Below are 109,090 nucleotides of genomic sequence, written 5' to 3'. Positions count from 1 at the left end.
AGTTGCAGGTATGCAAGGGACAGTGTCCCTCAATGGGTCCTGTAAGTGATGGTAAGTGTGGCCACTCCTGCCTCTTAGTTCCTAGACCCATGTAGTCTTCCTTAGGGACATAGCCCCACATAAAGGTCTTGGATGTAGTGCAAATACTAGATCCTGAAGGATGGCACCCAGGTCTTACAGATTTCTGCCTCACGTCATTGAAGCGAGTGCTTCAGTTGTGCCTTCAGTGAGCCATCCCAGTGTTCTCTGAGGTTGGTAGCTTCTGGTTGGTGTAGCGCATACATGACCAGTAAAAGTATATATGACTTAATGTTATGAACCCGCTCCCTGACTCACTTCACTGTGAAGTGGGTGTGCTGGTTGGATGCTCTGCTGGATGCAATTCCCTGCCGGAGGAGTAGGTACTCTCTGAGCATCTGGATATCAGCGCTGGCTGAGGTTCTGTGGGAAGTAAAAGCAAACCTATTTTCAGAATAGATCTTGGTCCCTGTGAGGATGAACTGCTGGCCCTGCCAGGGCCTCTTGGAGTTGATCTGCCCCCATGTGGCTGCTTGGGCTCCTCAAGGAATAGTGCTTTACCTGGGCTGGGCATTGGCCTCTTGCTGGGAGAGTAGACATTCTGAGGCAGCAGTAGCTAGAGTAGTTTTGGTATGTGGGGGTCCGTGCTCTTGGGCCTCTGAGTGGCCTGCATCTCTGCTGGTGCCAGTGACAAAGTGACTGATTTAATCTACTTAGTTTTCAGTTCCTTTTGGTGGGGGATGCTCTCTGGTGTATACTCATGTGTCATACAAAAGTCTTCATACTTTGTGCCTACTCCCAAATGTCCAGCCACGTGCCCATTCCCCAGACCTTCTTGTCTCCAGTCTTCCAGACCTTTTTCTTTCAGTCCTCAGACTAGCCAGCTAGACCACTGGCCACTGCTCAGGAATGTATACGTAGTGTCCTATGTATTACTCTCCTTCCATAACCATTTGCAGCTCTGCTCCTTGGGAAGATTTCCCCTTGCTTTCCCTTGTTTCTCACTGTCTTTCAAGGCTGTCCCTGAATGTGACTGTCATGCAGCTGCTGTCCATTTCTGTATTCCACCCACCTACCAAGCTGACCCATCAGCAAACCAAGCGTCACTATTTCCATTACATTGCCATTACAGTGAACTACTGATGCCTGCACCTGACTTCCTGGTTTGGCAGAACCCAGTTCGTAATGGGAAGTTCTTGATGTATTGTCACTTAATCCTCATGGTCAAGCATTTCATCCAAACCAGGGCCCAGTCATATGCCTGGAGCTCTTTCTCAAAAGGTATATAAATCTCAGTTGTAGATGGCAGGGTTTTGCTCCAGAATCCCAGCATCCTGCTTTGTGATCCTTTCTAATTATTGGAACTGGATGAGATACATGGAAGCTCATTAATTTTTCTTTTCTTATTTTTTTAAGGTTATATTTATTTTTCAGAGAGAGCGCAAATGCACACACAAGCAGGGGGAGTGGCAGAGGGAGAAGCAGGCTCCCTGGTGAGCAAGGAGCCTGATGTGGGATTCAATCCCAGGACCCCAGGATCATGACCTGATCCAAAGGCGGATGCTTGACCAACTGGACCACTCAGGTGCCCCTAATTTTTCATATTAAAAAGATTTAGGGGTGCCTGGTGGCTCACTTTGTTGGGCAACCAACTCTTGATTTCAGTTCAGGGCATGATATCACTGTTGTGAGATGGAGACCCACATCAGGCTCTGCACTCAGCATGCAGTCTGCTTGGGACTCTCTCTCTCTTCTTCTGCCCCCTCTCAGGTTATGCTTGCACATATTCTCTGTCTTTCAGAATAAAGAAGTGAAATATTTAAAAAAAAATTTAAAAAATATATATGGTTCTTGTCTTTAGGGAGTTTGCAGTCTAATGAAGAGAGAAATATTAATTTTTTAAAAATCTGGGGCGCCTGGGTGGCTCAGTGGGTTAAGCTGCTGCCTTCGGCTCAGGTCATGATCTCAGGGTCCTGGGATCGAGTCCCACATCAGGCTCTCTGCTCAGCAGGAGTCTGCTTCTCTCTCTCTCTCTCTCTCTCTCTGCCTGCCTCTCTGTCTACTTGTGATCTCTCTCTCTATCAAATAAATAAATAAATAAATAAATCTTAAAAAAATAAAAATAAAAAAATAAAAAATCACTCATGGGGTGCATGGGTGGCTCAGTGGGTTGGGGCCTCTGCCTTCGGCTCAGGTCATGGTCCCAGGGTCCTGGGATGAGCCCCACGTCAGGCTCTCTGCTCAGCAGGGAGCCTGCTTCTTCCTCTCTCTCTGCCTGCCTCTCTGCCTACTTGTGATCTCTTGTCTGTCAAATAAATGAATGAAATCTTAAAAAAAAAAAAATTTAGTATTAAAAAAAAAATCACTCACATGTTAAGTTCCAACTGTCATCAGTTGTGTGAAGACCCAATGCTGTGAGAACCTAGGGGATTTGGCTTAGTCAGTGAGGTCAGAAGGACTTCCCTGAAGTTGAAGTTTGAAATTGACTGGGCAAATGAGGAGGAAAAGTGTTTATGTAGAGGGAGCAATGGTATGCCAAGTGTCTGTGCTGGGAAGGAGCAGAGAGCACACAAACCCAGAGGATGGAGCAGAGGGTGGTGGGGAGGAAGCCGAGCAAGAGCTGGAGCCCATCTGTGCAGGGGCATGGAGACATTTCCCTTTACTATTAGAGCCCTGAAAAGTCACACAAGGGTTTCTGGAAGGTGGGTGACATGTTCATATTTTCATTTTGAAGAAGGGATGTGAGCCTCCCAGCTAGTGGCCAAAGGGGAGATGAGAGCAGCTTGGACTAGGGATGGTGGAGTTAAAGGGAAGGGGTTCTAGAGTTGCTTCAGAGGCAAGACTGAGAGGACTTGGTGATGGATTGGGTATGGGCTGAGGAAGAAGCATTGTCAAGCCTATCTCCTAGGCCTTAGGGTTACATAGTCTATACTAAAGTTCAGTATGCAGACTTGTGCGTGTAGCCAAGTTAAAATGTGTGAAATGGTGTGTGTAACTGTGCTTACTGGCTCACTCACCTGTGGGACACAGTCTAGCTGTTTTGAACTTCCTTTACTCATACTAATTCTGAGGGAGATGGGGCTGGCAGAGCACATGAGAATCCTTGAAACTTGAGGTTCCTTCCTGCCTTTCCCTCACCCTGCTCTTTCCTCTAGGGTGAGGCAGGCTCTGAACATTTCTGCTTTGGCCCTCAGGCTGGAGTCACAGTGATCTCAACTTCCGAAAGAGGCTTATTTTAGGGTCTGACCTTTAACTCGAGCCACACCGGCTGGACAGTTGCAGCAACCTCGGAACTGCAGGATTAATCACTGGAAACTTGGTTTCAATTGCTTGATTGCTGACCCCAGAGCTGGGCCAAGAGCATCCCTGGACCAAACTGTGTGTTACTTTTCTTTCATCTTAGTTCACCTCTTGGTCCCTGATCTCCTGCTCCATCTTTAGTAAGTTCTGGCTTTGAGGGCTGATAATACCTTCCCTACCTCTGTGGGCAGTTGTGGGCCAGACAACTCTTGGAATCTTTATGTTTCACTTTCCAAAATGTTGTTGTTCTCATTGATGTTACAACTGAGAACCAAAAACATTGAACATACTAGGGACAGGCCTTCTATTAAAGAAACCTTTAGCCAAGATCTTGTAGGACTTTGTAAAAGTTTTCTGCTCTTAGGTTTGTGTATGTTTATTTCAGTTTTGGAGATTGGAGGAAACTCTGGTGAGAGCTGGAGTTGGGTGACCTCAGCCCACCATGGTAGCACACCTGGTTGTGCAGTTTGCTAAGCCTACCCCTGTAGCATGATGAGACAATATGACTTTATACAACTTTGTAGCAAAAAGCAGTCAGAATGTTGAATTAAAATGGGTGCTTGGTTTTATCTGCAACTTATTTCAATTTACTGAATTTACAGAGGTGTGATTCTCTTGGGTAGTTCTTTGTTTAGAATAAGGTTGCTAAATCCCAAATGCAGGCTTTAATCTGGGAAGCTGGAGCAGCTAGGTTTCAGTCTAAGAATACTGGGTCCACAAACTCAAATAGGGTGACTTCCTGTTCTCAGTTTCTTCATATGTAAAATGAGCACATTAGCTTCACATTACTGGTGTGTACTGAAGATTGAAGGACTCAGGAAAGAAATGGTTTTTAAAAACAAGTCAGTAGCTGTTGGTCAAGAAGACTAAGTAAAATGCATCCAAACTGAAAAAGAAGTAAAACTATCTGCAGATGATATGATCTTGTATTTAGAAAATCCTAAGGAGTCTATTAAAAACTATTAGAACTAATGAACTTAGTAAAGTTTCAGTATACAGAATCTGTATACAAAAATAATTGTGTTTCCATAAAGGAGCAATAAACTGATAATTAAATTAAGAAAGTTCCATTGACAATAATATCAAAAAGAATAAAATACTTAGGAATTTTTTTTAAAAGATTTTATTTATTTGAGAGACAGAGATCACAATTAGGCAGAGAGGCAGGCAGAGAGAGAGAGAAGGAAGCAGGCTCCCTGCTGAGCAGAGAGCCCGATGTGGGGCTCCATCCCAGGACCCTGAGACCATGACCTGAGCCGAAGGCAGAGGCTTTAACCCACTGAACCACCCAGGTGCCCCTAAATACTTGGGAATTTTTAATAAAAGGAGTGTAAAACCTATACTCTGAAAACTACCAAACGTCACCAAAGGAAATTAATGGAGACTTAAGTAAATAGAATGACATCTGTGTTCACGGATCAGAAGACTTAATATTAGTAATATGGTAGTATTCTCTAAATTGGCCTATATTTCACTGAAATTTCTATCAGTACTCCATTTGACTTTGCAGAAATTGATAAGCTAATTCTAAAATTGATATGGAAATTCAAGGGATCCAGAAGAGCCAAAACAAGCTTGAAAAAGAAGAATAAATTTGGAGAACTCACACTTCCCAGTTTCAAAACTTTACAAAGTAACCAAGACAGTGTGGTATTGACAGGACAGACATATATATCAGTGGAATAGAATTGAGTCCAGAAATTCATACTCACATTTACAGTCAACTGATTTTTGATAAGTGTGCCAAAATAATTCAATGGAGAAAGAATAGTCTTTTTCAACAAATGGTATTGGGACAGCTTGGTATCAACATGCAAAGGAATAACATTGGCCCCCTGGCATCACATACAAAAATGAACCCAAATTGGGTTTCAGGACAGGTGATGTATAGTTTCTTAGCTGGCCTGTTTCTTCTCTTCAAATTTTTTAAAATTTTATTTTAGAAAGAGGGAGAGAGTACAAGTGGGGGACAGAGGGAGAGGGAGAAGAAGAGAGAACCTCCAGCAGACTTCATGCTGAGTGCAGAACCCGACTTGAGGCTCGATCCCAGGACCCTGTGATCATGATCTGAGCCAAAATGAAGAGTTGGACACTTAACCAATAGCACCACCCAGGTGCCCCCCATCTCTGCAAAGTGTTTTTTCCTTTTCTTTTTTTAAAGATTTTATTTATTTGTTTCACAGAGAGAGATCAGGAGGAGCAGAGGGAGAGGAAGAAGCAGACTCTCTCTGCAGAGCAAGAAGCCCAGTGAGGAACTTGATCCCAGGACCCTGGGATCATGACCTGAGCCGAAGGCAGACACTTTACCGACTAAGCCACCCAAGCATTCCAAAGTTATTTATTTATTTATTTATTTATTTATTTATTGTTTTTATTAACATATAATGTATTATTTGCCCCAGGGGTACAGGTCCGTGAATCGTCAGGTTTACACACTTCACAACACTCACCGTTTCACATACCCTCCCCAATGTCCATAACCCAACCACCCTTTCCATATTCCACCTCCCCCCAGCAACCCTCAGTTTGTTTGGTGAGATTAAGAGTCTCCTATGGTTTGTCTCTCTCCCAATCCCATCTTGTTTCATTTCTTCCTTCCCTACCCACCAAACCCTACACTCTGCCTCTCAAATTCCTCATCTCAGGGAGATCATGTGATAATTGTCATTCTCTGATTGACTTATTTCGCTCAGCATAATACCCTCTAGTTCCATCCACGTCGTTGCAAATAGCAAGATATCATTTCTTTTGATGGCTGCATAATATTCTATTGTATATATATACACCATATTTTCTTCATCCATTCGTCTGTTGATGGAGATCTAGGTTCTTTCCATAGTTTGGCTATTGTGGACATTGCTGCTATAAACATTTGGGTGCACATGCCCCTTCGGATCACTACATTTGTATCTTTAGGATAAATACCCAGTAGTGCAATTGCGAGGTCATAGGGAAGCTCTATTTTCAACTTTTTGAGAAACCTCCATTTTGTTTTCCAGAGTGGCTGTACCAGCTTTGCATTCCCTTTCCCTGCATCCTCTCCAACATCTGTCGTTTCCTGCTTGTTAATTTTAGCCAATCTGACTGGTGTGAGGTGGTATCTCATTGTGGTTTTGATTTGTATTTCCCTGATGCCTAGTGATGTGGAGCACTTTTTCATGTGTCGGCCATCTGGATGTCTTCTTTGCAGAAATGTCTGTTCATGTCCTTTGCCCATTTCTTGATTGGATTATTTGTTCTTTGGGTGTTGAGTTTGGTAAGTTCTTTATAGATTTTGGATACTAGCCCTTTATCTGATGATGTCGTTTGTGAAAATCTCCCATTCTGTCAGTTGTCTTTTGGTATTGTTGACTGTATCCTTTGCTGTGCAAAAGCTTTTGATCTTGATGAAATCCCAATAGTTCATTTCTGCCCTTGCTTCCCTTGCCTTTGGCAATGTTTCTAGGAAGAAGTTGCTGCGGCTGAGGTCGAAGGGGTGGTTGGTTGCCTGTGTTCTCCTCAAGGATTTTGATGGATTCCTTTCTCACATTGAGGTCTTTCATCCATTTTGAGTCTATATTTGTGTGTGGTGTAAGGAAATGGTCCAGTTTCATTCTTCTGCATATGGCTGTCCAATTTTCCCAACACCATTTGTTGAAGAGACTCTTTTTTCCATTGGACATTCTTTCCTGCTTTGTTGAAGATTAGTTGACCATAGAGTTGAGGGTCTATTTCTGGGCTCTCTATTCTGTTCCATTGATCTATGTGTCTGTGTTTGTGCCAGTACCATACTGTGTTGATGATGACAGCTTTGTAATAGAGCTCGAAATCTGGAATTGTGATACCACCAACTTTGGCTTTCTTTCTTCTGGCCGTTTGGGATTCTTTTCTGGTTCTATATAAATTTTAGGATTATTTGTTTCATTTCTTTGAAAAAAATTGTTGGTATTTTGATAGGGATTGCATTAAATGTGTAGATTGCTTTAGGTAATATAGACATTTTCACAATATTTGTTCTTCTAGTCCATGAGCATGGAACATTTTTCCATTTTTTTGTGTCTTCTTCAATTTTTTTCATGAGTACTTTATAGTTTTCTGAGTACAGATTCTTTGCCTCTTTGGTTAAGTTTATTCCTAGGTATCTTAAGGTTTTAGGTGCAGTTGTAAATGGGATCCACTCCTTAATTTCTCTTTCTTCTGTCTTGTTATTGGTGCAACTGATTTCTGTGTATTGATTTTATATCCTGACACTTTACTGAATTCCTGTACAAATTCTAGCAATTTTGGAGTGGAGTCTTTAAGGTTTTCCACATAAAGCATTTGCAAAGAGTGAGAGTTTGACTTCTTCTTTGCTGATTTTGATGACTTTAATTTCTTTTTGTTGTCTGATTGCTGAGGCTAGGACTTCTAGTACTATGTTGAAAGTGGACATCCCTGCTGTGTTCCTGATCTTAGTAGAAAAGCTCTCAGTAGCTCTCAGTTTTTCTCCATTGAGAATGATATTCGCTGTGTGTTTTTCATAGATGGCTTTGATAATATTGAGGAATGTGTCCTCTATCCCTACACCGTGAAGAGTTTTGATCAGGAAAGGATATTGTACTTTGTCAAATGCTTTTTCAGCATCTATTGAGAGTATCATATGGTTCTTTTTTTTTTTTTTAAAGATTTTATTTATTTATTTGTTAGAGAGAGAGCGAGCGAGAGCGAGCACAGGCAGACAGAGTGGAAGGCAGAGTCAGAGGGAGAAGCAGGCTCCCCGTGGAGCAAGGAGCCCGATGTGGGACTCGATCCCAGGACGCTGGGATCATGACCTGAGCCGAAGGCAGCTGCTTAACCAACTGAGCCACCCAGGCGTCCCAAGTATCATATGGTTCTTGTTCTTTCTTTTATTAATGTATTGTATCACATTGATTGATTTGCAGATGTTGAACCAACCTTGCAGCCCAGGAATAAATCCCACTTGATCGTGGTGAATAATCTTTTTAATGTACTGTTGGATCCTATTGGCTAGTACTGGTGAAAATTTTCACATCTGTGTTCATCAACGATATTGATCTGTAATTCTCTTTTTTGATGGGGTCTTTGTCTGGTTTTGGGATCAAGGTAATGCTGGCCTTATAAAATGAGTCTGGCAGTTTTCCTTCCATTTCTATTTTTTGGAACAGTTTCAGGAGAATAGGTATTAATTCTTCTTTAGATGTTTGGTAGAATTCCCCTGAGAAGCCGTCTGGCCCTGGGCTCTTGTTTGTTGGGAGATGTGTAATGACTGCTTCAATCTCCTTACTGGTTATGGGTCTGTTCAGGTTTTCTATTTCTTTCTGGTTCAGTTTTGGTAGTTTATATGTCTCTAGGAATGCATCCAATTTCTTCCAGATTGTCAAATTTGCTGGTGTATAGTTGCTCATAATATGTTTTTATAACTGTTTGTATTTCTTTGGTGTTAGTTGTGATCTCTCCTCTGTCATTCATGATTTTATTTATTTGGGTCTTTTCTCTTTTCTTTTTGATAAGTCTGGCCAGGGGTTTATCAATCTTATTAATTCGTTCAAAGAACAAGCTCCTAGTTTCATTGATTTGTTCTACTGTTCTTTTGGTTTCTATTTCATTGATTTCTGCTCTGATCTTTATGATTTCTCTTCTTCTGCTGGGTTTAGGCTTTCTTTGCTATTCTTTCTCCAGCTCCCTTAAATGTAGGCTTAGGTTGTGTACTTGAGACCTTTCTTTTTTCTTGAGGAAGGCTTGTATTGGTATATACTTTCCTCTCAGGACTGCCATTGCTGTGTCCCACAGATTTTGAACAGTTGTGTTTGTTTGTTTTTTTAAGATTTTGTTTATTTATTTGACAGACAGAGATCACAAGTAGACAGAGAGGCAGGCAGAGAGAGGAAGGGAAGCAGGCTCCCTGCTGAGCAGAGAGCCTGATGTGGGGCTCGATCCCAGGACCCTGGGATCATGACCTGAGCCGAAGGCAGAGGCTTAACCCACTGAGCCACCCAGGCGCCCCAAACAGTTGTGTTTTCATTATCATTTGCTTCCATGAATTTTTTCAATTCTTCTTTAATTTCCTGGATGACCCATTCATTCTTTAGTAGGATGCTCTTTAGCCTCCATGTATTTGAGTTCTTTCCAACTTTCCTCTTGTGATTGAGTTCTAGCTTCAGAGTGTTGTGGTCTGAAAATATGCGGGGAATGATCCCAATCTTTTGGTACCAGTTGAGACCTGATTTTGACCCAGGATGTGATCTATTCTGGAGAATGTTCCATGTGCACTAGAGAATAAGGTATATTCTGTTGCTTTGGGATGGGATGTTCTGAATATATCTGTGATGTCCATCTGGCCCAATGTGTCATTTAAGATCTTTATTTCCTTGTTAATCTTTTTTTTTTTTTTAAGATTTTATTTATTTATCTGACAGAGGTCACAAGTAGGCAGAGAAGCAGGCAGAGAGAGAGGAGGAAGCAGGCTCCCCGCGGAGCAGAGAACCCGATGCGGGACTTGATCCCAGGACCCTGAGATCATGACCTGAGCCGAAGGCAGCGGCTTAACCCACTGAGCCACCCAGGCGCCCTCCTTGTTAATCTTTTGCTCCCCTGCCCCGCGGTCTATCTTTCTATCGCTTCGGATTCACTTCTCCACATGTTCTACCTTTCAGAAAGTGGTGGATTTTCTGTTCCTAGAATTGCCGCTCTTCTTCTCTTAAATCTGTTGAGTTTGTAGGTTAATAAGTACACAATTAATAAGTAGCAGAACTGGTGAGAGGACTTTCAAGGAAGGCTTCCAGGGGCTAGGTCAACACCTGAGTGATTCCTGGGCAGATGATACTGATCAGGAGGAAAGGGGAAGGCAGTTTGGTCCCCCATGGCTAGGTCTCAGTTTGTTTGCATTGACCACATGTTCTCCTTGGGGTTCTGTTGCTGACCAGCCCACACTGGGCTCAGCAGTTTTGTGGAACCCTAAACCTGCCTTGGCCTCTACATCCCACACTGCCTTAATGAGCATCTTCTTGGCCTGGTGTGGAGCAGGAACTTGTGGGTAGTAGCTTCAGTCAAGGCACTTGACATTTACACTTATTCATGGTCTGAACTCCTGACTTCCATCGTGTCTCTTTTATTGAAAATAATTTAATTACAAAGCAATAGTACATGGTCATTATTACACATGTAATGGGAAGACAAACAGAAAAACTGGCTCTGGTTGCTTATTCATTTTGGAGGAAATTATTCTTAAAAGGATTCTTGATCATCTTTTGTGTATGAAAAGTCAAGATTTTTCTGCTGGGAAAAACAGGTTCCTTGATACTCTGCATAAGAGAACAAAGGACTTGAAGGATTTGGTAGTTTGGTAGCAGGAAGAGGTCTGTTCATGTCTTCTGCCCATTTCTTTCTTTCTTTTTTTTTTTCCTTTTTAAAAGATTTTATTTTTTATTTATTCAACAGACAAAGATCACAAGTAGGCAGAGAGGCAGGCAGAGAGAGAGAGGAAGGGAAGCAGGCTCCCCGCCGAGCAGAGAGCCTGATGCGGGGCTCGATCCCAGGACTCTGGGATCATGACCCGAGCTGAAGGCAGAGGCTTTGATCCACTGAGCCACCCAGGCGCCCAGTCTTCTGCCCATTTCTTAATGATTATTTGGTTTTTGAGTATTGTGTTTGATGAATTCTTTATAGATTTTGGGTACTAGCCCTTTATCTAATATCATTTGCAAATTTCATATCCCATCCCAGGAGTTGCTTTTTAGTTTTGTTCATTGTTTCTTTTGCTGTGCAGAAACTTTTTTATCTGGATGAAGTCCCAATAGCTCATTTTTGCTTTTGTTTCTTTTTCCTCTGGTGATGTGTTCGGTAAGAAGTTGCTGCGTCCGAGGTCCAAGAGGTTGCTGCCTGTGTTCTCCTCTAGGATTTTGATGGTTTCCTGTCTCACATTTAGGTCTGTGATCTATTTGAGTTTATTTTTGTGTGTGGTGTAGGAAAGCGGTCTAGTTTCATTATTCTGCATGTTGCTGTCCAGTTTTCCCAACATCATTTGTTGAAGAGCCTGTCTCTTTTTCCACTGGAAATTCTTTCCTGCTTTGTTGAAGATTAGTTGACCTTAGAGTTGAGGGTTTATTTCTGAATTCTCTATTCTGTTCCATTCATTGATCTGTGCATCTATTTTTATGCCAGTACCATACTATCTTAATATAGGTTGAAGTCTGGGACTGTAATGCCTCCAGCTTTGCTATTCTTTTTCAGTGTTACGTTGGCTATTTGGGGTCTTTTCTGGTTCCACACAAATTTTAGGATTGTTTGTTCTAGTTTTGTGAAAAATGGTGGTATTATTTAATCACAATTGCATTGAATGTATAGATTGCTTTGAGTAGCATAGACATTTTACCAATATTTGTTCTTCCAATCCATGAGCATGAAGTGTTTTTCCATTTCTTCATGTCTTCTTCAATATCTTTCACAAGTATTTTATAGTTTTCAGCATACAGATCTTTTACCTCTTTGGTTAGGTTTATTCCTAGGTATTTTATGGTTTTTGGTATAATTGGGATTGATCCCTTGATTTCTCTTTTCACTGCCTCATTATTGATTTATAAAAAATCCACAGTTTCTTTTTTTCTTTTTTTAGTGACTACTTATTTATTTGAGAGAGAGAGCATTAAAAGGGGTACGGCCAGAGGGAGAAGCAGACGCCTCACTGAACAGGGAGCCCAACATGGGACTTGATCCTGGGACTCTAGGATCATGACCCAAGCCAAAGGCAGTTTCTTAACCATCTGAGCCACCCAGGGGCCCAATTCCACAGTTTCTGTATGTTGACTTTATATCCTGTGACTTTGCTGAATTCATGTATCAGTTCTAGCAATTTTTTGGTGGAATCTTTTGGGTTTTCTACATAGAATATCATGTCATCTGCAAAGAGTGAAAGTTTGAGTTCTTTGTAAGTGCTATTGATAGCTGCATGGTATAGTAAAATATGATGGATTGTCCTTCCCTCCCCAAATTTTCTTTTCTCTGGAGTTGTCTTGTATTGCAGTTTGGGGTGTCCAGAAAGTAAACTCTGAGATGGAGCTTCGTGTATTGGATATTTATTAGGGAGTGCCTTTAGGTTCAACACCTGTGTATAGAGAGGAAGAAGACAGGGATGGGGATTTGGGAGAGAGAAGCCAGGCTGCTATGTAGGCATGAGCACAGCCTTGACTGATGCCATGGGCGCTCTGGAGCTAGAGTGGTCCTTCAGAATGACCCCCTTGGAGTTTCTTTGTTTAGTTTCCTTGAGTTAATCACTATTTAACCCCGAACCCTTGGCTGGTTGTCAAAAATCTCTTAATGCATTAGTTTGTACCAGGCATTCAATGCAGTCCCATCATCTTAAAGAAGTCTCTTCTATCCCTGGGCCTGCTTCAGACTGGACTGGTGGCTGCCTGGGGCCCACTGTCATCCTGTGCTCTCCTCTTACCATCACCCTGGCTGTAGGATGTCCCACTGTGTAGAGGTTGTGGTTACTATACTTTCCTGTATTGAATATTCTGTTCTCCTGGTCCCATGCCTTCCTTTTTCTTTATTCCCTTATTAGTGGAACTTATTTTCCAGTAACATCCTTAGGAAGTAATGGGCTGAAAATTTTTTGAGACCTTACGTATATGGAAATGTTGTCATTCTGTTCTTACAGATTCCTAGTTTGGAAAAATACAGACTTCTAGCTTGGAAATACTTTTTCTTAATTTTATATTATTTTTTATTAACATATAGTGTATTATTTGTTTCAGGGGTACAGCTCTGTGATTCATCAATCTTACATAATTCTCAGTGCTCATACTTTTTCTTAATTTTAAATGCATTGCTTCATGACTTCTAGTTTCCAGTGTCACTGCTGAGAAGTCCAAAGCTACTCTGATGTCAGACCCTTTGTATGAGACCTGTGTTTCCTTTCTGGAAGCTTGGATCTTTTTTTGTTTCTGATGATGAAATTTGCCTGAATATGTGTATTTTCATCCATTGTAGGCACTTAATAGGCCCTTTCAATTAATTTGGAAATTCATGGGCTTCATTTCTGGGGAATTTTCCTAGATTATTCGTTGGGTGTTTTCCTCCTTCTCTTTCTGTTTTCTCTTCCTGGAATGTCTGTTGCTGAGATGCTGAATGTTCTGTCCCTCATCTTTTTTTTTTTTTTTTTTTTTTTTAAAGATTTATTTATTTATTTATTTGACAGACAGAGATCACAAGTAGGCAGAGAGGCAGGCAGAGAGAGGAGGAAGCAGGCTCCCCGCTGAGCAAACAGCCCAATGTGGGGCTCCATCCCAGGACCCTGGGATCATGACCTGTGCCGAAGGCAGAGGCTTTAACCCACTGAGCCACCCAGGTGCCCCTGTTCTGTCCCTCATCTTACCACTCACTCATTTTCCCATCTTTTTGCCTTTGTTTTTATGAAGATTTCCTCAGTTTTATCATGTAGCTCTTTTCTAGTAGGTTTTTAAAATGAAACACAACACACAAACAGTATGCAGCAATCACAAGCATGCATTTACATCAGCGAATTATCACCACTGAAATAAATGGGAGACACTTGCATGACTCCCACCCAGGCCAAGGAATGGAACTCATAACTACCGCTCTGCAGCCCTCACACACCCCTGCCCCCACACCTACAAACGATCGCTATCCTAACTTCTAACACTATAGATCAATTTTATTGTTTCCGGTGGTTTTCAAACTGTATATATATAGATAGATCTCTCTCTCTCTATATATATAGGTATATACATACACATACACATCTATATATGTATGTAGGAGGGGAATTGCTGGTACACACTGCATGTGTCAACCTCCTTTCCAGAGTGGCTCTGTCAGTGTTCACGCCCACCAGCTGGGTGCAAGCACCTTCCTTTCTCTGCATCCTACACTATACTTGTTATTGTCAGTCTTTTTATTTTTAGCCATTCTGGTAGGAGTGCAGTGGTATCTCACTGTGATTTTAATTTGCATTCCTATGATGACTGATGATATCTAGTACATTTTCATATGTGTATGGGCTACTTGGATATCCTTTCTGATGAAGTGCTCATTCAAGTTTCTTGCTCATTTTTTTTAAAGACTTTATTTATTTGATACACAGAGAGAGAGAGAGAGAGCACAAGCAGGGGGAGCGATAGGCAGGCAGGCAGGCAGAGCAAGAGGGAGAAGTAGGTTCCCCACCGAGCAAGGATGCAGGACTCAGTCTCAGGACCCTGGGATCATGACCTGAGCCCTAGGCAGCCGCTTAACCAACAGAGCCACCCAGGCTCCCTTGCTCATTTTTTAAAAAAATTGTTTTGTCTTTTTCTTACTGACTTTTAATTGTTCTTTATGTACTCTGGATATGACTATTAGTTGTTAATAGATATTGTAATATCTTCTTCCCTTTTGTGGTTTATCTTTACTCTGTTAAGGGTGAATTTTGAGAAATAGAAAAATAGTGAGTTTTGTGTATGTGGTCAGAGCACCTGAATTCTACTCTTATAGCAAATTTCCAGTATAAATACAATGTTATTAACTACAGTCATCATGCTGTACATTAGACATCTAGACTTATTCATCCTACTTAACTGTAACCTTCTACTCTTTAAACCCCGCCCCCCCCCCATTTCTCCTACCTCTCTGCCTCTGGTAACCCACCGTTTTACTCTCTGCTTCTCTGTGTTCAACATTTTAGACTCTGCATACAAATGAAATCGCAGTATTTTTAGTTCTGCGTCTGGCTTATTTCACTTAGCATGATGTCCTCCAGGTTCATGGGTGTTATCAAGAAAGGCAGGATCTCCTTATTTTTTAAGGCTGAATAATATTTTCATTTATATGCATATACAGAAGATGCAACAGAAGACAGAGAACAAGATGAAGAAATGGTTGTAGGAGTGGATGAAGAAGAATGAGAAAGAGAAAACAAACCTATAGCTGAAAGAGATGAATTGTAAATTATACCCTCACCACTTGGATCCTGTGTAGAGAGGGAAGGTGAAATTAAAGACAGTTCTTTTGGGAGAGACTTTTCCTTGTGCCAGTGACTATGGCCAAGAAGATAGAATGTGCTAGTTTATATAAACCAGTTAGGGCCTATTTCTGGAAATGGAATGGGGATCTGTTTTCCAAAGCATATGGGTTGTGTAGGGAGAGGTAGAGGGATACCTGAATGAATGAAAATCTTTGCTTTGTTAGGAGGAGATAATGGATAAGGGATGCTTGAGAGGCAACCAAAAATGCCTTACTACATTTTCAAGTGAGCACAATGAGCTTTGACCTTGACTATGGAACCCCTGCAGCAGAAACAAGTGTTGCCAGAAGTTGCCCCAGTTCAGTAGGAACTAAATAACTCTTTCTGTGATAGATTTGTTTATTTGGTCATCAGCACTGACTTCCAAGTCCCTGTGGTATCCCTTTGAGCCCTGCTAAAAAACAAAAACAAAAACAAAAACAAAAAAAACCCCAGCATCAACAGCTCTTCTAGACATCCCCTTGCAGCTAGGGTCCTGAATGTGACCTACATTCTGCTAGTGAGACATGATTGTGGGAGATTTGAAAAATAGGAGTGAGGCAGGGGCTGTTTTCCATTTGCTTTTGGCCTTGTTTTTGCTCATAAAGTTGGAGAAATAATTCCACAGGTATTGAGAAGCAGATACTATGATGGTAACTTGCTTATCTTGATTCTTGAGAAGTTAAGTAACTTCCCAAAGGTTACATAGATAAGAAGTGACAGAGGTCAAGCTCAGGTGTCTGAACTCACAACTATTTGGAGAGTTCTTAAGGCTTGCCCCCCCCCCGTTGTGCAGAAGCAGCGGCTTCCCTGGCAAATCAGGGCTGGTGTCGTCCGGGAATTCCTGAAGGCTCAGCCTAGAGCATACGCTTCTCACTCTTCCAAGCATTTTGTAATTTCTCACTTCTCTATATTATATACTTCTGGAGACATTTCAGTATCCTGCACTGAAACCTCATTTGCATAAAGAGGGAAACACCCTTCTGGGATCTAAACGGAGCTAGCTTATCTCCAGAAATTCCAGGTTTCCTAATTACAGTCATGCTATGGGTATGGATTAATAACCAGGTTTCTCCCAACAGGCAGGGGCAGGTACCTGTGCTTTGGCACAGCCATAGAACAGCTCAAATAGAGGAGGGACTTAGGAAATAGGCACCAGCCAGGCTTGGCTTCTGTGGTCCTGCCTCTACCAGGTGCGGGAAGAGGATCTCTCTCACTGTGTGCCCCTCTGTGCCAGAGCCTGTACTCGGCCCATCACAAACAGTCTGATCTGCAACTAACTTTAACCCTGCAAAGCAAGTATGCTTGCCCTCAGTTTAGAGATGGGAAAACTGAGACTCTGACCAAGATCCCACAGATAACACAGGACAGGATCAGAGTTAACATTCAGGGCTATCTCCACACTTGGCTTATACACATTTACATTTTAAAAAATCTTCTCCCTTCTTGAGGCACCTGGGTGGCTCAGTGGGTTAAGCCTCTGCCTTTGGCTCAGGTCATGATCTCAGGGTCCTGGGATCGAGCCCCGCGTCGGGCTCTCTGCTCAGCAGGGAGCCTGCTTCCTCCTCTCTCTGCCTGCCTCTCTGCCTGCTTATGATCTCTGTCTGTCAAATAAATAAATAAAATCTTAAAAAAAAAATCTTCTCCCTTCTTAATTATAAAAGTAATACCTTTTCAGGGCTCCTGGGTGGCTCAGTTGGTTCCAACTTTTGCTTTCAGCTCAGCTTATGATCTCAGGGTTGTGAGATCAAGCCCTACCTGGGGTGCCACACTCAGCAGGGGAGTCTGCTTGAGAGTCTCACTCCCTCTGTCTGGCCCTGCCCTCAACTCTTTCTCTTTCCAATAAATAACTAAATAAATAATCTTCAAAAAAATGTAAGTAATACATGTTCATTGTAGAAACTTTGTCATCATCCTTCTGGTGCCATGGTAGCGAGAAGGAAGCAAGGGCTACGTTTTCTACAAATGTATTTACATAACTGTAAAGTCCCTGCTTCTTCTGTCGCGTGTGTTGCCCAGTTTTTTTTTTTTTTTTTAAGATTTTATTTATTTATTTGAGAGAGAGCATGAGCAGAGGGCGAGGGAGAAGCAGACTCCCCGCAGATGCAGGACTCCATCCCAGGACCCTGAGATCATGACCTGAGCAGAAGGCAGACACTTAACTGACTAAGCCACCCAGGCGCCCCACTGCCCAGTTTTTGATGTAAGATATATGAACTCTGTTTTTTCCTTTTCTTTTTCTCTTTATTTTCCTTTTTTCTTGAACATTGACATGAACAATATTTCAGAAGTAAGAAGTAATTGACAAACTGGCTTGTGTTGACCAATAATTAATGAAAGGGCATTGTTAGTTATCTGCAAGAAAATTGCAGAATGGTTAAACAGATAATTGCAAGGAATCACAGGTCACACCTTAACTTGTTATCTTATTAATAGGCTCTATGAGCTAATTTAAAAGGATAATAGCATCTCTAATATGTAATCTTATATGATGATTTTAAAGACTGACTGACCTGTGTGTGTGTGTGTGTGTGTGTGTGTGTTGATTGTCCCATTCTCCTCCCACAGACTTTAGGCAATAGTTAGTAATGTTGCCACAAGAATTAAAAACTTGTTATCTGTTGCCTCTTTTGCCTAAATTGACCCAGGACAATAATTCACCATAACCAGGTGTTAACAATTCTGTGGCACTAAGAGAAATTCACTTATACTTTATGCTGAAGTTGAACTATGAACAAATACTGAAAATTTCCATGATTTTCAAAAATGGTTGGGATCTAGACTTCATTCAATTTTCAGTTACTTTGGTGGTCATGATAATAAAGACCACCTCTAGTTCTTCTTTTCCTTCTTCTTCTATGGCCATATAGTCAACAATTAAAATGTATAAAGAGATAATCACTGAAAACCTCCCTCCCAGCTTTGCGCAGTGGCAGTATCGTAGCCAATGAGGTTTATCCGAGGCGCGATTATTGCTAATTGAAAACCTCCCTCCCATCTTCTACCTCCATCTACCCAGTCACCACCTTAATTTCTTTTATATCTTTATGGATTCTTTGTGTGTATATAAACAAATAAGAATACAGATTGTTTTTCTTCCTTCTTTACACAGAAGGTAACAGAACATCCACTGTTCTGTGCTTTTTCTCATTTCAAAGTATATCTTGGAGGGGCACCTGGGTGGCTCAATCAGTTAAGCATCCAACTCTTGATTTCAGTTCAAGTCATGATCTCAGGGCTTTGAGAACAAGCCTTGTACTGGGCTCTATATTGAGTGTGGAGCCTGCTGAAGATTCTCTCTCTCCCTCTTCCTCTGCCCCCACCTAGCCCCTTCTGCCTGCTGCTTGCCCTCTTTTTCTCTCTCTCAAAAAATGGTATCTTGGAGATCTTTCCATGTAAAACATTCCTTTTTGTAGATGCATAATGTTCTATTTTATGGATGTCATAAAATTTCTATTTCTAGCCACTTACTGATGAACATTTGAGTTGCTTCTAATCTTTTGCTGCTACAAACAGACTGCTGAATGGCTTTGTCCAGATGTCATTTTCCAGACATGAAAGTCAATCCATATTAAAAACTTTATATATTTGGGACGCCTGGGTGGCTCAGTGGATTAAGCCTCTGCCTTCAACTCAGGTCATGATCTCAGGGTCCTGGGATCGAGCCCCACATCGAGCTCTCTGCTCAGCAGGGAGCCTGCTTTCTCCGCTCTCTCTGCTTGCCTAAAAGAAAAAAAAAAAAAGAAAAAAAAACTTTATATATTTAATTTAAATAGACATTTTAAGATTGCTTTTTGTAGAACCTATGTCCTTGTACATTCCTACCACTAATATTTGAATCCCTATTTCCCTAGTCTTGTGAGGAGAGTGTGTTATCAACCTTTGAATTTTTGTTTCATATGTTTAAGTTAAAGATTAATCTATGTTTCTTTTAATTCATATCCTTTGCCTATTTTCTTTTGGGTTACTGGTCACTACTTATTTATATCTAATGACTTTTTGTATATGAGGGAGATTATTCCTTTGTGATTTGATATGAAAACATTTCTCCAAGTTTATTAGTATTATTATGTTTGACTTATGTTTTTAAAACATCAGAGTATATTTTTGGATGGTTGAATTTAGCAATCCTTTATGGCTTCTGGATTTTGGGTGATAGATTTTTCCTCAGTACAAGATGAAAGGTATTTTCCCATTTTTCAAATTTTTAGAAAAGTTAAGTCTTTAATGCATTTGAAATTAACCCAGTGAGACATGAGGAATGGATTTAACTTCATTTTTGTCTAAGTGGCTACTCATTTGTCCTAGTACCATTTATTTAGTGATCCATATTTTCAGCTTTATTATATTGTGTCTGTGTATGATTTTGCAACTGTTTTTGGATATTATATCCTACTCCATTAGCTGTCTGTCTGTGTTTATACCAACACTACACTGTTCTGATCACTGAGGCTTCATACGATCTTTTAATATCTGGTAGTGCAGATCCACCTCCCCCATCATTGCTCTTCTTTTCCACACTTTTTGGTCATTATTCTTGCCCCTTTCTTTTTCTAGGTAAGCTTTAGAATCAATTTATCTAGTTAAAAAAAAAAAGCCTGTTGGGTCACTCACATTACAAATTGTAATTAAGTTATGGAGAACTGACATTTTTGTGATGTTGAGTAATCCTATCCAAGAGCATGTTATATTTCTACTTGTTCAAGTTTTCTTTTGGAGAGTGTTTAGTAATGTTTAAAATTTTTCTTCACATAGGACTTGAATATTTCTTGTTATGTTCATTCCAAGGTATTTAACTTTTTTTGTTGCTACTAGAAACAGGGTATTTTTTCTATCGCATCATTTATATTGAGAAAACTTGATTTCTGTATGTTGATTTTGTTCCCTATGTGTTTACTGTGCTTTTTAAAAAATTACTTATAGTAGTTTTGCAGTTGATTTTCTTAGATTTTCTAGGTATACAATTATATCACCTGCAACATGCCTCTCTTCCAAATTTCACCCTTTGATTTATTTTGTCTAGTTGATTTGACTAGTATGTCTTGTGGAGTGTTAAATAATAGTCAAGTGATCATCTTTGTCTTGTTTCAGAATCTAATAGAAATCTTTCTAGGACTCTGGGATCATGACCTGAACCAAAGGCAGATGCTTTAATCCACTAAGTCACCCAGGTGCCCCTAAATGGTGTAATATTAAACCATATTTGCATTCTGAAATGTATGCTACTTAGTTATGATGCTTAATTCTAATTGCTAACTTTTGTTTAGGACTTTTTATTGATGGTCATAAGTGATACTGATTTCTAGTTTGTTTTTTTTTATGTGGGTGTATAGTATTATCAAAATTTGATTCTTTTTTAAAAGGTTTTATTTTTAAATAATCTCTGTACCCAGTGTGGGACTCAAACTTACAACCCTGAGATCAAGAGTCCCATGATCCACTGACTGTATCAGGTAGGTTCCCTTCAAGTTTTGATATTAATAGTATACATGCTTCATAGAAAAAACTTGAACTTTTTCCCATGATTCTACAACAATTAAAAACCACTGAAAGCGGTGCCTGGGTGGCTCAGTGGGTTAAAGCCTCTGCATTCGGCTTGGGTCATGATCTCAGGGTCCTGGGATCGAGCCCTGCATCAGGTTCTCTGCTCAGCGGGGAGCCTGCTTCCCTTCCCCACCCCTCTCTGCCTGCTGCTCTGCCTACTTGTGATCTCTGTCTGTCAAATAAATAAATAAAATCTTAAAAACAACAACAACAAACCATTGGAATACTCCACTTTCTTCTTCTTCTTTTATAATGGGCAGCAAAACATGTTTTGTTGAGTGATAGTAAAGTGATAGTACGAGGCTCCTGAGGAGGGAGGGGGTTGCCTGAGGGGGTTGCCCTGGAATAATCTACTTTTTAAAAAAGTTTGTTAGAATTTTGCTTGTGAAATTATCTGGGCCTGCCTCATTTCTAAGAGGTAGAGTAACTCTGACAACCTTCTTTATTTTTCATTACAAACTGATCTCTATCATTTCTGTCTCTTCTAAGGCCAGTTTCATGTGCATGGCTCTTCTGCTATTTAGAAGTCTTGGATTTTTCTTCTTGAAGTTACCTTTATAATTACAGTTTTCTTTTTCTTTTTTAAAATATTTATTTATTTATTTGAGACAGACAGAGAGAGTGTGTGCAAGCAGGGGGAGGAGCAGAGGGAGAAGGACAAGCAGACTCTCCATTGAGCAGAGAGCTCTATGTGGGGCTCGATCAGGACACTGAGATCATGACCTGAGCCAAAGGCAGAAGCTTAACTGACTGAGCCACCCCCTGGACACCCCTAATTATAATTTTCTATGATGTCCTTCACCCTCCATTTCTTTAGATAGTATCTGTGACTTGCCTTTGTGAGAGTAATAAAACTAGCTCATATCCTGATACAAAGCTCAGACAAGCAGCTGAGATAGTGGCAGCAGCAAGAAGAAAGGAAGGTGTCTATATGGGGGGCAGTGTTGAGACCCACGGTGACCGACCCACCCCCAGAACCTGTTCCTGTGGTGTCAGCACAAATATTAACTCTGAAGCACCAGAACAGAAATTGCCCGCCCTCAGGCGGCAAACTTTGTCAGTAAATTATTACAAAATCAAAGCAAGTGTATACGTCCTCCAGTCAAGCATAGTAGGGAGTTATTAGAATTTTTTGAAGAGTTTAGAACCTCTGGTTTTTAAAACTGCTACAACACTGGGAAACAAGTATCCACAGGCTAAGAAATAGAAACCAAATACAAAAATTGTTCCATGAGGTGGAAAGGAATAATTCTTTCTTTCTTTCCTTTTCTTTCTTTCTTTCTTTGAGAGAGAGCATAAGCAGAGGGGTGAGGGAGAGGGAGAAGCAGACTCCCCACTGATCAGGGAGGCTGATGAGGGGCTCAATCCCAGGACCCAGGACCAAGATCCTGACCTGAGCTAAAGGCAGATGCTTAACCAACTGAGCCACCCAGGGACCCCAAGAATACTATTTTCATATGAAGCTTCAGATTAACCAATTATTAACAAGGAAGACAGTTTTAAAATTAATTTTTCCTTATTAAAGATATGATGAATACATAAATAGGTGTTTTGAATTACATACAAATCATGAAGCCTCTTTTGGTTTCTTATATGACCTCCACAAATTACAGGAAATGTCAAAGGAAACATTGACATACCATTGTATAAATTTACATTTAAATTAAAGTCAGACTTACCCCAAAGTGATTTGTATAAAGTTAAATTTTTAAAAAAAATTTTTTGGTAAGATTTTATTTATTTATTTGACAGAGATCACAAGTAGGCAGAGAGGCAGGCAGAGAGAGAGAGAAGCAGGCCCCTTGCTGAGCAGAGAGCCTGATGCGGGACTCGATCCCAGGACTCTAGGATCATGACCTGAGCTGAAGGCAGAGGATTTAACCCACTGAGCCACCCAGTGCACCAGAATTAAATCTTTTTAGAAAAATTGTTCCACAAAAATCATAAGCTCTAAAATTTATATTTTAAAATAATTGATCAAAACTGTATCCCAGTATGTTATAGCCTGTACATATTCTCGGTAGACCCAATAACAGTTGGATCAAGCAGAAGGATCCTTCTCAGAATTACAGATTATTGAAATTCATTTGTGACCTTTCATTTGCCGAGAATGATGATGTCCTCTTAATTACATTGACTGAAAATGAAGATCCTAAAAGTATAAATTTGATGACCTCATACACGATTTTCTAGAAAATGAGGCAGAAAAAAAATATTATGATCAAGATAGCACATTAATAAAGTATTTTTATTGGGGCGCCTGGGTGGCTCAGTGGGTTAAAGCCTCTGCCTTCAGCTCAGGTCATGATCCCAGGGTCCTGGGATCGAGCTCCGCATCATGCTCTCTGCTTAGCAGGGAGCCTGCTTCCTCCTCTCATTCTCTCTCTGCTTGCCTCTCTGCCTACTTGTGATATCTGTCTGTTAAATAAATAAATGAAATCTTTAAAAAAAAAGTATTTTTATTTATTGCACTGTATAAAATTAGGTCCCTAAAAAGTTCTTTTTTGCAGTTTGTAAGCTCTTGTTATTTATGTATTGATATTACCCCTACTATGTTTTACAAGTATAAAATATTTTTGAAAGGGAGCACCTCTGGGTTGTCAGTTTGAGTCCCACCTTGGGTGTAGAGATTACTTAAAAAGATGAAATCTTAAAAAAAATACATTTTCGAAAGAAAAAACTATTATTAGCACCTTTAATGGAACTTTCCCCTTGTTTTTTGAATAAGGGACCTTGCATTTTAATTTTGTGCTAAGCCCTGTAAATTATGGAACTGGTCCTGCTCATGAGGTTCCCTGCGGAGGAAAAGCAGACAGGGAAGCACCAAAGGTTTATTTTAAAAAGATTGTATTTTTTGAGAGCGAGCAAGCATGAGCACACTCATGCATATGAGCACATGCACACCATGAGCCGGGGGGGGGGGGGCAGAGATAGAGGGAGAGGGAGAAGCAGGCCCCTTGCTGAGCAGAGAGCCCAAAGTGGAGCTCAAGGGGACACTGACATCATGATCTGAGCAAAAGGCAGGCGCTTAACAAACTGAGCCACCCAGTCGTCCCACCGAAAGTTTTTAAACAGGAATCGTCATATTTATATTTTGGAAGAGGTCTTAAGGATGAAATTTTAGGTCTTTGAGGGCAGGATTTGCCTCTAAATTCAGCTTATATCTTCCATAATGCCTAATACTGCCTGGCACATGTGGGCTGTACAGAGCAGTGGTTAAGAAGGCATATCTGATGCCAGACATCTTGGCAATGTGTCCTGGTCGCCATTTTTAGCGTTACTTAAACTTCACTTCAGATTCTACATCTGTAAAATAAAGATAATGGTAATATCCACTTCATAGAGTGTCTATGAGAATTAAATGAGCTAATGCACATGAAATACTTACAACAGTGTCTGACATTTAGTATTCACTCAGATGTTAAGTATTATCATTTTAAAGTAAATATTTGTTGAAGGATTTTTAACCTTCCTAAAGCAGAAGAGAACATTGATACAGTTTTTAGAACCATTAAAAAATTAAATGGAGTCCTGGCATTTATACCAAGATAGTATCAGCTTTGTGAATAAAACAATTATTTATTTCTTAGGCTTCTGAGAGGATTCAGTTCTACCCAACTATCATTTTCCCATCTCACTGAGAGGATCACCTGCTACCCAGACAAAATTTCCTTATGGATGCTTATATGGAACTGACTAGGACTATTTTGGGGTTGTAAGTAAAAAACCCAGTCAAAAAACCTCAGTGAGCCACCACTTCACATCCCTGATGATGGCTATCATTTAAACAAGACAAAACAACGTAAATTTTGACAAGGATGTGGAGAAGTTGGAACTCCTGCACATTGATTGTAGGAATGAAAAATGGTGTAGTTGATATGGCAAACAGTATTAAAGTTATTCAAAACATTAAAAATGGGGGGCACCTGGGTGGCTCAGTCATTAAGCATCTGCCTTCAGCTCAGGTCATGGTCCCAGAGTCTTGGGATTGAGTCCTGCATTGGACTCCGTGCTCAGCAGGAAGGCTGCTTCTCTCTCTCCCACTATCCCTGCTTGTGTTCCCTCTATCACTGTGTCTCTCTGTCAAATAATAAATAAAATCTTTAAAAAAAATTAAAAATGGAATTACTGGATGGTCCAGCAATTCCACTTATGGATGTATACTCAGAAGAATTGAAAGCAGAGATATAACAGCGGTTTGTACACCCATATTCACAATCATATTATTCACAATAGCTAAAAGGTGGAGGCAACCCAAGTGTCCACTGATGGGTGAATAAACAAAATGTGGTCTACACACACAGTGGAATATTCTTCAGACTTTAAAAAGAGAAGAAATTCTGACACATGCTACGGTATAGACAAGCCTTGAAGACTTTACACTGGGCGAAACCAGGCAGCCACAATACTGCATGGTTCCATTCATATGAGGTGCTTGGAGTAGTCAGAATCCTAGAAACAGAAAGTGGGATTGTAGTTGCCAGGAGCAGGGGTGGGTGGGGTAGGGGAATGGGCACTTTCTGTTTAATGGTATAAAGTTTCAGTTTTGCAGAATGAAAAAAGATCTGGATGTAGATGGTGGTGATGTACCAATGCACATCACCAGTACAAAATGATGTAAATGTACTCAAGGTCGCTAAATTGTGCACTTAAAAATTGTTGAAGTGGTAAATTTTATGTTGTGTATATTTTGCCACAATTTAAAAACAAACAGTGGTGCCTGGGTGGTTTGGTTGGTTAAGCATCTGTCTTCCACTCAAGTTGTGATCTTGGGGTCTTGGGTTTGAGCCACATTGGGCTCCCTGCTCAGTGGGGAGAGTGTGTCTCCCTCTGCCCCCCACCTCCCTCACTGCTTGTGCTCTCTCATGCTTTCTCTCTTTTCTCTCTCTCAAAATGGATAAATAAAATCTTAACAAAAATAAAAACAAACCCAGTACAAACAATAAGAAAGTGTACTGGCACATATAACCAGAGATCCTAAGGAAGGGAGTGCCTCAGCACTGCTTTCAGTGTTTCTCTTAGTTTACACTCCTCAGGTTGGTACCAAGATGGCTGCCACAGTTTCTCACTACAGCCACCTCACAGGAAGAAAAAAGAACACTTGCACACCAGCCTTTCAAGCAAAGGGACTGAGATTCACTCTGATTCAAACATATGATTATCCCTGAACCCATGACTATTCTAAAGGGAATAAAATGAAAGATATGTATTTTTTAAGATTTTATTTATTTATTGAGAGAGAGTGAGTAGGAGGGAGAGGGAGAGAGAATCTGAGGCAAACTCCACGCCGAGCACAGAGCTGGACATGGGACTCAATCCCAAGACCACAAGATCATGACCTGAGCTAAAACCAAGAGTTGGACACTCAACCGACTAAGCCACCCAGGTGCCCTAGAATGAAGGATACTATCTTAAACCAACTCCAGAGCCTGAAGCTGAGGTTGGGGCAGCTTCCCTCCTAGGAACATGGTGTGCCTTAGGAAAGGATGAATATATGTTAGGAAGAGAAAAGGAGCAGATGAGGATGAGTAAGCAACTAGAAAAATTTACTGCCTCATATCCAGCTCAGACATATTGAAAAAGTTTTTCAGGAGATGTGAAAACTATCCATGAAGGAGAAATTAATGTGTGGAAGTTTTCCTTCCAGAATTAGTTCTCAGGACCTGCTAACTTGCTGACTCCAGAACTTTCATCCATACCTCATTGCTTTTGTGGGAACATCACAGCAAACAACTTTTTCTTTGAGGTATAGTATATTTAGAATCAAGATATACCATTTCATTCATTTAAATATTTATGGAGACCCACTTTGTGTCTTTTAGGCAAAGAGAAGAGTGTGGGTAAAGTGTGTATGAGGGAAAAATGATGAACTTCCGGTATAAGCAGTTTGATGTCTCTGGAGCATAGCCTGTGAGGGAGTGATAGGAGAGAAGCTGGAAAAGTAGAATGGGGTCAGATCATAAAAGTCTTTCGCTGGGCAGTTCTTGTTTTAGCTTAGTTATTGAAGTGACACACAGACAATAAAGTACATTAAGCTTAAGCCAACATCTCAGTGAATTTTTACATATGTATACACATCCATATAATCACCACTCAGCTTAAGACATCAAACATGTGTAGCATTCCAGAAGGTTCCTTCACACCGTTCCTAGTCAGTCCTCACACCCAGGGGAATACTGTTCTGGCCTCAATTGGTATTAATTAGTCCTGTCCTTAGCCTACACAGAAGTGGACTTACACAATTTGTACCCTTTTGTATCTGGCTTCTTTTATTCATTATAATGATCATGAGATGTCTCTATGTTGTTGAACTTATGAGACTTTGTTCGTTTTCTTGCCCTATAGTATTCCATTGAATAAAAACGCAACAACTTTTTAATGTATTTTCTTGTTGGCAGCCATTTTGGTTATTTCCAGTTTTGTGCTAGTGTGACTAAAGCTATTGTGAACATTCTTGTACATGTCTTTTAGTGAACATATGTACTCATTTCTCTTGGGTATATACCTAGAAGTGGGCAGGCACATTTTTGTTTTAGTAGGTACTTCTCAACAGTTCTCCTGAGTGGTTATATGAAGGAGTTTTGACTTTGGCCTGAGGAAGACTGGGAGAGGTATGTTGAAATTTACATTTTAGTCCGGCAGCCACTTGTGAAAGATGTACTGAAGGCAGGTGAGGTTCGAGACAGGGATACCAGTAAAGAACCGCAGACTAGGAGAAATAGACCAGGTGAGGGATGATGAGGCCCTGAGCTCTGGAAGCTTGCATGGAGGGAGAGGATGGCTTTGAGAGATGATAAGAAGGTAGAGTTGACATGATTGTTTGGATGTAGTGGAGACATTGGAGTCCAGGATGACTGCCAGGTCTCTGCCCTTTCCGGAGAGACGGAGCACTTGGGAAGGAGCAGGTTTGAAGGAGAAGATGAGCTCTGTTTTGAACATCTTGAATCTGAGGGACCTATGCAAGAACAAGGTGGAAGTATCTAGTAGGCAGTTGGATACATAGAACTGAAGCTATGGAGAGAGATCCAAGTTGGAGATTTCTGTTATGGAAGCAAGGGAATGAGTGAAACATCAGGGATGGGATGTAGAAGGAGGCTCCCAAGAACGTGATTGAGAAGACATTTCCTGAGAGGTAGAAGGAAAACCAGAAGCTTGCCTGCTGTGATGAAAATCCAGGGGAGGGAAAGTTTCCAAAAAGAGTTTCTAAAGGCTGCTGAGGAGTCAGAAGAGATGGCCCTTGAAAGGTGTCTAGTGAATGCAGAGTTTAGCCTAGCTGTCCATAGTGCAGAGGCACCCTGGTCTTCTGCCTCCATAGTTTCTCTGGTTCCAGAAGCCCACAACAGTGTGGTGGGGCTGATGGGTCTCTCTTCCCCCTCAGGTCTTGTTCACTGGCCTCTCAGCCTGAGGGAAAGGAGAGGCAGAAGGAGAAGCAGATTCAGCCTCAGTCCAGGGACAGGGGCTGTGGCCTCTCAGAGAAGTTTGTGGGGACCTCAGCTGGACAATAGAGGGCAGACGGCAGCTAGTGCAGGGCCCACCGCGTCCCTCCTGACATTGGAACACCAAAAACACTGACATTAGAACACAAACTTCGCCTGGAGCCTTTCCCCTCTGGAAATTTCCAGTTGTAAACCATACTGACTTTAATCTGAAGTGTCAGAAAGGTTGCCCAGGAGTCTGGGAGCCAACCAGCTGAAAGCACATTTGTATGGAAGTCGGGGCGAACAAAATAGAATTCAGAACATTTTTTGAGATTTATGCCAGTGGTGAACTTTTCCGGGAAACGTGACAAAAACTGACCCTCTTAGGCAAAAAAGCACTGGGTCTTATCATAATTAATTTGTATTCTTACTGAAACATAAACTTGGGGAAATAGTGAAGGGGAAGAACAGCACATGTCTTATTTCTTTACCAGGCAAAACAAGGGCTGGAGGAGGCTCCCGTAGAGTTTAATGGGCAGCTTTATGTATTTATATGCTTTGACTGGAGCTAAAGAGGTCTGTGCCACACAATGGGCAGTTTCTAGTTGGATTTTAAAAGAAAATAACTTTGATCATTTCAAAAGCAATGAAGCCTGATGCAGCGCAGAGAAAAGAAAGCGGTAATTTATGGCTACCATTAAGGACACAAAGACAAAGGCGGAGGGAACGTTTCACTAAGTGAAGATTTACAAATGTGTAAAAACCATCCTTATGACCAGAAATAGCTGAGTGTCTCTCTCGGAACCAAACAAAAGGGGATAGGAGGGAGGGGCAAAAGACAGAAAAAGGGATGCAACCTGCCTGCCTTCACTGAGGGATGAAAAGGTCAAAAGAAAAACAACCACAGAAAAGTTATTTTCTCAGATTCTCCATCAGGCAGCCGCACTAGCAATGAAGGCGCAAAGAGGCATTCTTCACATAGGCCCATAGGCATGGGAAAGACAGGGGCAGCAGATGGGGGTTGGGGGTGGGAGAGGTGGGGGTGTGCTACAAAGCGGGGTGCCCTGGAAAGGGGATGGACCCTAGGAAGACACGTTCTTGTGCATGAGCTAGGTGGGTGTTTTTTGTGACATTTATTTTTTTCTGATTACCAAAGGAGTGTGTGTGTGTGTGTGTGTGTGTATCCACTATTCATATACATTCATTATTAAATTTTCTCCTGTAAATATATACACATGTACATACAAACATACATGTATATGCATGTATGTATGTATATGTATGCATAGGAGAAAATGTAATAAAGAGACACTCTGATTAAAACCCCTCAGTATGGGGCACCTGGGTGGCTCAGTGGGTTAAAGCCTCTGCCTTCGGCTCAGGTCATGATCTCAGGATCCTGGGATCGAGTCTCGCATCGGGCTCTCTGCTCAGCGGGGAGCCTGCTTCCTCTGTCTCTCTGCCTGCTTCTCTGCCTACTTGTGATCTCTCTCTGTCAAATAAATAAATAAAATCTTAAAAAAAGAAAAAAAAAAAAAAAAACCCTGAGTATGGTGTTCAACCACAGCATCTCAGAATCGTTGCTACATTTGTTCCTGGAGTGATGCTGAGTGTAGTGGGCTCATGGCAAGAGGCCGTGTGGGACGTTCCTGTATGCATGTGTTCCCTTGTAAGGACTGTCTTGCTTGGAGGGCTGGCTGCCAGGAGCTGCCTGTATTTGCAGCTGGCCAGACCTGATGTTTATGAGTTCAGGTGGTCATAGATACCACGTGTGACCCAGGCAAAACTGGTGCAGTCTCCTGTCCCTGCTGGCTCACCTTTGACCACTAGCCCCCTTTCTCTTCACCTTTTAGGCTGCCCTATAGATACATTTAACCAGTGTTAAGTGAGATGAACAATTTCTACTGTGGCCCAGCGGTGTACCAGAGAGGAACAAGTCTAAGCACGCTGCAGGGCCGTGGGACCAGTGGGCCCCTGCTTGGGGCTGGGGATCACAAAAGGCCTGGCTTGGGCAGCATGGAGAAGGGTGCAGCGTGCATGAGAAGGTGAGCAGCAAGCTGAGGTGGTCCTCCCCTCAGGTTCCTGAGGGTCAGAAGTATGTGGAATTGCTCACTCCAACCACATTACCCCTCTCAAGTGGAGAGTGGAAAAGCCCGACAGGTAGCTTTAGGGTTTGGGGGACTGTAAGATTCTGAGCTACACAGGACACTTTCTGGGAACCTCCTGTGGGAATAGACAGAGTGCTATCTGTCCCACAAGAGGGACTGGGTCAAGTTGTAGGACACTGCAAACAGGCAAAGCACAAGGCTCTGAGGGCTGGAGTGGGGCGGGGGTGAGGGAGCCGGCGGTTTGGTGACGGGGCTTGGGGCCTGCGCTGGGGCCACGGGCCCTCCCGGCCAGGCTGACAGCCGCCCTCGGGCCACCGCGGCCGCGCCCCCTCCGCCCAGCGCCCGGAGGGGGAAGGGAGGGGGCCGGGAGGGGCGGCACTGCCCCCGCGCCGCCCGCCCCGGCCCGGCCCGGGGAGGACCGTGTGAAAATGAGGCCCGGGGCTCGGGGGCCGGGCGGGGCCGGGCCGGGGGTGTCAGAGCACAGCGGGCAGGGCGCCCGCACACACCTCCCGGAGCCGCCGCCACGCTCGCCGCCTCTGCCCGCAGCCGCCGCGCCATTCATGGGGGGCTTGGGCCGCGGCTGTCCCGGGACCGCCCGGGCGCTGCTGCTGCCGCTGCTGCTGCCGCTGCTGCTGACCACCGCCATCCCGCCCGGCCGGGGCCTCTCCCCGGGACCGCCAGAAGGTGAGTGCCAGCACCTCCGGGGCCTCGGCACGCACCTGGCAGGGGCGGGCGGGGCCGGCGCCGGGACGGGGTCCTGGGTCCCCCGGTGGGATCGCGCCGGGCAGGCCGGGGTGGGCTTCGCTGCGGGAACTCCGCGTGGCCCCCGCTCCCTTGGGGCCTCACCCGGTGGCCCGGCCACAGCACCACGACTGCTTGGGCTAGAGGCCCAGGGCCTGAGGGTCGCCGCCCGGCCTCGGACCCGGGGCCCATGACAGTTCTCGCCCCAGTCCCGCTGCCGGGTGTTCCCAAAAAGTCGCCTGCTGGGCCGACTCCCGCCCACTGAGAAGGACGGAGGGCACCCAACTCTTGGGGTCCAGCTCCTCATTTGTGTAGATGGGGAAACTGAGGGTCCCGGCCACGGTACCTCCGTGAGGTCCTGGCAGCTTTGCTCCTTCTTTCTTCTGGAGCCAGGAAGTTCTGTAGGCTTCAGGGTCGGCTCTGGTTTTTTCTCTGAGAAACGGGCACGGGTTGAGGATCCTGTTTTATCCTGAGCCTTAAGCCCGAACAAACCCGGATTTCCCCCCGCGGTGGGAGATAAGTCCTCTGGTCGTGCTGCACTAACTGAACTTTTGCAGTATTTTCAAAACTTTTGTTTTTTAGTTAACATCCTGGAATGGTGTCAACCCAGGAAATACTTCAGCCAAGGCCGGTTTCCAGGTTGAGAGGGTGGGCAGCGGTTGATGGGGTGTGGAAACCATTCCCACTTTGCACCATCTGAGAGCTCAGGACGGTGAGCTCAGAGCCCAGGGCGAGCTTTCCCCACGTACCTCCACCCCTGAGAAAGCTGACACTGCTTGTTCTCAGGTTTTGGTTTTTTTGTTCCAGTTTGTTTTGTTTTTGCCAACCTGGTCTTTTCCTTCAACGGGCATTTATTAATGCCTAATCATGTGCCAGGCACTGTGCTTGGCATCAAGGATGCAGTCTGTAATCAGGACACCATCTAGAGGGGAGGACTGGCAGGAAAGCAGTGACAATCCTGTGTGATATGTGCTATGAAAGGAGATAAATATGACAGCAGGTTGTGGGGGACACCACCTACACTGGGGGATCATGATGGGCTTCCTGGAGAAGGTAGATTGGAGCTGAGTCTTGCAGACGAATAGAAGGGGTGTGTGGGGGAGTAGTCTGGTGAGAGGGAACAGGCTGTGCCTGGGAACAGGAGGCTGGAAGTGGAATGGTTCATCCCAGGGTCTCCTGAGGAGTTTAGCGGGTGAGGAGTGAAGTGGGTTGGGCTGGCAGGAGGTGAAGCTAGAGAACAGCCTAGACCAGATCAGGAAGGGCTTGGAGTACCGTACCAGGAGCTTGCTGTGCTCTTTTGCAGATGTGGACGAGTGTGCCCAAGGGCTGGATGACTGCCACACCAACGCCCTCTGTCAGAACACACTCACCTCCTACAAGTGCTCCTGCAAGCCTGGCTACCAGGGAGAGGGCAGGCAGTGTGAGGGTAAGCAACTTGGGGACCCGTGGTAAGTCAACCAGCAGGTGAAGGCCCCCACCCCCTCAGTTCATGTGGTGGCCACTCATTGTGGTAAAAATGCTCCTCCCCTGCCCCCCAGGTCATATCCCCATCTTCTGAAGTACGTTTCAGACCTTTAGAGCACTAGGAATATTGGGTCTTCCCTAGAGCTGATCATATAGTTCCCCTTACCCCCCAGGAAGTAGTAAATTTCTTTATGTTAACATATAATATATTATTTGCCCCAGGGGTACAGGTTTGTGAATTGTCAGGCTTATACATTTCACAGCATCACCATAGCACATACCCTCCCCAATAGATCATATAGTTTTATGTGGTTCCAAAATGCCCTTTCGTCTAGCTTGTGAAAGGGAAAAGAGTTGCTTTGGCGTTTTTGGTCCTACTCAGTTTGGGGTCAGAAAATCAGCAGCCCTATGGATCAGGACAGCCACTTCTGCCCCATTCTGGGGCAGTTTACACCCTTGCCCTGAGTCTGAGGGTGGGAGTTCTGCCTTCCCCTGCTGGCTCTGGAGGCTCCATTTTGCTCATGGCTTTGGGCTGTTTGGTGTTGTGACCTCCCAAGCTTTAGAGTTATACCAAGGGCCTGCCTCATTTGGAGCTGCGTGCTCGTACCTGAAAGGTGTGCAAAGGGGTATTTTAAACCCTTAGAGTTCTAGATCTTTGAGCCAAAAGTCTGGACTCTGCCATCTTGTGTTCTGGGCCAGTGTCAGGAACTCTGAAATTCAGAACTGTCCAGACACTGGGCACTCATTGGAAGAGGCTGTTCTTGGGAATGGAATCATGGCATGTTGGAGCTGGCAGGGCTCTTCTCTTTCAGGGAGCTCTGAGCCATTCCCATCCCTCAGATGTGAGACACTGAGGCCCCTGGGGAATTGGGAAAGGGACTTGTGGCCATAACCGCAGAGCTAATCTGCAGGTTGAAGAAAGTCAGATGCCTACTCTAGCTCTGTCCCTGGACCCATATCTCTCTCTCTCTCTCTCTCTTTTTTTTTTTTTTTAAGATTTTATTTATTTATTTGACAGAGATCACAAGTAGGCAGAGAGGCAGGCAGAGAGAATGAGAAGGAAGCAGGCTCCCTGCTGAGCAGAGAGCGCTATGCGGGACTCGATCCCAGGACCCTGAGATCATGACCTGAGCCGAAGGCAGTGGCTTAACCCACTGAACCACCCAAGTGCCCTGGACCCATATCTCTTATATTCACTCAGCATCCTGATGTCCTTCATTGGTGGGTGAGAAATCCCAATATTTATATTTTTCTTTGTGCATGAGAAGCAAAACTTGCTTCTCCTATCAGAGGAGGCGTGCTTGCAGTCACATTTACAGCGAATGAGGTTGGTAGCCTATCCTTAGAGCCCTTGTGTTTCTCTAAGATCATGTCCTCCCAGAGACAGGCAGCCATCTCTCTCTTTCTCTGTCTTCCATCATGGGAAGCCAAAAGGCTACCTCTTTCTGAAACATCTCTCCGCCAGTTCCTCTCTACCACATCCTCACTGTATTAAATACCAAACTTACAGTACTGGAATTCGCACATGTTCTTACCCTGTTTGGGGGGGAAATGTTTACTTTTTCACTGGTGTTCTAGTCACTGTATAGTCTCTGGGAGTGGGGGTGGGTGCAGAAACTGCCATGGGTTCTTTGAGATAGAGTACATATTTAGCAAATGATGTGGAATGACACGTAAAAAGAATTTCCTTATTCTTAGCTGTTGAGTTCAACATATAACACATGAAATTGAATCACTGATAGTTTATCATTGAAAAGTCTACTATTTAGTTTAAAATAATGATTGACTGGAGTTGTTGCTTTTATGTATTTAAATTGGCTTTAAAATAATAATAATATATATTGTTATTATAAAAAGTCAAACAATACAGAAAATATATGAAATAGTAAATTAAAGACCCTCTTATTCCTTTATCCACAGGTAATCACTGTTAACAGGGGTATATATTCTTTGTAATGTTATTTAAAACTAAAACACCAGAGGGATATGATCTTTTACACACTTGTAATACTTTTGAATACCTACAAAGCTAGTGAGTAAGGATGTCCCTGTTTGGTTCAGATTTCTTGGAACAAGCATTGGGAAGCAGAAACTTTCTTCCAAGAAAGAAAAGGTGAGAAAATAAAGATTGCAAGAGTTCGAAGATGTAAGTTTTTAAAGATGTAACTCTTTTATGTGTGTTCCATGGCTCACTCGTTTAAACCTTTTGGGTCCAACCCTGGTGTCATTTCTGTTGTGTTTATTGTCAGCTTCACTGCTGCTGTTTAAGTATAAGGATAGGAAGTGGGTTTGCCCAGAGTGACCAGAATTTTATCCTCCATAGTTTTTTCTGCCAAAATGCTGGAGGAATGAAAATATGGACCCTGAATAAGTATAAAAATATTATAATTCCAGGGGCGCCTGGGTGGCTCAGTGGGTTAAAGCCTCTGCCTTCGGCTCAGGTCATGATCCCAGGGTCCTGGGATTGAGCCGCACATCGGGCTCTCTGCTCAGCAGGGAGCCTGCTTCCTCTTTTTCTCTGCCTCTCGGCCTACTTGTGATCTCTGCCTGTCAAATAAATAAATAAAATCTTTAAGAAAAAAAAATACTATAATTCCAAAGTGTCTTTGAAGAAATGAAGTTTTATTCTAAATGGTCTTTGTTTATATCCCAGACTTTGGAGATGGGATATTTCAGCGGTCAGTGTTCATTGTGTCGTTCTTACTTCTCAGTCTAGGAACTGAATCAAATTTAACAAGGATGAATCTAAACTTGGCCTTTGTATTGAGGAGATGTTTAAAAAAAAATTTTTTTTTTAAATTTTGGAATGGTTTTAAATTTTATGAAAGTTGCAAAAATAGTGCAGAATTCACACATGACTTAAGCTTATCTTACCCTGGTGTTAACAACTTATATAACCATAGTACAATATCAAAACCAGGAAATTAACATTGACTCAATACTTCTAGCTAAGCTATAGACCTCAGTCAGATTTCACCAGTATTTCTTAATGTTCCACCCCCAGACCATTCCAGTTCAGAGTCCCACATTACATTTAGTTGTTGTGTCTCCTTTGTCTCCTCCAACCCTGACATGACAGTTCTTGTCTTTTCCTAGTTTTTCCATGACTTTGACGCTTGGGATGGGTGAGGCTCAGTTCTTTTGTTTACCTTGTTTTTTCACGATAAGAATTGATACAGTAGGAATTGACCCCATTAGAGAATGTCCCAGGTTTTCTTACAATAAAATAAGGATTATGCATTGCAATAACACAAAAAGTAAAGCTTTTGGCAAGACTGCTGCTGAAGTGGTATTGTGTGCTTTTTAGCGTATCCTATGGGGAGAGGGTATTTGGGGGAAGAGGCACATGATGTTACTATGTCCCATTACTGGTGATATTTAACCTTGATCCCCTGATTAAGATGGTTCATCCTGGGTTTCTCCACTGCAATGTTACAATTTTTTTCATTTTGCAGTGAACACACATCTTAGGGCAGATACTTTTAGTCTGTGTTAATATCCTGTTTCAAATCTTTGCCCACTGATTTTAGCATCCAACTGTGGATCTTGCCTGTAACAGTTATTACTGGATGTAATAACTGGTAATTTTATATTTCCCTCATCCCTTATACATCTGTTAATTGAGATTCTTCTGTAAGGAAGGTCTTTTGCTTCTCCCGTTTATACATTGATTTATATATTTATGCCCAGATGGACTCATGGGTATTTAATTATATGTATAATAATTTATTTGGGGCCCAAATTATTCCAGCTTTACCCATTGGGCACTCCTTCACATTGTTTCCTATGTCCTTTTGACATGCTCTTATCCTTTTTTGAGAAATTCCTGGTTTTCTGGTACCATAAGATACCATAGACTCATCTTGTATTTTCCCTTCCCCGACCCTGGAACTAAGCACTTCTCCAATGAGCCCCGGTTCCTTTGATTGGAAAATGGTGCACAGAAGCCAAGATTGGTATTCTCATTGTTACTGGGATGTCATTGCTCCTAGGCTCTCTCAGTACACAGTTCTAAGAAATCTAAGTATGGAGCGCCTGGGTGGCTCAGTGGGTTAAGCCACTGCTTTCGGCTCAGGTCATGATCTCAGGGTCCTGGGATTGAGTTCCGCATCAGGCTCTCTGCTTGGCAAAGAGCCTGCTTCCCTCTCTCTCTCTGCCTGCCTCTCTGTGATCTCTCTCTGTCAAATAAATAAATAAAATATTTTTTAAAATACTTAAAAAAAAAAAGAAATCTAAGTATGTATCCTAACCCATATATATATATATATATATATATATACATTTATTTATAGTTATTTATAGTTATTCCTTGTATATATCTATTTGCATCTATATTAAAAACAATGGCTTACACTGATGCTTTGGATTCCAAAGCAATGCCACAAAATCTGAGCTCCCTCTTTGCTTTTTCATAACTTCTTTCTCCAACACTGAAAAAGATGACTTTCATTATCTGCAATACAGTTAGTTACCTGTTTGTTCAGTCCAAGTATACACATAAATAATCTACAAAACTACTATTCCATAGCCTTGCAAGTCAAGTAAAACAGATTTATTAGTTAGAGTACAGTATCTGTATATAGCTCTTTTTATTTTTAGCCTTACAACATTCAGTCAAGATGTTTTTCAAAGTTACTTGGCTAGTACTTTTCTTCTACATATCCTTCAGTGTGATTGTTACTCATTTGTTGTATAGCTAAGTTAATTTGTTTCTCTTTGTACCCTGTTTTTATCTGTTCCCCTCCCCCCACCTCTGTATACTGGTTGATTGTATGTATGTACATAAGTACATAGGTATGTCCTTATGTATGTATGTATGTATTCATCAGTATATCAATATGGTTCTGAGATTCAGAACTATACAAAATGGCATACACAGAGAAGTATTACTCCCTCTCCCCATTCCTGTTGCCCTGTATCTCATTCTTCCTTTTCAACCTCTTCCTACACACCATGGATCACCAGTCTCTCTAGTTTCTAGAAGATAAACCAGGTTTATCTTCCCTGCTTCCTAGTTTTGAAAATAAATGTGTATTTTCTTTTCTTTTCTTTCTTTTTTTTTTAGAGAGAGAATGAGAGAGAGAGAGAATAAGTATGAGTGAGGGGAGGAGGGCACAGGGAGAGGGAGAGAGAATCTTAAGTAGGCTCCATAATCTGTGTGGAGCCTGACGTGGGACTTCATCTCACCACCCTGAGGTCGTGAAATCAAGAGTCAAGATGCTTCAATGAATCTTGGAACACAGAAAAAATTAAATTAAATTAAAAAAAAGAGAGACAGATGCTTAACTGACTGAGCCACTCAGGTGCTCTGATAAATGTGTATTTTCTTTTGAACTACTTTAGTGAATTCTAATTTACATACCATAAAATCCACCAATTCAAAGTAAGTATACAAATAATTGATTTTGAGTAAATTAGCTGAGTTGTGCAACTATCACATAATTCAATTTTCAAACATTTTCCTCTTCTTAGTAAGATCCCTTATTCCCAGCCCTGTTCCGGACAACCTCTAGTCTACTTCCTCCCTCTACAGATTTGCCTTTCTGGATATTTCATATAAATAGAATCATACAATATGTGATCTTTTGCTTTTGACTTCCTTCACCTACCATGTTTGTGAGGCACATCCATGTTGTAGCCTGTACTGGCATTTTATTCCTTTTTATTGTTGCCTAATAGTCTATTGAATGGGTATACCATATTTTGTTTATCCATTCACCAGTTGATGGATATGTAGGTTGTTTCCACTTTGGGGCTGTCATAAATAATGTTGCTATGAACATTTACCTGCAAGTCTTTGTGTGGACATAATTTTTCATTTCTCGTGAATATATACCTAGAAATAGAAATTTCTAGATTACATAGGAAATTTATGTTTAGCCTTTTAAGAAACTGCTACACTGATTCCAAAGCATCTGTGCCATCTTACTTTACCATCAGCAATGTATGAGGGTTCCCATTTCTCCACATCCTTTTCAACATTTGTTATTGTCTTTTTATCAAAACTGTTCTAGTGAGTGTGAAATGGTATCTCATTGTGGTTTTAATTTGAATTCCCATAATAATTAATGATGTTGACTGTCTTTTCATATGCTTATTACCCATTCCTAGATCATCTTTGGTGAAATGTCTATTCAAATCCTTTGCCCATTGTGAAATTAGGTTGTTTGTCTTTTTATTGTTATGAAAGTTCTTTGTAAATCCTTTATGAGGTATGCGATTTGCAAATATTTTCCACCAATCTGTGGCTTGTCTTCATTTTATTTATTTATTTTGTGTGTATGTGTGTGTGTGTTTTAAGATTTAATTTATTTGTCAGAGAAACAGAGAAAGAGAGCACGCACAAGTCGGGGGTGGACAGCGGGCAGAGGGAGAAGCAGGCTCTCTGCTGAGCTTGACAGGGAGCCCGATGTGGGACTCAAACCCAGGACCCTGGGATCATGGCCTGAGCCAAAGGCAGATGCTTAACTGACTGAGCCACCCAGGCATTCCTTAAAAGTTTTAAATTTTTATAAACTCTGATTCATTAATTTTAAAATTTATGAATTGTATGTTTGATGTTGTAGCTAAGAAATCTTTACCTAATCCAAGGTATTGGATTTTCCTCATAAAAGCTTTATGTTTTATCTTCAAGGTTTTATAGTTTTATCTCTTACATTTAGGAGCCTGATCCATTTTGAGTTGATTTTTGTGTAGGTGTGAGTTAATGGTCTAAATTCATCTTTTTGCATATGGACATTCAGTTATCTCAGCACCGTTTGTTGAAATGACTGTCATTTCTTCCAAAAAATTGCCTTAGCTCTCTTGTCTACAATCAAGTGACCACAGATATATGATGGTTAATTTCTGGATTCTCTATCCTGTTCCATTGATCTGTATGTTTTTCTTTATGCCTGTACCACACTGTCTTGATAACTGTAGCTTTTTGGTAAATGAAAGTCCTCCAAATCAAAGGAAAGTTCTGCTTTTTCAGTATTGTTTTGGTTCTTCTGAGACTTTTGCATTTCAGTATACATTTTGGGATAAGTTTGTCAAGTTCTGCCAAAAAGTGCTCTGGAATGTGTGTGTTTTTCATATTCCCTGATTTTTTTTGACACGATAATAAACTACAGATACTCTTTTCCATTTTGATTTTTTAACTTAGTAGCATATCCTAGAAATCACCCCAAATCAGTTCAGAGATTTTTCTCATTCCTTTTTTTTTTTTAATAGCTGCACAGTACTTCATCGAATAAATGTACCATAGTTCTTCAACTACTTTCCTATGTGTGGGCAGTTAGGTTGTTTCTAGTATTTTGTGATTACAAAGAATACTAGAGTGAGTAACCTTATGCATGTTATTTTTTCCGTTGTTGGAGACGTATCTTGAGAGTAGATTCCTGGAAGTGGGATGACTGGTTAGAGGGTAAATACTTCTATCTCCATCCTAAGCAATGGCCCCTTCTTTACTTCTTACTTACTTCTGTTTTATTCCTCAGACATTGATGAATGTGAAAATGAACTCAATGGAGGCTGTGTCCATGACTGTTTGAATATTCCAGGCAATTATCGCTGCACTTGTTTTGATGGCTTCAAGTTGGCTCATGATGGTCATAATTGTCTTGGTAAGGAAAACAGTTGGAAATGTCGGTGCTCCTTCATTTATCGGCTGGTGCTCTGCCCTTTTGCTTCCTTTGATGAAAACATACTCATTAAAACAAAAAGGGGATCAGAGATTTGTGTTTCCTGGTCCCCTAGAAATCACACTCTCTGACAGAAAACCAGGTAAAGTGTTTCAGTTTTTATGGTATCATTCATGATATAAATTCTCCATTAGTCTAAAGAGACAGACATCATTGTTATTACTCATTTCTAGCATTGACTTGTCCCCTTTAAGATCTTTTGTCTTGATTTGAAAGACTTATAACCATTTCTTTAATGCTGTAAGTATCTCTGTCCTAGAATTAGGTAAAACTGCTTATTCTGAAAACTCAAATGTATGATTGGATCTCAGTTAGGTAACCCCGCCACCACCACCTTTTGCTTAAGAGACTAAGAATTTCAAAAAGAAACTTTCCATTAACAACCTCTTTTGACTCTACAAAACAGAACCATCTGTTGGAGTTTTAGTCCTGGAGTTAGGGACTGCAAAGAGCGTTGCTTATGGTGGTTGCTTATGCTGGGAATAAAACAGAATTCAGAACTAGCCAGCAGCTGGATGGGGCTGAGTGGGCTGGGTGTTGAATAGTCTTAAGGGATACAGCACACGTGGCAGACAGGTGTTTGTGGTCCGTTTGCATTTTAAGGCTGGTGCTATCAGTTGTATAGAAGGACATCCTGGGAAACAGATGGCATCAGGGTCCTTTGACACTGATGACCCTTTGTGTGATTAACCTGCTGATGTCTGCTTGGCTGACCAAGGAGTAACTTGAGCTAGGCCCTGACATGGAGGGGACAGCTATTGAGATGCTCCGTTATAGTACAGGGGGAATGGCTGTTCGATTAAACATAAAAGAGGTCAGCATAAAAGCCACTGGATAAGTACAGACAGAACTCGTTTTTCAAGTGGTGGAGAAGGAAAGACTTTTTTTTTTTTTTTTTAAAAAGGTTTTATTTATTTATTTGAGAGAGAGAGAGAGAGCGAAGTAGGCTCCCTGCTGAGCAGAGAGCCTGATGTGGGGCTTGATCCCAGGACCCTGAGATCATGATCCGAGCCAAAGGCAGAGGGTTTACCCACTGAGCCACCCAGGCACCCCAAGGAAAGACTTTCTCTCTGGAAATCAACCCTTGTATGTTGTTTATCCTACTTCAGTGTCCCCTGGAACCCCACGCTGATATAGATTCTGGCCCTTCCTGTGAGCACCCTGTGTGAGAGATCAGTCTTTGAGCCAGAACACTTGGCCTTGCAAGCCCGGAGCTGTCAGGAAGATTTGATTGAAGGCCAAGGCCTCACTAACCCCTTTGCAGACTGCCTAGGGCAGTCAGGACCTCAAAAAGACACTAGAGAGCCAATTCTGAGAAAAGCAGTCAATTGAGATTAATTAAAAACTAAAAAGAAAAAAAAAAAAAGAAGAAGAAGAAGAAGTCACTTTCAGTGTGTAAGTTTTGGGGACACATGCTGTATGTTTTATTTTACCATTTTTCTGGGGGTGAATCTCACATTTCCTTTTGATTTGCCAAAAGTGCCATTTGCAGGAATTTATGCCTAAGGGCAGATCCAGTCATCTGGCTGGGGGAATGTGTGAGCTTCCTAGGAGCAAACCATCCCAGGGTGGGACCTGGGTCAGGTTGGGTCGGGTGGTTCTCAGTCAAGGCCGGCTCAGAAGTCCTGAGGCCGGGAGTCTGTCCTTGCCCTGGCTGCTAACACAGGTATTTCAGCAGACTATCTCCATTTCCCCTCCTTGGGGTGTCTTTGTGGCCTTGGTAGCAAGGATCTGCCTAGCAGAAATATCATGAAGATATGCTGAGTGTATCTGAAGGGGCTAAGGATTCTTTAAAGGAAGCCATGAGAAAAGGAAGTGGTGTGATAAGAAGAGCAGGACCAGCAGACACAGAGATTTCTGTGCCAGTTAGACTTGGAAGGGCTGGGGCGCCTGGGTGGCTCAGTGGGTTGGGACATCTGCCTTCGGCTCAGGTCATGATCCCTGGATCCTGGGATTGAGCTCCGCGTCGGGCTCTCTGCTCAGTGGGGAGCCTGCTTCCCTTCCTCTCTTTCCGCCTGCCTCTCTGCCTACTTGTGATCTCTGTCAAGAAAATAGACTTGAAAGGACTGAAGTATTTTGTGACATGGAAGCTCAGGGCCAACACTTTTCAGGAGCAGCTCTTTCTTGCATTCCCTGGGCTGACCGCGATCCTCTCCTCGGCCCCTCACCACAGATTAGCCACAAATATATTCGCCAGAATATACACAGTACACATACCGCTTAACTCTGGCACCAGACCCAGAATGCTCCAAGGACCTGAATGTCTGGGAGCCTGAGAAACACAGCTCTTCCGTGTAGCTCTCCTTCCTGAATTCAGTTTCCTTTTATTGAGCGTCTAGGAGTGCTTTCTAGCTATTCAGTGTTGTGGCAGTGGTTCTTAACTCTGGCTGCACGTTAGAACATTTTAGAAGTTTAAAACAACACCATTGCCTAGGTCTCATCCAAGACTAGTTACCTTAGTATCTCAGGAGGTGGGGTCCCGGCATCTGGGTCCTAATGCACAGCCAGGGTTGAGAAGCAGTGTTGTGCAGTCTGGTGAAACTGACCAAGCAAGTGATACCTATTTGTGCCTGGGAACATGCACACTTTTTGTATTAATTCAGAGTACAATCCCCCAACTCAGTGGAACATTTCTAATGGCTTTAGAGAAAGGAATGGTAGGTTAAGTGTAGGGTGGTGAGTGGCAGCTCAGAGGGGAGCTCACCTTGACTCAAAACCAATCCAGTATTTGGCGTTTAGGGGAGCAGATCTCTCCTGCTCACCACAAGTCCTCATCGTGGAACACCCCAGCCAGGTGTGTTCTGGCGCGTCTCAACCTTTGGAATGTGCTCCCTTTACCCTTTGGCATAGAGAAGGGCAAGTTTGTTAGGCTTGAGGGGATGGCTTGAGTCCCATCTGTTTAGAAAGACATCTGCCTGGTAGTGTGGGAGGATGCATGACTGTAAGATCTGAAGCTTGAAACCAGATAACAGATATTTAAATGTGAATTTTCTTGTTATGGATGTGCCCAGAAGCTAGTGTTAGGCACATGGGAAATCAGGCTGTACAAGTAAATTGCTTTTATTATTTATTTTTATTTTTAAATTTTTAGATTTTATTTCTTAATTTGAGAGAGAGAGCCCATGCGCACAAGTGAGCAGGGGGAGGAGCAAGGGGAGTGGGACAAGCAGAGTCCTTGCTGAGCTTAGGGCCCGATGCAGGACTTGATCCCACAACTCCGAGATCGTGACCTGAGCTGAAATCAAGGGTCGGATGCTTAACTGATTGAGCCACCCAAGTGCCCCAAAGTAAATATTTTTTAAAGATTTTATTTATTTATTTTACAGACAAAGATCACAAGTCGGCAGAGAGGCAGACAGAGAGAGAGGGAGGGGAAGCAGGCTCCCTGCCGAGCAGGGAGCCCGATGCGGGACTCGATCCCAGAGATCATGACCTGAGCCGAAGGCAGAGGCTTTAGCCCACTGAGCCACCCAGGTGCCCCAGTAAATTATTTTTCTATCAGTCTTCTCCTTGAGCTTTGTCATGTCTCAGACTTTTCTGGAAGTTTCCTCTGCTTTGGCTCTGGTGATGCTCTGCTCTCCTGTTTTTTTGTTCATGCACTGAGCAATGTATACCTGCAGTTCCAGGGCTGTTCTAAATAAAACAAAAATCTCTGTCCTCAAGAAGCCTGCAGTTTCGTGGAGATGGATAAGTAGAAGATCTGAGGGGTCAAAAAATACAAATTAAAAAAAGAAGATTTTGAGAATGCAATACGGTCTGTGTATTGATGGAACCAGGCATGGAGTAACACATGACACAGTGGAAGGAAAGTCCCTTATCCCACCCCCAGGGAGGTGGATGAAGGCCAGCGGCGGATGGCTCCCTCCCTCTCTTTCTGATGACTCTTTCTCTGGGTCTTCTGCTCTCTCCTCCACATCCTCCTGCCCCTGCTGTTCTCCTGACTTCTGCCTCTGGCCCTGTGCTCTCTGCAGCCCTTCTCTCCTTTCCCACTCCTGCCTTCGGCTTCCTCATCTACATCCACCGTTTTATCAGGCCACCACAAGTCAACGGCTTTCAGAGGTGTCTTCACAACACCAGACTCAGGTTTCCCCCTGCCTAGACCAAGGCCTGCAGGTCAGCATCTCACACACATCACCTCCCTGCCGTAGTGGGGGCCAACCCCATCTCCACCCCCATTTTCCCATCTGGCTCTGGTCTTCATGTTTCTCGGCCACCCCCACCCCGATGCCCACGTGGTTTTCTACCCTGCAGGCACCCCGCCCACAGTCCTCTTCTACTTCTTCCTTCCTAGGCATCCCCTTGGCCAGGCCCCGGGTCTGGTCCCCGATTAGTGCCAGCTGAGGCTATTTCAGGTACACGTGTGAAGCCCGACTCCCAGGCTTTCGATTCTTCTCCTTCCTTGCATCCTACCCCTTCCTTGGCTACTACCTTCTTCAGAACTCATGGGTCTTCCCAATTCAAGCCACCTTTGCTACGGTGGTTCCTGACTGCCTCCCAAATAAGGCTAAACTTCTTTGTCCGGTATTCAAAGTTCTCCATGGTATGACCCAATCTATTCCCAGCTTTATCTCCTGAAACTTCTCTGCATGGACCTGTGCTGCAGCCAAACTGAATAGCCACTGTTATCAGAACATACCCATGTTCCCCAGCATCTGTACTATGCTCATGCCCTTTCTTTGGCCTAGACTCCCTTCTCCTGATTTAGAATTGAAGACATTCTGTAGGGCCCCTCTTTCATCAGCTTTTCCATAAAACCCATTCTGATACCCCACAACCAAGTGGCCTCTTTTTCCTTTGCACCCACTTTTACCAGGTCTCACAATTACTCGGGACATTTGCATTTTATTATTTTATTTGCGTTTCCCTCTGCTGAAGGGTAGGCTCCTAGAGCAGAATTTGATCCTACTCATCTGTGTTTTACTGTCTCCTCTAGCACCATACTTGGGAAACAGAAGATGTTCAATGAATACTTACTAAATTGATTATCGTGTGTTCATGAGGAAGGCCTAGTTAAGGGAGCCCCAGACCCTGCTGACTTCAGTTTTGAGAACTGCTGTGATGCAGGGAAGGAAGAGAGACCTCATCTCTGCTTAGCAGGTGTCCCTGAGCTGCAGGGAGGGGTGGCATTTGAAACCGTCCCCAGAGCAAAGGCTAATTCTCCTCTCCCTCCAGATGTGGACGAGTGCCTGGAGAACAATGGCGGCTGCCAGCACACCTGTGTCAACGTCATGGGGAGCTATGAGTGCCGCTGCAAGGAGGGATTTTTCCTGAGTGACAATCAGCACACGTGCATTCACCGCTTGGAAGGTGCCTCGGCTCTGCTGTGGGTGGGAGTGGGTGGGTAGGTGGGTGGGGCTTGGGGGGCAGGGTCACCTCTGAGACCCTCCCCCACACTCAGTGATTTTCATGAACTATGTGAAAATCTGGAAGCGTGAGGATGAGTCCAGTCCCTGCCACTGGGTAACCCTGGGCAAGCTATTTTAGCTTCCACTTCCTCACCTGGCAAAATAAGTGGGTTGGGTGGGGTGAGCTCTGAGTCTCTTCAAATTCTCACATTCCTGATTATAATCTTTAAATAGAGAACATTTCAAACATGACTAGATGTCTCAGGAGAAATGTAATGGACAATCTGCCAAGTTTTTCAAAAAGGTGCTGCAAACCACAGCTCCAAGTGCAAGCCCGCTCGGGGCCCTAGGTGGGTGGGGAGGAGCAGAGCCTTCTTAGAGGGGCTGCAGACCAGGATCCAGCCTTCCCTGGGTCTCCCACTTTTGAACTCTGAGCCTCTGGGGTTCTAGCTCAGAGGGACCCTCTCCCAGGCATGGGCTTTTGATGCTGTGGTTTCCCCGCACCACTGTTTACCATTCCTCCAGAAATTTGTAGATGGCTCTTCTGATGGCCGCCATCTTGTTCTCTTTGCTTTGGGTCTATACCTTTATTATTCCTCTGTTAGTTCAGTGGATTCTCTGGAGTTGGGGGGAAGGCATTAAGCACATGTGGCCGATCAGCCACTTTTAACGTGATGTGCTTTTAATTGTGTTTTTAATTCGTTGTGTTTTTAATTGTGATGTGTTTTTAATTCTCTGCTCTTTCTTAAGCCAAAGGGCTACGTTTTGGTGGCTATGTCATCCCGGGGTTGCCTGTGTGTGTTTGTGAGGGAAGTGCTCTGAACACTAGACTATTATCTCCTTTTGGCATGTGCTGCTCGTTCATTCTCATCACTGAAGAATGAGGCGAGTTTAAGTTCTTTTGCTATTTAATCACACATTTGTAGGTTTATTGTTGAATCAGCATTCTTTTGACTTTTGTTTCTTTCTTTTTAGTTATTTTATTCTATTTATTTATTTGAGAAAGAGAGAAAGTGAAAGAGCACGAGACAGGGGAAGGGGTCAAGGGAAAGGGAGAAGCAGACTCACCCCGAGTAGGCCCTCACCTCAGGGCCCTGGGATCATGACCTGAGCTGAAGGCAGTTGCTTAATTGACTGAGCCACCCAGGTGCCCCTTCTGTGACTTTTCAAGAGTGTCTTTGTGGAAGATGATTTTTGCCTCATTTTCCAAGAATGATGGGTTCTTCCTTCTACCTGACTGGAAAAGGCTGTTTGGGTACAAAAAGGAATGGTCACAGGCCATTGGGTTTGATGAGTCTTATCACCCTGAGCCTGCTGGTTCTCAGTGTTTGGGCAGGAGAGACACACACTGACTCTAACTGACAGATCTCTTATCTCACGCAGGTGTGGCCCTTAATAGAGTAGCAGTTGGGTTTCATATTCCTGGTGGGTTCTCTGGACTTTTCTGTGAGCCTCACATCTGGGATGAGGCGGGATTAAGAAGCCTGCAGGATGAGCTAACTCAGGGCACCTCCTCAAGTCACTCGCTCTCCCTACAGGTTCCTCGGACAGGAGTGGGGACCTGTGGGTCAGGCCTTTGCTTGAACACAGGAGAGATCCCCACCCACTCCCAAAGCAGTTCACGGCAATTAAGATCATTTCTTACCCTTGTGCTTCCAAAGCAGTGGCTCAGCTCCTCGGTCCCCTCCCACAGAACCTCCAGACTGATTACAGACACAGGCTCTTCCTAACAGAAGTAAATACAAAAGCAGTTCCTTTCTGCAATCTGTGTTTTCTAAATTTTCTACAATTCAGACATTCTTGGAGTCTCTGAAGAGTATTTAAAACGAACATACTTGTCTGGAGCTAAAACCAAAATCCAAGAATTTGAGCTGTGGTCTGGGAGTGCTGTCTGTGCCGTTGCAGCCTGATTTCTTGTTGAATTCACGGCAGCCTGGGCCAACAGATTATAGCATTGATAACTGAGAACCTGACCATTCTAAGGTTTCAACTCTTCAAATAGAACAGTGTGTAAACAGTGTTCCTTTAGGATTTCCTCCTTGATGTGCACATTAAACCCTTAGGAACTGTATTAAAGTGGGCTTGAAAACCCCTGTTGATACTCCAAAATTGGTTATCCTGCAAGCTAGTGTTTTTTGGTGTTGTGGTTATTTTTAATAATTATTTACTAAATGTTCTTCAGGGGATCATAGTAGATGATTTTGAGGGAAAGCTTAAGCTATTGATTTTTCTTTTCTTCTATTTTTTATTCTTAGAGACACCAAAGCTCTGGTAAAGAGACTGTGTGTTTTCACCCATGTAATGGGGGTAGGCTGGAGAGAGCCATTCTGCCCCAGCCAGGCTTTGTCCCTATTCATGGGTGCTCAGGCTCTCAAAATGAGCATTCCTCTTTCGTTTTGTCTGCTCTGAGAATATTTTTCGATGTTTGCACCACTGCCTTTTCAGAGTAGGAGGAAGGTGTCAGGATCGTGAGGAAGGGGCTGTCTCTCAGCAGGGACTGGTTCCGTCTTTTATATAATGTTTCCACTGGGTTTGCAAGGCCTGTCTTTCTCCAGTTTCCAGAAATATTCCTCAGTGGGACCACCGCAATAGTGTGTCTCTAGTGCTTTTGAGCTATTTCCCTCCTGGTGAACTAACAGCCCTAAACATGATTGCCAGCCCAGTTTCTTGGGCAAAGGGAGTGAGAACCATGGCGGGACCTCCCAGTTTGGACCAGACCCATCTGCCTCCCTAGCAGTGGACTTTTTTTTTTTTTTTTTTTTTTTGCATCGGGGAACTATGAACAGCTTCAGGGGCCCCTTTTGAAAAGCCCCTGGCATTTCCAGAGCTGTTTTAACATCTATTATCTCCTGGTAACTTTGGTATAACTCAATAGGATAGGGCATCAGGGGACAGATTTTCATGTAACCCCACAGCATCCGGCACATAGTCAAGTTTTTGTTTGTTCGATTGTTTGTTTTTTAAATACTCAATTCTTATGAAATATTTCTTGTTTGAATGAATTGCTGCTCTGAGGCAGGAAAGGTCACTTTGCAGATGTCTTCCCAGACTTGTAGACAGAGTGAGAAGAAGCAGCAGCAGCTGACCTCTTCGAGGAGTGTGCATGGCAGGTGTTACTGCTGCCTTTCTGGGGTGCTGTTATGTTCAGCTCTGGGTGCTTTCTGGTACCTGTGACCCCAAAAGTCCTGCTGACCCAAGGATAAATGTAATTCTTGCTGGGCCTTCGTAGGAGGATAGAACGTTGCCTCTGGGGGCAGCTCTCACCTCCTGTGCCGTCTCAGTATTAGAAGCAAATAACATTTCCACAAATCACCAGCCAGAGCTATGAGAGAGCTTTGCTCGGGTATGAGCCCCATTCTGTGTTAATGGGCAGCAGCCTTGGCACGGGTGAATGGATCTCAGCGACTTCCCGCAGACGGAGTGCGGGAGTCCAAACAGCTTGTAACTGTCAGATAAAAAACAAAATGGTTTTAAGAGAGTGTGGGATGTATTAACCGTTACACTGTCTTCTGGAAGAGGAATGACATCTGTTTGTATTAAAATGGCTATTCCAGTTAAGCACAGATCAACAGCTCTGTGGTGAGAATTGGAGAGAAGTGACTTTTGACTTAATTAGAACCACTTGGCTAAGGTTTCAAGGACACAATACAGAACAGTGTAGGATCCTGGAGAAGTTGAATGAAAACTTCTTGTACTCATGTTTATTTTATTTTTTTAAAAGATTGTATTTATTTATTTGACAGAGAGAGAGAGAGAGAGAGAGAGATTGCAAGTAGGCAGAGAGGCAGAAAGAGAAGGGGAAGCAGGCTCCCCGTTGAGTAGAGAGCCCAATGTGGGGCTCAATCCCAGGACCCTGAGATCATGATCTGAGCCAAAGGCAAAGGCTTAACCCATTGAACCACCCATGCACCCCTTGTACTCATGTTTAAAACAGCATTACTACTTCCTACATTAGAGAGTGTCTTGTTAGCTGAGAACCATTAAACCTACTCTGAAAGATGTTCTTTGCACAGATACAAAGAAGTATCAGATGGGCGTGTAGTCAATAACACAATTCGAATGGAGCGGAGGTCTTGAAAATACTGTTGGGCGTGATAATAGTTCCTCCAGAGTGCTGGCAGGTGGCAGGGTCTCAAAGAATAGGTTTTGAGAATAGGCAGGATTCTGGCAAACTACACAGATGTACACTATGTTATGAACTCCCTTCATTTAAATGCATGTTAAACCAGCTCGGGAAGTTACCCCCCTTCCCTGCACTGTTACCACAAGATTGGACTGCAATGAAAATGAGAGTCTACCTGGAGAGAATTTTACAGTGGCTGCAGAAACCACCTGCTTGCGGGCTCTCTCTGCTCCCTTGCTGGTGTGCTTCAAGCCCGCCATGGGGGGTGGGGTGCAGAGATTAAATGAGAGTGCTCACAGAAGAGAGGCCCCTGGGCCAGTGTTCGTGTGCTGATGCCAGTAGTCACAGTCACCTCCAAAATGTGCATTTGGTTAGGGGAGAGATGAGGGTTGATGTTTTCAGAAAATCATCTTCAAGAGTATGTGAAAACTTTGGCCATCTTCATCTATCTGCAGATTTTCTTTTTTCTTTCTTTCTTTCTTTCTTTTCTTTTTAAGATTTTATATATTTGACAGAGAGATAGTGAGAGAGGAAACACAGCAGGGGGAGTGGGAGAGGGAGAAGCAGGTTTCCTGCAGGGCTTGATCCCAGGACCCTGGGATCATTACCTGAATGGAAGGCAGATGCTCAAGGACTGAGCCACCCAGGCGCCACTATCTGCAGATTTTCTTAGAGAGATCCTCCTTCTTTCTTTGTCTTCTTGGTCAGCATGGGTAACAACCTGGCAGAGAGTCTAAGCTGGTTCCTGGGGTCTGCAGGCATGGCTCTACAACCACCAGAGAGCCCCTGGTGGGCGCTTTCTTTTCTGTGTATTAGGAGAGGGCTCTTTCCGCTTTAGGAGTCTTGAGACATCGTATCTCTTGGGTGACAGAGGAAATTTGTCATGTCTCTGTTAATTGACCTGATTGGATTTTAATGACATGTTCTCTTAAAATGTGGGGCTGACGGAGACCCAAGCTGTCAGATCCCACTGTCCAGCCTTGGCAATGCCCCTGGGGCTGCAGACTCTATGCACAGTCTGGTCACTGGCTGCATGCTGCTCTTTTGCAGAGGGTCTGAGCTGCATGAATCAGAATCACGGCTGTAGTCACATCTGCAAGGAGGCCCCAAGGGGCAGCGTTGCCTGTGAGTGCCGGCCAGGCTTTGAGCTGGCCAAGAACCAGAGAGACTGTGTCTGTAAGTACAGCCTAGCACATGCCTGTGCTGGGATCCAGCCTGCCCCAGACATTGTCTTGTGCAGCCCAGCATCAGAAACGCCACCTCATGACACAGTGGTCATGTCAGGGAAGGTGGGTGTCAAGGGATACTCACCTCCACTGAGGACTAAGTTTGCTGCACCGGGGGTGGTCTCCCCCAGGGAAGGGAGGAAGGAAGATGATGCTTTTTAAGGAAACCAATCAGAAGGAAATAAAATCCAGAAGGACCGTGAATGCTGGGGCTGGTCTCCCTGTTCCCACAGAATAAAATCAGATGTGGTCATCTGGCAACCCCAGCTCTTTGCTACCTGGTCCTGCTCCTTTTTCTTTTAAGATTTTATTTATTTATTTGACAGAGATCACAAGTAGGCAGAGAGGCAGGCAGAGAGAGGAGGAAGCAGGCTCCCCACTGAACAGAGAGCCTGATTCAGGGCTCGATCCCAGGATCCCAGGATCGTGACCTGAGCCGAAGGCAGAGGCTTTAACCCACTGAGCTACCTAGGTGCCTCCTGGTCCTGCTTCTTGTATAAGCCACATCTGCCTCCTTTTCCCAAAACCCAGCCTCTGCCTGTCAGAGAACAGCCCGTGTCCCTTCGTACTTCCAGGCCTTCTCCAAGTACTCCTCCAGATCTGGCTTGGTGAATTCTCACTCAGCTTTCAATATTCTGCTTAACTTCTAATAATGACAAGCAGAATAGGGACTTTTAAAAAAAGATTTTATTAATTTATTTGACACAGAGAGAGAGGGGGAGAGACAGAACACAGCAGGGGGTGTGGCAAGGAGAGGGAGAACAGGCTTCCCACTGAGGAGAGAGTCCCAAGTAGGGCTCGATCCCAGAACCCTGGAATCATGACCTGAGCCGAAGACAGATGCTTAACCAATTGAGCCATTCAGGCGCCCAGAGATTAACTACTATTGAGAGCACATTTACTACGTGTAAAGGCTTGTCCAAAGATGTACCAATTCCACTGACTTCTTAATATCACCGCCCTATTGAGCTAAGTATTATTATCCTCATTTTTAGTAGAGAAAATTGTGGAGAAGGTAAAGCAACAAGGTTGCATAGGAAGCATGTGCCCAGTTAGGGTTCAGATGTAGGTACTCCTAGCTCTACAGCCTGGTGCACCTCGCTAACTGTCTCCAGAAGCCTGCCCTGACCAGCCAGGCAGCCACTTTGTATTTTGGCTCTCACAACACTGTTGGTTCCTCAATGATAACACATGACACATGTGCTGAATTGTGCATTTATGTGTCTGTCCCCCCAGCTGCGAACACCCCAGTCAGGACCTCCTCTTATTTTTGCCCCTCAGTTGTTCCCCAGTGCCCAGCACAGGATGTGCTACATACTTGTTTACTAAATGAATGAATGGTGTCCACAGTCCGGACACAGCTGCCCCATGATGATGAAACACAAGAATGAAACTCCAACTGGTCATAGGAAACAACCAGCCATTAAAGGTATTCCTAAACCACTATTTGTGCCAGACGAAATGTGGACGGTTTTCCTTTAGCAAGTTTTCCCAAAGCCATGGACCTTCTATAATTCCCCTGCAGTTTGCTAGGGATGGTTTTTTATAGCGAGTCGACCTTAGTGGTTAAGAGAGGAGGAGGTTGTTTCTCTGGTGAAGGCCTTCTCTTCAGTTTCCATCACAAAGCAGAGTGGGCGGCCCTGAAACCTGTCAAACCAGGGCTGGTACCACCACCACAACCACCACCTGGGGCCCCTAAAAGTAAGGCTGTCCCTGAGAGCTTCCAGTGGGCTGAGCAAAGTGGAAACTGCCTTCCTCGCTCCTGGTCTCTTCACAAGGAGGACCTGGGTCTCCAGATGAGGTTCTCTTCTGGAGTGAGACTCTGGGCATTTCAGTCTTTCAGGGACCAGTAGAATACCTGGAATTAATTAATTAATTAATTAAAGATTTTATTTATCAGAGAATGCACAAGAACACAAGCAGGGGGAATGGCAGGCAGAGGGAGAAGCAGGCTCCTTGCTAAGCAGGAAGCCCAACATGGGACTCAATCCCAGGACCCTGGGATCACCACCTGAGCCGAAGGCAGATGCTTAACCGACTGGGCCACCCAGATGTCCCAATACCTGGAATTTAAAATTTAAAATATTAAAATATTTTAAGAGGTCACTTCTCACATAATATTATAATCACATTTGGGGAAAGAACAAAAAAGAAAAAAAAAGTTGCAGAATTGTACCACATAACCAGCTGTTTCACTTTTTTTTTTTTTTTAAAGACTTTATTTATTTATTTGACAGAGAGAAATCAGAAGTAGGCAGAGAGGCAGGTGGAGAGAAAGGGGGAAGCAGGCTTCTGTTGAGCGGAGAGCCCAATGTGGGGCTCGATCCCAAGACCCTGAGATCATGACCTGAGCCGAAGACAGAGGCTTAAACCACTGAGCCACCCAGGCGCCCCTGTTTCATTTTGTTTTGCTCTTCCTTCCTGCCCCTTCACTGTTTTCATATTCCTGTTTAGTTGATCTCATGTGTACACAGTGTTTACCTCACTGTGATCTCAGAAGAGTTTCTTTCTAACATCACAAATATGTATTTAGTTTTTTTTTTTAACTGGAAAAATTACATATGCCTGTGTAAGTATTCAAACAGTTCTAAGGATGTAAAGAAAACATATTCTTCCTTCTCCCATTTTTCCTACTAGAGGTAACCACTGTTCACTTTGACGAATACATAGTTTTGAGTTGGTTTTTTTTTTTTTTTGGCTGATCATCAATAAATTCATACAGTCTTCATAATTCTTGGGTAATGTTGCATTAATTGTGTGCAGAGTCATCATTTCCTCTGAATATCCTCCCTTCTAACTAATCTAGATAGAATCACATGAGAGAAATCTTAACATATATGTACAAATGAACATTATCTGTTTCTTCCAGCCATAAAGTGCTATAACATTTTCTATAGGCCCAGTACAGCTGAATTAATAGGCAAAATTCTCCTGATAGACCAACGCAGTAGTCTAGAATCCTTTGGCATAATTCCCCTTGAAAAATGAAAGGGGAATGCCTTCCTATCCCCATCTTCCTATGTAATTGCTCAAAACTGTCTTTTGGGATTTCCTGGATTCGTACTGTATCTACATAGATAGCGGCAGGCTCTGAGTCAGAGTTACTTGTTTTATGCACCATGTCTAGCATATACAAGGTGCTCAGATGCTTACTGAATGATTATCAGAGACCTTCTGAAACAAAAGCAGCCCCATTTGTGGAAATGCATGGCCCAACATGTTGATTCCTTTTCATCTCAGTGACCTGTAACCATGGAAACGGTGGGTGCCAGCACTCATGCGAGGACACTGCTGAAGGCCCCGAGTGTAGCTGCCATCCACAGTACAAGATGCATGCAGATGGGAGGAGCTGCCTCGGTGAGTGACCCCAATACTTGGTAAGGGTCTGCCCACCTATAACCCTAACCATAACCCTAACAATAACCTCTGACCCTTAACCTTAACCCCTAACCCCTAAACTTAACCCTAACCCCTAATCCTCTAGCTTCTAGCCCCCTAACCCCCAAACCCCTAGCCCTGTCCCTGACTGTGAATGGTGTTTAGCACCAGGTTCAGGGTGCTCCTGGTCCATTTGCCTCCAAACAGGTCCCGTGCTATCTTACACGTGACAGTGGGAGTAAGTGGTCTAGTCCTCAGAGGGGGTCTCTCTCTCTCTCTCTTCCTGTGCCACCTCGGAAAGCCCTTTCTCTCCTAGATGAGGGGGCTCCTGAAGATGGTGTTCTGAGGACTGGGACATTGCATCCTAAGGGGCCAGGGCCATGTGAAGTTAAAGCTAGCCATTTGTGATGACTTAGTGGCCATTATGGTGAGCAGAAGACAGGGTTGCGTATTTCTGTCAGGATGCCAATCCTGTACTTCGTGGCATGTCTTTGGCTAGCTCCATTTAGAGGTTCCCAGGCCCAAGATTCTTTTTTGTCCTGGACTAAGGGCATTGGAGGGAATCTGAAGCTTGCATTCGCTGGTGTCTCTGGTCACTGCCATATGCTTCAAAAATCTTTTCCAACATTAACTAAGGCTCTGTGGCCATGTCACCGGCCTTGTTCCCCACAGAGCCTCATTACAACACATTATTACTGAGCGAACAGAATCTCGTATCCTCCATTGTTCTCACGTCTGGGGTTTCAGCAGAAGGGGTTGTGCAGGGGTGAGTCATCGGACTCGTTCACTCTGCAAACTGTGCTCTTTGGTGTCTCTTACAGAGCGAGAAGACTCTGCTCCGGAGGGGACAGAGAGCAATGCCACGTTGGTGGTGGACGGCGACAAGCGGGTGAAGCGGCGGTTGCTTATGGGTAGGCGCCTCCCCCACCCTTCCCTGGCCACTGTCGTCGACCCTCTCCCTCCCTCATTTACTACCTCAGGCCTGCACTTGGGGCCCATGCCCCCTCAGACCAGCTGGACCAGGGTTAGCAGCTCCTGTCAAGCCAGGTGTGTCTGCTCTTCCCCCACAGCTGTCACTCAGTCCCCATCCAAGGACCTGGCAGTTGTGGGAAGGGCACCAGCCCCGAGAATGGCCTGGTTAGGGTCCCAGGGCTGCCCCCACCTGGCGAATGGCCCTGAGCCTGTGTCTTGGGTCTTTCAACTGGGGATCATAAAACCTACCTCTTAGGGTTCTCAGCAAGCTCAGTGAGGATGATAATGTGTGGAAGTGCCCAGAGTCCAATGCCTGGGACTTCATAGGTGGTCAGTGAATGTCAGCTCCAATTCTTCGGAGCGGCTGTGAGCAGGGAGGCACTTTGGGCCATCCCTGGCTCAGCATGGCCATGTGTCTGGGGTTTTTGTCAGCGAAGTCCTTGTCTCTCTGACTTCAGTCTGTGCTGCTGGCAAAAGAGATGAATGCAGAAGAGCAGCACTTGGCAGTGGGGTGTGGGAAGGTCTGCCGGCAGAGCTGGAGACGGGAGCAGAAGTAGAGGCCGTGGCTGTGGGGCGGCTGTCAGATCCCTGGGTGCGTTATTATTCTGGAGAAAGCTTGGCTTGACCGGGACAAAGCCGACTTTTTGATAGCTTCTAGATTTAACAGGTAATATATTGAGCAGCCACGGGTTACGGGGCACGTGACATTTCTGAGCTCTTTTCTGCCCTCTTAAAGTTATTTTTAATTGTGTTAATTCAAAATACTACATACGAATAATATTAAAAAAACACCCTTAAGGACCTAATTAGTGCTATTAAGCTTGTAATGAAATATCATTTCCTTGCTTCAGAACTTCCGTTTCCCTCATCCCATTTGCCAGAGGTTGCAATTTCCATTTCTCCCAGTTGTTTCTTCTTCTCACTCCCCTTCCCCCATATTTCTGAAGAGTGAATACAATTATTTCTCTTTTTCTTGTTTTATTATATTATGCACTTATTTCCTGATATGACAGTTTTGGGTGTTAGCTGGGACTTCTTACCACAGAGCACACCGAGCTTTAGCTCTCTTCTGCCCCCTCCCCCAATGCACGCGCTCTCTCTCTCCCACACCTTTACTGTAGTTCTATCACTATTGAAATCAACATTGTATATTTACATCATTGTGACTGTGAATATCTAAATGTGAGTCACCCCCACCATGTAGTGTGCTGTGATTATTATTGTCTTTGTTTGCCTACGTTTCTAAGTACCTCTTACCAGTTCTTTTGCACATCTTGAGCAGAGTTCTAAAACCCTTTCAATGTGTTCAAATACAGCAATCAACTTATTAATTCCATTTCTTAAAAAGTGTTTTCTGGGGGCACCTGGGTGACTCAGTCAGTTAAGGGTCTGCCTTTGGCTCAGGCCATGATCTCAGGGTCCTGGGATCAAACCCCTCACTGGGCTCCCTCCTCAGCAGGGAGCCTGCTTCTCCCCCTGCCCCTACCCCCTGCTCATGCTCTCTCTCACTGTGTTTTGTGCATTCTCAAATAAATAAATAAAATCTTTTTTTTTTTTTTTTTTTTTTTCTGAGTGTTCCTCTGACCAACCCCGGGGCTGGCTGCACACCTCTCATTTCAGCCTTCCAGCTAGCTCCAGCTTGGGAATCCCCCTCACCTTGCTCCCATGTCTGTGGACCCCATGTCTTCCCTGCTGTTAGTTCACGTGGGTAGGTATAGATTGTTAAAAACCTCCCATGCCTGGAAATGCCTTTTACTCTATTTTTATTGAGCATTTGGCTCAGTATAGAATTCAGAGTTGTGAGTAGTGAGTGCTCTACTGTTTTCAAGGATTCAGTGTTGTTTCAAGAAGTCTGAAGTCCTTTTTATTCTTGATCCTTTGAATGGAACCCATGAAAGTTTCTCTCTGGTTGTTTTTAGGGTTTTCTCCTTGTCCCTGGTGGTCTGAAATTTCACAATAGCGACCCTCATAATGGGACTTTTCCCACCTGTTGTGCTGAATGCCTTTCCAATATGGACAGTGGAGCACCCTGGTTCTGAGAAAGTTCCTTACATTTTTTTCTTTGATAATTTTCTTAAAAAAAAAAAAAATTAATTAATTAATTAAATTTGACAGAGAGAAAGAGGGAGTGAAAGCAGGAACACAAGCAAGGGGAGGGAGAGAGAGAGAACCAGTCTTCCTGTGGAACTGGGAGCCCGACATGGGCCTCGATTCCAGGACCCTGAGATCATGACCCAAGCCAAAGGCAGACGCTTAAAGACTGAGCCACCCAGATGCCCCTCTTTGATAAATTTTCTTCACTACATATTCCTATTCTTCCTCTCTGAAACTTCTGTCAGTTGGCTGTTTTAACTCCGCTAATTTTTCTTCTCTTAACTTTAATTTTTGTTCTGCTTCCTAGGAGATTTTTCATCTTCTTTCTTCTAACCCTCTACAGGATCCTTTTTAAATTTCTGCTTTCGTATTTTAATTTTTTAAAAATGTTACTTACGTCTTCTGTTGGAGGCGCCTATTCATATTTCATGAATGCTTTCCTTAGCTCTCTGGGGAAATTAGTCATGAGATTTTTAAAACTTTTCTCTCGTTTCTTGTATTGTCTTTGTTTCTTCCAAGTTCCCTTTTCCCTATTCATTTGATTGGGTGTGTTTATTTAATATTAAAGTCCTTCTTGGAGGCACCTGGGTGGCTCAGTGGGTTGAGGCCTCTGCCTTCGGCTCTGGTCGTCGTCCCAGAGTCCTGGGATCGAGCCCCTCCTCGGGCTCTTTGCTCAGCAGGGAGCCTGCTTCCTCCTCTCTCTCTGCCTGCCTCTCTGCCTACTTGTGATCTCCGTCTGTCAAATAAATAAAATCTTTAATTAAAAAAAAAAAAGGCCTTCCTGAAATGTCTGGTGATTCGAGGCTGACTCTTCATATTTAATAGTGAAATACTAAAAAGTTAACTGAGTGTTCTACCAGCCAATAGGCTTTAAACTTGGATGACTAGGCAGTGACTTGGCTGTTTCATTTCGAGACCCTGAAATGCCAGTGTCTAAATGTCTTTTCACTTGGCCAGGCCAGTTTAGGTGGAGAGGAATCCTTCAGTCTCCTGCCGAGGGGACATAGACTTGACCACCAGTGATCCTGGAGCTGGGGAGGTGGGGGTAGTGGAGGTGGGGCTTTGAGATCTCTCTTTTCAGGGTACAGACTTTCACCTGACAGTGTTCCTCCTCCCTCCTGCTCTTCCTGGTATCCTTGAGTCTAGTGCTTCTCTGGTCCCACTTCTTCAGAAGATGAATTTCTCTGCTGTGGCCCAAATAGGGAAGGGGTAGTCACTTGGCTGTGGAATTTAGGAGGGGATCTGAGGGTTTATCCATTTGTTATATAGACATATAATAATCTTCCTATTTTTAACTTCTTCCTCACCTCTGCCTTTAGGGTAAGTTAGCAACTCCAGTTCCTGGGCCTTTCTGGGGTTCTGTGGCTCACCTGAGCTTACCATTTGTTGGTACCCCCTCTGCAGACTGCTAGGGTTTAGCTTTCTGCTTTGTCCATTACTGCCCCTCCTTGACATGTCACTTACGGGATATTTGACGTTTTTCATCTATTGTCTTTGCTTCCATTTCCTTCGTCGTTAGGGATTTGTACTTTTATTTAATTTTTTCTAAGATTTTATTTATTTATTTATTTGACAGAGATATAGAGCACAAATAGGCAGACAGGCAGGCAGAGGCAGAGAGAGAAGCAGGCTCCCTGCTGAGCAAGGACCCCCCCCTTCCTGCCATGGGGGACTCCATCCCAGGACCCTGAGATCATGACCCAGGCCAAAGGCAGAAGCTTAACTGACTGAACCACCCAGGCATCCCGGATTTGTACTTTTAATTTTAAACATTTTAATTTTAGTATAGTTAATATACAGTGTTATATTAGTTTCAGGTGTATAATATAGTGATTCAGCACTTCTATATATGACCCAGTACTCAACACAAGAGCCTACCTTAATCCCCATCACCTATTTTACCCATCCTCCCTCCCAACCTCCCCTCTGATGACCATCACTTTGTTCTCTGTAGTCAAGAGTCTGTTTCTTGGTTTCTCCCTCTTTTTTTCCTTTGCTCATTTGTTTTGTTTCTTAAATTCCACACAATGAGTGAAATCATATGGTATTTTTCTTTCTCTGACTTATTTCACTTAGCATAATACTCTCTAGCTACATCCGTGTCATTGCAAACGGCAAGAGTTTGTTCTTTTTTATGGCTTAGTAATATTCCATTGTGTGTGTGTGTGTGTGTGTGTGTGTGTGTGTGTGTGTGTGTGTGTGTACACACTACCTCTTCTTCATCCATTCATCAATCACTTGGACACTTGGGCTGTTTCCATATTTTGGCTATTGTATATCGTGCTGCTATAAACATTGGGGGGCAGTGCATGTATCCCTTTGAATTAGTGTTTACATATTTTGGGGGTAAATACCCAGTAGTGCGATTGCTGGATCATAGGGTAGTTCTATTTTTAACAATTTGAGGGACCTCCATACTGTTTTCTATAGTGGCTATACCAGTTCTTAAGGATTTATACTTTAGGGGCACCTGGGTGGCTCAGTGGGTTAAGCCTCTGCCTTCGGCTCAGGTCATGGTCCCAGGGTCCTGGGATCGAGCCCTGAATCAGGCTTTCTGCTCGGCAGGGACCCAGCTTCTCCCTCTCTCTCTGCCTGCCTCTCTGCCTACTTATGATTTCTCTCTGTCCAATAAATAAATAAAATCTTTTTTTAAAAAAGGATTTATACTTTAAAAAATCTATTCACTCTCATGTTAGGTTTTGAGAGGAAACAGAGATAAACTTATTCTGCCTGGCATATTTAATTAGAACTAAGCTTTCCCTCCAAGGCTCTACATTGATGTCGCTATGGAAGTAAAGTCAGTAAGTAAAACTAGAAGGACATTTGCTCATTGTTTCTCTTCTCTGTAGCTGTGACTTACCAACTGTGGCTGATTTTTCATGTACTTCTGACCATTCTTTCTCCTTTCAGGGAAAGGTAAACCCCTAATCTGAGTTGACTGACTGCTGCAAGGATGAAGTCATTGTTCTACAGCAAGGGAACGGTTGGAGTAGGCAAAGCTTGCCCTCTCTTGTTTTCCCCATTACTTATTTTGAAGGGAGAGGGTTCCGGATTAAGGAGGGACCATCTTCCTTTGCCCTGTTCTGCATTCGCATCTAGCTTTCCAGATATGGCCACACTGTGCAGGTCGGTGGCTACGGATCAGTAGGAACACGTAGTAGCTTCCGATCTGCCAGTGGAGGGGGGAAAGGCTCAGCAGGCTGGAGACACATTTTTAACCCTCTATCAAGCTTCTCTGGGAGATGTCACTCTTTTAGGTGGGTGAGAGGAGCTGCACCGGCTCTCCATTTATCTCACCTTCAGGTGGTAGAGATTTGGGCTACAACTGTGAGTGCACCACAGTGCTTTTTGGCTTCCGTGAACTTTGTCAAGCGTTAATCCTGCAGTCTTATCCTCTCTCCCAGCTGCATCAGGGCTTCTTTAGCAAGCTAACTGTCTTTCTTACCCCCTTGTCAGAAACGTGTGCTGTCAACAATGGAGGCTGTGATCGCACCTGTAAGGATACTTCGACAGGTGTTCATTGCAGTTGTCCTGTGGGATTCACACTCCAGTTGGATGGGAAGACCTGTAAAGGTAGCCTGTGCTTCTCCAAGCTGCTAATGTGTGGGGATAAAGGCAGCTCATCCCCTCCATACCTCCAGAGAGACTCCAGAAAGCTTATGATTCATTTCGGTGGAAGCTTTTCTTCCCTGGGCTAGTGGAAGATTATAATTGAGTAAGCTTAATTAGAGCCAACTTAATTACACTAACTGTTGAGAAGGTCAGCTTCTGCAAACATCAGATAACACAGGCAGCGGCCTTATTAGAAAAAAGGCAGAAGTTTAAGAAAACATTCATTTGCAAGTGATAAGATCACATCTCATAAATAACAGCCTAGAGATTATTATAGAAATAACAGCCAAGATTTTTATCCAGAGAACTTAATGAATAGCTGTACAATTAACTTTTACTGATGAATAGAGACCTCAGTGACCTGCTAGTATTTCATGGGCAAGAGTACAAAGGCTTAGTTCTTTAACATGATACAAAGCAGATAACCAGTTACCAGATGAAACTGAGAGAAGATAGGATTAATTTGAGTATCAGGAATCATTTAAAAGCTTTGAGGCTACTTGATCATCATATAATTTGCCCAAACAAATGTCCTAATTCCTTATAACTTTAATCATTAATCTGGAATGGAAAGTATACCGAAGGGAGCCCCCTTATCTCAAGAGAGCTGTGCAAGGATGAGAACTTAACAGGACATTACCATTCTTTTCCCATAACTTGTTTCCTTAATGCTAGTCAGAATTCTTGAGGGGCTGAGGCACTTGCTTTTCCCAGTTGGTTCAGCCAAACAAGAAAACATGTGTAAGATTGAAAACATGAGCAAACACCCTTCCATGCTTTCACAGGTCTGTTTCTGTAGCAGAGAGGAACGAAGCACGCACACAGTAGCACGTCAGGGATTTGGGGAAAGGCAGACCCATTTCGCTCTCTGATTTGCCCATGCTTGCCTGTTACAGATATCGATGAGTGCCAGAGCCGCAATGGAGGTTGCGATCATTTCTGCAAAAACACCGTGGGCAGTTTTGACTGCAGCTGCAAAAAGGGATTTAAATTATTAACAGATGAGAAGTCTTGCCAAGGTATGTGCTGAAACGTAGCCGGGCTGTGCAATGCCCGCTGGTCGGAGCCGAGAAGATGAAACCCCACACTGGCAGAGACTGGCTCCTTGGGCTTATGGACGGAGTCATTAATCTAACCTCCAGCCCATGCTTCACTTATTTCATCTGTTGGTAGAATAAAAACACTGATGTAGCTCACAAGTGTATTTTGGACATTAAGCTGTTAATGATTAGAGAACACCTCAAAGCATCCATCTGGTGTGATTACAGCAGAGCTCGCTGCCAGAAATGGCATGGATCACAGAGCGTAAACAGGTTTGCATTAGGGTGTTGAGATTATGAATAATTTTTCTCTTCTACATTTTCCTTTAGTTTTGTGGATTTTATGACAAAACTTGGTGGCAAAAATATGTAGGTTCTGTTAACATACCTTACTTTTTCCTAGCGAAAAGTTGAGGTCAACCCATAATCAAGGTCATGTACCGGTTGGTCTCTTCCTTATAGCCCTTGTTTTAATGACCAACCAGCCTTTGAGGCCTGGGAGAGGGAGGGAGGGGATTGAGTGGAGGCAATGCTGGTTGGTCTTCGGGCAGTGTTACAGACCTCCTCTTAGATGCATTGCTCCCACACAAGGGGTGTCAAGGAACCATCTTTAGGGAGCAGTTGTTGTTATTGATAACTCTTTGGGGGTGGTGGTAACTCTTTGGTGTGTTGGATGCGAGGCGTGATTGATATTTTCAGATGAACACCTTTTATGCCTCATGGATATACAGGAAGCCGCTCTCAGGAAAGATGTGCTGTCATGTAGTCTTGTTTCATTTCTGGGAATAAGAATAACCTAAATTATTTTGTTAGAAATCCCAGAATTAAAATCAGAAAATAATATTTACTCTCACTTCAAGTAATAAAAATGTAACATTACCCTTTTTTTTAATCTTACAGTGTGTGACTTAGGTTTCTCTGTTCTTTTTTCTCTTTCTTTTAATACATAATTTGTCAGGCAGTTCAAGTATAGCCCCATTTAAATTCAACAAGTTCATTCTAGATGACTATTGCATGGCTTTCTTTCATTGTACTTGGAAAGCAAATTTGATGTTCCACATAATGTTTCAGAATGTATAGAGCCAGAAATACTGTTTAAGCTGAGTAAACATATTAAAAAGAAATTAGAAAAGTGATCTCATTATTTTTGGCAAAGCAACAGCCCGTCATTTGCAGCCAAAGCCAGCTACTGAACAAGTCCACTTTCTCAACAACTGGCTGATGTTAATAACAGAATTCATAGAGTAACATCAATTACTAGGAAAGAAATGGACTTTTTCTTATTTTTCACTGATTGGTCTTGGTAGAAAGAATATTTTCACAAAACAGATTTACTGAAGAAACTGCCAGGATTTCTGGGAAAAGCTAGTGATGAAGAGGTTTTGTAAGAATTTGCCCTTTTTAATTTCATTTCTTCATCCCTCCAGTTCCTTCCAAATGTTTGTTTTTTATTAACATAGTTTCTTATGGCACATTTGATGTTGAAAAAGAGATCTAGCTCTGGGATAGTTGGCTTCCACGGAGCTCTGCACTGGTCCTGGGTTATCCATTTGGAGATGCAAGTCGTAAATCAGTTAAAACCCTCCAAAGAGTTGAGGAAGTGAAACACTGAAATTCTAGTCTACAGGAAAGATGTGAGGACCAGACCAGGGAAGAAGAGATGATTAGACTGACAAAGGCAGCCTCCTAAGCTAGTTTCCAGGACCCCAGCCAGAGCCAGCGATGCCTCCACCTTGGACCAGGACAGGAGGGGCTCTGTGGGACTGAACCATGGCAGAAGAACAAAGCCAAGGGATTGGCCAACAGGATCCAGTTTGGAGCTTAATCACCAAATTTTAGTGTCTGTGATAGAAAATCACTGAGGATGTTAGCATTCATGCATTCTTTTAGTGCAGAGGACATTAAAACCCAGTTGGCCTCTGGGGGCCCAAAGACTAATTCTGGAAAGATAAGAACAGGATTTATTTCCAACCCCCAACTGTTTTCTCCTTTCCATTTGCTATAGCTCATATAATCAGTACTGTTGCTTTACCAATAGTGATGTAACAACAGTAACGCATGGGTTAGCTTATCATTTGCAAACCCTTTTAAGGAATGTTATCTCATTTAGATTCATTTAAATATTTTAAATTACTCATCCCTGCAGATAAGCATGGGATAGAGAGAGGCCAACTGAGCTTAAAGGCAACTGCAATTTACAACAGAATTTAGAAATAAGGATTCTGATTGTGAGTATACTTACTGTAGACTACTCAACATTTTCTGTAACACAAGTGAGCAGGAGAACTGATGGACACTTTTAAAATTCTGTTTATGTTGTTTTTCTTGTTGGTCAGTGAGTGGAGTTATAGACCTGTTCTTTGTACTCACCCCTCAGCGTTGGTTTCAGCTCCCCTCTCCCTTTGACAATTACAGATGTGGATGAATGCTCTTTGGATAGGACCTGTGACCACAGCTGCCTCAACCACCCCGGAACATTCACATGTGCTTGCAACAAAGGGTACACCCTCTATGGCTTCACCCACTGCGGAGGTGAGCAGAGGGTCTAGAGGCAGGGGAGATTGGTCCTGCCGGGGAGCCAGGCCTACCTCCCACAGTTTCCCCAGGTCCCGGTCAAGTTTCCCGTACTGGGGAATGAGTGGGACATTTTAGTACAGCAGTAGTGAGTTCATCGATTCAAGGGAAGCATCTGCTAAGGGCTTAAAAACATTGATCCCTTTAACATGTTCCATTACGGAGCAGAGAGAAGAACTGAGCTAATCAACTGCGAACTCTTTATTGACTTTATTGATGTAGTATATTCAGACCGTGGGAGGATCTCTCAGGAGCTGATACCCTGTCTGTTGGAACCTGGAGCTGGAAGTGGACCATCAACTCCATCTGTCTGTGCTGTGCCCATGTAGCCTTGTGTTCTGATGTCATCTGTCCTGATGCTCATGTAGACTATGGCAAAAATCGGATTTGACCTCAACTGACTCCCACCCTGCCCCCCATGATCATCAGGTTCATTCAACGATCTTTGAGAATACAGATTCAGATTCTGATTCAGAATGGCTATGGCTTCCATGGTGATCCTGAGTATCCAAATGTTTAACCCGGGGCTTAAATACTTCCTGCCCAATTCTTGTACCCTGTGCTTAAGAAGAATTGGATAGCAGGAATTTGGTGTAGAAAACATCGTCTCTCCTTCTTTCTAATATATCCTTGGCATGGCTACACACATCCTCTTCTAGTCCATCAGGAAACCCCAAGGATGTGTGGCCTGAATACGGTGTCTGGGTTTTGGGTGGAGCTGCCTTACAACCTGGACTCGGTCTTGGGTAGATGCGGATTAAAGCAAGTAATTTCCCTTCTCTATAATTCAACTACTGAATATGAACTGTCCAATGAGGAGTCCTAACTCTGTCTCCCTTAGCATGTAACCCAGGAGGATGGTAGAACTTCACATTGGAGGCCTGTGCAGTGTTTGAGTTTGGACACGTGGAAGTAGAGTGTGTCCCCTTCTGAGCATCCTTAATGGGGGAAAGGTTTGGTCCAGAATGGAACTTGAGACCATCCTGGTGAAGCACGTGCCAGGAGACCCACAGAGTGGGGAGTGGGGTCAGCTGGGGCCCAGTGCACATCCTGAAGGCAGCTAGCACCTTCCCTTGGGTTAATGGATTTCGACCCTGTGACTTCCCTGCTGCTCCTTCCTCAGGGGAGGGATGGCACCAGCCTGGTCCCCCGCAGGCTGCTGTGACAGGAGAGTGTTTTGTCCTGCAGACACTGATGAGTGCAGCGTCAACAACGGGGGCTGTCAGCAGGTGTGTGTGAACACAGTGGGCAGCTACGAATGCCGATGCCACTCCGCGTACAAGCTCCACTGGAATAAAAAAGACTGTGTGGGTAAGGGGTCCCGCGTCTCTCAGTCCGCAGGCAGCTCTGTCCCCCCGGGGCCCGGAGTGCACCCGCCCTCATCTGCCCCTGATGCTTCTTCCCTCAGTGGCAGCAAGCCATTCTTGAAATAGTTCAAAAACAGGAGATACTTTACAGGCTCTTCAGTGTTTCCGTCTGTGCTTCTGTGTAGGTTGGAATCCCTTCTGTTTTCCTGCATGGGAAAAAAAAGAGCATGCAAGTAGCTTCTTTACCTTGGAGGGAAATAGTGCCCTGTGTCTTGAGTTCTGTGCTGGATATCAGCCCTCCCTTCTTTCCTTGGGGCCTTGGGTATCTGGGACTCACCTGGAAGTGTCCTGCTCTTTCTGTAAGTGTCTGCTTTTTGTCCTGTCCAGAGGTGAAGGGGGTCCTGCCCACTAGCGTATCACCCTATGTGTCCCTGCATTGCGGTAAGAGTGGCGGAGGAGACAGGTGCTTCCTCAGATGTCACTCGGGCATTCACCTCTCTCCAGGTGAGTGGGTCCCAGTCCCCCGGGCGAGTCCTCGTGCCAGGGCCAGGCCTTCCTGGCCGTTAGGTGTTCGATGCCCTCAAAGGGTTTCCAGGTCTTTGGCCAGCTGCCGCTTGACCATCAGGGAGGCTCATGCTTTGAGACCCCATATGCTGGGCATTTGTCTGTGGTTTCTGTGGCATGGGGGGCGGGAATCGAATATATCTGCTACCAGGAGAGACTGTAACCTTGCTTACATGTTGACAACCCACATTCTGTCTGTCAGGACTGCAAGAGGCCTACTCTGTCGCCTGTGGCTCTTCCTCTTCTCTCAGGAGCAAACAGCAAAAATCAAATGACTCAGCTTTCGGGGGTAATTACCAAATCTGCGTGTTCCTCTGGGGTTCACTGTGTTAAAAGGGCTTCGTTCTTGGGGTGCTGTTCTTGGGCATTGGCTTTATTTTCTTTTCTCTTAATCTCCTCAGTGCTGCGAGCACATCACAGGCTGTTCTTGTCCACAGCCTTGGAGCCTGAAAACTGACTCACCACGTAACAGATATTTACCAAGTGTCCACTGTGTGCTTGGAGGCTCTGTGTTCAGCCCTGGTGGGTCATCCTGTTGGGCAGAGGCCCACAGAACTCTGGGATCAGGAGACTCAAGTCTCCCAAACTCCCTGTACCTCAAAGGCCCAGCAGGCAGGGTGTGCCTGGAGCACCTGGCATTGGTGGAGGTAGACATAGGCATGACGGGGCAAACATTCTGTCCAGAGAAACAGTCCCAAACCCTTTCTGTTTGTCAGAAGACATAGAATGAAATGTAAAGACTTAAAGTAGCCTTATCCTCCCAGATTTAGAGATCTCTGTGATTACATCATGAGGACATCAATGAGGAAATTATTCTTTTTTTTTTAAGATTTTATTTATTTATTTGAGAGAGAGAGATAAAGAGAGAGAGAGAGAGAGCCCAAGCAGAGTGAGGGTCAGGGGGAGAAGCAGCTGAGCAGGAAGCCTGATGTGGGACTCAATCCCAGGACTCCAGGATCATGACCTGAACCTAAGGCAGACACTTAACTGACTGAGCCACCCAGGTGCCCCTGATTCTTGCTTGATGTCCATATTACATATATGAGCAGAGCTAGAGACCAGAACCATGATAATAATACTCAAATATATTGATCGAGCAGTTAAAATATACCAGCCACTGTATTACAGGACTGAGCTGATTTAATCCACGCTGCAGTGCTCAGGGAAATGTTACTATCCTTCTCATTAATCAGATGAAGAACCTGAGGTTCAGAGAGGTAGAATAATGTACCCAGAGTGACTCAGATAGGACACAGTGGAGTTGGGCAAACTGATAGTTACTAGTTATTCAGTTCTTTTTTTTTTTTAAAGATTTTATTTATTTATTTGTCAGAGAGAGATTACAAGTAGGCAGAGAGGCAGGCAGAGAGAGAGAGGAGGAAGCAGGGTCCCTGCTGAGCAGAGAGCCCGATACAGGACTCGATCCCAGGACTCTGAGATCATGACCTGAGCCGAAGGCAGCGGCTTAACCCACTGAGCCACCCAGGCACCCCAAGTTTTTCAGTTCTTACTGTGTGCCAGACAGTAGGCTAAGCTATTTTTTTTTTTGCATCATCTTATTTAATCCTCATAGTAATATAGGTACCTTAATGTAAATACCTCAATTTTGTCTGTTTTACAGAGGAGGAAACTGAGACTTAGGGAGTTTTAGTAACTTGCTTAAGTTCTCATCACAAGTCAATAAGCTAGTGTGTGAGTCCTGAGCTTTGGCTCCAGAACTTGACATATAGTTAAGACCGATTGTGGGGGGAGAGCAGAATTTTGCACACAAGGCCCTCAAAGTGGGACCTTTGCTGCCCCCCAGAACCCAGACATCTTAGCCGCATTTGGTGAGTGCCATCCTTGTCTACTCCCTCAAACTTCTCCTCCCCAGGAAAGCCTTCTCCAGGAGAATCTGCCCTCCACCATTTCCCTCAGCAATCGTGTCCAAATTCAAACTAGGGGATTCTGGTCTTCTTTCTCAGGAAGGCACAAAAGTGACCTCATAGTTCATTTCAGTGTTGAGGTTGTTTGGGGCCCTCTCTTTATCATATTTGAGCACTGGATTCATCTCAGGTGGACGAACAAGAGTAACTCTTAGGAGGCTCCTGCCATTCCCAGCCTCAGGGTCATGAGCCAAATCTTTTGTGGGCTCAGGATATGCAGAGTGTGGTGGGACCCAGCCTTGGGATAGCTCACCATTATCCACCCCATCCGGGTCTTTCCATTCCTTTGCCTCTGAAGGTAACATCTCTCACTTGTTTCTTTCTGAAGATGTCGCCACCATCAGGACAAGTGTAACCTTTAAACTAAATGAAGGCAAGTGTAGTTTGAAAAAGGCTGAGCTGTTTCCCGAGGGTCTGCGACCAGCACTACCAGGTATGGAATCAGATAGCTGGTGTAGAGAGCTTGCTTGCATGTTGGGAAAGGGGCCTGTAACATGCCGAGCCCTTCAGGTGGGAACGAACAGTTCAGCATCTCCAGGGACTATCCCCACAGGAGGAAGAGGAGCCTAGCCTAGCACCCCTGTAGAGCTCTGGACTTACACTTTAGGGCTTCCTTTACCAGGCACACTTGGTGAGCCCTGGAGAAACCCAAGGTCACAGCAATCAGTAAGGGCTTTAAGATGATTGGCAGTTTGTGACTGTATTGGGTTAAATTTTTTAGATCTCAGAGTTTGCTTGGAATATAAGCCAAAGAAATGAGAAAGATTTGGTTCAGATAATCTCTGATCAACAAGGATGTGATATCCAGCTTTCCTGCTGGATCCAGGCTTTGGAGGCAGTGACTCCATTGGCTTCAGCAGAACGAACACCATCCAAGTAGAACTGGCCTTGTAGAGGAGAGCAGAACCCAACACTCCTCTCCCCCCAGCTCACATTTCCAGTATTATTTCGTAAAATAATTTTAGAGATTAAAAAAATCATGACTCATGTCTTAGGGCTGCTTCTTTCCCCAGTGTGCCATCACATAAATCATACAAGTAAATATGAGGCTCACTGTAGTCACTTATGACTGCATATTTTAAGAAACTGAGATGAATTTTGGTACCTCCATTTGATGGAATATTATACAGCTATTAATTGTGTGTTTTTAAAGAATGTTTATTGACATAGGAAAATGTTCTTACAATATAATGAGAGTGAGATTTTGTATGTTTAATACACCCAGACTGTGTTAGAAAAAGTGTGAGTAAAAGAAAAAGAAAGGAAGCTGACCATATCATTATAGTAGTTATAGCTCAGTGGGGAGAAGACAGTAAATTTTCATTTTTTTCTTAAGGATTTTCCAAATTCTCCACAGTGAGCATTTACTTTATTTATTTATTTTAATTATCTTATTTTATTTATTTATTCTACAAATATATTTATATATTTATGTTTATTTAATATTGTTTATATTTATCATTATATATTTTATATAATATAAATATATTTATATATTATTAATTAATTTAAAATATTTATTTATTTGAGGGGGAGAGGCAAAGGGAGAGGGAGAGAGACTCTCAAGCAGACACCCCACTGAACATGGAGCCCAGTGTGGGCCTTGATCCTATGACCCTGAGATTATGACCAAAATCAAGAGTCAGCTGCTCAATGAACTGAATCACCCAGGTGCCCCAGAATTGATGCTTTTAGATCACAGGAAAAAAGCATTATTTAAAAATAGTCTTGGTCTTTCATCTCCTTAATGGTATCGTACTATGTTAATTTCTCAGTGTTGATAAATGGACACGATAATGTAAGATGTTAGCATGGTGGGGGGACTTAAAGAGTATATGGGAACTCTCAGTTCTATCTAAGTGACTTTGCTGCAAATCTAAACTTATTTCAAAATAAAAAGTTTGAAAATATAGATTTGGGAAAATTCAAAGAGAAGAAGTTTCAAAGTGTCTGTTTAGTTTGAGGTTTGAAGTTAGCCTTTTGAAAAGGTGAGGGGACTTTTCCGAGAGTAGGGTGAGGTAGGATTAATTTGCCCCCTCCTTCCTTTGGCTCCTGATGACTTATTGCTTTGAACAGCCTTGTAATGTTGAAGAGGAATGTGATACAGATGACACCTCAGTTGAATAAAGAGTTTAAACTAGAGACAGGTCAGTTGTGTGGATGATACACAGAAGTGCTCTTTGGTTTGGATTCACAGTCATTAGTTAAAAGATCCACTGGAAGCGGAGATAGGGGGAGAGACGGCCAGAGTCTGGAATGGGGTTGTGCAGAGCCCTGCCTTATGCAACACTTCCTCCCATCCTAGATGCCTTCATGACACTCTTTGATTTCCTAGATGCCTTCTGCCGTATATGCTCCTGGTTATTCCAAAATGAGACATCACTGTTAATGTGCTTTCCTGCTTCCCTTTGGGTTGGAATTACTCCAAGCTCAGTTTGCCTGAAAGCAGGAGTTGGTTTCCTTTCCACTCTTGTGCTCATTCCCTGTTCAAAGCCTCAGCTCCTGCTTGGTACTTCACAGTCTGGCTCTAAGGAAACCAACCGTGAGAACACAAGCACACCTTAGCAGACCATCAGTTAGGACTGCAAGGCAACCCCACATCCTGTTTTCCACATAGGGGGCTGGTCAGTTGCACACATCCAGCATTCATCCATGAAAATCATTCTTGAGAGCTAAATTGTTAAGTTATATAGGAGGCTCTTCAAAATTAAAATGTCACTGTGCTCCAAGCTGAGGCTTACAGCGTCTTGGCATCTGGAGTTAATCACTTTGTCCCTTGAGAGTTGTTTTAATGAAATGTTTACTGAGCTCTAGCGAATGTTCAACCAAGTGCTTTGCCAGGATCTGGCTTCCGATCATTTTGTTTCTTCATACAGAGAAGCACAGCTCAGTAAAAGAGAGCTTCCGCTATGCAAACCTTACATGCAGCTCCAGCAAGCACGTCCCGGGAGCCCCTGGCCGCCCAAGCACCACTAAGGAAATGTTTATCACTGTTGAGTTTGAACTTGAAACTAACCAAAAGGAGGTGACAGGTTGGTTTGAAAACAGTCTTTGGTGCCAGGCTTCTCCCAGCTTGCTCCTTGTTCCTTTGCCTTTCACTTTTCATCATTCTTTGGCGGTGGGGTGGGGGGGGGAGGCGGGGGCGGGGGAAGTAATGCAACCATTGAAGTATCTCCTGTTTTTTTGTTTTGTTTTTTCTTTTTCACTCCCAAACTAAACTGAATTAGTTTGGAACCTCATGGTATCATCTGTTTCCTAAAAACTCAAAGATTCCATTTTGGTCAACCAATTTCTGTTTGAATCAAATGCTGCCCATTCTGCAAGGTGCCCAGCCCCGGGTCTCCCCCATTCTGTCCTCAGGGAGCTGCGGGTGTTGCTGGTGGGTCCTGCAGTGGGTCTGGACGTCCTCACTGCTTTAGCCTGACCTCCTCGCCCACAGCCATCCCTCTTATTTCCATAGCTTCTTGTGACCTGAGCTGTATCGTCAAACGAACAGAGAAGCGGCTCCGGAAAGCCATCCGTGCACTCCGGAAGGCTGCCAACAGGGAGCAGTTTCACCTCCAGCTCTCAGGCATGGACCTGGAAGAGGCAAAAAAGTCTCCCAGGACACCTGAACACCGAGTGCAGTCCTGTGGAGTGGGTCAGGGCCGCGCAGGAAACCAATGTGGTGAGTGACCGGCTGGCCGGGATATTCTTGCCAATGGAACTGTCTTGAGCTCTGTAAAGACTTGGGGTCACCAAAAGTGTGGCCCATTCTCCCTGTCTGGGCTCACAGCGGAGAACGCTGTGGACACCCACTGTCATTCAGGAACACCATGTTGGGGCCTATTGTGTCTGCTGGACCAGGAGCTCCCTACTGCCTGGCACAGTGTCTGGCTTGTCGTGGGCCCTTAATAAACATTTTCCAAATTAAAGAATGGAAAGGAAGAGGTAGGGTGATGAGAAGAGGGAGTGCTGACCTTAAGGGATCTGAGGGACAGTGGTCTTTAGAGCACTGTGGTCCTGGGCAGGGGCAGGACTATAGGTGTGAGGCACCCATGAGCCTTCTGCATGCCCCACTGTCAGTTCCCATCATTTCCCTCTGGCCCAGCTGCTGGCAGACTTGAACAGTCTCCTGTCCATATTTTTGTGCAGAGGCAAGTCTTGGAGGCCACTTGGCAGCCTTATGCGATCTCTGAGCTTCAGCCCAAGACTACGGTAGTGACAGTACCATATATGGGTGTGTGTGTGTGTGTGCATGCATGTGTGTGTACGCATGTGTGTGTGTGTGTGTGTGTTTCAGAATTATGTTTGAGACGCAGCATTTGAACAATACCAGCTCATAAAGTTCTAGGCAAGGGGAACCTGGGCAAGACATTCTAGGATGGTCAGTCTTGAGACTTGTTTGTTCTGGGCATTTATGGGAGGTTGTAGGCAATCCCTTTATAGTCTCACTTTTTAATAATCCTGGAAATGATTTCTTGAGTTTTCATCTGACACAAGTACAACATTAAGATGGTACCTGCATTGTCCCATTCAACCCAAATGGTCATCTTTCTAGGCTCGTGTTATTAACTCCACTTAACAGATGAAGCGGAGCTCAGGGGGCTACAGGTTCTTTTGCTCTAGATCACACTGACGATCTGACTCCAAAGCCTGGGCTCTGGACCCAAGTAAGGTGCGTTTGGATAACCAGCCCCCTCCAGAATAAATTGATGTCCTTTCTCAAGCGTCATTAGAAGGCCCTAGAAGTGAGGCTTGAGCTAAGGAGTAATAAGCCTGTGTTTCTGAAGAAGCAAAGCTGAGCCCAAGGCACTCATTCAGGAGACTTGTCAGTAATAATCCCTTAGCCCAAATCTGTTGCTTTGCCAAACTGTAGTAAAAATCAAGTGTAAAATCAAGTGTAATTGTCCACCAGGGGCTGGTTCTCAAATAGTCTTGACTTTTATTCTAGCTGACTCTCTTTAAAAGAAAAAGAAAGAAAGAAAGAAAGAAAGAAAGAAAGAAAGAAAGAAAGAAAGAAAGAAAGAAACAACCCAGCTGGTTGGTTTGTTCTCGTTTAAAATTCTAAGAGTTCCAGTTTCCATACCAAAGCGGTGATGAGAGTTGGCTGTTGCTAACCTACTTTTCAGGGTGAGTTGCAGAAAGCTATCTGGAACAGGCAGGTCAGTCTTCCCACGGGCCCCTCGGAGCTAACCTGGAGCCCCTTCTGCATTTGCAGTCCTGTTAGCGAGAGGCCTTGCAGCCTTGCCAGGGAGCCTCCGTGGCCAGTTAAGAAATCAGGCAAAACTAGAGTATTGCCAATACTACCATGACTGTGCTCCTGGGAAAAAGTCCCAGGAATGAGGATCAGGAGTTACTTCACAGAGGCCTCATGACCATGACAGCTTGTGAAAAGATGCTGTGGCTGTTGTGTGTGTAAATGTGTCCTGAGATGCTTGTCATGCTAAGTTAACGTGGATTGTTGCTGAGAGGCAATGCGTCTTGTCTCAAGAGCTCCCTCTAGCAATGGATGACTTTTGTAGCCCCATGGAACCAGATGGCGTTCACCCTGTCTGATTGCAGTGTTGAAGATTCTACCATGTAGGGAAAACAGCACAAAGAATTACCAGTGAAATTTCTTCCTCCTGCTGAAGGGAGGAGGCGTGTATAAGGAGGGGTTGCATATGTTAATTAAAAAGATGCGGTTACTGGGTGATGGGTATTAAAGGGGGCATGTGTGGTGATAAACACTGGGTGTTATACCCAACTAACCATTGAACACTACATCAAAAACTAATGATGTACTATTTGTTGTATAATTGAATTTCAATTAAGAAAAAAGAAGAAAGTTGCATTCTACACAGGATAAAAGAAAGACAAGGGCTAGGGAGTGAGTAAGTGTGCAGGGGCAGGGAGTGTATCTAACATTCTTTATATTCCTGGAGTATTGACTGGTCTTAGAACCTCATAAAGACCAAGTTTACTGGTATTTTCTGAACTCTGGATGGTACATACAATGGAGCTATGCCTAGGGTAGCTCTTTTTGAAAACTATTTTCGGGGTGCCTGGGTGGCTCAGTGGGTTAAGCCTCTGCCTTCAGCTCGGGTCATGATCTCAGGGTCCTGGGATCGAGCCCCACGTCTGGCTCTCTGCTCAGTGGTGAGCCTGCTTCCCCCTCTCTCTGTCTGCCTCTCTGCCTACTTGTGATCTCTCTCTCTCTCTCTGTCAAATAAATAAATAAAATCGTAAAAAAAAAAAGAAAATTATTTTCAGCGTCGGCCAAAAGGATCCCCCCAAAGCATTTGAAGTCACTGGAAGGGCAGATGGAATGGTTACATTTTTCCTTTGAAGTATTTTTTACTTCATTTCCAGTTACCAAAATAGTGTATGTTCCAAGTGATACAGAAACGTATACAGTGAGGGTAAAATTTCTCCTAATCCTATTCTTTGGTAAGAATCACTGTCAGTGGGTTCGATGTATTTTTTTTTCCATCTGTTTTCATGCACATGTAAAAATGAGATTTTATTTATTTATTCAGTAAATATTTATTGAGCACCTACTGTGTGCCAGGTACTATTCTAGGTGCTGGGAATGCAGTAATTAAACAAAAAGGTAAAAATCTTAGGAAGAGGGAGCCAGGTTACAAACCAGTAAAAAAGGAACTATATTGTGGAGCAGATGGCAGTAAGGGCATATGAGGGGTAAACGGGGAAGGGGACTAGAAAGTAGCAGGGCAGGGAGAGGGCTGAGGAGGAATATATCCCCCCCAAACGTAGACTATGGTCAGGGACTGTGGTTGTTGCAGAGTCACTCGGAACCAGATGTGAGAGATGGAAGGAAGCAAGCTATGGGGGTATCTGGGGTAAGAGTCCAGGTGAAGGACACAGCAAGTACCAAAAGCTCTGAGGCAAGGGAAAGAAGGCGAGAAAGGTAGCTGAGGGAGAGAGGGGAAGGGAGAAGGTCAGAGCAGTCGCCAGGGGCCAGATGGTGAGGGAATGGGGAGCCGGGTGAGGCCTCTGACTCTGAATCTGAGTGAGAAACAAAGCCGGTGAAGAGTTTTGAGCAGAACAGTAACAGGGTTTCTGACTTACATCTTCAAAGAATAACTTCGGCAGCTATCAGCTTACCTATGAAGAAACCATATTTTAAAAACATGTCTCAATATATGGGGCACCTGGGTGGCCCAGCCAGTTAAGCATCTGACCCTTGATTTCAGCTAAGGTCATGATTTCAGGGTTGTGAGATCGAGCCCCGCATTGGGCTCCACACTGGGCCTGGAGCTGCTCCGGATTCATTCTCTGTCTCTCTATCTCTTTCTCTCTCTCTCTCTCTTTCTCTGCCCCTCCCCCCACCTTAAAAATATATATCAATACAATTTGAATAGTTCTGGGTTGTGTCTAATGATAGAGTGGATCATGAGCATTCTTCTAATAGAGGAATTACTTTATTCCTTTTGAAGCTTCCTAGTCCGTATTTGTTCTAAGATGCTGGTATTTATTAATGACACCCCCGTGGTGAACATTTAATTAAGTTATTCCTAATTTTTAAACTACAAACAATGCTTCAGTGAAGATTTTTTGTGTGTGTGCATGTGGCCAACATGTCTGAAATGTCATAGAAGTCCACTTATTGGGTCAAAGACATGTAGACTTAAAACTTTGCTGCCAAATTATCCTGCAAAAAGACCATTCCTCTATAGACTCCCTCCAACCTTGTAGCTGAGAACTCATTGTCCCACATTATTGCTAAGATGGGTGGCTTGCCATAGATTTTTTTTTTTAGATTTTATTTATTTATTTGACAGACAGAGAGAGATCACATGTAGGCAGAGAGGCAGGCAGAGAGAGAGAGAGAGAAAGAGGAGGAAGCAGGCTCCCTGCAGAGCAGAGAGCCCGATGTGGGGTTCGATCCTAGGACCCTGGGACCATGACCCAAGCTGAAGACAGAGGCTTTAACCCACTGAGCCAGCCAGGTGCCCTGTCATTGATATTTTTAATTTTTGCAAATCTAATAAGCAAAAATGATAGTCAAATGTTAACTTGTTTTTCTTAGATTATTTAGTAAAACTGAGTATGCTGTCATATGTCTGTGGCCATTTGGTTTTCTCATTCTGAGAGTATCCACATTCTCTGCCTATTTTTCCACTGAATTGTTTTTCCAGTATCACTTAAAAATTAATTTTAAAGTCCCAAGTCTTGTCAAAGAACATAATCACTTCTGACCAATTAAACTCTTTTTATAATCATTTTGCATAGAAAGGTCTCATTCATTTAGTATTTAAGGACTTTGGGGATAGCCTGCTACAGGTGACCTTTGTATCATCTGTGTTCAATTCTAGCAAGATGGAAAAAAATTAGTGATTATATTCTCTGAGGAACAAATTCCTTAATGTCCATAGTAATTCCTAAAGTCCTTTATATCTAAAGAAAAATTAATGATGACATGGATTTCTATTTTTCTTTCATAGCTATATCCCTTCATAAAGGGTGAATTATTTAAGGTCTGTACTTGCCTAAATATGTATTTTTATATTTGATTATTCTTAAAACTTGCTAAAATTTTTAGAAGACACAGCCAGGCAGCTGGCAAACCAGGAAAGCATTTTGTGCCTGGGCTCTTGAGAGAGACTGGGAGGGTTTAATTCAACTCTCAAGAGCAGTAGCTTCCATATGCAGCAGTTGAGGAAAATTAATTCCACCAGTATATATTCAGATACCACTCTGGGCTACTCTGATCTTGGGATGAAACAGTGAGAACATAAAGGGTGGGGAGCCGGCCTGTATGACATTCACATTCTTACAGGACATGGACAATTAAAAAGTAAAGAAAAAGGTAGTTTCAGAAGTTGTAAGTATTATGAAGATAAAAGTACAGAAAAGGACAGAGTGGAGGAGGGATTACTTCCCACAGGTGTTCAGCAAGGCTTTCAGAGCAGGTGACATTTGATCTCACTGAGAAGGAACTAGCCTTGTAAAGCTCTGATGGGGGCAGAGGGTATTCTGACTGAGGAGGGATCAGCAGGTGCAAATGGCCTGAGGCAGGAATGAGCCAGGCATTTTCTATTTAATTTTTTCAGAATTGAGAAATTATTTGCAATCGAACAGGCAGAAATTTTCTTTTCTGTTTAAGTCATGGAAGATATAAAGTCTGTATTAGCAATATAAACCAATATTAGACCAATACTTACCACACAAATGGGGTAGGAAATTCTTTTGATTAAAAGAATTTAGGGGATACCTGGGTAGTTCAGTCAGTTAAGTGTCCGACTCTTGATTTCAGCACAGGTCATGATCTCAAGGTTGTGAGATTGAGCCCTGTGTGGGACTCTGTGGTTATGGAGCCTGTGTTAAGATTCTCTCTAACCTCTCCCTCTGCCCCTCCCCACCCCATTCACTCTCTTCCTTTCTCTCTCTCTTTCTTTTTTTTTTAAATTAATTATTTTTATTAACATATAATGTGTTATTTGTCCCAGAGGTACAGGTTTGTGAATCATCAGGCTTACACATTTCATAGCACTCACTACCTTTCTCTCTTTCTAACCCCTCCCAAAAACCCACAAAAAAACAAAATATAATTTAGTAAAATGTTGACATTTATTGAGCACTTACAGTGTGTTTAGCACTGTGCTAAGCACTTTACATATATTATCTCATTTGATCCTCATTGTAAGTCTATTTTGCATCATGCCTTTTTTTAATAAATAAGGAAACTAAGGCATAGGGAGGTAAGGCGTTTTCCCAGGGTCACCCAGCAAGTAAGAGGCAGTGCCGGGGTTTCCACTCCAGATCTGTCTCAAGAGCCTGTGTTCCTAACTCTCTCAATGGGAATGCTTTCTCTTCTGGGTACAGCCTATGCCATGTGAGTATCTAACTCCAATAGCACTTGTATGGAGAACCCTCCATGGGCCAGATCCGTGGTGGGTGCTGAGGAGACCTTTATAAATAAGACAACATCCCTCTCGGGGTGCCTGGGTGGCTCAGTGGGTTAAAGCCTCTGCCTTCGGCTCAGGTCATGATCCCAGGTCCCGGGGTCAAGCCCCACATCAGGCTCTCTGCACAGCAGGGAGCCTGCTTCCTCCTCTCTCTGCCTGTTTCTCTGCCTACTTGTGATCTCCATCTGTCAAATAAATAAATAAAAATAATAATAATATAAAAAGGACAACATCCCTCTCAAGTCACACTTGGTCCTCCCAGGGAAGGGTTAGAGAAGTCTTCCCCAGAGAGAAGGAGACTAAACTGAGTTTTGAGGGATACACAGGTGGCGCGTCCATGGAGAGGAGTATTCAGGCAGAGGAGTAGCCTTGGGGAATGTGACTGAGCAAGGTGGACCCAGGAGGTGATTGATACCTCAGTACCACTAAACCTTGAGCCCAAGGGGGGATGTGGTGGGCGGCTTGGTTTCTAGGAGAAGCACAGCAGGTCATGAGAGACCTTGTGTATGCTGCTAAGGAGTCTTGGCTTCATATCTAGGTGACAAGGTGCCATGAGAGGGTTGAATCAGGGAATGGGTCAGGTTGTATTTGAATTCTAGCAAAATTTCATTTACTGGATTGAGAGTTAGGACCAGAGGCAGAAAACCTAGCTTGGAAGGTTCTGAATGCTTTGCATGAGAGATGTTGAGAACATGATGGCACGAGACGTGGTCTAGAATAGAGATGGACTAGATGGACTAGAAAAGAAGCAATAGATTCTAGAAATATTTAGGAGGAAATGCGAGTAGCATTTGGTGATAAATTAGATTGGGGACTTAGAAGAGGAAAGAGCTGGGCTGAGCTCAGAGTTTTCTGATTTTGCCTCTGATCCATTCCTTGCTTCCCACGTGTCCCTCCTCTCACCCGGCCCTGTTTCATATGCAGGAGGCGTGGAGAGAAAGCCTGTGGGTTGGTTGAATGGTTGGATGAATGTGATCACTGGAGAAGAAATAATCAGAAAAGATTTATAGGAAAAGCAGGAAAAAATAGGCTCTTGAGAGAAAGCCCAAGGAAGAAAAAAAATTCAGATGCAGAAAAGGAGACTGAAGACTGAGGTCGGAATCAAAGACACCAAGAGGAGTGCCGGGAGCCAAGTCAAGGAGACTCTGGAGTCAGGGAGGGAAGCAGTCAGAGAAGCACTTCAGGAAGGGGAGTCTGACGGTAGGCTGGGACAGGGCTGAGGCAAGGAGGAACACAGTCAAGGGAAGTCGTTGGAAGGTTATGGGAGGAATCTAGAGATGGCAAGGATCAAAGCACTCTGGTGCCACAGGGATGGAGATTAGCCGATGGACCAAGGGAACACAGCTGCAGCATGCTGCAGCTGACTGACTGATGGAGCAGGGAGGAACGGTCTGGAATAATAACTACGGGCTGGATTGCAAAGGTTGGAGGCTTGGTGACCGGGGGAGCAGAGATGCTGTTTGCCAGAGGGGTAGAAATAACTGGGCAATGAAGGGAAGGGAAGCAGCCCCCTTGAGCACGTTGAGTTTAAGTTGCAACAAGACTTCCAGACCGTGATGTCCACGGGCTTCTGGGAATCTAGGGAAATGACTTTATCACGTGCAGACCAAACCTCCTGTCCTGCATCTGTCCACACATACTCCACCCTGCTTCCTCTTAAAATGGATGAACAGCCCATGTTCCGACCAAGGCCAGCTCTTCTACTTGGTCTCTGGAGCCCATCTGCTTTCCTCTTCTCAAGAACATCGCTCCCGTTGCTGTCCCCACTGACCCCTCAGCTCAGCATTTTTCCTCCCTCCTGGGTCATTGCCAACAGCACACCAACCTATCTCCTGTCTTAACAACCAGACAGACCCTCCTTTGACTTCATGCTTCTCTCCAGATACTGCCTCATTTCTCTGACCCCCTGTAGAGCAAAATTGCTTAAAAGAGTGTCTAAACTCGCTGTGTTTGCTTCCTCCCCTCCCATTCTCTCCTCCGCTCTAGCCAGTCTGGAGTTTGTGTTCCCAGCATCTCGGGAAACTGTTTTTCCCGAGGTTTCTAACTGCCTTTATGTTACCAAACTCAGTTGCTGACTCTCATTCAAGTATTGGGGATACCCTCTCCTCCTCCCAGAAATACCCTCTTCTCCCGGGGTTCAGACAGCACACTCTTCTGGTTCTCCTTTTGCCTCCTGAGCTGCTCCCTTTTTATTTCCTATGTTGGTTCTCCCCTCATTTTTGATCTCTCAGCACTGGGTATCCCTGGGCTCAGTCCTTCACGCTGTCCTACCTGACCTCATTCACTGCCACCACCATGCGCTGGCACACACACACTGAAAATAAATTTTTTTTTTAAAGATTTTATTTATTTGACGGAGATCACAAGTAGGCAGAGGCAGGCGGCGGGGAGGGGGGAATCAGGCTCCCTGCTGAGCAGAGAGTCTGGTGCCAGGCTTGATCCCAGGACCCCAGGATCATGACCCGAGCCGAAGGCAGAGGCTTTAACCCACTGAGCCACCCAGGCACCCCAAAGTAAAATATTTTTGAATTTATGAGTGTTTACTTATTTAAAAACTACATACTGCTCTATTGGATAATGTATTACGTACATGATTTTAAAAGGAGATACAGATTAAACAAAAAATTTAAAATAACTGGCTCGCATCTTTAGGTACCACATTTATAGTCTGGCAAGGTCCATTGCTAGCAGTAGAGGTTGTAAATCCATCTTTCTTTTTTTTTTAATAATTTTTTTAAAAAGATTTTATTTATTTAACAGACAGAGATCACAAGTAGCTGGAGAGGCAGACAGAGAGAGAGAGGAGGAAGCAGGCTCCCTGCTGAGCAGAGAGCCCAATGCAGGGCTTGATCCCAGGACCCTGGGATCATGACCTGAGCCGAAGGCAGAGGCTTTAACCCACTGAGCCACCCAGGTGCCCCTAAATCCATCTTTCAAATAACCTTTTTGTTCATTGCTGGTGTTTTGTCTCAGCTCTTGTCAGATCTGATTTCTGTTTCTGTGTTGTGATATTTGACAAAGAACTCATCCTGGAGTAAAAGTTGCATTTGCCCGGCACTTCCCTGCCCCTCACCTGGGCTTGCATTGTTGGTTGTACCTTCAGGCCAGGGTTTTTGCAGGATTTTCTCAAGTTGCTGGTTATTTTGTACCAGTTAGTTTGGTTGAAGGTGGATAATACAATCCGGAGACCTGTTCAACCAGGCAAATTACAATTCTCCATACATTGAAAAGAAGCCAAGCAGTCAGGACCTTCCCACCTCCAGAGCTGGGGAATGCCCATCCTTCTTTCCTTGGAGATCTTGTATCTTCATGTGTATCTATGCCTCACGAGATGTGGACTGACGGAGGGACCTGTCTGACACCATACACTGAACCAGTGAACCTTTCCTTTTTTCTTATTTTTAGGTAAAAATAACTAGGCATAGCATGAAAAGGCTTTGCCCACACCCAGGGGATCATTTCATAAACCCCCGAGGTGTAGTATTCGACCTTGGAGACCCCTGGTAAAACCAATGCCTTCTCAGTATCAGCACTCGCCTGGCCAACAGGCATCTTCAACTCCGCGTGTTCTAAACAAAACATTTTATCCTCTTCCCTCCCTTTCAAGTAAGACCTGCTTCTCCCTCATCTCAGTAAACAGCACCTCGATTTATCTCGTTGCTCAAATGAAAAATCTTCACATTCTTCTCGATCTCTTTCATTCTGTCACCCTCCTCACCCAGTCCATTAGCAAATTGTCATATCTGCCTTCAGATTATATTCTGACTCTAGGTAGTTTTGTCTTCCTCCATCATGACGACTCTTATGCCAAACCACCAACTTCCTGGGCCCAGTCTGTTGTGACAGGCTCTGAGTTGTTTCCTACCCTTGCCTGACTCCCTGTGTTCTCCGCACAGCAGCCAGACGTTCTGTTGGAAACATAAGTCAGACCAGGCCATTCCTCTACGTAAAACCTCCAACACGCTTTGAGTAAGGTCTACGTTCCTTACCAGGACCTTCAAGAACCTACATCGTCTGGCCCTTGCTTGCTTTTTCGTATTCCTCTCCTATCATCCTGGCCCTTCCACTCTGTTCTTCCTACACTGGCATTTTTTGCTATTAAGCAAATACCATTGCAGGATCATTTCGCTCCTTTCAGTCTGATCTCTGCTCAGAGAGGAAAGCCTGGCCACTCTTCTGAGACCACAAACACATGGACTTCACCCCCACCACCCTGCCGTCCCTTCTTTACCTTGTTTTGCTTTTCTTCATCATACTTACCTCTCAGTAGCATTCTACTCTGTATTTGTGTCCATATCCTCCACTAGAATGAGAATCCCTTTAGGGCAGGGCCGTGTCTGACTTCTGTGTGGTAGCTCCAGCTACATTCAGAACAGTACTCTGCACATAATCAGTGCTAAGTATTAAATGGAATTAATGGATTTTCATAGGGACAACAGGTGAAATCTCAAGGATAACTACCCACATTAAGAGAAAAGAGGGCAAGGGCACATGTCTGGGGAAATACTCAAATTGAGGGCAGAAGGGTTACTCGCAAGGAAGTGACATCTCGGCCCCCATTAACTAGATATGATGAGAACATGGCAGGCCCTAGGAACCCAGCCAGGAAGGCGGCAGGCTGGACTCAGCTCTCTGCCCCAACTCTAGCAAACCTGAACACACACCCAAAACCTGGACAGGTAGGATGGCTCAGCCTCTGAGCCAAGGGGCTGCTCTCCCCTGTTACCCTGAAACACTCATTTAAGAGGGTTTTGAACCAGGATCCCAAGGCTACTCTGTGGTCCTAGCCTCTGAGCTCTGACAAAGCAGCGGTTCCAGAGCACCCTGGGAATCCACGTGGGCTGCTTGTGGCTTTCCTTCAGAAGTCAAGGCATGACTCTTAAGAAAACAGTCAGATGCTAGAGAGTGACCTCTTTTATTAGGTTCACCATCTTCGCCACAGAGAGACCATAGTGTTTGTCCATAGCCTGAAATACTCAAAGGCCATGGTGTTGAAAAGAGGGTGAGCCTTCAGGTCTCTTTGTCAACATTAATCCTGGTCCCTGCCAGTCTCTCCCTTTTGCATCAGAAAAGTTTTCTTGTATTTTTTTTTTTTTTTTTTTTTTAAGAGAGGGAGAAAACAGCTGTGTGGGATTCGAGAATGGGATTTTAATGGTCGCTGAAGACACACAAAAGCTTTGCTGTGATCCTGAAGTGTTTAGGGGCAATTGACTCCTTTGTTTAGGGCAGCAAAACAAGCTGCTGCTCAAGGAGAAAAGAGAACCAACTGGAACGCGTGATTGAGGTCTCTTCAGGCCAGATCTTCAGCACATTTGCAAAAAGCAGCTTTCAGGCATCTCTCAGAGTTCCTCTTTGCTGTTTAGCTCATCTTTACCTTGCGAAAGAAATTAAGTTGGAAGGTGCTTGGCAGGAATGATTTCCGTAGGTCTTTCTGGAATGAAAATGGAAACCGTGAACAGCAATGTGAGTTTGTTTCTGTGAAGCGAGACTTTCATGGGGAGAAAAAAGAGCAGGTGCCCTCCCTTCTGCAGGCTGGCCCGAGGGGGCATTTCTCAGCTCTTTGCTCAGCTGGAAAATTGCAACAGATATGGGACATTGTGAGGCTTCTCAAAATGTAACCTCGAAATGTCTTTGCGGGGTATAAATACTTCTAATGAAGCTAGCAGATGCCCGGAGCAGTGGGAGCCCATCCAGTTACGCTTTCCAGGGAGAACCAGAGCCATGCTGGCACACCCGTGGAGAGGACCCATGTTCCGCCAGAGGAACTACGATCATGCGATCTGACTCCAGGTTAGGGTTAGTGAGGCTTGACATCATCGCCATCATCTGGCGTTTTCCCGTTAGCCAATAGAATGTTACAGAAATAGCATTGGCTTGGCTAGAGGAGATCTGGATAGCCTCGGTTTTATTTACTTTCTGCCAGCCTTCAGGACACTTGACCCCATAGAGCCATGAGGGAGTTATCCTCTTCCTCCTGGACTGTGGGCCCTTGGAGAGCCAAGTGGGACATGGGATAAGAAGTCATGAATTCCTAGTATATAATTCAGCCCAACTTTTCATGGGAGATGAGCTGAAACGGAGTCATCAGGGAAACCACTATCCAGGGAGACTGCATTTAGAGACCAGGTCTGAAATTATAGGCTCTGTCCGCCACAGGTCTGTGCATCAGACTTGTTACAGTGTTGTTTGGTGAGATAGCAAGAGCTTCGTTCACTTCTAATTTTTTTAATATGATAAATAAAAATGATGCATGAATATTATGACAGAAATCCAAACATCATAAAAAGGCATTAAAATGTTAGATTTTAGAGTAGACTTTATTGGTTGATTGCATTTAGCTGTAGGCCTAATATTTGAAATGTGATGTATTTTAGCTTATGATTTTGAAAAGTCTTGTTTTGAGCTTTTTTTTTTTTTTTTTTTAAGATTATGAAGTGAATAATGAAAAGACATTTGTAGGGGCACCTGGGTGGCTCAGTGGGTTAAGGCCTCTGCCTTCGGCTTGGGTCATGACCCCAGGGTCCTGGGATCAAGCCCTGCATCAGGCTCTCTGCTCTGCAGGAAGCCTGCTTCCTCCTCTCTCTCTCTGCCTGCCTTTCTGCATACTTGTGATCTCTGTCTGTCAAATAAACAAGTAAAATCTTAAAAAAAAAAAAAAAAAGAAGAAGAAGAAGAAGAAAAGACATTTGTAAGAATGGTAATAGAGAACTTGGCCATGTTTAACCCTAAAAGTGTGTATGCAGATTGCCTTCGTCAGATAGTGTGAACACATGTATCGCCCTCACAGAGACTGAAGAGATGTAATAGCTAATTTTATCATGTGATATTTTGTTTTCTGTTTCTCAGCAGTTTCAGTTAAAAAGAGACTGTGTTTATTCCAGTCAGACTCCCCTAAGGCCACAGAGAGAATCCTTGGCAAAGTCCTGAATTATGATTCAGTCCACACTTTCGCTGAAGACCTCTCTCCCCCTTAAATTCAAAGCTCTTCATCTCACTGTAGGTGTATTTCATAGACTAGCTGTGGGACCTTGGCCAAATTATTTAACATCCTTAAATATCTGTTTCTGTAAAATGGAGTTAATAACAGCACCTAACTCCTCAGGGTTGTTAGGTCCTTAGGGTTGTTTTTAGGGATGATTGAGATCACATATGTAAAGCTTTTGGTGTGGTGAACAGGAGATTGTAAGTGCTCAGTAAATGTTAGCCATTAAAAAGGCTCTTTTGATGGTTATGTTGATGTCTGAATATGATACTAGAGAACCCACTTAAACATATTCCTTTATATTCATATTCTAAAACAAGGTATGAATCTACATTTAACTAACAGTACCAGAAATATAGACAGAAACACAGTTTATTAATTTCCTTATAGTTTATTCTTTTGGGAGACATTAACCATGGTTTACTCTTCATAACATATTAACTTATTATAAACATGAAGCACATTGTGTTGGGGAGCTTATTGGTAAGTCTCTCGAGATCACCCTCCCCATAGCCACCAGAAAGTGAGCTTTTCAAATCCAGCTCTGGTCATATTGCTCTTCTTTCAATGGCTCCTCCCCCTGAAGAAGAAAACCCAAATGCCTGGCATTCAAGAATTTTTAAAATCTATCCCAACCTTTTTTTCTTCCCTCTCCTCCCAGTCATGCATGACTTTCTGTGATCTGCCCCTTTTCCTTCTTGGGGAGATCCTATTCACCTTTAAGTTGCCCCGCAGATGTGGTCTCCTCTAGGAAGGCTTCAGGAATGCCATCAGCCAGAATTAGTAGCACCCTCTTTAAGCACTAGGCCTATGTTCAGTGAGTATTTTTACCTTATAATCGTTCTGACAGCCGTGTGAAATAGGAAAAGTCAAGTACTTGTTCTCAAAAATAATTAGGACTAGTGTGATCCCTGCTTCTAAGGAGCTCATGGTCTAGGGACCATGTGGACACCTCAAAGAGTGGGTGACAAGAGGGCAAGAGGTGGGCACAGAAAACCCAAAGGTGGTACACTCCGCATTTAGGGCATTTGTGTGGAGGAGCGTGGGCTCAATGTCATCTATTTACCTTCATCTCAAGCACTCATATCATCCTTCCTCGGCTTCTGTGCCTTCACTGACCAGATCATTTCCCCCTTTGGCTAGTCAGGTGCAGGGCTGGGACATATTATGATGGAGAACAAGAACGCTGCATTTTGTGTCCAAATGGAACCTTCCAAAATGAAGAAGGACAAATCACATGCGAACCTTGCTCACGACCAGAAAATCCTGGAGCCCTGAAGACTCCAGAAGCTTGGAATGTATCCAAATGTGGAGGTAAGGGTTCCATCTGCCCCTTTTTATTCTCCTGGTCTCCAGTATTACTTAGAAGGCGTAAGTGGCGTTTCAGTGCAAACAGTGCATACTGCACCTTGGGCTTCCTACAGGTGGGGACCATATTGGCTTCATCTTTAGCTCTCCAGTGCCTACCTCAGTGCCCAACACATGCTGGACTGATGCTCACTTGAACACATAAATGAAAAGCTGATAGAATACATTGGCAGAAGAAAAGGTGCAGGTGTTGCTATTGCAATCTGTACTCACTGTAAATAAATACAACTTGAGACCTGAGTGATCTCCTGGAGTGACCTTCCCGTGTACGGCGGGCTATCTGTAGGTGCGAACATGGAGAAGGTAGTTCTGAGTATTTTTCCAACTTGGGTCTTGAATTCATACCTTATTGATTTTTAAAGAGTATCCATCTGGTTATTTTGCTAGAATTCTGTGAAGAGTTTTTAATGTCCCTTATAAAATGTTAACTCTGGAGCCAAGCTTACTTAGGTTTTATGGGCTTGGTTCCCATTAATTTTATTAACAAATGTCTTCCTTTTATTAAATGTAAGAAGGGCGAGCTATATTGAGGCTCTGTGGGCTCAAATAGAAGGTGTGACCTAAGACTGTGGTTTGTAGGTGATGTCCATGGCACAGACCATGGGGTGCCCCGTGGCCCCTGCTTCTCCTCCCAGTGACTCCCAGAGCTTTAGTCCCCAGCTTTAGTCCCCACCTACACCACACCAGACTCAACTGCAGGACCTTTCAAATGTTTTAAAAGTCATGGGGCACCTGGGTGGCTCAGTCAGTGTGTCCAACTCTTGGTTTCGGCTCAGGTCATTCAACGGAGCCAGGCTGCCGGCTCCACACTCAGCGGGGAGTCTGCAGGAGGTTCTCCCCCTCTCGATCTTCCCCTCCCCTCCCCCCAGTCCAACTGCAGGGTTGATGAGGAAGCGCTTTGGGGCATTTATTTACACTTGTATGTGGCCTTGTTAAGATATATTTGTAGTAACAATAATATTAGTAATAATAACAATTGTTGACATTTATGGAATCCTTACCTATGCCCAGCATCGAGCAACGTGTAGTACGTGAATTATTCCCATGGTTGCTGTGTGAAGGTGCACTCCCGGGCTGAACTACCAGATGATTCCAGAGCCCAGGGCCCTCCCTGGGGTTCCTGCACTACAGGCACTGGCTGGGCACTGCAAAGTCCTCAATCTTAAGCAAACCCAGACCTGGGGCACGCTGTGGAAGCAATTAACACTGGGCTCCTTGGTCTCCATTTCTGCACTGTGCTTTGTAGCCCTGCATGTAAACATCGGCACTCACAGGCTCAGGGGCAGTGGTGGGGCAGGACAGGTCTTCTCTCCCTGAGGTGGGACCTCAGGTCAGCACTGGGCCATGGGGCTGACCCACTTCTGAGCTCATCGACAGAGAGACGGGAAGGGGTCTGCCCAGGGGCCTTGCTCACTTAGGGTCATTGGTTTCCCCAGGTCTGTGCCAACCTGGGGAATATTCTGCAGATGGCTTTGCACCCTGCCAGCTCTGTGCCCTGGGCACATTCCAGCCTGAGGCCGGCCGCACTTCCTGCTTCCCCTGTGGGGGAGGCCTCCCCACCAAACACCTGGGAGCCACTTCCTTCCAGGACTGTGAAACCAGAGGTGAGGACTTGGCAGCTTGCGTTTTTCCGGAATGGAATTTCCCTCTTGAGAACCACAGGAGTCCGGTAAAGCTCCAACCAAGCCCGGAGGCCCAGAGTGCCCTGTGTGGTATCCCAGCAGCGGGGAGGTCAGGGCCCAGCTCCATCTGCCCCTGCAGGAAGTACAGAGAGCATGGGAACTCCCTAGATGTGCTCTCCCCCAGCCACCTGGGCCCCTGCAGACGGGGTGGGGGGCAGCTGGTCTGGGGAGAGGTGAGCAGGTTTTGTGTAATAGGTTCTTGGCTCCTTCTCTCCAGCCTTTCTCCATCCCAGTCCCTTTCCCTGGAGCTCCCCTCTCATATAGGTCCTACCTGGCTCCAGAGCCCCAAATCCGCCTCTTCCTGGGGCCCCGGCCCGGCCCTAGGCCCGGCATCAGTTTGGCAAGCTCACGACCCACAAGCAAGCTGTGTATGAAAGCCTGGGCTGTGCTCATTTAGGCCTGACCGCAGGCACTGTAAACGCTTTGAAGATACACTTGTACTTTGTTCCCTTTGTGTTTTTCTCAGCGTCATGAGTCACAAGTCCCACCCAAGCCGGCTATTTAGGGAATTAAGTGTTGATTAGCCCCAGATTAGTAGGAAAGCAGTACTTCGTTTGGGCATACAATTTATGTCACCAATGATGAAAAGACAGTTTTGTTATTTATTTTTTTTTCATTCCTTCCACTCTCCCCCCACCGCACAGTTCAGTGTTCACCTGGACATTTCTACAACACCACCACTCACCGATGCATTCGCTGCCCAGCAGGGACATACCAACCTGAATTTGGAAAAGATAACTGTGTTTCTTGCCCAGGAAATACTACCACTGACTTCGATGGCTCCACAAACATAACGCAGTGTAAAGGTAGGTCTCTCTAAGTCTTTCAAAGTCTTGGCCCAGAGGAAAGTGCCTGGGTCTACCTGACGCTGGTGGGGAGGGTGTTGGGGCCAGGGTCTCACGTCCACCAAGAGCCATGAGGACACTGTTATCCCAGCTCCCAGCACCGCAGGTCAGCACTAAAGGAGAGCCAGGCTTGGCCCCCAGGTACTCACCCGTGTGCATCCTGGCTGCTCCTCCAGGCACCTTGACAGGCTAACATTCCCTCCCTTGCTAACATTCCCTCTCAGGGGCAGAATTTCAGTTCAGCAAACATTGTTTGAGGACCTGTTATGTGCTAGACACCACAAGCAGAATAAGTCCCTGGCCCTGTAGACAGGCTGTGGGGTTGCAGAGGAAAGAGCACTTTGTTCTGTCTGGAGAGATAAGGAAAGGCTTCTGGAAGGCATGAGAAGGTTTTGATGGAAAGCATGGGAGAGGGCAGGACAAAGAGTTTTATACCTAAGACCACAGCTGTGAGGAAGAGCAGACACGGAAAAGTGAAAGGCTTTTTGGGAAGAGACCCCTGAACCTGGACCATGGAGTATCTGAGGGGAATCTGAGGCAGATTAATAAGGGAAGCCTTGGACGCCACACAAAGGAGTTGGATTTATATCCTATAGGAGTGGGGAAGCAGATCATTCAAGGACTTGCCACATGGTTGGCTGGTTGACTGGTTTTTAATCATTATGGAAAATTCTCCAGGAGAGGTCAGAAGTAAATCACAGTTAACCTAGTGTCAGTCAGACAGTGGTATAGGGGAGCAAGGAAGTCTCCCCACACTGGAGGAATTTGGGATTGAGGTTCACAGTGTTGGAAAATTCTTCCCTGGGTGCCTAGGTGGCTCAGTTAGTTGAATGAAAGCCTTTAGCTCAGGTCATGATCCTGGAGTCCTGGGACTGAGTCCTGGGTTGGGCTCCCTGCTCAGCAAGGAGTCTGCTTCTCCCTCTGACCCTCTCTCCTCTCATGCTCTCTCTGTCTCTCAAACAAATAAATAAAATCTTAAAAAGAAGAAGATTTTTTCCCTATACTCAGATGGAATCAGTTTCCTTGCCCTCCCATCCCCACCCTTGGTTGACCCTTAGGAGCCACATGGCGCAGATCCTCAGAAGGTCCATCACACTTGAAGGCAGATTTCTGAGCTCCATGGCTCTCCCCACTTGACCCTCTTCCAAGAAGAAAAGACTATTTTTTTCCTAAAGGGAATAATAATTCCCAGTTACAATGAGAGAGGAGAAAGATAGTCCCTTCAATATCCTCTCTTGTACACATTCACTGACAGTTTTAAACAGTAAACTCCTTGAGGGCAAGGACTGTGTCTTTCTCATTTCTGAACCCCCCAGAACTTTTGCTAACATACGTTGGATGAGTGAAGATTCAGTGAATGAAGACATGGGCGAGCTGGTTGTGTGTGTATATGTGTGTGTGTGTGTATGTGCGCATGTGCAAATGTGTGTGTTTCTCCCAGAGGTGAGTATCCAACATGCCCGATATTGTCTGATACTTTACTGGAATTCTCTTCCACACCAAAAATAAAATATGGTCTTGACCAGAAAGACAAGAGAAAGAAAACAGCGATCATGAATTCATCCAAGCTCTCTAGGAAGGGGTCAAATGTCCTCTATTTAGCAGTAAGCTCTGCTCTTCCTGTTTTGACAGACCTAGAAGTTCTGTGTCATGGGTTCCCCTGGCACTTAGAATTTGTAAACAAAATATTGAAAACTGAAGTTGTCCTTTGTTTCACTAGGGCCTGTTCAAGATCACCTTCAAGTTAATGAGAAAATGGTAATTCAGAGGGGGACTCAGTAGGGTGAGCTCTGTGAGGGGGGTTAGTGTAGCTGGGCTCCCCTGGGGGGCCCTAGGCATTACAGGACACACTAATTCCACAATGGCACCATCTGCAGGCCCCATGCCTCGATGACCATAGGATGTAGCAGCTTTCATCAGCTGAGCTGCTGGTGGCCATGACAGTGTTGTGCCCTCATGACTCATGGCATTTCCCCTTCCAGACAGAAGATGTGGAGGGGAGCTGGGAGATTTCACCGGATACATTGAATCCCCAAACTACCCAGGCAATTACCCAGCCAACACCGAGTGTACATGGACCATCAACCCACCGCCCAAACGCCGAATCTTAATTGTGGTCCCTGAGATCTTCCTGCCCATAGAAGACGACTGTGGAGACTACCTGGTGATGCGGAAAACCTGTGCGTCCCCTCCCTCAGCTCCCCTCCCCTTCTAAGGCTGGTGGGGAAACCTGCTGGCCTGTTCCCCAGCTTTAAATGTGAGCAGCAAGTCTAGGGCGTCACCTCCATATCAGAACAGAAATGGGACATGAGTTTATGGCATTTGCCAAGAAAAAAAATTTGTGCAATTTTGCTGGGCCCCTTGCCTCTTGAGGCTTCTTGCTGAACCCCAGAGGTAGTGATTCTGTAGGCCAGTCTTCCCCACTGGCCTTACCATGGACTCTATTCCACAAGGTCACAGAGAGTCAGTGAAGCTCAAAAAGGCTAACCCCACCACGTGCTTTACCATGGGAAGCCACTCGGGCTTGGGGACTGACAAAAGCTAAGGTCAGAGTCCAGCCAGGAGGGACTGTTCTCCCATCTTGGCTCATGACCCAGTGTCCACTGAGAGATGCCACCATCAACACAACTTCGAGGCAGTGTAGTGAGCGGACCCAGCAGCCAGACTGCCTGGATCGGAACCTAGCCTCACCTCTTGTTAGTTCTGTGATCTTGGAGATATATTCTGGATCTTTCTGTGACTCAGTTTCCTTGTCTGTTAAAATGGGGATAACAATAATTGCTACCTTATAGAGTCATCGTGAGGAATGAAAGAGTTCATATTCATAAAGCGCTGAGAGAAATAATGACACTGTGTGTTGGCCCCTCTTTCTTAGTGGTTACAGTGTCTGAAGTCAGGTGTAGGTTTGAATGCTGACTTAGCCACATACTGACTCAGTGACCCTGGGCAAGTGCTTAAACCCTCTGTGAATGAGTTAACCACCACACAACTTGCTATGGTTTTCTGAGGGTTACGTGAGATAAACTCTGTGAAGTGGGCCCCGCCCTGCCTGCCCAGTCTTAGGGGGCGATTCTTTCTGGATGGCAGCAGGTAGCTCCGGAATCGGAGGGCCCCTCCGCAACTCCCGCAGGGAGCATTGGGGCCTGGGCTGCTGCTGTTTGTCCAGCCCTGGGCATTTCAGTGAGCTTTCCCTGGGGGCCTGCGGTCGCCAGCTGGGTCCTCTCCATTTCCAGGGCTTTGACCCCTGTGACGGCAAAGCAGGGCCTGCGGAGCTCTTGAGCATCACTTGTTGTATGGCGTGTTTGCAAAGATGAGTGCTGCTGTCTGTCTGCTCAGGATGAGTCCTGAAGCCTGCCCCCTCCAAATTTCCTTGGCAGCTTCATCCAATTCTGTGACAACATATGAGACCTGCCAGACCTACGAACGGCCCATCGCCTTCACCTCTAGATCAAAAAAGCTGTGGATTCAGTTCAAGTCCAACGAAGGGAACAGTGCCAGGGGCTTCCAGGTCCCTTACGTGACGTACGATGGTAAGCACTGTGAGGCTCACGCTCCATCCCATGCAAGGAGCTTCTCTGTGTTCAGTCAAACCAACCCCTGGTGGATTGCTGACAAGCGCACATGCTCAGAAAGGCAGGTAGGATACGGAGAAAGGATGTTGCTGACTCACAAATGCCAGATTTTAAACAGGCATTTGGGTACCCTGTCTATAGGGATGGAAAGATCTTTCAGAAAATAAATACAAGTGAGCATAGCTTCATGGGAAAGAACATGGACCAGCCCTGGCCTAATCTCTTCGGTGACTCTGTGTGAGTTACTTACCAACTTTAAGCCTCTTGTTCTCCCTTCCTCCCTCCCTCCCTTCCTTCCTTTCCTTCTTTTTGACCTTTTTAAAATTAAAATTCAATTAATTAACATATAGTGTATTCTTAGTTTTAGAGGTAGAGATTGTGATTCATCAGTTGCATATAACACCCGGGGCTCATGACATCAGGTACCCTCCTTAATGCCCATCACCCAGTGACCCCAGCCCCCCACACCCTTCCCCTCCAGAAACCCTATGCTTAAGAGTCTCTTATGGTTTGTCTCCCTCTCTGGTTTTGTCTTATTTAATTGTTTTCCTCTCTTCCCTAATGATCCTCTGTTTTCTTTCTTAAATTCCACGTATGGTGAGATCATATGATAATTGTTTTTCTCTGACTGACTTTTTTCGCTCCACATAATACCCTCTAGCACCATCCATGTTGTTGCAAATGGCAAGATTTCTTTTTTGATGGCTGCTTAGTATTCCATTGTATATATATACCACATCTTCTTTATCCATTCATCTGTCAATGGACATCTGGGTTCTTTCCATAGTTTGGCTCTTGTGGACATTGGGCCTATAAACTTTGGGGCGCATGTGCCCATTCAGGTCACTACATTTTTATCTTTGGGATAAATACCCAGTAGTGTAATAGAATAGCTCTATTTTTAACTTTTTGAGGAAACTTTATACTGTTTTCCAGAGTGGCTGCCCCATCTAAGCTTCATTTTCTTAATGTGTAAATGAGGATAATCATTAGACCAAAGTGAGAGTTCAGTGAGATAGTCCATAAAGGACTTGGTGCAGGGCCTGGCACATAGTAAATGCTTAGTAAATACTAGCCAATTATGACTGTGGCTTTTATTATACGGCATCTTGAGGAGGGGAGGAAAAGACTCAAGTTCTGGCCCAGTTTCCACTACTAATTTGCTGTGTGATTTGGGGCCACTCAGATGACTTCTCTGGTTTTCTTTTCCTCTTGATAAATAAAGGGGTGGTCCACATGACCCCTAGGGCCCTACCCAAGTCTGGACCTTGGTTGACAAACATTTGCTTGGAATACAAAATGAACTGGACCTTGTCCTAGAAGATGTCATAATTCAGTGAGAGACAAGTCATCTGCTCATTCATGAACTTATTCATTCATCCGTCTAGCTCAATGAATACTTAACAAGCAGCTCCTATGCCAGGCATTGGGCAAGCTGCTAGGAACCACAGGGTTAGTGGTGAAACACAGCTCATAGACATTATAATATGGCAGATACAGAGCTCTGTGTGAGGAGAGAAGAATGGGCAACAATTAATTTTGCATGGGTATTTGGAAAGAATACAGCAAAATCTCAAGAGATTTGCATCTTCAAAGAATATGAGTTTTTTTGTTTTTGTTTTTATAATGGGAGGAAGAACATTAGGAAGAGAGAATGCTACAGGATGCAGGACAGAGTACCTGATATGTGCAGGGACTGATTAATAGCCTGACTGGGTCAGTTGGTCAGGTGCATGGGGCTTAGCAGGGAGAGACGAGATGAGAAGGGTATGGAGTTTGCTGATGAGGAGCCTGGAGTGCAGTGCAGAAGGCTTTTAGGCAGCAAGTGTCAAAAGTAGGTGTTTTGGAAAGATACTGTTCTATGGATTTTATAAAAGCATTTCACATAGTTTGTTTCTAACATGTTACAAAAGCCAGAATTATCATCTCTGTGCCTAAAACCATGTCAAACCCTCAAGACAGGGGTTCTTGGGGTCTGACTCCTGGGTGGACAGCAGTTCCCCCCACGTGGCTCTGCTGAGAGAGACAGAGCACCTCATCTGCCCAAGAGCAGCCTGCCAACAACCTCCCCTCCCTGGAATCAGTGAGGGAACCAAAAAAGACACAGAGACTCCAGAATAAATATCACTAAAGCTCACATATTTTAGTCTGACTGTTTTCAACTCTACCTTTCTGACACACGAAAACATGGTAATGTTTTTCTCATTTTCTGAAATAAAGAGTTGTAGCTTGAGCCAGGGAGATCACACATCACCCCGGTTAGGCCCAGGAGAACGTGTCTTACACATCACAGAAGAAAATGTTTGAAAACTGTTGCAGGTCTTCACACAGAGCTTATTTAATCTTTTTTTTTTTTTTAAACACATATTTCAGACAAGTTTGATACCTGATTTCCAAGCCCAGAAGAATAGAAATCACATTTAGAAGGGGCAGGTGCTGGGGCACCTGGGTAGCTCAGTCAGCAAGCGGCTGACTCATGATTTTGGCTCAGGTCATGATCTTGGGGTCCTGGGGCTGTGCCCCATGTTGGCCTCCTTGCTGAGCGGGGAGTCAGCTTGAGGGTTCTGGCTCCCTCTCCCCGTCCTGTTTATTCTCTTTCTCTCGAATGAATCAATCTTTAAAGGGGGGGGGGGGGCAGGGGAGACTGCTACAGACTGGCTCACTGACCCCTGGAGGACAGGGAGAGTTGTAGTCGTGGCTGACATGCACTGAGTACGTGTACTGAGTGCCAGGCATGTGCTAAGTACCTCTGACACAGCACATTCCTCACGATCGCCCAAGAAGTAGACACGATTCATGGCTGGGTCTATAGACAAGGCCACTCAGGCTTAGAGATTAATGTAGACAGCCGGCCTGAGGTTGCAGGAGGACAACACTGCTGAGGTCTTCGGGACTCCAGGGCCAGAGTTCTTACCTACAACACCCGACTGCTTTTCTCATGACAGTTGTAGCAAGTGACGAAACACGGTAGTTCTTAAGAGTGGAGAGAACTGTTTGAAGATTTTTTTGACAGCAGTCTGGAAGCATTGGCGTGGCGGCCAACAGCTCTTCCGCTCTCTCTTACACCCGAACACAGCACAGCAGCTGGTGTTCCTTTGGGTGAACACCCATCACCCAAAGGAGCTGGTTCACCCAGGAAGACACTCTGCAGCTGAAGAATTCGAGAAAAACAAGTCCCCTTCCTCATATTTTATACTCATTAAAATAAAAGACTAAGAAGGAAGACACCACACGCATAGGGTACCCAGTGGGGTTGTACATGTATTCAATTAGCCATTATGAGAACTAGCTCTTAAGAAGAGCTAACAAGTTTCCATTTACCATCACTTGACTAGGAGAAACTTTTTCAAGAACTCTTCCCACACAATTCCAGTGATGTTCTTATGATTTGTTTGGTTTTGCTGTACATGATATGCATATAAAGAGGCATTCTTTTCAGCCTGGGATTTGGAAAAGATTGTGTTTTGCATATGCCTGGCTTGAATTATGACTGTAGGAAATAGGCTAGACTTTGAAAGGTGGGGGTTTAGATTCAGAGACAGCTTATGTGATGTACACTGCATTTAACGTATACGTCAGGACCAAAAATTATTAATAAGAAAATGAACGTAGCTTTCTTCCCTCTACAGCCAGCCAAATTCTCCCCACCCCCATCCCCCCCCCAAAAGTAAAAAAGAGTCTTCCTTGGTGGGTAAGAAACTCAATTGTTTTGCACAATCTGAGGGCAGAGAGAAGAAAGGGAGGAGGACAGAAGGCAGAGAAGCAGAGCAGAGAAAAGCCACGAGCCTGGAGGAGGCCAGCAGGGAGTGAGTATAGACGGAAGAGATGAGACCCAAGCACTGAGCCCTGGGTCCCTCCTACAGTAAGAGGTCAGGGAGAAGAGGAAGAAAAGCAAAGGAGCCTCAGACAAAGTGACCAGTGGGGGAGGAGGAAAATCAGAGTGTCTTATCCTGGAACTGAATGAGGAAGTGGATCCGGGAGGAGGAATGACTGGAGAGAGGGGGTGTTGACAATTCTTTTGAGGAATTTTGCAATAAAGGGGGCAGAAATGTAGGATAGAAGCTGGAGGGAGAAATGGGGTCAAGGGGGGAAGGACTTTTTCTGGATTAGAGACATAATAGCATATTTACGTGCTGATGGGAATGCCTGGTCGGGCGAGAGAATGTCATCATGTAGGGAAGAAAGGGCAGAATTACTGAACCAATGTCCTTGCCTTGGTGAGAGAAGATGGAGTCAGTGGATAAAGTAGAGGAAGGGCCTTGACCGGGTTGCATAGACGGTTCCTCTGAGGGAAGATGGAGCAGAAGAGATGGGTGCAGAGGCCGGTTGGTGTGAGGCTATGATGGTGGGTATCTGCGGAAGTTCTCTTCTGCTCACCTTCTCAGTATCACAGTGGTCATTGTTCAGATAACAGCTACAGAAGGGGCATTCCTCAGAACCTTATTTTAAAATGAAGGAAAGAATGAGTTTGGAAATAACAAAACCCTCTGTATGTCAGTTATGTCCTATGTTCCAACAGAGGACTACCAGGAGCTCATTGAAGACATAGTTCGAGATGGCAGGCTCTATGCCTCTGAGAACCATCAGGAAATACTGAAGGTGAGTACAAAGCCATGGTGGACACTGCAGTCACCCAGCACCCATGGAGCTCCCAGCACCGCTGGAAGAAGCTTTTACTCTTGCTGCATTTGGCCACCTGTCAGATACGAAGCCTGCTCTGGGCTGAGGTCAGTTTTATATCTTCACTAGACTTGATTAAAAAAAAAAAAATTAGGTGGCTGTCCTCAGTGTTGCCAAGTGAAGCTGTATTTGTTTACATTTGGAAATGTGTGGAGAAAGAGTAGGAAACTTGCTGATCATAAGCCAGCAGCAGATCATGTTTCCATGTTCACTCTCCAGATGGTTGAAGATGTTTGGCTCCTTGTTTATCCTTCAAGCCTAAGGTTCACCAAATTTTAGATACTTATAAGTAATCATCAGACACTTGCCACATCACTAACCCTGTAAGTACTCTTCAAATCCCAGTGTTGTGGCTCATCTGGTTTAGAAAAAGAAAACCTTTTCTTTATATATATATATTCACTTTTCCTTTATAAAAATAATACCTTTTTTGTAGAAAATTAGGGAAGATAAAAACTGGAGAAAAGATAAAAATCAGAAGAAACAATTTTCCCAAAGTGTTCCTCAGCTAATCAACCTACTGTCCAATACTGGGCCCATTATAGTTCCATTGGCAAAATGCTGGAATGTTTAAGTATTTTGGCCCAGCAACAGAACTTCTGTTCTTTTTAGGATAAGAAACTGATCAAGGCTCTGTTTGACGTCCTGGCCCACCCCCAGAACTACTTCAAGTACACAGCCCAGGAATCCCGGGAGATGTTTCCAAGATCCTTCATCCGATTGCTGCGTTCCAAAGTGTCCAGGTTCTTGAGGCCTTACAAGTGAGCCTGCCCACGGGACCCCCGGTGACACGTTCTGCCTGTGGGCTGGTGGGACACAGCTGTCTGCCTCTGCGGCCAACATAGTTGGATATTGCTGCCTCCCGTAGCAGTGACTCATTAGAGTTCAATTTTTATAGATAATACAGATATTTTGGTAAATTGAACTTGGTTTTTCTTTGCCAGCATTGTGGATGTGGACCGAGAATGGCAGTGAGTCCCACCACCTCTCACTGCTGTGGGCAGAGGTCTTAGAGCATCAGGAGCTGGCTGAGCGGGACTCTAGTCAGCTCAGGCAAGACTCACCAGTCCCTCCTGCTTCTCACTCCTCCTCAAGGCCTCCTCAGAGGCCGTGGTGGAAAGGAGGCCACAAAAGGGGCTGCTTTGGCTGAAACTTCAGCTTCCTCCTGCCCGGCTCTCCCTAAGGGAGCCCTCTGCACCGAGGCTGTGACCGGCAGAGCAGGAAGGGAGGAAGGGAGAGAGGGAAGAAGGGAGAGTGCTCCAGGCACCAGGCCTCACCTAAGACCTGGGAGGATTCCGTTTCCCTGTGGCCTTCTCCAGCCTGTGTGACCTTCGTTGGATGCCAGGAACTTGGGTTCTAAGCAGTGATCATTAAAAAAAGTACTTAAAACAGAAAGAATTAGAGATAAAAAGATAAAAACTAAGCACTTCCAGAGACATAATCCGATAGTTCTAGGGATGGCCTTCCTTGTGTCCAGCTTCTGCTCGGCGGCAAATGCACAGTGCTGGTTTTAGCACCTTCAGCTGTCTTTCTGGTACCCTGCTTGGCACGGTGTTAGGGCCTGGAGAGTTCAGGGCGGACTTGATCTCTTTGGTGGATGAGAATCACCTACAGTTAGGAGAAGTACTGCCTCACAAACCCCGAGTTTCTCTTAACCATCACACCACCACCAGAGGCAGCTACACAAATCCCGCTCTCTAGGTATGCGGTCAACACTGGGTCAGCACAGTGGGGCTTCACAGTCATTTTCTCCCACAGAATCTAGAACTTTAAATACCAGTTAATTTTTACAAATTTAAATCCATAAGTAAGTATCTTACTACAGTGAATTAAAAAAAAAAAAAAATCCTATCAAACAAGCTGCCATTCCCGAGGGGACTGAGAACAAACAACTATGATGTTGTTACTTCAGTAACAGACTAACTCTGGACACACAACTCTCAACACCAAAGTACTCAAGAATAGTTAACAAATATTTCTAAAGCAAACAAAGACTATTTCATTATTGTTGAGCTCACGTTTCACCTGTTGTTGTTTTTTTTTTTTTAGCCTATCCATAACATTGATTTAAAAAAAAAAAACCCACCTCTAATTAAAATTTTCTTCTTTATTTGGATGGGTCCTAAGTACCCATTTCCAAATTTCTTTTCAAAAATTGAAACATCTTCATTTTAAAAAATAATCCTCAAAATAAGCACTTGGAGTTTGTCATTGCAGAACTTTGCCTACATTTCTGAGTCTAATCATAAATTGAAAGCTGAAATGTAATACGACCGGGTTCAGTGACCTGCCCAGTGTGGGGTGGGGTGAGCGGAACCGTGCCATCCTGTCCACGCACGTTGGTAACTTTGTGTTCTTGACTGTGTGGTTCTGTATTGCGGGTGTCACAGGAAGGCCAGGGATGGAAATGCATTGGGGGTTGGAAGGAGGCCCCCTCCAGGAGCAGGCCTGCCCACCAGAGCTCTGCTCCTGGTGTAAGTGTGAGCAACTGAGGCCCTTCCTAAGCACCCTCTCTATCTCCACTAACCACCCTAAGAGATGCTATGGAAGACTGGCTGCTTGTGGCTACAGTTGCTACCTATAAGTCAATAAAGATTTATTAAATGTCTGTTTTGTGCCAGGCCCTGTTCTAGGCCCTAGGGTTGCACAGTGACAAGAAAGACAGGGTCCTTGCTCTTGTGGAACTTACATTTTAGGTGGCCAGTGAACAAATAAATCACCACAGAAAGTATCAGCTAGCATTGTGTTATGTGGTAGGTTAACAAGACAGATGACTGCGTTGCTACTTTAGAATTACGGGTTGTGGAGGGATGCTCTGGGGAAATGACATTTCAACCTGAAAATGGCCAGAGGGAACCAGGCTTGGGACAAGGCGGGGGGGGGGGGGGGGGGGGGGGCGCCAGGTAGAGGAAGGCCAAGTGCAAAGGCTGACAGGCAGGAGCCTGTGTGTGTGTGTGTGTGTGTGTGTGTGGTCACTGTCCAGTGAGAAGGCAGTGGGACGAGATGAGGCAAGGGAAGTGGACAGGGGCCAGAGCACATCAGGCTTTGGAATCTAGAACAAGAGGTTTGGGTTTCATTCTCGGTATGTTGTAAAGCTTTCAGAGGGGTTGGGGCAAAGGAGTGGGACGAGCTGATTTATGTTTTAAAAAGATAGTTCTGGTTACTGAGTGAATAGATTTCAGAAAAAGGTGGGGAGGTAGAGAGCCATCAGCCAACTATCGCAACCAACCAAGCCACCATCCCGGTGGGAAATGAGGTGGTCTGGGTTAAGGGTGTGGAGTGGAGACGAGAGAAAGTTTCTGGACCTGTTTTAGGGCAGAGTCAAGAACTTGCATGAGAACTGAATGGAGGGGAAGGTAGAAGCAGCCACCGAGGAGACCTCCTAGTTGTCTGAGCAACTGGTAGCTGGAGGAGATGGGCCATATCAAGTATGAGGTACCTGTTTAGGAATCCAAACTCAAGAGTTCAGATAGGCAACTGATTTTATGAAGTCCCAGAAGAGGTCAGTGCTGGAATATGTCACAGAATAAAGACATGAGACATGAGGTTGAGGACACCTGGGCAAAGTACGGACATAAAGAAGACCAGAGCACTCTCCATTCTGGGTTTCCCTGTGTGGGCACACGACCGGGACTGGAGGAGCTGATTGTTCAGTCAAAAGGAAGAGGTTAGAGCTGTTTCCCCTGCCCTCCAAGGGAGCTCGTTCTGTGGGAAGAGTCTGAGTGGAACTGGAATCTGCACAAGTCCTCCTTTCCAGCTGTGGATATTGTTCCTGAGCCGTTTACTCAAGTGCTGCATTTATGGATTTAGCAACGTTTCCCTTGAGTTTCCAATGCTAATAAAAGAGTGTTTGCCTTTTCACACTACCAGATCATTATCTTCACTGTGGAAAATTGCTTCCTCTGAATCATTCTCCGAGCTGTTAAGTGTGTTTTCTTGAATTCACTGGAATTAGGTTCGCAGGTGATCTTAAAATTGTCCTGTGGTAATTTGGGAAAGATCATGGCTGCCCAGCACAAGACACAGACTCACTTGCCCTTGGGCAGATCTTTATGGGGAAAGCACGAGGGCTCTTGCCTGCTGCAGGCTACGACAGCTGGTGGGCCTGGGCACCGGGAAATCCGGGCACCCACACCAAGCCCAGCCTCAGTCCTCTCCTCAGTCCAGAAGGGATGCCTCTTACCAGGGCTGTCAGCATCTTTGCTTCCTTTTTCATGGCAGGATGGGTCCTGACAGCCTTACCCCAGTCTTTGTCACTCTTAGCCAGTATTTAGGAGGCAAATGGATTAGATGAAGAGTAAAGCAGTTCTTCACCAAGTTAAGGGAGGCTTGGCCTAGCTATGGCCTTCTTGGTAGGCAAGCCATCCTCCAAATCCAGGTCCTAGATATAGCCACGAGAGCCCTATCCACAGGAAATTAGAAGCCTTGGTGAGGCTTCCTTTCTGTGGCATCTTCTACTCTAGGGGACTGTGAACCCAGCTTGAGTTTCCTGAGTATTTGTGGTTCCCTGCTTCCTTCTCCCTTCAGGCAATCCTGATCAGCCTGCAGGAGACCATCCTCAGGGGTCTGATGGCCCAGCAAGTCTGCTCCTGTGACAGACAGCCAAAAAACCCAACTACTCAGCAGGGATCACTTTCCAGGGAACACAGAAGAATCAAAATAGATTTAGAAAAATGAAACCGCTCTAATTCTCATCCAGGTTGCCTTACCTGAATAAAAGGGACAAAAATTCACCTGCTGCAAACCATGACAATAATTTAGCATTATTTGGTTTTCAGAATATCTCAGCGGAATGCAACCACAGACCTTGGTTCCTAATAGTTCTTTGTTATGTGTTCACTCACTTGGTCATTTATCCAACATATTTCTTGAGGGCTTACGAAGTGCTAGGTACCATAGGGACAGGTGGTGCTATAGTGAACAAAATAAAGTCTTTGCTCTTGTAGAGTTTAGGTTCTTAGGAAGGGAGACAGAAAATAAACAAATTGTAAAGTCAAGTGTGATAACTGCTTAAAGAAGGTAAAGGGCAAAATGATACAGGATGAGTAGGTGGTGAGAAGGAGTTGCTATTTTAGGTGGGGTGAGCTCATCGTTAGAGTCATCAATCCAGGCCTCTCCTGGGTACTCACCCGCTCCTCAAACCTACGCTGGCAGCACAGGCCCTGGTAAGCTCCTCGACCTACCCAGCAAGCCCTTGACATTTCCTCTCACCCCAGGCTGACCAGAGCTCCAAGCTGTGAACAAGCCGTTTTGCAATTTCTGGGACAGGCGCCACCTAGTGGCTCTAAGGTGGAGTAGACGTGTGTCTCTGTCCTCTCCCTGCTTTGGAGCTTAAACGACTGCAGTTTAAGGGGGAATGTTACCAGTGAGATTTGTGGACCAGGGCTGTGGTTTGACAACTGATTGATTGCATGTTGTTCAGTACAGCCATCAGAACGTGTCTGTTTAGATCTTTTCCTTCTCTCTGCCTGGCCTAATGACTAATGACCAAGTGGGATGGCCTTGATTGGGTCTTTTCAAACCATCAACAGTGCTCTGAATCTGTCCAAACACACCCACCCGTACACACACCCCCATCCTGTACATTCATTCATTCATTGTAATGGTCTAGGCACCATGCTAGGTTGGCTCTATATTGCTGAGACAGGAGGGAAAAGGAGTTGAAAGAACGAGGGGGGAGAGTCCCCAAACTGTAATGTTGTGAAGTATTTCAGCACATATAGTTCCGTGAGCTACCACACCCCCTGACTTGGACCACCCTCTGATCCTATAGTTTATCCTGCAATTGAGGGATAACTTTGAGACACAGTTTGGCGTTTTCTGTCTTCTCCCTCCACAGTGCAAAAAGCAGAAACACAAACCTACCTCAGATCTGAGCTTTGGGGGGCATCTGGGTGGCTCAGTCAGTTAAACATCTGCCTTTGGGTCAGGTCATGATCTCAGGGTCCTGGGCTCAAGCCCTGCAACAGGCTGCTTACTCAGTAGGGAGTCTGCTTCTCCCTCTGCCTCTGCCGTTACCCCTGCTTCTGTGCTCTCTCTCTCTCTGTCAATAAATAAAATCTTTAAAAAAAAAAATCTGAGCTTTGGTGCTGGCTTTGCCTTATTATGCACACTTTGTGATTCAAGAAAAATTAATAGCTGCTGAGCAGGAAATGGAACTGAAGCTGCAGGCAGGACAGTGTGTTACTGATGTGACCACATCCAGCAAGACATTGTGGCAGTTGGAGTAGGAGTTTGCGGTGAACCCTGGCCAGGCGTATTGTGCTCAGCCCTCTGCAGCCTTGTGGCCATCTTGCTGTGTGACCACAAACTGGTCTTGGGACACACTACCAATGTGTGTGCATGACACCTGTCCACCATACACAGCTGTGGGTGATACAACAAGACGGTAATGGTGGCCAAGCAAGAACATGTGCCCAGAACCCTGACGTTAGATCCAGGTGACTTGGCTTGAGGAAGGCAGGCTTTGGCAGCCACAGAGGTACCAAAGCTGGAGTTTGAGGTGATCTGGGAGCAAGTATCAGAGGTTTGTTAAACCCTCACTCAGGGCTTCCAACGAGGGGCTGAGGCGACTCAAGCAGCATCAGTGATCCAGTATCTGCCTCCCAGAATTCCTAATGTACTTTGCTAAGAATGCATTCTCTCTGTTTGTCTTGTGAAAGATTTCTCTACGAGTATGTTTCGTGATGCTCATCTTCTCCAAGATTCCCCTTATGTCCTCTGTGATACCTGGATTTGTATCCCAGCTCTGCCACATCATAGTTGTGTGACCCTGCACAAGTCATTTTAACCTTTCTGTACCTCAGTTTCCTCATATGGTACATAAACTGACTGGATAGGGTTGTTGTGAGGATTAAATGAGTTCCTCATGGAGAACTCTTGGAACACTGCCTGGAATGTAGTAAGGGCTCAATAAATGTTAACTATCATCATCACCGTTATTCTCTTCCACTTCTTCAGACTTGAGAAGTTAAATCCAAGATACATTTTTTTGACGTCTCCTGGGTTTATTTTAATATTCAGAAGATAAGGCAAGAAACACTGACAGGAAAGAGGATGGGATAGGACAGTCAGAGCTCAGAGTGCCTCCCTGAGCCAGGAGACACTTAGTGGGTGGACAGAGGGACTCGGGGCCCTAGAGCTCCAGCCATGTCAGTGCCAGGAGAAAGGATTTAGGTCGAGTCCACAAGCAACTCTCTAAGGGCCGCACCCACCTCAGGAGACATGATGGGTAGGGATGTCTGCTGTCAGTCTCCTCGATGAGGTTGTCCTGGGCCTTACAGCCACCCCAAGGGTCAGCCTAAATCCAAGATCTATTTGTTAATGGGTTCATACTCTGCTGGTCTCTCCTATTTCAGTGACACCGAAAGTCCTTTAGTCATAGGCTTTCTGGTGGGATGTGTTCTAGGAACAGAAGAATTAGAGCGTGAAGCAGGAAAGAAAGGCCACAATGCCTGATCTGGGTTCTCATATAAGACCTCTGAAAATCCTTATCTTCCTGAGCAGAGAAAGTGAAATACACTTTCCCAACCCCGTAAAACTGTTTCAGGTCAGGAATAGCACGTGTGTGCACGCGCGCGCACACACACACACACACACACACACACACAGGCCTGTCAATCCTTCATCTTTTCTTATTTTCAACCTTCAGGCCCTGATGTGTAAGGACATCATCACATCTTACTGAGGCTGGAATAACACATTCTCCAGAAATGTTTATCTCAAGTTTGATGTTCCAACATGGCAAAGTCCACTTCTGACTCCAGAGAGGCAGTGCTCAGGGTTGTAGACTAATAAAACCTACAAAGAGATTCACTTAGCTAGAGGAGTTTAAGGAAACAGTGAGGAATCTGCATGAGCCCTCACGATCAGTGGGACAAAGTCCCGGATGAGACATGAAGTCATAGGGTCTGTCCACCATGTAGCACATGCCTTGGCGAGCACTGAACTCTAATGGGCTGATAGAGTGTAGATAGCTTAGAAAAGAAAGAATTTCATCCTTTGAAAAATCATGAATGGGGAAGAAAAAAATCTAATAATTATACAGAAGAGAAATCAGGCAGTACCTTGATCAGATTATCAGAATTATCATCTCCAGTAAAGGACACAAGGACATCACATGGCTCCATATACCCTGAGAAAACATAACACCTTTTTTTTTTTTTAAGATTTCATTTATTTATTTGCTAGGAAGAGAACACAAGCAGGGGGAGTGGCAGACAGAGAAGCAGGCTCCCTGCTGAGCAAGGACCCCCCCCTGATGTGGGACTCACTCCCAGGACCCCAGGATCATTACCCGAGCCAAAGGCAGCTGCTTAACCTACTGAGTCACTCAGGCGTCCCAGCATAATATCTTCTATACAGTACTCAGGCCAAGAATGCGAAACCTCATCCTCAATATAAGGAAACTTCAGATACAAACAAAGTGAGGAATATTTCACTTTTAAAAAAAGGGAATGAAGCTGAAAAATAACTGGTACACTAATGAAATTCAAAACTTTTGTATTCCAAAGAACACCATCAGGAAAGTGAAAAGGCAACCCATGAATGGGAAAAATTTTTACAAATCATGTAAAAATTGTAAAAATTTACAAGAGATTTGTAGCTAGAATATTTAAAGAACTCTTACAGCTCAATAATAAAAAGATAAGTAACTTAGAAATGAGAAAAGGACATAAAAGATATTTTCCTGAAGAAGATAAACAAACGGCCAAGAAGCACAGGAAAATATGCTCAGCATCGTCAGTCATCGGGGAAATTCAAATCAAACCACAATGAGACACTATTTCACACCCACTAAGAGAGCTCTAGTTAAAGAGTCAGATAATAACCAGTGTTGCCAAGGATAAGGAGACACTGGTACCCTCACACATTGCTGGTAGGGACTGTAAAATGCAACCACGTTGGAAAAGTCTGTTCATTCCTCAAAAGGTTAAACATAGAGTTACCATATGACCCAGCAGTTCTACTCTGAGAGAAATAAAAACATACATCTTCATAAGAACTTATTACATGAAAGCTCACAGCAGCAGTAATCACGACAGCCAAAAGTTAGAATGACTCAAAAGTCTATCAACTGATGAATGGGTAAACAAAATATGATAATACTGGAAATATTATTATTCCAAATAATGGAATATGATTTGGCCATGAAAAGAAATGAAGTTCTATAACACAGATGAACCTTGAAAACATTACGCTAAGTGAAAGAAGCCAGTCGTGTATGATCCTGGTTAACTGAAATAGACAAAATAGGCCAATCCATAAAGATAGAACCTAGACATTACAAGCTGCCTAGCGTTGGAGAGTTTGGGAGGAAATGGGCAATGACTGCTAAAGGGTACATAGTGTCTTTTGGGGGGACAAAAATGTTCTAAAATTTGACATAGTGATATTTTCACAGTTCTGTGAATATATTAAAATCATTGAATTGTGAAGTTTTAAGTGGGTGAATTGTATGGTATGTGAATTATATCGTAATGAAACAGTTTTCCCCTAAAATACAAAAGACTATGTTCTTCAAAATGTCAATATCATACCAGATAAAGGGCTAGTATCCAAAATCTATAAATAACTTCTCAAACTCAACACCCAAAGAACAAATAATCCAATCAAGAAATGGGCAGAAGACATGAACAGACATTTTGGCAAAGACGACATCCAAATGACCAACAGACACAAGAAAAAATGCTCAACATCGCTCGGCATCAGGGAAATACAAATCAAACCCACAGTGAGATACCACCTCACACCAGTCAGAATGGCTAAAATTAACAAGTCAGGAAATGACAGGTGTTGGTGAGGATGTGGAGAAAGCGGAACCTTCTACACACAAGACCTGTTGTGTGGGAACGCAGTTGATGGGAATGCAGGCTGGTGTAGCCACTCTGGAAGACAGTATGGAGGTTCCTCAAAAAGTTGAAGATAGAGCCACCCTACAACCCAGCAATTGCACTACTTGGTATTTACCCCAAAGATACAAAGGTAGTAGAAAGAAGGACCATATACACCCCAATGTTCATAGCATCAATGTCCACAATAGCCAAACTATGGGGAGAGTCTAGATGTCTATCAAAAGATGAATGGATAAAGAAGATATGGGGGTGTGTGTGTGTGTGTGTAATGGAATATTAGGCAGCCATCAAAAACGAAATCTTGTCATTTGCGATGATATGGATGGAATCAGAGGGTATTATGCTGAGTGAAATGTCAATCAGAGAAAGACAATTATAAGATCTGATATGAGGCATTTAAGAAATAAGACCGAGGATCATAGGGGAAGGAAGGGAAAAATGAAATAAGATGAAACCAGAGAGGGAGACAAACTATAAGAGACTCAATCTCAGGAAACAAACTGAGGGTTGCTGGTGGGGGGTGGCACAGATGGGGTGACTAGATGATGGACATTGGGAAGGGTATGTGCTATGGTGATAGCTGTGAATTGTGTAAGACTGTTGAATCACAGACCTGTACCCCTGAAACAAATATTACATTATATGTTAATAAAAAAATAGAGATAGCCTATGACCCAGCATTTGTGCTACTGGGTATTTAACCCAAAGATACAAGCATAGCGATCTGAAGGGACTTCTGTACCCTAATGTTTATAGCAGCAATGTCCACAATAGCCAAACTATGGAAAGAGTCCCGATGTCCACTGACAGAGGACTGAATAATGATGTGGTATATATACACACTGGAAGACTACTCAGCTATCAAAAAAATGAAACCTTGCCATTTGTAACAACATGGATGGAACTAGAGGGTATTATGCAGAGCGAAATAAGTCAATCAGAGAAATTATCATACGATAATTTGATAATTATCGTATGATAATCATATGACAATTATATGTTCTCACTCATATGTGGAATTTAAGAAAAAAACAGAGGATCATAAGGGAAGGGAGGGGAAAAATAATACAAGATGAAACCAGAGAGGAAGACAAACCATAAGAGACTCCTAATCATAGGAAACAAACTGAGGGTTGCTGGAAGAGAGGTGGGTGGGAGGAGGGGGTACCTGGGTGATGGGCATTAAGGAGGGCACATGATGTAATGAACACTGGGTAATATATAAGACTGATGAATCGCTGACCTCTACCTCTGCAACTAATAATATACTGTATGTTAATTAATTAAATTTAAATTTAAAAAATAAAATAAACCAAGAACTAGAAAAAAAGTCAATGTCATAAAAGACAAAGCTGGGGAAATGTTCCAGATGAAAGGAGGCTAAAGAAACACAACCACCGGGGCGCCTGGGTGGCTCAGTTTGTTGGACGACTGCCTTCGGCTCAGGTCATGATCCTGGAGTCCCGGGATCGAGTCCCACATCGGGCTCCCAGCTCCATGGGGAGTCTGCTTCTCCCTCTGACCTTCTCGCTCATGTTCTCTCTCACTGTCTCTCTCTCAAATAAATAAATAAAATCTTTAAAAAAAAAAAAAGAAACACAACCACCAAATATAATATTGGACTCTAGCCTGGGTCCTGTATTGGAGGAATATGTCATAAAGGACACTATTGGGCCAACTGACAAAACTGAAACATGAACAGTAGTTTAGATAAAAGCTTTGTATCAATGTAAATTTATGAAATTTCTATCTATACACTGGTTGTGTAAGAAAAAGCTCCCTATTCTTAGAAAATACACAATGAA

General features: G+C 44.2%; 1 protein-coding gene and 1 non-coding gene across 4 annotated transcripts; both read left to right on the top strand.

Annotated features, from left to right (window-relative positions):
• The first annotated feature begins 18,210 nt into the window (after window positions 1-18,210).
• LOC116600514 lies at window positions 18,211-18,345 on the top strand. The gene has a single exon (XR_004289699.1). It is a non-coding gene; the product is annotated as a U4 spliceosomal RNA (small nuclear RNA).
• A 12,184-nt stretch (window positions 18,346-30,529) lies between these two features.
• On the top strand, window positions 30,530-99,365 carry SCUBE2 (signal peptide, CUB domain and EGF like domain containing 2). 3 transcript variants are annotated; one of them, XM_032357953.1, is made up of 24 exons: window positions 30,531-30,723; window positions 30,768-31,046; window positions 32,407-32,529; window positions 40,046-40,171; window positions 45,422-45,556; window positions 50,768-50,893; window positions 54,184-54,300; window positions 55,143-55,232; window positions 60,844-60,960; window positions 61,896-62,018; window positions 64,455-64,571; window positions 65,802-65,924; window positions 66,308-66,424; window positions 66,687-66,773; window positions 68,738-68,842; window positions 71,286-71,441; window positions 71,870-72,076; window positions 86,428-86,598; window positions 88,089-88,256; window positions 88,979-89,140; window positions 91,162-91,359; window positions 92,557-92,709; window positions 97,271-97,350; window positions 98,044-99,365. In XM_032357953.1, the coding sequence occupies exons 2-24, from the start codon at window positions 30,791-30,793 to the stop codon at window positions 98,194-98,196; spliced, it is 3,210 nt and encodes a 1,069-aa protein (XP_032213844.1). In that variant the 5' UTR covers window positions 30,531-30,723; window positions 30,768-30,790; the 3' UTR covers window positions 98,197-99,365. The 3 variants fall into 3 exon arrangements, with proteins under 3 accessions (XP_032213845.1, XP_032213844.1, XP_032213846.1); XM_032357954.1 differs by lacking the exon at window positions 50,768-50,893 and having other exon boundaries at window positions 30,530-30,723; XM_032357955.1 differs by lacking the exons at window positions 66,308-66,424; window positions 66,687-66,773; window positions 68,738-68,842; window positions 71,286-71,441 and having other exon boundaries at window positions 30,537-30,723.
• The last annotated feature ends 9,725 nt before the right edge of the window (window positions 99,366-109,090 follow it).

Source organism: Mustela erminea, chromosome 9 (genome assembly GCF_009829155.1).
Source record: "Mustela erminea isolate mMusErm1 chromosome 9, mMusErm1.Pri, whole genome shotgun sequence".
Taxonomy (NCBI): Eukaryota; Metazoa; Chordata; class Mammalia; order Carnivora; family Mustelidae; genus Mustela; species Mustela erminea.
The sequence above is the reverse complement of the archived record's forward strand: the minus strand, read 5'-3'. Positions and strand labels throughout refer to the sequence as shown.

Bases quoted from the DNA above. Each gene is read 5' to 3' on its own strand.
- SCUBE2 (XM_032357953.1), top strand. From the start codon at position 30,791: ATGAGGCCCGGGGCTCGGGGGCCGGGCGGGGCCGGGCCGGGGGTGTCA. The intron at 71,442-71,869 runs GTTGGTTTGAAA...TTATTTCCATAG, and splicing joins TAACCAAAAGGAGGTGACAG to CTTCTTGTGACCTGAGCTGT. The intron at 97,351-98,043 runs GTGAGTACAAAG...TGTTCTTTTTAG, and splicing joins ACCATCAGGAAATACTGAAG to GATAAGAAACTGATCAAGGC.